Genomic DNA, 144,179 nt, shown 5'->3' on the forward strand with positions numbered 1-144,179 from the left:
GAGAATACTTGTTATGTTGATTATCAATTCATGTCTATGTGTTGTTTATGATCTTGCATGCTCTCCATTATTAGTAGATGCTCTGGCCAAGTAGATGCTTGTAACTCCAAGAGGGAGTATTTATGCTCGATAGTGGGTTCATGTCTCCGTGAATCTGGGGGAGTGACAGAAACCTCTAAGATTATGGATGTGCTGTTGCCACTAGGGATAAAACATTAGTGCTATGTTCGAGGATGTAGTCACTGATTACATTACGCGCAATACTTAATGCAATTGTCTGTTGTTAGCAACTTAATACTGGAGGGGGTTCGGATGATAACCTGAAGGTGGACTTTTTAGGCATAGATGCATGCTGGATAGCGGTCTATGTACTTTGTCGTAATGCCCAATTAAATCTCACAATACTCATCATAATATGTATGTGCATGGTCATGCCCTCTTTATTTGTCAATTGCCTAACTGTAATTTGTTCACCCAACATGCTGTTTATCTTATGGGAGAGACACCTCTAGTGAACTGTGGACCCCGGTCCAATTCTCTATACTGAAATACCATCTACTGCAATACCGTTCTACTGTTTTCTGCAAACAATCATCATCCACACTATACATCTAATCCTTTGTTACAGCAAGCCGGTGAGATTGACAACCTCGCTGTTTCGTTGGGGCAAAGTACTTGGTTTGTGTTGTGCAGGTTCCACGTTGGCGCCGGAATCCCTGGTGTTGCGCCGCACTACATCTCGCCGCCATCAACCTTCAACGTGCTTCTTGACTCCTACTGGTTCGATAAACCTTGGTTTCTAACTGAGGGAAACTTACTGCTGTACGCATCACACCTTCCACTTGGGGTTCCCAACGGTCGCGTGCTGTACGCGTGTCAATGGTCGTAGGACCTTGCTTTCTCCTCCATCATACGTACTCTTGATACAGCTTCAGCTCTAAGATCATCGCAGAACTGTCGAATTTCTAGGAAGTGTCGGCACTTCTTCAACGGATGGCTGGACTTCTCCCGACCATCTTTTGGGTCATAGTAGGAGTGGAGGTAACATGGCGCCTCGAGTTGCTCCGTGGCCGAGAGGTATGGAGAACGGGTGCGACCCCTGATTGTCGATGTGTCATGGCATCCTTGCTCAAACTGCCGAGGATGAACTACCGTTTTGCCTTCCTCTTTACGATATGAACTTTTTCGCCTCTTCCTTTGCCCAGCCGCGGTGTCAAGATCCCCTCGGTCGCTCTCTTGCGTGCTTCTGGGTGAAATTTTTAGGGTTGTCGCTGAAGGGACACCCTCCGGGGGTACGGCCTTTGAGTCGGAAGCGCCGGCCCTCGGGAGGCGGAGGAAGCCTCCGGAGTCGATGATGAAGTGGACGCCACCGAAAACAGCCTCCGGGTCGTGAGATGATGCCATAGAGTTTAGATGAAGTGCTTCGCGGCGCGGCACGAACTCGAAGGACCCGCATCGGACCGGATCTCTTGGCTCCGCCGGCGTCGGTGATTCGAGTAAAAACGCCGCGGATGTGACTGGTGCTGCCGATGCTTTGCCTTGTGCCGACAGCTTCCCACAGACGGCGCCAATTGTCGAGGGTACTCCTCGCCAATGCCCTCCGATAGGGGCTTAGGGTTGATGGAATCCTGCAAGCTGACACGAGACATCGGTTCACAGACAAGCGGGGAGAGCGATTTACCCAGGTTCGGGGCCCTCGATGAGGTAAAACCCTTACGTCCTACCTGTCTGTTCTTGATTATGATGACAATGGTTTACAATGGGGTGCCGAATAGTTCGGCTGAGATCTCGTCGAGATTACTACTGCTAGGGTTACCTAGCTCTAAGCTTTTTCTAGCTATGATCGCTAAGATTGTTCGTGTCCCTCGGCAGCCCCTCTCCTGGCCTTTATATTGGAGGCCAGGTCTCAAGGGTCCTAACCGAGTACGACTAGGTTTACATCACTTTTAGATCTAATCTTTCCTTGTTGACCGCTTCCTTGTCTTGCCCGCCAAGGCTTCTTCCGGTGCGCTGTCCAGGTGGCCCATCTAGCGTTCGGGTGTCTTCATGGGCCTTCAATTAGTCAATATAGGATAGGGCAACGTCCATTACTCGAAGGGTAGTGCCCACGTCAACAGCGGCAACCGGAGCTTCTTCGACCGGCTCCACTAGATCTAGATTTATTAAGATTTAGTTTAGTTTTATTTAAATTTCACTTGAATTTATATAAATCCTAAATATTTGGATAAAATTCATCCGGTTGGTTTAAATTTTGCAAGTTTAAATTTTTAAATAAAATATACTAGGAACACCGTTGGGCAAATGTCTCCAATAGGGCTTGCTTGGCACTGTTGCGAGACGGACTATCGAGGTGACCATTGGAGTTGGAGATGATATTGACTATTGGGCAACCGCGGGAGATGCTCTAAGTTTCGTGCTAGCTAAGTTCACCTTAGCAATGTCTAATATTTGTAGTCAATTGTTCTGTCTAGCAAGTACTCCCTCCGTTTGAAAATGTAAGATGTTTAGGTGCTTACAAAATAGACTAGATATAAACTAAACTGGGTGAACTTACATACTAAATATAGACTAGATACAAACTAAAGTGGGTGAAGCAAAGAAAATATTTCAGCATCTTACATTTCCAAACGGAGGAAGTAGTGAATAGCAACAAATACCTCGTCAGTTGTATGCCAACTGCCAAGGAAAATGCATGACCGCTGGTAAGCTAAGCCAGCTGCACGCCCACCAGTTCAACGCTGCAGCTAATTGCATGCATTCTCGGTTCGTGAAATTAACAATCGGAAGCCTGTACACATCTTATTATTCATTCAAAATACTAATGGCAATAGTAAAGTCTCGAACGCAATTGGGTTTTGCTGGACGACCCAAAAGCTACACGCCTACACGAACACACGCTGAAGTATGAACAGAACTGAAAGACGTACGGTACTACCAATGTTGTTTAATAGTGGAGTAGTCAACTAGCCATGCAAGCCACGGACGGACCCGATCGGCCCGTCTGTTGATCAAACCGCGTGCTCCATCATGGCCCTGAACTCGCGGAATCCGACCCTGCCGCCGCCGGCGTCGCCGTGGCGTGCGGCCGCGGCGGCGACCATGGCGGCGCAGTCCTCGTATCTAGCGCCCTCGACCATGCCGAGCCTCCGGAGCACGCCCCACAGCTCCGCCGCGGACACGTACCCGTCGCCGTCCCGGTCGAACACCCCGAATGCCTCCCGCAGTTCCGCCTCCCCGGCCTCCTTGCTGCCCCACGCCACCTCCTCCATCACCCCCATCGCCTCGCAGACGCCGCACACCGACGTCGACGATGACAGCGGCATGCCGAGGCTCGCGGTGACCGCCGCGGCGTCAGAGCCCGACAGGCGCCCGCAGTCCCGGCCATACCTCGCGGCGCACTGCTCGCAATGCGGCCGTGGGGCGTCGTCTACGACGCTGGCGTCGCCGTTGCGCCCGAGGAGGTCGAGGATGCTACGGCCAGTGAGAATGGCGTTCTTGGCCAGGGGCTGGAACACGAACGCGATCAGGAGAGATGACACCGACATGACCAGACCGTCTTGACACGCAGCTCCCCACATTGCTTGCGATACAAGGCTGTGTGAACTAGACAGGGGTTAATTAAAGCCTTTTGCAAAACAGGTCGTGGCTTTGGGAGAACGTTATTGTGTTGACGCATCCATGGATGAGCGAGTGCATATATATAGTGAGTTCCGGCAAGGAGCAAAGATGGAGATGGGGACATGGAGTACGTGTGGAAGTTCGCGGCAACTCGCCAGGAGTAATATGATAGTGCTACTTTTTTGTGTCTTCTCCTAGTTGGTATCAAATATCAATAGCCGACTTGACTTGCGGATGACTTGGTGCGTGGGGTGATTAATTCCCCAGTCTTCCTCTGCATTTGTAAGGTCACTGGTACAAGCTAAACAACAGAGAGATCGAGCGTCGTCGTTGTAGTTTCCTGTCAATTCAGCTGCATAGTGGCCGTCGTCATAGTCGATGACGCCAAACTAGAACGTAACCGACAAGAATCGCGAGCAAAGATCAATGGAGTGTGTTTAGCGGTTCAATTTGAGAGGAAATAACATGTGGCGCCTAACGTCAATTTGAGAGAATAGGTCTACCTTCTCACTGTAATTAGTACGTCTAAAGTAAGCTAACGTAATTCTTTTGGTAACTTGGATAGTTGTATTTTCTATAAAAAAAACTTGGATAGTAGTGAAGGTGAAAGTAAAAGTGACACTGATGTGTTTAAAAAAAGAGTTTTGCTAATTCTCCAACTGTGAATTACTTAGTTCTCAGGCGGTGCCAAAAACGATGATACGGCGTTGAGATCCATGCAAGAAGTAATACTCGTCTGAACACGCAAAACATACCCTATGTTTTTTCCACTAGCTACATAAAGAAATTGCTACAACAATGAGAAAATTTCTATAGACATGTGTGAATAAATTTGTAAATTTGACCGAGATTCTGCCATGTTTGCTTTTTATAGGATAGTATAATCAAATCTATCAAACTAAGTGAATATAGTATTAGTTAATTATTAGTCGGACGATACAGAACAGAGCATTCTAAAAAGGGTCCAAAACATTTTGAAAGAGGATCCAGCGTCACCTGATTTATTCTTAAATCACACACATTTGTGATTAGTCATTGGACATTTTTTATCGAGCAACTCTTCATGTTTATTTAATCTCAAACCATAGTTTATTTATAGTTTATTTGGGAAAATTTTAAACTAAGAATCACAAAATGGACTATCAACGAGCAAATTTTTGAACTAGAAATCAAAAAATAAACTGTAAGTGAGATTTTGGTGGTATCCCACTTGACACATTAAGTAGGGCTTGCTATTGGTGAAATATAAAGTTATAATTTAGGGCATGTGCAATGGTTAATAAACCATCTTATCTTAACCACGCCACATAAATTAGATATAATAAAAAAATGATGTATACAATGGGTTATCTTTTAAGTCTTATCTTTAATAACCAAACAATTATAAATTTATGGTAAGAGAGATTATACTATAAGATCATCCCTTAATAAGAAAGGCAAACCTTTTTATAACTTTATCTTTTGTCCACCTCAACATTTACTCTACGTGGTATTGTTAAGATATCATCATTGTACATGCTTAGGCGTGTGCAAATACGTCGCAACTACCCCATCCAATCGAGTAGGAGACGTGAGGGAGACTCCAACAATATCCAAAGATGACTTTAGCGATGGTTCGGCGTCAAGTCTACCATCCCTGTGATGCACAACTGTATATGAGAAACCCACGTCGAACCTATATGACTCTATGAGGCTATAAGGACAAGTACAATAGGATGACATCAGTCTTCTTGCCATGTTAAAACATTTCCTTAGTTAGAAGAGAGAAAATAAAGAAAGAGAAGGTTGTCTACCCTTAGTTAAGGGATGATGTATTATTAAAAAATAATGGAAGACTATTCTCTCCATTGTACCATTTATCTTTTCCTTAGCAATATAATTATTTACTAAATTTTAATTACTTCTTGTTAATTGCTAGAGATAATAATAAGATATATGTACCGCAACACTTATATTTGTTGTCTTCTTAAAATACTACCTCCATCGCAAGGCTTAAGGCTTATATTATTTTTAAGAAGTCAAACTATGTCAAATTTGATTAAGCTTTTACCAAAAAATATTAACATGCAAAATGCGAAATTAATATCATTAAATAGATAATGAAATACATTTTCATATGATATCTACAAAATATTATATTTATTAATAGTTTGTTCTAAAAGTTTGATCAAACTTTACTTGGTTTAACTTTTTTTTTAAAAAAAAAAAAGCCTTAAGCCTTCTCTATCAGATGCAAAGTGAACTAGGAAGTGTGTACACACCCGTACGTCAATCGGTTTTGAGTTGACTGAAATCAGCTTCTTCTTTTTTAGCGAATGCAGTTTTTTTTTCTCTTTTTAAATTTTTTTTTACGGCGCAGCGCGTGTGCCGGCCCACCTACGCCAGACAAACTCGCCCATAGTCCTTTTCGTCATTATCCACTAGCTATAGACCCCATAAGCTATAGCCAGAGAAACTTCACAGAAAGTTCCATGATCGAGGTGACGTGCTCCAGTGAACTCGGTATAGCATATACTATGCTTTTGGCGTGTGGCCTCTCTCCTCCGGCGAAAGTCATCATTCTTTCTATTTTCCTTTGGCGGATAGCTTGGATCATTCTCACCTTCTCACGCACTGCACTTCAAACGCGTCGGGGGCAGGTTACCATGTCGTGTTCTTCTTGGTTTTACGTGGTTCGTCCGTATACTTAACGGTTTAAGAGCATGTTCACCGGCAATTCCAAAAAAGCGAGGTATTTGGAGATACCGGAATGATGTGATCTTCAACGCTGCTACTCCGGCCATCGTGACGATCAATACGAAGATTAAGGATGAATTTGAGCTGTTGCGGGCGTCAGGAAAGTGAGATTTGACTCGAGGAGTTGCCACCCCATGTTGGTAGCATGAACTAGCCGCTTATGGCGTGGTCTTGGGTTCTTTGTCCTTCCTTCTATATATCTAATACACTATCCAGGGTGTATTCTTGAAAAAAATAGTGTCATTGAAGGCATTAGCGGTAGCTCGCTTGATATAGGAAGGGGATCCCCACACGGGCGATTCCAATAGGATATCCCAATAGAAATTTTAGGCCAAAAATAAACTAAAACTCATAAGAAGGGATTGAAATTCGAATCTCGTTTTTGGGATAGAAATTCGAAGTCTAGTTCGACCAACACGCCAAAACGCCAAATCGCCACGATAGAACTTGGGATTCATGGCCAAACAGATCAAATGAATAGTGTGAATGATGCGAGCACATCCATCACATTTGACTCATCGATCATCGACGGATTCACGGTCTCCGCCTCCTTCACCGGCGGTGGGTTGCCACCGCCATGCCTGCAACTGCCGCCATGGTCGTCACTACCGCCGACGCTTGGGCGACTAACACCTCCTTACTAATGCGCGTGTGGTACATCTCGTGCCATGCTCTCACCAATGGATCAATGCCCGATATGTCAGCCATCAAGATCTTGGCCTCTTGCATCATCTTGGCCAATGCAATGCTCGATGCTTCATTCATGGTATTCATCATGTTGGCTTGGGCTTCCATCTTGGAGGCTTCCATCTTGGAGGCTTCCACCTTCTTCCTCTCAAGCCTCAACTTCACATCTTACTTGTCCAATATGACCATCCACGTGATGGTTCCCCTTGCGTCCCTCTTTTTGTTCTAGATTAAACCATCTTCTCAATGATGGCATTAAGGCTGGCCAATGAGGACGCCCCATTCCTCTTGGCCTTGGCATTCTTGTTGCCAATTAGGCGACCGGCCGAGGCCGCCGAGGAGGGAAGTGGTCCATCTTCCGCTTCGCCGTCTCTTTGAGAGTTAGTCGGACCATGTCCCATTTCTTCCGCATTGGGAGTCATGTTGGAAGCGGCGCCGGCGAGGTTGATGGCACTCTCTGGACGTGAACTGGAGAGGCGGGCGGCCAGGAACTGGAGCAGCGAGCGGGAGGGAGGAATTTGGGGAAATAGTTATAGGATTTTAATGTGGTTTGGGGAAATAGTTATAGGATTTTAATGTGTGCCTGCTAGGTGGGACCCATGGCAAAATCTGACGCAGTGTGGTGCACCGGCGTGCCAGCTTCCTACCCCGAGCGTAGAGCCGGCACTAGAGTGTTGACTATTCTATTAGGCTCTAAAATCGACCAACCACTTTTGAAGCACGTCGGTGTGGCCCAAAAATAATGCCGAACGCTCGGACAATCATAGAGCTATTGGAGACGCCACTAGGGTTGCCGGTGGAGATGCTCTGATCCAATCACTCACTCGTAGATGGAGTCCTCACGCACGCCCCGTGAAGTTTCTCTGTGAACCCCGCTTCACATACCACTAGTCAGTAGTTGGCTAGTTGCTCACACGGAAAGGGACAACCACTTGTGCATCCCGGGGTCCAGGTCCTCGCTTGACTCCAGTCTTTCCCAGGACCAAGGGAGCAAGGTCGTCTAGACGTTGCATCCCATGGTTTTCATCAGAAAGTGGCATCTCATTACACTGCAGCACAAGTGGCCGTGTGGGATTTCATTCTGTTCGGGCTCTCCCGTGAATTTCTGTTCTGATATCCTAGCTACGAACTAACTAAACCAATAGGTCTCACTGAGTCACTGGGCAGTTTTGACATGTATGCACTTCTTTTATGTGAGAATTATGTACTACCATGCACTCGTTATACGTGCCGGCAAATATCTGAGCTGACAGCTTCTATATAGGCACTATAACATGTAAATCAGGTGACCCATGACCCAGATACAACAATCAATTAAAGCCATAAGAGTAAGCTGGACAGCCTAGCAAAGACCCATCTACAACCACACCTACCAAGTCCTGTTCTTGCTCAAACAGTCTCACTGTTCCAGTCTCGGTCTGAAAACTGATGCAGAATCGCACATAGAAAGTTGATATCCAGCAAAGAAGATTTTTTTTATAAGAAACTGCCCAATTCTTGTTCAAATAAGGTGCCCTCTGTTCAATCTGAAGCTGAAAATGAAAATAAACCATCTGACCCAGCGAGCTGGTCCAGTTCAGAACTTTGATTCACCAAAACAACCATCAACAGAGGCTTCAACAAGAGATCATTATCAATTTATCATGTTTGAGAAACTCCAGCAGATGACAAGAAACAACCAAGGGAGCAGCAGTACTGAATGCTAGCACCAGATGTGCATAATCCTCTAGGTGTGAGATTTAAGATCAGATGAAGCAAGCACCCGCATAGTCATGTAACTAGCACATGATGCAACCGCCCAACCTTGGATCGATATCCTGAATCGTGGATTCAACTGGAACATGAGGGCCAAGCAAAATCGCTTCTCATTGTAAACCCTTGTCCAAATCTCTTCCAGGAAACTTCTCACACTGATAGCGTAAACTGTTGCCAAACAGATGCTCCAGACAACTGTTCATCAGAAGCAGGTTTCCTTGGGTTCAACTGCCAAACCTGTAATTATCCCGTTCACATAAACATACTAGAGTACTTTTATTTCACATAAGTATGCTGTGTCGTACTGTAAACACGGCGGGCATCAAACAGGTTACAACCCAGGTACAGGTTTTAGAAGAGAAAGCGAACATAACAGCTTGTTCTTGCAGAGTCGGATTAAACAAATATTTACAGGAAACCACAGCATAAAGGCGCCCGGCCTCACAGGAATCTCCATTCAGAACTCCTTTGGCATGTTGGAAGCACAGGGGCCAGGGCAATGCGTGGCTACAAGATAAGGTAATCATTTAGCATGATATCAGATGAGCGAGTTTATTATAATTCTTACCATTGCTCCCATCAGTATGATCTAGCAGCCTAATTACCTTCAGCTCTCAGAAGATGATGACTGATTTGGGAAGAGCTCATCCAAAGCAGAGCGTATATCACTATCAGACACATTTTCTGGAAATATAGGACTCCCAGGCTGGCTGCCTCCATTATGGTCAGTACCCTCTACATCACTACTACTTGACTCGGCATCATCTCCATCAGCACTCACCGTCCCACCACCGCTGCCTGACTCGCACGGGTTCTTTGATTCCTCGGTAGGCAACTGAAAGCGACAAACTGGACAAGAACTGTGGAGCTCCAGCCATGGAAGGATGCAACTGGTGTGAAACTTGTGTTGACAAGGCATCTCCTTTGCTTCTGTCCCCATTTCAAACTCCTCAAGACAGACTGTACAGCCCAATACTTCCTGGATGTTCACAGTTGGCAATGCGGCCACTGATTCCTTCTTAGCAGGAGGTGTGCCAGAACGATTCAGGTCACTATCTGCCAAACGCTGCAAGAGAAGATCTAGGCCAGGACCAAGAAAGTAGTCTCCAAGTGAAACGCCAGTATTGGTGTTGCTTGAGTGCTCTTGGTTGCCATTAGGTCCAAATGTTCCCTGGAGAATAATGGCCTCATTGTTGGAGTTGATCAGTATCACGCTTTCCGTCCTTTCTCTCCCTCGATCTCTCTCCCTCGCCCTCTCCCTTTCTCTCTCCCTGTCTCTTCTAGCCCTCTCCCTCTCCCTTCTTTCTCTCAGGCCCTCCAGGCCTCTATCCCTGTCCCTGCCAATGTCATCCAAACCCCTCAAGTCATCACGGAGAGTCTGAAGCAGCCTGACAAGCGACGAGCCCCTCCTCCTCCGCCTCCTAATCAAGTCTTGAAGCTCACGGTCCGAATCATCATCATCCTCCTCTTCGTCCTCATCATCAGTATCCCTCAATGCCCTGCGGATCCTTGCCTGCCGTCCCTCCTCCTCGTCAGAAGAAGAATCCATCATATCCCTGCGTGGCCTTGATCGCCGCGACGAACCACCCATCATCCCAAGCAGCAGCGGGGCCCAGAGCGAGAGGTTCTGCTCAGACCTCACGTTCGCCGACGGCTCAAACTCCTCGGACCCCATCTCTTCCACGAACCCGCCATCACAGTCGGGGCACTTCTTCTCCGGCTCCACGGGGACGACCACTTCCTCGCAGTTGTGGCACCAGTACCTGGTTTCCTGAGCTTCTTCCATCTCGTGACTCCCCTGCAAACACTCTCCTCCTCCCTCTCCCCACTGTATCTTCCGGTCCTGATCCACAACCGAAGCACTTTATAGCATCCAAGCAGCTCGCTACGCGGTTAATAAGATCCCTTCCTTCAGCAGCACAGCAAAGCTATCCTTGGCACCCTGAAACAACTTTCCCCATGAGAATCTCCACTAAAATTTGCACTACCGCGAGAAGTAACAGATCTAACATAAAAGAGGCAATCCAGTTCCTGGTAGTGATAAACACACTTCACGATCAAGAAAGGCAGGGTGTTTCTCGGAAACTTTCTACACGAGCACCTCTACTAGATTCGAACCAACACAGAAAAGTAGGAGATCTAACAAGTTCCTGCTAACCATGGTTACCAATCACGAAAGGTGGGCGGTGCTTCACTCGTTGAAGCTTCCTACAACCGCATATATATATCCACAAGTACAGCAGCCATGCCTACCAAGAAATCGGGCCAAACATAATTCACCTGGACTGCAAGTCCACAACAAACGGTGAAACCGAGGGTCACTCCTGCCCTCAGATTCGATTCAAACAAGCAGAGGCCGCGCGTACCGGCTCGGTAATCCGAACCGCGGCTCTACCACCCGCTACAGATCCGTGAGAACGACAAACCTAAGCGAGCGACGGCGCAGGATCTGCGATCGCAGGCACACAAACAAACTCGCACGACTCTACTGCTCCTCGAACCAGACGATCAGACGGACTGACGAAGCAGGAAATTGAGCACGAGAAGGAGCGCAAACCATGTCGTCGGGGGGTCGGCTCAGTATCAGGCCATGAATCCGCGGAGCTGAGCTTCGGCTTCCGCCGGCGCGAGTGGTTAGCGAGGTGGTTAGAGGGGAAAGGAAAGGGGCGGCGGGCGGGGGGATAAGTCGTGCGTGCTGTGCACAGGACAAACCATCAGGCGTGGCGTGGCGTGGCGTGGCCAGGTCGTTGCTTCCCAAGTGAATTCCTATTTTCTTACTCCGACTGCTGTTTTACAGATTTGACCTCGCGTTTAAAATATTTGCAGCCCGGTGGGAGGGCCTCGGGATTCCGATACGTGTCCTTTTTTTCTTGCGAAACCCGTGTTTGGGTACTACTACTACTTTGACCCACTTGTGCAAACCACCCAATTTTCAATCGTGTGCTGTACCAATATTCCGGCAGAATGCGATGTGCAATCGAACCGATTTGACGTATGCTAACTAGAGCTGCTCTGAGTAGCTGTGTGCTTGCATTATCTACGTATTGTAGTAGTATCATTATTTGTTTCTAAGATTGTCGTGGCGAATTGCGAGTTTTTATTTTGCATGTGTTTTTCTACTCCATCTTAAGGTTATAAATTTCATGTTTGAAAGCGATTATATAGTACTCCCTCTATCCCATGAAACTTGTCTGAAATTTATCGAAATTTAGATATATCTAGACACTAAATAGCATTTAGATACGGATTGCATTTAAATTTTGGTAAACTTTTGATATATTTCATGGGACGGAGGGGGTACTACATATGCGAGCAAAACGTAACAAATACTTATGATTGGAAATATTCTTGTACTACATCGATCCACTTGTGTAATCGTCTCATTTTCAAATCAACTAGGGAATTCTATGATATTTTGACTATAGTGTGACGTGTGATTGAACCAATTAACTATTACCTCTGGTCTCTTTTAATTGACTCAGATTTAGCATAACTTTGTACTAAATATGAGTCAATTAAATAGGACTGGAGGGAATAGTTGTTAATAGGTGTGTGCTTGCATTATCTGCGTGTTGTATCATTTGTCCTAAGGTTGTCGTGACGACCGCGAGCATTTTAGTATTTGTAGTTTTTTTTTTATCTTAAACACATAAGTCCATGTGAATTACGTGTTCCAAAGTAACACTCTTCATTATCTAGAGTCTGTAATATCTCAGGTAATGGGGTTACAAAAATAGAGGAAACAGATGTGTGCATTGCATTCATGCATAGAAAATCTGGGAAATTTTCGCGCTTTAAAGTAAAACAGTCACATTAACTGAAGTTTAACTTGACCTTGGTGGAATTGAAGTAGCTCATCAAGTCAAGCGCTATAAACCTCAATGTGACTTTGTTAAAACCTTGTTTTGGGAAGAGATGATTTGATCTAAGGAGTTAGATCAAATGGAACCAATAAACAACACAACAACACTTTACTCAATGATCAACTACTTGATCTTATAAAAGATCATAATAAGGTAATCCTTGGCATAACATATGAATATCAATTCAATTGCAAATCAAGTAACAATAAAATGGAAAAACCATTCTTCACTTATCTTTTCCAGTTCTTAAACTAATCCTTGATCCTACCCTGAACCTCGTGGTATTCATTTTATTTCAAGCTTGGAAATAAGACAAGGAGATCAACTCTAGAAGTATATATTCCTCTCTATCACAGTTAGCTTTACATCAAACCTAGAGAGGTGAGAGTTCTACAATAATTATTAGAGAAGCAACAAACCTTGAGCTAAACCTTGGATATACATCCAAGTATTCAAATCATCATCTTCAAGAGGAACCCTAGGATATTATTCAAGACCTTCCCTAGAGAGAGAACCCATTTATGTTAACCATAGATATTGGTGACTACATCATTACCTTTGGAGAATAACCTTAGGTTAGAATTGAAGTCCTTCCCAAATGAGAGAGACCTTTCATACTAATCCTAGTTCTGTTTATTTAAGAATAAAGGACAACCTTTGAACTAAAGTATTAGGTTGTAAACCATTTCCCCTGGAGTGGTGAGATAACCTAATATCACATGGAATAATACCATACCCATGAATTGATAAAGTAAGGTGGAGATATTAGGAGAACACCATGAAACCTAGAATAACAATTCCTATGAGAGAGAGCTCAAGCTAAGGTGTTACACTTAAGAAAGTTGAGCCAACACTTGATTGTGAGGGAGAGAACTATCCATATACCCAGATGATTGTATCATCAATTCCTGGAAAGAACCCTAAGTTAATATCTCAGATATTCTACTGGGATATAAATTATTGAGGCAACCATAGTAGTCACATCCAAGAAAGTAAAATAGAAGTGTTATATCCTAGTTGATCAAGACAATGCTTGATCATGGAAGAGAGAACCCATTTAATGAGAGATCCCTAGGAATCCAAACCTTGATCATTATAAATTAAGTGATGATCATAAACCCTAAGAACTTGAGGTAGAGATATTAAGAACAAGTGTATCATGCCTAATCCATGACCATGCTTTGGAGAAATAGGAGAATAATCCAAATGCTAACACTTATATGATTAGAAGATGTTATTCACCACATGAAATCATAGGGAGGTAACTAGTAAGCAACCATAGGCTTATATCCCAACCTTAACTTGTGAACCACTTTGTGATCATAAGTAGAATTCTACCACATCTACATTCCACTTATTCTTCACCTAAGAAACCTAAGAAAACCTTAGAGAAAAACTCCATACTTTATATGGTGAGAAACCATTAATCCATATAACCAAAGTTAACTATAAAAAGAACCATAACCACTTTAGTTACTTTAATGATAAATTGAGGATAGTAATAGAAGTTAATTGGTATAAGATAAAACCAATTCTCAAGTCCCTACTAATTAAAGGAGAACTGAAATAATTAAGTAAGTAACCATATTACCTTGGTTAGGGGAGATTAAACCCTAGCAAATGCAATATGATGTCATCCCCAATTCCATAAACTAGAATTATATCTCAACCCTAATTTATACACCCTTATGGCAATCATAATATAAACCCAAGACATAATTGAGATTCAATCCATGTGTCATTAGGTAATTAGCATTTGAACCCTTATGGTTCATTAATCAAATCCTATGCTCCAATTATAAAACAAAGAGCCACCTAATGCTAAGTCCTATAATTAAACTCATGTGTGGTTATCAACCACTTATCCCTATAAATAAAGCCCAACCTTGAGGAGAGTAATGCATACTCTAGGATTTCAGATTATATTTAAAATATAATACTAAAGATAACCTTGAAAAAATTGGGTTATCATCCAACCTGCAAAACCCTAATAAAATGTTCCTCACATGAAATAATATGCAAGTTATTAAATCCTAAAATGGAAACCAATACATAATAACCATCTCTGAAATATGTGGAGATGAAAGTATCCACTGTCATAATTCTAAACAGAATTGATTACATAATAATAAGTGAATTAAAGTAAAAATATAAGTTTATGTCCAAATGTTATTTTGAATAAGTTCACAAATATGCAAGTAATTTAATATAAAATATGAATTCAAAATAAGATAGTGAAACAATAGTTGGTATTATAAATCTTGGATGAGTTAGCATATTTACAGATTATTTACAAACAGTATTGAATTCAAATATGAATTCAAATAGTAAATATAAAATAGAAAATGATAAACAGAAAAGAAAAGAAGGAAAAACTCACCTGGACCTTACCAGACCGCATCAGCCCAGTAACTAGCCCACCAGCAGCCCAACCAACCCCAGTCCAACACGGCCCAAGGCCAGCCCAATACCCCTTCGTTAAAAAAATCTCGAGGACGAGCTCGTCCTCATCCCCTTCCTTCGCATGAGCGCCAGCACGAAGACGTGCTCTGCTTCCTCACTCGCTGGCGACCTCTCCGTGATCGGCATCGTGACGAGGCACGTTCCTGGCGCCATATAAAGCTCCCCGAAGAACCCTAGCTCAGGATTTTCCCCCTCCTCTGCTCGAATTCTCTCTCAGTAACGAAACCCTAGCTCGCCGGCCTCCGTTCACCGCCGGCGATTGAGGCAGCCCCGAGCCTTGCCGTGGATGCTCCCAGAACCGCCGTCCTCCCCTCGGTCTTTTCGTCGACGCGTGCAAGCTGGGAAGCTCCCGTTCCGACGAATTTCGCCATTCTCTCCGACCACTGCCGTCATGTCCAGGGAAGAAATCCCCGCCGTCTGAGCTCCATCGGCCTCGCCATCAAGCTCTACAGACTCCCGGTGAGCTCCCGCATCTCGCAGTACCCCTGGCCTGCTCAATCGTGCCCCGTAACGCCGCCTCGTCGTCGTTCACTGTCCGCCGCCGCTCGGACTTGCTGCCGGCAAGGCTCCGGCGACCATTTGGTCACGGCGCCGCCACCTTATGGCTCAGCGCATCGCCCTGCGTCGATCCAACTCACGCGCGCGCCCGCGGGTGTCGCCCAGCGCCGGCGACCATCGTCACTGCCCGCCGGCCACCGTGAGCCATGCCACATCGGCGCCACGGTGGCAGCTGACGTGGGCTCTGGCCCACTAGTCAGTGGCTAGGGGTAGTTATACCCGGGTAAATTTAGTATTCTTCCATTAAAATTTAATTCCAGATAATTGCTGAAACTTCAAATGAATTTATAAAATTCATAATAACTCAGAAAAATGAAAATAAGATATCAAAATTCTTAGAAAAGAAAAATCTATCCAATAAAAATATAATATGAAATTTTTATATTCAATAAAAATTTAATCATTTAATACTTGTTATTTAAGTCTTATGTATTAATTCTAAATTCAATTAAAATTCAATAATTAGGAAAACTTTTCAAGTTAAATAAAAACCAGTAAATAAATAAAGAAAACATTAAAAGTAAATTTTCTTTATTTATTATTTGTAAATCATTATTAGAGAGATTTAAACCCTGATTAATAATTATCCTAATTATTAATTGTTTAAAAATAATAAAATGCCAAATGCAATATTATTTTTATCCTTAAGTTGTTAATAGCTTCAACTTTATAATAAAGTTATTAACCAAGAACTAAATAGTAATTATGAAACCCTAGTTCCAATAAAAGTAAAATTATGGTTTCATAATTTCATGTGAAATCCTAAAACCCTAATGCCATTTAGACCTTAGCTCCATTAGTACATGTGAACCCTAAATTGTTTCTAAAACCTAAACCTTAGGTTAGAGTATGTAATCATGTTGCTCTATTATCATAGAGCCATCATTAGCAACTAAAGACATATCTATGTCCACATAAAATGTAGAACCCTATCACAAGCAAATTAGTATTCCAAGTATGCATACCATTAAACCAAGGTAATCAAGTAGGGTCAACCAAGTGAAAACCCTAGATCCTATTACCAAAGCCATTATCCTTGTTTATCCCTATTTAGCATCACACCATTGTGATGAACCCTAATAGCAACCATACCTACTATTTTACATTATATAACCCTGTTCCACTAAACCCTACTAGTGTGAGATACTTATGAACCATCCTATTTAGGAACCAAACATTCTCTACTTAGAGATCCAATAGCTAAAACAAGACAACCTCAACCTTAATTGTTATACTTCTTATTCTTTAAGAAGTATGTTCTTCAAAAGTTATTCTTTTGAAGTAAATAGGAAGTAGTCATCAACCTTGCCTAATAGGACCTATCAACCCTAGCTATCTATTACCACTAAGATATATCACCATGATAGCAACCATTAATTGCTTAAGATACTTACGCTTCACTAAAACCATACAAGCCCTAGTTATTAATGAATCCAACTAGGTTGTGATCCATCTAATACTTACTCCAGCAACTAGATGAAACCATAATAAACCATAGAACTCCACAACCCTAATTATCATACTTGTTCTTTATTAAAGAACATGTTCTTCAAAAGTTATTCTTTTAAAGTATATGATAATTAATCATTAACCATGCCATATAGTGCTTAAATCAACCACTATTCAATACATGTTAGGATTATACCAATTCTCCTTGATGTGTGCTTGTAATATTATTATTGTGATATATTGCATTGCTTATTTATAATACCAAGTAATCAACCCTAATAAGAACCTTGTTTGTGAATCACTCTAAAAGTGCAACATACCCTAAAACTAATCATTAAAACTCACTAATCCTAAATCATCGGGGTTAGGTCACGCTTAGAGCGATTGCATCTCATACTTATGCATTATTGCATCCTTGCCAATCTTTTAAACATCGTCCTTACCGGATGATGATGCTATTTCAGAATTTGGAGTTAATGCGTATCGAAGACCTTGCCTGCATAATCTTGCAGTCAAGAAAGGCAAGTTCATCACTTGCTCATACCATTTGAGTATTTTTATCAAATTACTTGCAAAGTACTATGTTTATCACTATTGCATAAAAAACCAAAACCACTATTTTCATAACTATGAATATGACTATGTGGTGGGCAATGGAACCATGGATTGTGTTGATATGGTGGAAGTTCCATTGCAAGGGTCTATATCCATCTAGGATTAAACAACAAATGTCTCCAGTGATTCTTGTGCCGTAATACCCGTGTTAACCATAAGATCTGGAGTGGGACGGAATAGCCAATCGTATTTCCACCTCTTGTACATCAACGGATGCGCTTTACCGTAGCACACTTGTCATCTGTCGGGGCAAGCGGTAGGCTGGGGAAGCCAATTGAAGTCCCCACGGCTTTGTCCGTAGCACACTTGTCGCCGAAGTGCAAGCGGTAGGTTGGGGAAGCCAATTGAAGTCCCCACGGTATTGCGGTCTATGAGGGGTTGCATCTGCCGGCGAAGGAGTTTGGTTCGATCCCAGACTGTCGTCGTGGTCGGGGTCCACCCTGAAATACGGGAATAATGGGACCGGCGAGGACCCAGGGTCGGGGATGCAGCAAAGGGTGGGTGTGCGAGGTAGCGGAGAAATATGATTGGCTATGACCTTATACCGGGCCTCACACCATAGGAAGTGTGGACAAGCCTGCAGCTTGGTTGGCACCAAGGTTAAGATCTCTTATGGGTAAAGCAACACACCTCTGCAGAGTGTAAAGAACCGTGACCTGTCACTCCCTGTTCCGGGATATGGAACTGCGAACGTGGCCGGAAAGGAGCTCCATGAAGTTCTAGTAAACCGGTGAAGGCTGACGGACATAGTTCTTCTGAATAAAAGCAACCTTTTGAAGAAATGGTTATGAAAACTTGCATTGGTATTAGACTTTCTGGTCTAATGCCGTAGCTAGTGCATTAAACACCCCTTTCCTATAATGAACTTGTTGAGTACGCTCGTACTCATCCCACTCTTAAATCCCCTGCTTAGATATGGAGGCATCGAAGGAGTATCTACAGTGCAACTCGAAGGCCGAGGAGTCAATAACTACTTCAAGAGACAGGAACCTTGTCAGAGGAGTCAAATACCACATCCAACAAGGAGAAAACCTAGTTTAGCCATAGAAGAGAACTAGCTTCCTAAACCTAGCTCCTATTTAGCTAGAATCTATTCTTAGCCTCTGTAGTTAGTGGAATACTCTACAAATAGAGTTCGTGATAAGACTAGACTACGAGTCGTTCTTCTGGAGTTTATTTGCAGTTTTACCTCATTGTAAAGTAGGAGGCTGTGATGATCTTGTATAACAGAGTCGATGTTGTAATTCTATAGACATGCCTTGGACCCGCATATGTTTCTGTTGTACCACTCTGAGCGATATAATACCCGTGGAACTGTGTTTCATTGGTGTTATATCAGACTTGCATACTACACCATGCAGTGGTATGCCGGGTCACCACAGTTGGTATCAGAGCAAATGCTTTGACCTTAGGATTAAAACCCTTTAAAGGAGACCTATAGGATTGGTAGTGTCTATAGGAAGTTGTCTTAGTTAGACCAAATATTTTTATGACTTGAGATGGATATTCACTTGAGAATAATCCTGACACACTTGAGTCAACCTTTCCTACCTATCTTTCCTAAGTAAAGTTAGTTAGCTAATCACAAACATGTAGTACACTATTAAGTCCTTAAAACAATAGATGAGTAGATCACAGTTGGTATACAATACATGGTAGTCCAAAGAGAGGATACAACCATAAAGACGATATCCTATTGGAAGATGTGTACCAACACATGTTATGGTTAAGTAAGAGTTAGCCAGACCTGTAATAGGAGTAATATCAAGTGATGAAGATAATTAAGATATCCTAATAGAAGATGTAGACCAAGTTAAGTAATGGGCAAGAAAAATTATCTAGACATGTGAAACAACTGATAGTAAGGAATGAATATAAGCTATATGAGGTAATATAAACCATGATGAGTCAATCATGGGAGGAAAGGAAGAGTGATAGGAATAAAATATGTCTATTTCCATGGTGGAGATAGTAATCATATAAGATTCACCTGAGAATCGTTATGTGATGGACTAGAACCTCATAATTAATTAAGAGGAGTACAATAAGAATCCAAGTGCAAAACAATAGTGCAAGAATTGTGTTCCAAAACAATGGGAAGTGTGCCAAGCACATCAAGACCATATGTTTATGGTAGAAATACTTGAAGTATCGGAGCAATATTCTAATTATTATGTGTTTAGAGTAGCAATGTTAGAACCCAGATATACCATGTGAAATAGTCCTCAACAAAATGGAAGCTAAGTAAGTACTTCCAAAGAAAATTAGATTAACCTTAGCTATTCTAGACCATTTTGTTTCAAGTTTATCCCATTGCAAATGTGCAATTAAGGTAAAGGTTGAGACAAATAGTAGAAATCCACTTATTCGTGCTATGTATCACGATATAAACCTATCTTATGTGGTGTTATATACTACACATGAGAGCCTGATGTTTAGAGATGTCTTACTCAACTATTATATTCAGGCTTATGATGGTGTGTATTATATGCACAAAGCTGAATCTTCTTGGATTTTATTGGATTTTCATTGTTTGACTAGATCCATACATAGAGTTTAACTTTGATATGCAAGTGCATGTTGCAATATCAAGTTCTTACTTGATGCTATACACTACAAGAAAAGTTCAAATAGACAACGTCTCAAAATCGTCCGCTAAGGGGTATTTTTCGTCGCCTATGGGCCTAACCCGACGATATGGGTTCTGTTGTCGAAACTGCGTCAGGCAAAGTCCTACCACGTATTTTTCGGTCCGTCGCGCTTGGGTGCCCTTCCGCCACGGAAAATTGGACCGTTGCAGAAGTGTTTCTGGGAGCCCGTTGACTCTTGACGTCATGCAAACTGCCACGTGGCAGACGCCGTTAACTGGCAGTTAACGGCGTTAACCGCTGAAACCCCGTGGTAGATGGTAGGCCCACACGAGGCCTGCCACGTCTTAAGCAGGCCGGCCCATTAAGTTTGCGGGCCGGGCCAGCTGACTTAGTTTGACCGGTCAACTATATAGCTGGGCTGGTCCATTAGTTACGTGGGCCGGGCCTAACCTCTAAGGTTGACTGGTCAAAAGATTAATGGGCCGGCCCACTAAGCATGTGGGCCAGGCCGAATGCACTCGTTTGACCGGTCAACAGGCAAAAGGGCCGGCCCACAAAACATGTGGGGACCACTTTCATGTTATCGGGCCGGCCCATTTGCCAAGTGGGGTCCACCTTAAAGCAAGTGGGCCGGCCCAAGAAGTTATTGGGCCGGCCCAATTAGCATGTGGGTCCCACTTTCCTGCTATCGGGTCGGCCCATTTAGTACGTGGGGTCCACATTAGATCAAATGGGCCGGCCCACCAAACCAGTGGGCCGGGCCAAAAGCACAGGTGGGTCCCACTTTCCTGTTAATGGGCCAGCCCATTTAGTATGTGGGGTCCACCATATAGCAAGTGGGCCGGCCCAACAAGATAGTGGGCTGGGCCAAAAACACAGGTGGGTCCCACTTTCCAGTTAAAGGGCCGACCCATTTAGTATGTGGGGTCCACCATATAGCAAGTGGGCCGGCCCAACACGCTAGTGGGCCGGGCCAAAACCACAGGTGGGTCCCACTTTCCTCTTAAAGGGCCGGCCCATTTAGTATGTGGGGTCCACCATGTAGCAAGTGGGCCGGCCCAACAAGATAGTGGACCGGGCCAAAAGCACAGGTGGGTCCCACTTTCCAGTTAAAGGGCCGGCCCATTTAGAACGTAGGGTCCACCATATAGCAAGTGGGTCGGGCCAAAAGCATAGGTGGGTCCCACTTTCCTCTTAAAGGGCCGGCCCATTTAGTATGTGGGGTCCACCACATAAGCAATTGGGCTGGCCCAACTAGTTAGTGGGCCGGCCCAATAGTTTGTGGGGTCCACCTTATAGTAAGTGGGCCGGCCCAATTAGTGTGTGGGGTCCACCATAAATCAAGTGGGCTGGCCCAATAAGTAAGTGGGCCAGCCCATTTAGTTGCTGTTTATATGCCGGCATAATAGGCGCTTTAGGATTTTGCGGGCCGGCACATGTGTGATTTCGCTTAATTGGGCCGTTTAAGGGATGGGAATTCGTGATTTAGATACTTAGAATATTTACGCAGCATTGATTTCTGTCGGATAGCCTCACTTACCACAAGCACCAAAGAAAAAATGCGCGAAAGAACTATAAAAACTAACTAAATATTACATCGGTATTGCAAGGCTTTGAAAAAATATTACAGAACCCAGCGAAATTGAATGGTAATTAAACCTAGCAATACAATGAAGCGATCCGGCAATCTTTTAAGTTGTCCATGCAGCACCTATATCTGAAACAAAGACATTACAAGTTAAGACAGCAACAATGGAAAGGCAAATACACTACAATATTGTTTGCCAAAGAATTTGGAAGTCATCATTTCGTCGTTATAACAAGATCATTGTAATGCACACAATAAGCAAACAAAGAGTGCATGCCGCATACCAACAGTCAATATAACAGAGCATGTTAGAATGAAACAGCAGACTTACTACTGTCGAGTCCCATGGAAACCAACATGTTCAGGGAGTACAAAATTGGCATGAACAACATAGTAGCAGGCTATAAATTTTGTAACAACGACTGAGCAAGATGAAGTTATGATGGCTACATCTACAGAGCAGGGAATGTAAACCAAACATAGTAGCAGGCTATAAATTTTGTAACAACGACTGAGCAAGATGAAGTTACGATGGCAAAAGCTAAAGAGGAGGGAATGTGAACCAACATGTGCCAAGTGCAATTACTTCATTTTGGCCGTGAACTAAATAATACTCCTGAACTTATAGTGAAGGGGATGCAAATCAAGATGTTTCGGGATATAAACTTGTAATGAGCAACAAATAGAGGATAGTTAATGCTGGAGCTTAGGATGGACCAGATACAGAATATAGTGGGATCACCTGTGAACTTGTATAAGAGGGAATGCAAACCAATATGTTCAGCATTCCATATGTGAGCGTCATGCCAAGTCAGAGAAACAAGTCAATAATGCAGCTTTTGAAGAACAAGATGGCACGCAAAATTATTATCTAGTAATATGACAAGTTTATTTGTACTACAGGCTAGATAGTAGAGTGATAGCATGCCAAACTAAGTCCTTACTTTGTTAGCTTACAATGAAGTAGATACAAAACAATGGCATCACCTGTAGTACAGGGAATGCAAGCCAACATGTTCATGGAGTAAAAAATTGGCACCATCAACATAGTCGCGGGCCATAATTTTTGTAACAACGACTGAGCAAGATAAAGTTATGATGGCTAGATCTACAGAGCAGGCAATGTAAACCAAATATAGAAGTTACTATGCCAAAAGCTATAGAGCAGGAAATGCGAACCAACATGTGCAATTACTTAAAATTGGCCATGAACTAAATAATAGCAGGATGTTACTATAATACCTATAATTTTTGTAACAACGACTGAGCAAGATAGAAGTTATGATGGCTACATCTACAGAGCAGGGAATGCAAACCAAAATGTTCAATCGCTTAAAGTTAGCAATGAACTAGAAAATAGCAAGGTGTTACGGTCATAGCTAGGAATGAACTAAAAGAGCTTCAGACAAACAAGCATCTCGAACCCGAACATGGCGCTAAAACAAGGGACTTACATTAGGAGAAGCACTCTGTGGGAGTCACAGCAGATCTTCCTGGGGTTGATAGATCCGGTGATGAAGTACGCAACATGTGCTACTTGGGGTTGGAGAGACGGCCATTACACTTCATGGTTACTCATCTCATCTACAAAAACGTAACGGCGCGTCGTTAGCACAAACAGGTTCCCCCAAGATTAAACAAGAACTTGCAGGCAAGCAATAGAAAAGCGACAGTAGAAGAGTTTAGATCATGCACGGCGCTGGTGAAGCAGATCCGGTTCATGCACAGCGGTGTTGGTGAGCAAGATCCGATGCGGTGGACGACGGATCCGGCGAAGCGGCTCCGGTGGGGTGGATGATACCGCAGCTGAAGCGACTGCGGTAGACTGCTGGATGAGCATATGGTTTCGAGGTTCGGCGGGGATGATCCGGTCCGGTTGATGACGGCGTCGATGAAGCGGCTCCGGCAGGCAGCCGGATGACGAGGATCGCGAGGCCTCGGGTAGGCCAGGGAAGTCCGGCGGGGATGTTCCGGTGCGGTGGTCGTGGAGGTGGGAGAGAGGGACTTGGGAAGTTCCGGTGGGTGGTCTGAGGGAAATGAATTTTTTTTGGGAGGGTTTCCGGGCTAGGGAGGTGGTGATCCAAAAAATGACGGGCAGACCCCCCCCACCAACCGACTTTGCTGTCATCTCCACAGGGGTAGAATGGGAATTTGAAAGCGTGTGAAATTTTTGTATTTTGTGGGCGGGAAGATTTGCCGCTATGAGATTTTGAATTTGGCTACCGTCCAAGTATAATGATAAAAATTGTGACACCGTACTAGTACCTCTGTTCAAGGCCGAGTGCAAAATCAAATCATCATAACAGTAAATAACGGTCACTACCATGATCATGTTCTATCTCTGAAATTAGCGTATCCGCTAGATCTTGCAAAGTATAATGATAAAAATAATTGTGAGACCGTACTAGTACTTCTCTTCTAGGCCGAGTGCAACAGCAAATCATCATCACGTTGAAAAATTGTTACCATGATCATGATCTATCTCTAAAATTGGCGCATCCACTATATCTTGCAAAGTATAATGATAAAGAATTTGTGAGACGGTACTTCTGTTCAAGCCCGAGTGCAACATCAAATCATCATCACGTTGAAAATTTGTTACCATGATCATGATCTATCTCTAAATTTGGCGCATCCGGTAAATCTTGCAAAGTATAATGATAAAGAAATTGTGAGACAGTAGTAGTACTTATGTTCAAGGTCGAGTGCAACATCAAATCATCATCACGTTGAAAATTTGTTACCATGATCATGATCTACCTCTGAAAATGGGCGCATCCGCTAAAACTTGCAAAGTATAATGATACAAAATTGTGAGACCATACTAGTACTTATGTTCAAGGTCGAGTGCAACATCAAATCATCATTACATTGAAAAGTGTGTTACCATGATCATGATCTATCTCTGAATTTGGCGCATCCGCTAAATCTCGCAAAGTATAATGATAAAAAAAATTGTGAGAATGTACTAATACTTATGTTCAAGGCCGAGTGCAGGATCAAATCATCATCACGTTGAAATTTGTTACAACGATCATGACATATCTCTAAAATTGGCGCATCCGCTAAATGTCGCAAAGTATAATGATAAAAAAATTGTGAGATTGTACTACGGAGTAGTACTTATGTTCAAGGCCGAGTGCAGGATCAAATCATCATCATGTTGAAAATTGTTACAACGATCATGACATATCTCTGAAATTGGCGCATCCGCTAAATCTTGCATGTGGCGCATCTCATTGCGGAGCAACAGGCCAGTGCTATCAAGGTTGAGGCGTCAGTAGCGTCATCGGGCTCTCCTCTTTTGAAAGATCTTCTACATGGCACGGCGCACCGCCCGTCGAGAAGCAGTCACATGTGATACCGAGGTGGAGACGTTGCCGGCATCCTCGAGGTGCGACCGCCCTTCTACGAGCCAGCGTCGACTCAAGGTATGAATCCTTGCGTTGTCGCGCCCCTTCTTCCGATGAAGTGGGTGCCTTAGATTTATTGTTCTTCTCTTACGATTATTTCAAGCCGAACATGTGTGCTCTTTCTCTGAATATATTGCTTGAAAAGCTAACCAAGTTACTTAAATTCACTTCATTCTTAATCTTGCGTGCTAATTTTGTTATTTTTGCTGACAGTGGTGCGCGCAAGGAGATTTATTTGTGGGTGTGCTGAGCTGTTAGGCAGTGGCGGACGCAGCAAAGAATTGGAGGGGGGCACACCCCCAAAAAAAAAATTTGCACCGTCAAAATTGTGAAAAACGTTTGCCAAATGAACAATATATAAGGCTCTGTTGGGATGTTTATATTGGGAGACTTGTCATTGCGTTTAGTTGAATGTTGATAACCTAGGATATTGAGATTGAATGCCAATATTTCTGTTTGGATATTTAGATATTTAGAAGCTCGACTTAATATGGAGGGTGAATGCCAAAATAGTCGGATCAACTTTGAAATTCTGAAAAACTAAGAAACAATGTGTACAACACAAGGAGCTCGGTGGAACCACGCGCTAGGGTTTCCGTCTTGCCGCCGCCGCTCCGGCCGCCAGCGGGGCGGGCGCCGCGTGTCCGCGTTTTTTAGATCGTCCACAACCACCTCAACATTTTGCTACATATATGCAATTCAGTGATGAAAATATCTTCAGTACTTTACATTTTTGTGACATACAACAAGCACCCATTTTCTGAACATCGATTCATTATTTTAGGAATTACTAAAAACTAAACTTTTCAATGTGGGGAGAATAGCTGAATATGGGCAATTTTAAGTTTTGAACACTTAACACTAACACACAGTATAGCACATGGAAATAGAAACAGAGAATGGGGAGGCGGAAGCGGACACTGGACGTGGACCTGCTAGAGCGCAGTGGTGTGGCGGCCGGCGGGAAGAGCCGGGGAAGGTGTACAATGGCGGTCGGCGGCCAGCGCTGCGGCGGCCGAGCCCCAGCCCGCTTCCTTTTGAGCGTCGAGCGGCGGCCATCCGCAAGCCTCAGAAGTGCAGAGGGAGTCCAGAAAGGGGGCAGTGACGAGCGGATAGGCTAACAGGCGAGCGACAGCCCTGGACGGGAGAGAGTGTAGAGGGCGAAGCGAGAGATTGGCGGCGGCGCAGCGGGGAATTGTGTGGTCGCTCACCTGGTCTCTCGTCGATCCTTGATACGAGACAGGCTTATTGGGCCTTTTTCAGCACTTAAATTAGGTGTATCAAAAACGTTTTCAACAATTCTGGGTGCCCCCCCCCCCGCTGCGTACGCCCATGCTGTTAGGCCTAAGTCGAAATCCTCAGCTAAACGAGGCCTCGGCTTAACACATGAAAAAGGTGTTCAATCTCGCCCACAATGTCCTCTTCTTTCCTCTTCCTTTATTGGAACTTGTTTTGCAGACAAGGAAAGTGGCACATGTAATGTGAGAAAAACCCTCTTAGCCAAAATCAGCTACGAGCAAGATTTTCTGTATTGTAGATGCCCCAATTGACTCTCATCCCCAATGTAGTCTTTTTTTTATGTCAGTATAGACTTCTTTACATGGCATGCATTTGCCTAATGAGCAGCATTGTATTGCCATTCTAGCCAACCTGATCGATATGTCAAGCTTCATGCAGGAGATGCCATGTTTAATTTACTCCCTCACTCCGATCCATATTTCTTGGTGTAAAATGAATGTGAATCGAAGGGAGTACTTTTCTTAGATAGTACTATACCAGTTCAAAAAAAAGTACTACTCCTACTACATCACAAATGCATCAAAAGAGTACTACATCACAAGACCACCACGGTTGTACTAGTAGAGTTTAATGATGAACTTCCAAAGGGAATAAGATTACACATATGAACTTTAAACAGGACCAGGAGCATGAGGGCCAGCAACAGGGGCGTTGACCGGGAACAAGCCAGGCAAGACGTAATTCTGGAGGAAGAGGCCATATGCTGCGTGCTTGGCCTTGGTTGCAGGGCGGTGCTTCCCCGATGTACTTAGGCCTACACCCGTCGCATGCTGGATCAGGCTGCGGATGTCCTTCTGGAGGATTTTGCCACAGAATGGGCAAAATAGCTCCCCGCGCATGCGGAAACGAATTTCACCACCCTTCAGCCGCTTGTAACGTAGCGGCTCTTCCGGTCCCTGCACTCCTTGTTGTCGTCCATGTCATCGTAATATTCCTGTGAATTATAAAGTACATAATAATCAGGTGTTTAATGACGGATCGAATAAATATTTGCACTATCATAAGCAAACCTTAGAAACCCTAAAATTAAATGTGTAGAACAAGTAAATGGCAGAAGAAATCATACTAAATCACGAGAAAACCCTATGAACAGCAATGAACATAAGCCACAACAATTGCAAGTCCACTAAGTATGAACACATAAATTAATTATATGACTAATCAAGCCAACTACATGGCCGATTAGTCGAAATTAAACTAGAATCTGACCGTACGAACCGTAGAATCAAGTACGTCTACAAGAACAAGGTAGGAGATCAAATCAATCAAGAACCAGGTTCGTGCAAACCACGTGAACAGTAATATGACACAAAGAGGATCGGGACAGTTTCGATAAAAGAGCAGTACCTCCTCGTCGTCACCCTCGACATCCTCACAGGAATCGAACGTTTGGGCCGAAATCGTCGAAGGGGTCGAGGTCCGCGTCCGCACCGGGTCTAGGAAGACCTCGCCGTGGTGGCACGCAACGCCTTGCAGATCTTCGGCGGGAGCAACGGCGTTGCTATCCACCTTCTCCTCGACGGCCAGGACGCCCGTTTCGACCGAGGTCGAAGAATCAGACAAGCAGAGGAGACGAGCGGCCTGGGTGCCCGGTGAAGCGACGGCCACTACCGCAGAGGAATCCTCTGCGCGAGCGGCCGCCAATTGCTCCGCCTCGTACGCAAGACCTATCTTCATGCTGCTGCGGTTGGAAACGAGGAAGTCGATGCCTCGGAGGTGCGGTGAGTTGATGGGGGTTTTCACAGTGTGGGGGAGGGGAGAGGACGAGCTCGCGAGAGACGATGAGGCCGATTATTTTATAGCCTCTGACTCTCTGTACCGAGTTGTGGACGCGTGAAGTCGTGCATGTACTCGATTTTCCACTTTCTGAGAAACGTGTACGAAACCTTTTTTTCTTGGACCATTTAACTTCATGTGGGGCTCATGTATACCAATACTTCTAAACGTCATAAGTAATTCACAATCATTCAGAAAAATATGAGACCTTAACATTTTATTGTTTGTGTCAGATATTGTCCATGAAAAATAACATCCTTCAAAAAATAAATCCCCTATGCCAATCCGGCCATGCCCGTCTACTCCAACTAGCTTCCTCGAGTAATTTGTCACCTTACATTCTTAAAATGAACCAAAATTTGGCACAGGGGCAACACGTGGAAAATGATGTTACCATTCTCTCTTCCCATTTTTGTTTGAATTTTTCAAAATTTTCATGCCCTAACGGAAAAAATGTATGTTCCTTCTATGAAGCATGTATCAAATGGCATTACCAAAACCTGGGGGTGGCGGGGCACATGGTGGTGTGATGATACATCACATTTGGACCACACAACACAATTTGGACCAACAAAAAAAATCAACCACCCTACACAAACCCTGGTCAAAACTAGTTTGACCAATATTACAAAAGTTGTACATAATTCAGAAACCGTCAGAAATATACGAAGCATTCCGGAGTCAATACTGAAGACAAAGCAATTATGCCAAAAGACGAAGGCTGGGGAGGAACAGGTCTTGCTATATTGCACAGCAAAGCCAAATTCAACTTTTCATTGATTGCAAAATTACGTTGCAATTAGCACACCCTGGTCTCCTGATGATGTCGCAATAGTTGGCTGCTGGGAGCGGAGACACTCGACTTCCTTCTTCAACTTATCGCACTCTGTGCGAACTTTCAAGTACTTCGTCTCGAAATATTGCGCATGTTCAGCATGCAACTCCACTTCCTGTCGAAAACTTTCACGATACAGTTGCAATCACACTGACCAGCCTTGTCAGTGACCACACTCATCGGTGGCTGGGCGCGTAGTTCCTTGACTTCCTTCTTCAACTTCTTACACTCAGCGACAACGTCTGAGTACCGTTTATCAAAAGAAGATTGCACGGAACGGGCATTCTCCTCCGACATGGCACGATCTAAAATGCACCTGCCCACGAGGTGGCGGATTTTCTTATGAAGGATGGTGTTGTGGCCCTTGATCTGGTCCAGTTTCACGGAGAATCGTGTTATCACATCCTGCATTGCAAATTCAAGAGCAATGAAGTATGCAGAGTGCAGATGAAGGGGGAGAAATAAACAAATGGAGTGCCAACCTCTTCAATATGCCTGAGAGCTGCAAAGTCCTTGTCCATAGGAACCTCTTCAACGATGGAACCGCCATTCCTGGAAGAAAGACAGTTAAGTAGTTGGATCTGGCATCCAACAAGGAGGCGATGAAACTGCGGCACGGCAATGGAAACATACACGGCCGAAGATGCATACACGCGCACTGGCTGCTCCTCTCCCGGAGACTGAGCATTCGTCTCTGATTCTGCATTCAGGATACCAAACCTATGCATGTTCTGGCCCTTGATCTCGGCGGCTGTCGCCGATAATCTCATAATCCCTTCCTGCATTGAAAAATTCACCAGTAACGAATCAGGGATCCTTTTTCATTCACAGGATAGGAAAACCATAAGATTAGGAAAAGCATAGGATTTTGTATACATTAGAGTGGGTGTATGCGCTATTTTATGGGCTATTTGGAATGTACAAAATGAATTCGTGTTTAATAAACCTAAATCTCATCCCTTCTTGCAGGTTATCCCTATGATTATTCACTAGATCCGTATGTTTCTTATCTCCCACCAGAGGATCAGCAGGATATCATGGAGTCTGGGTGCAACTGACTAGAGACAGCCGCACGGGATTTTTACAGCCAGGGTGGCTGGCAGTTTCCTCATAGAATTACTTACTGGTGTGTTTTTGCCTTTTTGGCACCCGTTGTTTTCTATGTTTCGTTGGTGGATCTTTGTGTCGACTCTAGCTGATCCGTGAGAAGTTGTCATAATTTGTGTATGAACTGAAGAAAGCAATAAAGCAGCCATATACATCATTTTGATGCAGAGGCTGTGGTATGTCCCCCATTTCGAAAAAAGGAACAAACATAGGATTGAGATGTCATGGCTAGTTGAATTAATGTTTTATTCCTATATTATTCGCACTACTAGATTCATATAGGATTAGTTCCTATAGGATATGTTCCTATAAATCAAACAACTAATGTAGGAAAAAAATCCCATAGGATCTAAATGCTACACAATTCTTATAGGAGTCCTACGAATTAAAGAAGCCCTCATGCAGTACGGACATGCAGAGGAAGAAAAAAAAGCAATGGATATATATTATATAGTGCATACATTATTAATGCTCTTGAGAGCTAACAAGTGCCCATCAAACAACGGGTCCTCGATAGCTAAGTACGAAGTGGATCCTGTGGTAGAAAGCACGAGCCTGGAACCATCGGCCCTGGAAGATGATAGCCGGTTTAGTTGGCACCGCCTGCCAGCAAGGACTCAACGAAAATCCGGCATGGCGATGGAAACATACCCAGGAGCTTCGTACCCACCAGGTTGGCGAGAAACGAGCGATTTCTCAACTTGGGTAGGAATGGCGCTGAAACCAGCCGCCATGGAAGAAAGACGGTTAAATTGTTTGATCCGCTAGCCAGCCAGAAGGCAGAGAAACTTTGGCATGGCGATGGAAACATACCGGGGAGCTTCGTACCCACCATCTTGGCGAAACACGGGCGATTTCTCGGCATTGGTAGGAAGGGTGACACTTGAACGGGCGGCCCTGGAAGAAAGACGGTCAAATAGCTGGTTCTCCCGGGTAAAAAAAATAGTTGGATCTGTTTGCCTTGCTGTAATCTGCGTTCATGGGAGCAAAGAAAGCACATGGCGATAAAAACCTACCAGGACTCTTGCTGGATTACTCTGCCTTGACCCAACAAGCCCGAAAGCGGTGAGCTTGCGATGGAAGCGCAGAGACATGCTGTCCGCCTGCGCCGCTGGTACACTTTCAAAGTCGGAGTTTGCAGGACTTTCAGCGGGATGGATTTCACCGCGGATTTAGTCTCAGACACCAACGCCTCCTTCCTCTTCTTACTCTTCTTCATGTTCTTCTTAGACAACTTGTTGAACGAGGGATGAATCGCTGGAGGAAGAAGGAAGGGACAAGCAGGTGGGGATAGAAGGGGTCGGTGTAGAGCTCTCCGGGGAGGGTTCCCCGGGGAGGAGGATGAAACTGGAACGAACAGGACAGGGATGGGACTGGGCAATCTTGTCCGTCCATCCAAAATCGAAGGGCGGGAGCACATAAGACTTTGGGCCATTGACAGGCTGGTCCTGCCACAGGCGGACCCCAAGTTTCAGCGATTCAATGTCGGTGAAAAGATATATCGGCAATGTAAAAGAATCTTGTTCGGGGTCGGCGGAAGCCAAATCTACGTATCGCAAAGTCTACTACGAGTAGTAGTCTACTTCTATATAGGTATAGCTGCATAGCCATCATACCATTGCATTGATCGAGCTGTACGCCTTCACCACTCTGATTCATGTCCAAAATATTAGTGTTCTCTTGTCAAATCAAAGGCCATGTCAGTTTGACGAAAGGGACGTTCTTTACGGACTACTCAGTTCGGCAAAAAGATTCTTGAAGCCATGTACATATTTTCTGGATCGATTTAAGTAATTTGCTACAACTGTAATATTATTTCCAATTTTCAGTAATTTATTTGAATTTTAGGATTTTACTTATAAATTTCACTAATTGACATGTGTAGGGAAAGATAGAAAACAACTAGTGTATGCATGACCAATTAATCTGACTAAATAAATCTTATAGTGGCCACTTTGCATCACTCAAACTGAGAGGGCATGTTCATATGATAGAAAAATGGAGAATCGCTATGACATATGCCTCCTTGAATCCTACGGGAAAATCTACGGGAATTGGTAAAGCTAGGTGTGTGATGGTATCATAGGAAAGCCAAAGGAAATTTCTACTAGAGATTGAGAGTGCATAGCATAGTTGTCACAAATGCATATGAATTTTTCCAAGAGGTCTAACCTCTTATTAGAAATCCTATAGGGTTGTACTAGTATAAGAAAACAATACATAGAAATTTTGGAGGATTCAATTCTTCAAATCAAACAAGCTATATAGGGGGGAAATCATATCCTTTGATTCGTACAATTTGTATAGGAGTTATGTAGGATTTGACTATAGGAGTTATGTAGGATTTGACTATAGGATTTGAATATTTGTACGGTTGTGTAATATTTTTACCCAGATCAATTCACATACCACCGGTTATGTTTTTTTTTGGGCTATAAAAATAGGATGTGTGGTATATTTGATGTGTGTAGAGATAATCTCACCATCTTATAGCCACCCATAACATTTCGAGCAAACAAAAAAAATCTATACTACCACTAACCACCTCTCGTCCTACACTCAATTCCTACACAACCAAACAACAAAAATTGGCTATCCCTAGCCAGGTGGTTGGGGATACTCTCATCCCATAAACCTATCCCCTAAACCAAACAACCCCTAATAGGGAGGGAAGGAAAACCTAGTATCTGATCTTTGTACAAAAAACACATAAAGCAATCTGGAACCGTCCACATAGAATCAACGGGCCAGAGCAGATGCCTTCTTTAGGAAGGGTCTTGCGCGGAAGCCAAGGAATCCTCTGCGTCGACAATCTGCTGTAGCAGTAAAATTGACCATCATAGCGGAACATTGATCCACTGCAATGCGTCCAAATCCGGGTATAGTCTTGTCATATCAATGGCTGTCAGTTTCTCCAGATATAATCTACTATCCGTTAGCTAGTACTACTACTCTAGAGGCTTCTACAACCATCTTGTACGCCACATGCAGAAGTTGTACAGTACTACGACTACTATCAGGTATCGACTAGTCCGATCACGTCCAGGTCGCAACTACTAAAATATGGCCGTAAAGAAAATGCAGAAGTAGGATGGGGCCACGACAAAAGACATATCATATCAGCATGCATAGCATCTCATTTGCAACTAGTTGCACCCGCATCCAATTATCGGATATCACACTTCTGCACTTTTAAAAAATATGAAGAAAATCAAAACTGGGACACATATTATGTTGTGTATTGCTCCACGCATCCACAGGTCACAGATGAGTATGCATCTGTGAAGTTTCATCAAAAAAATGAAATTTTCTAGCTTGCACAAAAAAGACAAATGATATGTGAATAGTTAAGGAATATTATTAACTTTGGTCTTTTCTTTTTTCCACAGCTCACATATGGTCACTTTTTGAAAGTGTTCGACGATTACCAAGGCATCTAGGATACCTTAAAAGCACTTTTTTGTGATGTTGATCAAATTGTACTCTAAAATCATCACTGGACAACAGGCCGGCCTATTGCAAACTTGTTTGAATGAGCTAAAATAGTTATAAATCTAGAAAATTTGTCAATTTAGTGAATTTTCATCCTATAACGTTTACTTAATTTAAAAAACGAATGGGGACATTTGCCATAATGGGACAATCATTTCTACAAAAAAGAATAAGATGGAAAGTCTCGCAATGTTATTTATCATGACAACATTGACAATGTCACAACCGTGGGGTGATTAGGGAATCCACTCCGCTAGTAAAAACAAACTTATATAAGGCATGTGTGGCAATGCAGTTTGTCTACCTTATACAAATATCTCGATGTGGAGCTATATGTGGATTTTATTTTCCAACTTTAGATGATCAGTTTTTAGTTCACCATTTAATTAGAATTCATAATTTTGGGGAATAAAATACTTGGAGGTACGTACCCTGCAAGTGTGGTACCACAAACAAAGCCCAAACATGGGTCCCAATAGTACAACATATATAGCACGCATAGGAAGTTTGAGCAAATTTGAAACCAACCAAATGAGGTAGAAACAAATAAAAAAAAAGTTGTGAAACATGTGCATGGAGCCATCACATGACATGTACTTACTACTAACAAGTAAAAAATATAAAACCCAATCATACATAGAGGTTTGGGGTGAAGAGTCATTATTCACACACATATACAATAAATATGGACTGCTTTTGGCTTTCTACCCATTAATTTGAGCAAGCTTCATACATTGTCCACTTCAAACTTGACAACATTGGAACCATAGCTGCTTGAGCTCGCCTCGCTAGCCTCTTCCCATATGTAAGCTTAATTAATTGGTTACACTACGAAAACCACAGTCAACTTCTGAATAATGCATGCATTTCCCCCCTTTTGCACATATGCAACTTTGCAAATTAGGGATGTTTGGTTTACCACACATTAGTGTGTTGTTTTATTTTTATTAGGACCCCTGTTTGGTAGCCACATTTTTTCCAAAGCCAAAGTGTGGTTAGCCAAAAAAAAATACTCCAAATTGTGTGGCTAGCCACCAAATTGTGGCTTAAAATATTAAAGCCAAACTTTGGCAAAACTTTGTAAAAAAAAGTTGAGTCTATGAGAAATGGACCATACATGCAATAAAGCATGATAAGCCAAATTGTGGCAAAAACCAAACACATGCCTAATAAACTATATGGCTGCCAAATTTTGGCTTCTTGGCAAATTGTGGCTAGGAACCAAATATGCCCTTGCTGGCCAAAGGGGTCCAAATAGGTGTTTTTTATTCGCTATCATGTGCAGTGTGTGCACAATACCACAAATCAAAATTTCCCAGGTAGGCCAAACATGCATGCATGGTAGGCGAATCGCCATTTCGAAGGTTAATTTGTCAAACTAGCTTACCATGAAACCATAAACTAAATCATTTGTACTCCAATTAATTAAGTTTGGATATGAATGGTGGTCATCAACCAAACTAATAAGAATTCAAAATTTGGGATGATATAGGGATGTGCCCCTATTGTTGTGGAATCAGAAAACATTAGCCAACGAAAATGTGGGTTGCATCCAAGTATAGTAGATCACAAGTCGATTGCCAAGAAGTTTTTGCCTAAATTTGAAATAAAGCCAAAATGAGGTTCAAACTTATTGAAATCAGCAAGCAAGGCAATCAAGAAGTCGCCAATTACTACTTTTATCTAGGAAAAATAACAAACATCATGGCATGCAAATATTCTTGAGAAGCAGAATCATTCTGTAAGATATATATTTTTGGAACCATGCATGTTGGACATTGATTCGCTTCTTGCCACATGGGTGAGCTAGCTTGGTTACCGCAAGAACCATGCATGGCAAACTTTTGAATCATGACCCCTTTTTTAAGAGATCAATGAAAAACTTTGTATTTTCAACTATACTTTGCCAAATACAGTTTTTTTGGTTTTCCACGTAAAGTCTTTTCATTTTTATTGGCCGATTTAAGGGGGGCAAAATTAAAAGGATGTATTTGTGAAGTGGCTACCGTGTGTATTGCGCACACTACCACCTATACAATTTTCACAAGCGGGTGACATGGTTGGATGGCCATCCATTTCCATGGTTTGTTGGATTATCTCATCATGTAGTATATAATAAATTAATTTTGTAAATATTTTTCAATTCAAGTATTAACGATGGTTATATTACAACTCAAATAAATTGGGAAAATACTGGGATTCACCTCCCTAGAATCAATCTTGCCCGTCCATTTCCTATCAACTGACTATAGGGAGTACTAGATTTAAATGGCGGTTGGAGTTAATTCCTCAACCTCGTCGCAGTATTATTCCCATCTGTCCCCACTAAACAACCCCTGGCGGTTCGTTCTCCCGTGCATTTCGGCAAGTTCCAAAAAACCCCATTGTTTGCAGTTGCTCTCCCTCCCTCCCCCTCAATCCCTCCGATCAGTTCGACGTGCTTCAGCGCTGCCATGGCCGACGGCGGCCTGTTTACTCTAAAGAGGGGCGTCGTTCCCCATGGGACGACCAAGGTGAACGTGGTCTACACGAATGACCCTTCCGTTCTCGAGCGCACCCTCAAGATGTACGAACAAAAGCTTCTAGAGGACAGGCCCAGGTTCGTCGGCCTCGACCTAGAATACACTTCGGACCAAGTAAGTACCGCCGTCGTTCAGTTGGCCATGGACGACCACGTCCTGGTGTACCATTTCTGCAGGTATGTTCTTCACATACCTTCCTTTATCTTGGATCTGCTTTTCTATTTCGAAATAGACTAGGTTCTAACTTGTATGAAAACACGAACAAACTAACTTGTATGAAAAATGTGGTCTGGAACGTAATATCCAACAAACTTGTATTTTTTTTTTGGATTGACCACAATATCTAGTTTCATGATTTTGGTACTCAAAATTTGCACAAATTTCATGTACTCATACTCACCGATAATCGGCATGGATGTCAAGATATTTTTATTTTACATATAGTAACTGAATCTTAACTTGACACTTAAATAATTAGATCATATAGTCGCAACAATAATTCATGTTATTTTGATGTGTATCACTGATGCAAAATCATTGTTTCACTGCAACAAGTATACAGTTTACTGGAAGAAAAATATGTGTACTATTTCAGCATATACGATCTTACAAGATTGATTTGTGTTAACATGCAGGAGTCCTGACAATGTGGCACTGCGAGAATTCCTTCAACATAAAGGAATTTGTTTCACAACCGTTGACATCAGCGGTGACTCTAGAAGGTTTGCTAGAGATGGCATTAAAATTCCTGAACATAATTGGATTGACATTCAGGATATGATCAATTTCAATGGTCCTGGCAATAGGACTGGCATGGCTGATTTGGCAGCCGCCATCATTGACCCATCTTACAAAGACATGAAGACCAAGTTCCCTACTAGCAGCCACGATCAGTGGGAGTGCATGCCATTGCCTCAAGTAAACTTGAGGTATGCTGCGATTGATGGGTATGTCAGTTTTGAGTTGTACAGGCGACTCAAAAAAATCAATGATGGGCTGCGTCAAGCACAACCAATTCCAAGGGAAGTGATTTGCCCGGATTGCAAGGAAGCGGCTAGGTTGGCCGCTCTTTCCCCTGCCTGGTGCGACGAGAAGAAGCAGTTTGTCGGGACAACCTACTGGGAATTTGTATCTTATTGCTTTAGGCACAACATACCATTTGATCCGAAGAATATGCCACCATGGATAAAGGACCCGTGCGAGCCTACTTCGGGGTCTCTGTGGGATGGCGGTTCACATGGTGAGCAAGCTAGGGCAACGGCTGGATGTGGTGAGCTAGCAAGGGCAGGGCCTGTATCTGGTTGGGAAGCTCCCGACACACGAAGTGCGGACGAGTGCAGAACTTGGACTGCCAACCCATGGGAGGCAGGTACAAGCGGCACCGGCAAGCGCATCAAGAGGGATGATGATAATTGGTGAACTAGGCTGGCGTTATATGTTTCCAAGATTGTACATAAGTTTAGAATTATGAACTAGTAGTATTGTTTAGGTGATGTAATTACTTTTGCAACAATGTGTATGAGGTTTCAGAACCACGCTTCCTTATTTAAACATGTTTAAAACATGAAAATGAAGAGGTAAGCCTGCATCCTTCTTAGTCACTCCAAAATGAAGCTTTTGGGTAGGTTTTTGAAATTTCCATGTTTGAAACCCAAAACGACTTCTCTTCGTGATTGACTTCATAAGACAAAGCTCACGCTTAGGGGTAGATACATGATTTTTCTGGTTTGAATATGTCTAGACCTTGTTTATCAACTTGAGTGCTTACGATATGACATAAGAAGGCTATGTGCTTTGTTTTTTCATTTTTTTTTGAAATTTTATGCCCATTTGAATCTTGGTCAAATCCTAGGTACGGTTTGACCAAGATTTGAACAAGTTTAAATATGAAAATAAAATGTAAGCCCGGTCTGGATCCTTCTTAGTCACTCTGAAATGAAGCTTTTGGGAGATTTTTGAAATTTCCATGTTTGAAACCCAAAACCACTTCTCTTCATGCTTGACTTCGTAAGATAGAGTTTAGGGTTAGGGTAGATACATGATTTTTCTGGTTTGAATATGTCTACACCTTGTTTATCAACTTGAGTGCTTATTATATGACATAAGAAGGCTATGTGCTTTGGTTTTTCAATTTTTTATGCCCATTTGAATCGGTCAAATCCTAGGTTTGACCAAGATTTGAACAAGTTTAAAACATGAAAATAAAAGGTAAGCTCGACCTGGATCCTTCTTAGTCACTCTAAAATGAAGCTTTTGGGGTGTTCTTGAAATTTCCATGTTTGAACCCCAAAACCACGTCTCTTCATTCTTGTAAGACAGAGTTTAGGGTTAGGGTAGATACATGATTTTTCTGGTTTGAATATGTCTAGACCGGGTGAGCTCTCTTTCTCTCTTGTTTGATTCCTTTTCTTTCCTTACTTTTTATGCTTATCTTCTCTTTGTTTGTCCGGCTAGGGCCCCCATCAAGTTTGCCCAGGGCGGCGGCTCCCGGCAGGCTCCGCGCGTCGCGTCGCCGCCTCTGCGCAAAAGGAGGGAGCCAACGCCACAGCCTCCATCGCGCGCGCCTACGCCGCCGCCGCCTGCGGGTACTCCGCCTCCCGCAGGGGCGCCTTCCTTCGCCGTGCCGGCGTCGGCACCTGATCGCGGCACGCAGGCCGAACCGACGCGGCGGCCGACGGCTGGATGACATGTTCTCGCGCCGGACTCGCCTTCCGGACCCGGTCGGGGCCGGCCAGGGCATGCCGCACAACCGGAGCCGGAGCCGGCAGAGCTGCACCGCCCGCGGCGAGCCGGAGCCGGCGGCTGCGCCGCCCTGCGACCGGAGCCGGAGCCAGGCCAAGCGTGGTGGTGCTGGATGAGAGCCCGGAGGGGGCACCTCAGGCGCCGGAGACGGCCGCGCCGGCTGGGCCATCTGCTGCGCCCGGAGCGTCACCACCGCCGGGGCCGACGACAAAGGAGCCGGCCAGGCAGGAGCCGGCAAGGGATGAGCCGGTGCGCACGGAGGGCGCCGACTCGCGCGCGTTGGTGAGGACGGGAGCCCCATCGGCGCCGCAGCAGGGCCTGCACGTGGCCAAGGGTGCCATGCTTCTGCATGTGCCATCCGCCTCCGACTCCAGCCTTGGCTCGGCTGGCACTATGGAGCAGGCGTGGCTCCGCGCCGACTCCTACGAGGTGACCAGCCGGGAGGGGAACCCCGGCCAAGCATCGGTGGAGATGTTCTTCTCCAGCCTGCAGGCCAACCTCAAGGCCAGGGCTGCCGAGGCCGCGGCCAACGTTGCCAACGTGGACGAAGCCGACAAGGTAAGCTTCATCTGTTTTTTGATTTGGTTGTCGTCCTGGTAGCCCTCCGAGGCATGGGCCGGCTGCTTGGAGCCGGTCCGGGTTTCGCCTAGCTGACTGTTTTTCTCTTTTCCTTAGGCTGTGATGGATCGGCGCACCACTCTGTACAACCGCGCCGTGACCCACTACCACAAGGCCAAGCTGGACCGGGCCGACTTGGCTCGCGAGCTTGCGACCGTCAAGGGTAGGATCTTGCTTCTTCTGACTCGATGTCTTCTTTCTTTTTAGTCTTCGTTGGCTGACGTTTCTTTCCGGTTGCCTCGCAGTTGAAGCCACCAAGGTCCCGCGGCTGGAGGCGGATCTCCGGGCTGCTCGCGCCCAGTGCGCCGAGAGCGAGGAGGCGGGCCGATCTGCCACCGCCAAGCTCAAGCTGGCTGAGCAGGAGCTGACGCGGCTGCGTCTGCTTGAGCAGAACCACCTCACCGAGCTTGCCTCCCTTCGGACGGCGGAGAAGGAGAAGGTGGAGGATCTGAGCTGGCGGCTGACGGAGGTGGAGAAGCAGCGCCTTGCGCTGCAGGAGGAGGTCACCACCAAGTCCACGGAGCTGACGGCTACCGCCAAGCGCTGGACGGACGAGATTGGCGCGCTTGATCGCGGCTTGTCGGGTGAGTGCATCTTTACGTTCCTTTCCCTTTGCCGGCTTTCGGCTGTCGGCTGCCGGCTTTCGTTGGCAGCCGGCGGCAGAAACTTCTGATTTCTTCGCTATCTCCATCTTCGGGCTGGGGGCAGTCGGTTCTTGCCGGCTGCCGCCAGGCTTTTCCTTTTGTCTTAGGACTTCGAAAATTTGCATTTTTCAGCTTATTTCGGCTTCGATGATTTCTGACTTGCTTCTTCTTGTAGCGGCCTTCCCGGAGACGCAGGATGCGGCGCTAGCGGCCGTTGGCGTTGCACGCGATGCCAGGAGGCGGACGACTGGCGAGGGCAGCTCTGAGTACTTCACCATGGAGGACTACATGGCGTCCATGGCTGCCCGCGTCGAGCCCATCACCAAGCTTGGCTGGGAGCTTCGGAAGGCGGCTGAGGAGCTGGTGCCGATGCTGTGGCCCGCGGAGGCGGTGCCGCAAGATATCTCCAGCCTCACCTCCTTGATGGAACGGGCGCCGGATCGCTTCCTCTACTGGAGGGAGTCGGCCACGCGCGCTGGTGCCGACATGGCGCTGTCCTTCGTCCTCTCTTGGTACAACGAGGTGGACCTGGGGCAGCTCGAGTTCCGGCGAGCCGGCGTGGAGGACAAGCTCCCAGCCGAACACAAGACCGCCCGCCTTGCCCGAGCCAGCGCCATCGCCGACTTCGTCGACAAGGGCGTCTTCGTCGCGGACCCGAACCCTCCATCCGATGAGGACTACATGGAAGATGAGGAGGCGGAAGACGAGCCCGAAGACGACCCGGCAGCCGGCTCCGCTGACGCTCCTCCGGCTGGTCCTTCTCCAGCCGCGGCTTAGTTTTACCTGTCTTTCAGTTGTTCTTTTGCCAAGACAATTTATTAAATCCCCGGGATGCCGGGTGCATATGTATGAATATTATCGTCCTTTCGTTATGTCACATTTTAATGTGTTTGTTAATCATTTGTATGCCGAGTTGCTTTCTTTCAACTCGTTCGCTTTTTCCCATCCGCCCCACTCTTTGGCTGTGCTCTTGCCGGTCGTACGTCCGACTTTCGATCCATCGCCGGATCAAAAGCGGGCCGCTGGGTGAGGCCGACAGTATTTCGGTCGAACGAGCTGAATTCGGCAATCCGGCACTTTTATGAAAAGTTGCAAGTCAACTCGCTTTTACTCTTTCCCTTAGTCGTTTTTCGCGTGCCGGCTCCCTAGGCCTTACTCCCGCCAGCCGGACAGCCGGGTTGCAGTCTGTAGCTGGGTCGGAAGCCGGCTGTCGGAAACCGGATCACGTTACTGAGCCGGCCGCGTGAAAGGGTTCAAGCCAATTGGCGGAACGAAGTAGAGTACGCGAAAAACTTGTCAGAAACGGCGCTCTTGGCGCGTGCTTTTTCATAGCTTACAAAAGGGATACAAGGGATACATACATTCCTGCTCTCATGTGTAAAATGGGCGGAGTAAGTTGACATTCCAGGGACGTTTAGTCTCCTCGTCAGCCTTGTCCGGCTTGTTTTTCTTAGCCTCTTGGGCATCTATGAGATAGTAGGAATCATTGCCTACTGCCTTGCTCACGATGAAGGGACCCTCCCATGGGGATGACAGTTTATGCTATCCGGCTGTCCGCTGGATCAGCCGGAGCACTAGGTCTCCTTCTCGGAATGCTAAGGGCTGGACCTTCCGGCTGTGATAGCGTCGGAGGCTTTGCTGGTAGATAGTAGATCTGGACGCAGCCAGCAGCCGGGCCTCTTCGACCAGGTCGACTCCATCTTCGCGAGCTTCTTTGGCTTCGGCTTCTATGTAGAGCTTGATCCTTGGCGCGTCGTGCTCGATATCAGTTGGCAAGACGGCTTCGGCCCCGTATACGAGGAAAAATGGTGTGAAGCCGACTGAGCGGTTTGTCGTTGTGCGCAGGCTCCACAGCACATTGGGCAGTTCTTCAATCCAGCAGCCGGCTGCTCGCTCAAGCGGCTCCACCAGCCGGGGCCGGATGCCGGCTAGGACTAAGCCGTTAGCCTTTTCCACTTGTCCGTTGGACTCTGGGTGCGCCACAGAAGATAGGGCCATCCGGATCCCCATTTCCCCGCAATAGCGAGAGAAGATGCCCTGGGAGAAGTTGCTGCCGTTGTCGGTGATGATGCTGTGGGGGTAGCTGAATCTCACAATGATTTCCTTGAGGAATGTGACGGCTGTGGAGCCGTCCAGCTTCTTGATTGGCTTGGCCTCGATCCACTTGGTGAATTTGTCAATCATCACCAAGAGATGTGTCATGCCACCTCGCGCTGTTCTGAATGGGCCTACCATATCCAAGCCCCATACGGCAAATGGCCATGTGATGGGGATGGTTTTCAAGGCGGAAGCCGGCTGGTGTCTCTTCTTTGCGAAGCGCTGACAGCCGTTGCACTTCTTCACCAACTCTTCTGCGTCTCTGAGCGCAGTCGGCCAGTAAAAACCGTGCCGGAAAGCTTTGGCCACTATGGCTCTGGATGAGGCGTGATGTCCGCACTCTCCTTGGTGGATTTCCCGTAGGAGTTCAATCCCTTCAGCCGGCTCGACGCACCGCTGGAACACCCCACTTACGCTGCGTTTGTACAGCTGGTGGTTGATGATTGTATAGGCCTTGGCCCTTCTCTCAATCTGCCTGGCCTGGACTCGTCATCGTGCGACACCGTCGGTGAGGTAGGAGAGGAATTCTTGTGCCCATGAAGGTACGCATCTTATCTCGAATACGCTGACCGACAGGGCCTCCTGCATGGGAGCTTCCGGATTCGACTGCATGGTCGTCGGGTTCGGCTTGCTAGCCGGCGGGTTCGGCTTGCTAGCCCCCGAGTTTGGGAAGCCCCCGGGTTGGACTGAGAAGTCCCCGGGTTCGCGTGGTAGCCGGCGGGTTTGGCTTTGAAGCCCCCGACTTGGGCGATGAAGCCCCCGGGTTCGGCTGAGCAGCCCCCGGGTCAGCCGGCACGAATATTGAATCCGAGTCCGGTGACGGTATGATGGACGGCTTCTTGAGAACCGCCAAGGCGATGCCCGGCGGAATGGCTTGCCGGGTTGAGCCAATCTTGGACAAGGCGTCAGCCGCCTCGTTGTTTGCTCGTGGCACATGGTGGAATTCGCAGCCGTCGAAGAAGCCGGATAGCTACTGGACATGGAAGCGGTATGAGGCCATGTTGGCGTCCTTCGCGTCCCAGTCGCCAGATGCTTATTGTATGACCAAGTCGGAGTCACCGAAGCAGAGTATGCGACGCACGCCAATCTCCTTGGCCAGCTTCAGTCCATGAATGAGCGCTTCATACTCCGCCACATTGTTGGATGCGGCGAAGTGGATCTGCAGGACGTAGTCCAGCCGGTCTCCCTTGGGAGAGGTGAGGACGATGCCGGCTCCCAAGCCGTTGCGCATCTTCGAGCCGTCGAAGTGCATCTTCCAGTGTGTGGAATCCGGCACAGGCGGCAGGTATTGCATCTCAGCCCAGTCGACGAAGAAGTCCGCGAGGATCTGCGACTTGATGGCTGTGCGTGGCTCGTAGAGGATGGTGTGGGCGGCTAGCTCCAGGGCCCACTTGGCAACCCGGCCATTGGCATCCTTGCTGCCGATGATTTCCGCCAAGGGCGCTGTGGCAACCACCTTGATGGGGTGCTCTTGGAAGTAGTGCTTGAGCTTCTTGGCCGCCATGTAGACGTCGTAGGTGACCTTCTGGTAGTGGGGGTAGTTTTGCTTCGACTGGGAGAGCACTTCGCTAAGGTAGTAGACTGGACGCTGGACCAGCTGCTCCCTGCCGTCTTCTTTGCGCTCCACCACCAGGACAACGCTAACCACTCGGTTGGTGGCAGCGATGTACAACAGCATCGGCTCCATTGAAGCCGGCGTTGTAAGGATTGGCGCGGTTGAGAGCACGCGCTTCAAGTCACGGAAAGCTTCATCCGCCTGCGGTGACCAGACGAACTTGTCCGCCTTCTTCATCAATTGATACAGGGGCAGTGCCTTCTCCCCCAGCCGGCTGACAAAGCGGCTCAAGGAAGCCAGGCAGCCAGCGAACTTCTGGACGTCCTTGAGGCACTGCGGCAGTTCCATCTTCTCCAGGGCACTGATCTTCTCCGGGTTGGCTTCGATCCCTCGCTGAGAGACGAGGTAACCAAGGAGCTGGCCAGACGGCACGCCGAATGTGCACTTGGCCGGGTTGAGCTTCATCCGGAATCTTCTCAGATTGGTGAAGGTTTCTCTCAGGTCATCAAGGAGGGTAGTCGTCTCCTTGGTCTTTACAACGACATCATCCACATACGCGTGAACGTTTCTGCCGATTTGATCCTGCAAGCATTTTTGCATGCACCTTTGGTAGGTGGCGCCTGCATTTTTCAAGCCGAACGGCATAGTCGTGTAGCAATAAGCCCCATACGGGGCAATGAACGAAGTCTTTATTTGATCAGCCGGATTCAAAGGAATCTGGTGGTAGCCTGAATAGGCATCTAGGAAAGACAATAGTTCACAGCCGGCAGTCGAGTCTATAACTTGATCTATGCGCGGCAGGGGGAAGGGGTCCTTCGGGCACGCCTTGTTCAGGCTGGTGTAGTCGATACACATGCGCCAGGAGCCGTTTTTCTTCAAAACCAGGACCGGGTTCGCCAACCAGTCCGGGTGCAGCACTTCCATGATGAAGCCGGCTGCCAGCAGCCGGGCGATTTCTTCACCGATGGCCTTCCTTCGTTCTTCGGCGAAGCGCCTGAGAGGCTGCTTCACCGGTTTGGCTTCAGGCCGGACGTGGAGGTGGTGCTCAGCCAACTCCCTCGGCACACCTGGCATGTCTCTTGGAGTCCATGCGAAGATGTCCCGATTCTCACGGAGGAAGCTGGTGAGCTCGCTTTCCTATTTCTTGCTCAAGCCGGCACCGATGGTGACGTACTTGTCCGGCTGCGCCGGGTCCAGCAGGATCTTCTTGGTGTTGTCGGCCGGCTGGAAGTGAGTCGTCCCAGCCGGGTTGCCTGCAGCCGGCATGTCTGTCCGCGCGGCCTTGGCGAGGGCGACGGCGTCGTGGATGAGCTGCTTCTCGGTGGCGATGACCAGCGTCTGGGCCATCTTGGAGCTCTGCGTGGCGCAGTCCATGGAGCGGCGATAGTCGCCGGCTATGGTGATGACCCCCTTGGGGCCAGGCAGCTTCATCTTCAGGTACCCGTAGTGGGGCACCGCCATGAACTTGGTCAAGGCCGGCCTGCCTAGGAGCGCGTGGTAGGGACTCATGAGGTCCACCACCTCGAACTCGATTCTCTCGGTGCGGAAGTGGTCCGGCTTCCCGAACATCACCTCCAGCGTGATCCGGCCGATCGGCTGGCAGCAATGGCCTGGCACAATGCCATGGAAGACGGTGGGGGTGGGGCACAACTCGGCCTCCTGGATGCACAGCTTGCGGGCGGTGTCGCGGTAGAGGATGTTGATGCTGCTGCCGCCGTCGATGAGGACGCGCGAAAAACGCACGCTGCGCCGGGTTGTGCCGATGGTGGGGTCGAGGACCATGGCGTAGCTGCCCGGCTTCGGCAGGACAGCCGGTGTGTCGCGGCGATCAAAGGTGATGGCCTGCTCTGACCAGTTTAGGTACTGGGAGACCGGCGGTATGACCGCGTTGACCTCGAGGGAACGGCTCTGCTGGCTCGTTTTGTCCTCGGGCTCGGAGGTGAAGATGATGTAGGTAGCATCTTCGGCCAGATATCGGCCGCCATGGTGCACTTGGTTAGCCTCGTGGTGCTCGAGGTTGGCGTTCTCTGCGCCGGCTTGGCCACCCGGCCCGCCGGCTGGTGGAGGCGGGGGTGGAGGCGGGAGAGGTTCACCGCTTGTCAGCCGCTTCATGAAGTGGCAGTCGCGGGTGGTGTGGTTGGAGGGGTTCTTGCCGCTGTGGTACTTGCACGGCGAGTCGAGCATCTGCTCGAAGGTGTACTTCGGCTTCCACTGCCGGTCTTGCTTCTGGCGGCGGCTGCCGCCTGCCGCGTTGTCTGCCACGGCGGCTACGTGGGCGGAGCCGTACCGGCGGTCCGGCTGGTCGCTGTGACGCTTGCCGCGGTAGTTGTCCCGCCGGCTGCCATGAGAGGCGCCGTCTGCCGGCTTGTGCTCAGCCGACTTGATGTTGTCCCTTCTTGCTGGGGCCGGTGAAACATCAGCCGGCGCCTTGCCGGCTTCCTCAGCCAGCGCGTACTTGTCCGCGATGGCCATCAAGGCGGCCATGGACTTGGGCTCGCTGCGGCGCAGCTTGTGCCACAGCATGGTGTTGGGCCGGCAGCCGCCCATGAAGAAGCTGATGGCTTGGATCTCGTGCACACCCTCGCAGGAGTTGCGCATCTCGCACCAGTGCGTCAGGTATGCGCGGTCCGTCTCGTCCGGGCCCTGCTTGCACATCTCAAGCTGTTGGGGCCGACCCGACCGGCGGTAGCAGCCGGTGAAGTTGCTGATGAAGGCCGCTTCGAAGTCCAGCCAGCCGTTTATGCTGCCGGCAGGCAAGTTGTTGAGCCATGTGCGGGCGGAGCCGAGCAGCATGAGGGGGGAGTAGCGCACAGCCCAGCGCTTGTTGCCTTTGGCGATGCCGACTGCGGTGGAGTAGTCCTGCAGCCAGTCCTCCGGCTTGGCAGTGCCGTCGTACTTGGGGGTGTCGCGCGGGAGCTGGAAGCCGTCGATCATGGGCTCGTTGATGATGCGTGGGCCAAAGCACTTTGGGCCGGCTGGAGCTTCTTCTTCCGCAATGCGGGATTCGACCAGCCGGTCGAGGCGGTCTCTGGCGTCGGTGGGCTCGATGCGGGGGCCCAGCCGGGAACGTGCCGGCTGGCGTGTGCCGGCTGCTTCTGGAGCCGGCCGGTGCTGGCGGCGGGGCTCGGAGTCTTGCTCCTGGTTCCAGCTTGGGGGAGGCCGGCTGCGGCTGCTGCCGCTCGGCTGGTGGCTCGGCCGGCCCGAGTGACAAGGTATCAACTTGTCAATGCCTATGGATTGTAGGCTAAGGTTTAGTTGGAAGTAGAGGGTAAGTAGATCTCGAAGGTTTCAGCCGAAAAGTACTCGACGACTATGAGAACTAGGGTTTGTAACAATGATTCGATTACCTCTTCGTCCCTCGACTCCCCATTTATATAGGAGGTGGAGCCGAGGGTTTCGTTTTGTACAAGTTACAGAGTCCGGGACGGTTTCTAACTCATCCCGCCAGATTTACAAATAACACTTCCTATTACAACTCTAACTTTCCTTAATATATCTTGGGCTCCCGAATCTTCTTATTCTTCGGGTATTGGGCCTTCATTAAACCCCGGGTACTATCTTCGGCAGGCCCATTTGGGATGCCTATGTCAGTAGCCCCCGAGATTTTGCTTGAATCGTAGAGTCAGGGAAAATCTCCACTGTTTTATTTTTATTCAAGAGCTTTAACTTTTTTATATTTCTTCACATAAAATTCTATATTGTACAGGGATACTGGTAGTTGGGGCTAGTTCATCTGACGGATCAGGTACTAGTTAACTGCTCTAGTGGCAATCCCCAAAAACCTACTTCAAGACCACGTCCCTGGACATGATCTCGGGATACTGGTGTAAACTTCGACAGGTGCCGCTTAAGGTCTTACCATTCTGTCGAGTCCCAGTCAAATTTATCGAGTACCTAACGCGTCCGTTAGGATTTTTCTTCGTATCTGTTGATACGGATAAAAGTAGCAGAGCGCAGTCTTCGGCGATGCCACGCCCAGCAGAACGGATCTGGGGTCTTACCTTCGCAAATTTGCGGCATTCAGAAATTGATCGCAACTTTGGCGTTCTGAGAATATATTGTCGAGTGCTTTTCCGGCTGTTGGAATGGCACATTTTATCGAGTCACATATGACTTATATTGCTCTCCCGATGGGAGTATATGTAGAGTTAATTATAACTCGAAATATACTCTCTTGCTTTTCTATCTTTTCTTTTTTAATTTCATCGGGCACGCGAACAGCGTTCCCGATGGGAGTAGCCCCCGAGGCTACAGCCGAGAACTTGTGCTTGGTTGTAGGCTCAACATTTTAGTCCACCTTGTCGCTATATTGTCATTATTTCCCAATATGATCTTTTTTTTTTTATCTCTCGGGTGCGCGAACAGCGCTCCCGATGGGAGTAGCCCCCGAGGCTACAGCCAAGGACTTGTGCTTGGTTGTAGGCTCCCGCAATTTCTATACTGCCATACTCGAAATTTTACTTTTTATCAAAGTAGCCCCCGAGCATTTGGGCAAAAACTTGTATTTGATCAAAGGCTCCCGAAGTATTTAATAACTTCTCCTGTCGCCAATCTTCTTTTATTTTTCTTGTCGGCATGCTTCCCTTAATCAAATTTACTTCATCTCTGTTAATAGTCGTGATTTTTCTGTTTTGTGGGTCCATTATTTCCACCACGTTGACACGTCGTGCAAGTGGGGGACACACGTCCTCCGCTTTTGCTGGCGCACGTACGGTAACGCCTATCTCAGTAAAAATACCTTTTTACCCTTTTATCTAGAAGATCTTTTTTCACCACACGATTTCTTCATCCAACGGTGCATTGCTTCGCCCGATTCTTATATAAACCTTTCTTCAACCTCCGTTCACTCCCTCGCTTGCGCCGCACATCTGTTCCTCTTTGCAAAAACTTCCCCTGCGCCCAACTCTCTTTGATCTTCCGCACTCACGAACATTGCTTTTTCCAGTGTCGTTGATGCCACCGCGCACGCGACTCACTCGCCACAGCACTCCAGAGTCCAAGATGGCCGTTGAAGATCTTGAGTGGGAGAGATCTAAAATCTCCAACCAAGACGTCAACACGCTGAAGAGACTTGGCCTGATGAAGAAAGAGGACGCCATCCGCTTTCCCAGCGAAGAAAGCTACCCAAACCCTCCAATGGAGTACCGGGTTAGTTTCGTTGATCACCTCATCCGCGGCCTTTCTGCCCCAATTCACGATTTCCTCCGTGGCCTTCTTTTTGTTTACGGGATTCAACTGCACCAGTTGACCCCCAATTCCATCCTCCACATTTCCATTTTTATCACGCTGTGCGAATGCTTCCTTGGAATCCCTCCTAACTGGGCTCTGTGGAAATGCATTTTCTGCCTCCGCCGCAATGGCTCCCACAACGCCACTTATAACATAGGCGGCGTTGTTATCTGTGTCCGAACTGACGTTGATTACTTCGACGTCAAATTTCCTGATTCTGTCCAAGGGTGGCGCAAAAGGTGGCTCTACATACACGAAGAAAGTGCCAACTCTGTGGAACACAACATAGTCCCTTTCGACGGAAGTGCCAAAATTCAACGCCGCCGCTCCTGGGACGCTGAAGCTTCCGAAGAAGAGAAAAAGGCGACAGAAGCACTTATGTCTCGTATTCATCAGCTTCAAAATACTCGAGGCAAAGAACTATCTGGTGTTCAAATCACTGCCTACTTCCTTAGGATTAGAGTGCAGCCTCTTCAGGCTCGCAAAAATCCCCTTTGGACGTATTCTGGTGAAAACGACGCCAATAGAATCTCCAGTGATCTTTCTGCAAAGGACTTGGAAAAGTTGATTCGAAGAGTTTCCCGCTTGGCCAAGAAGGATCCTATTCCCTCCTCTTGTCGCGTGGAACCATACAGCTCCGCCAATCCTCTCCCCGAGGTATTTTGTCTTCTCGAGTTTCTGTCTTGTTCCGAACTTTTCCCTGCATCTCATTATATTGATATCTCTCTAATTTTTCTTTTGTCGCTATTTTCTTGCAGAACCATCCTACTATGGCTTCCCTTCCTCCTCTTCCTGAGGATGGAGAAGTCGAAGAACAGGCTATCGTTGCCGAAGACACCCAAGGTTCTTCTATTCCTGAAAGTGAAGTCGCAGGTTCTCACAAATCTGCGACTTCCCATGAAAAAGAAGTTGAATCTGAAGCCAGCGAGTCGACACAATCCCTTCCTCCTGCTGTTTCCCCAAGGAACAAAAGGAAAAGGAATGATGCCGAGGATTCTGGCACTTCTAAGGCTGAAAAAGTTGTTCCTTCTCATCTGAAGGCAGCTTATGATCCTTATATTGAATCCCTCGTCAGCTCGTAAGTCATCTTTATTTCTCCCTATTTCTGTACTCGAGATGTTTATCTTGTCTTGCTTTTTATGCTGCCGATTTTTGATCAACAGTGATGACGAGGAAGAAGTACCAACTGTTGACGTGGCTCCTCAGACAAGCACGTCACATACTGTACTTGCCTCAGACACGCTAGTTGAAGGAGAAGAATCCTCGCCCCCTCAACAAAACGTCGTCACCACAACTCCGCCAGCAAGCCCCCTTGCTCCTTCACCAAAAAGGACAAGGATTGAAACAATTGTTGAACCTGCCCCTCAATTGGGCAGCTCGTCGACTCTGCTCTTAGATGATGTAAGTTTGTCGATATCTATATTTCCTCTATTTTGCTTTTTCACGCCTTCACTCTCTTTTTCATGCCGATGTTTCTCTTGCTGTGTTCTTCTTTAACAGCCCATGATCAAAGAGCTTCTCCGCATCGGATCCCAATTTATTGGGTACCGTGAGTATGCTAGCAGAGCCGAAGGTAATCAACTTTTATACTTGCCGTTTTTTCTTGACTTTTTGCTCCTGTTGCTTGTCACGATTTTTGATCCTTCTTCTTTTTTTTTATATATCTCGACAGAGAAACTTGCAGAGGCCAACAAACGTGCCGACGCACTTGCTCAAAAACTTGAGCAAAGTGAGGCGGCTCGCAAGAAAGCCGAACTTGTTGCTAGCGAAGCCAAGGCCGAGGCTGATGAAGCCAAAGCAAAAGCTGCTAGTGTCGAGGAACTGCAGAAAAGACTTGAGGATGCTGCATCTGCCTTAAACGGGCACAAAGCTGCACAAGCTTCTCGCGAACAGGGGATCCTCAATCGCCTGAAATCACAAAGTCGACGCACTCACAGTAATATTATTGATCCCTTCTATTTTTATGAGAACCGCTGTTTCTTGTTGTTGACCAACGTTTTGTTTCCTTGGCAGACCAAACAAACCAAGATTTTGATCTGGAGAATCCTGTCGATGACCCTCTCCTTGACGCACTTTCCTATCTGGAGCTTCATGGGTCCGAAATTCGTGAAGGCGTGGCAAATGCTAATGCGGGATTGTCGGCGCTGTTCCCTTACTTCTTCCCGAAGAAAGAGGAGCCCCCGACTTTCCTTACCCTTGCCAAGATGTTCAATTCACCAGAAGACCTTGGACTGAAGATGCGCCAAGAAAATATGAAGATTGCTGTCGAAAGCACTGTTGCTCTGGTTGCTGACATCCAACAGACTGTTGATTGGACAAAAGTTGGCGACACCGATCAGATAGAGCAACCAAGATGGAGGTCCCTGATTAAGGCAGCCAAGCCCAACACGAAGAAAATCTTGGCTTATCTCGGGATCAAACCAGCTTCGACTCCTAGCTCATCAAGGCTGGAGGTCTAGTTGCATGCCTCCTTGTTTTTCTTTCTCTGTTTCTTTTGCTCTTGTCACCAAAGTAGTTATTTGGCGACACGTACTTCGTTAGCTCCACTGTAAGGCCTTTGTAATTATTCTGAAAGATTAATGAAAACTCTATCTTTTGCTTGTTGATTGATGTTGTCTTTTAAATTTCAGTTGGTATTTGATAACTACACTCCATCTTCCACTCCTTCCAATGTTTCGCCTTCTTCTTCTCGCTCAAAGAGAACTCTTGCTGATGCTACACCTGTCGAAGATTCCTTGCCGCGAGAATTGGATGAACTTCGGCAGCAACTTCAGTATGCAAAGAAGCAAACACTTGTGATGATGGAAAAATCTCGCAAGTCATCTGAAGCCGAAAAAATTGCACTTCAGCAAGCTCGCGAGGCCGTGGCTGCTAAGGAAATCGCCGTCTCGAGGCTGAAAAGGCGACTACTCGAGAAAATTTCATGCTCGAGTTGATGAATGAAGCCAGTGCGGATATGTCGGGTATGCTTGTTTCATCCTCAATATCTTCTGTCTTCATGCTACGTCTCTTAAAATTTTTCTGCTCCGTTGTTTTAATAGGTTCCTTTACTGATGCTGTTGCCGAAGAAGAGAGGGTAAATACTAGGACGAACCTCCTTGTTAACCTTTCCCTTGATCATGGTTCTCTGTTTTGGGCTACCCCAGAGAGGACCCGCCAGATTGTCAGATTTCAAGATCGCGCCTCTCAAACTCGCGATTTCCTTGACTTCTGTACCAAGACCCTGTCCATGGTTTATAATTCCATGTTTCCTCGGAACGTTCAACCAAAAACTCTTCCCGAGTTAATGGAGAAATTCAAGGATGCCCACAGGATCCATGATTTTGTCAAAGCTCAACTGGTAGCGGCGCGCATTTGCTCTTATCATGCTTCAGATCTGCCACTCAAATCTTGACCTGACCCAAGTTGTTGCGAAAGTCCATCAGAAGGTAAAGCGCTGAAGAGTTGGTGTCGACCGAATTAACACGAAGGTTTCGCCTGTAGCCGAAGAAATGATTGAAGACCTTCTTCGGATGGATGCCGACTTTTTTGCCGATGGTCATTATGCTGATTTTCTTGGCGCCGCTCCTGAAGAAAACAGAATTACCCTTGATGACATACTGAATCATGACTAATTATTTTCCTTTGTAGATAACTCTTCTTTGTAACCCATGATTGTGATTATATTGTGAAGCAATCATTATTTTTCTATATTTGTCTAGCCCCCGAGTGTTTCGGTGGCTATTTACTGTATTTGTATATTGCGAGGTTTTGAACCAAGGCATTTATTTAATATGTATTTATGGCGAATATCAGCCCCCGAGCTTCTTTATTGAGTACTATTTTGTATTTTCATTGACTCACGAGGTATTTTAGTACCAAGGCAAGGCTTTTCTTTGTCGATGAACTATATTGAAATTCGTCGGGTCAGAGACTTTGAACATGTCGATAAAGAAAAATTATATTGACACTATCTTTATTATATTGCAGCACCGCGAGCCCGCCTCATTAAAAACCTTTCCCGGCCCCACTCGGTGCCCCGAAAAAGGAAAAGAGTGCGTCTGAAAACTCGCGGGCGTTTCAGTACATTGAAGTTTTACAAGGACTATATTTCAACTCTAGGCATAGAACCGCCTGAGTTGCGCCACGTTCCAAGGGTTTTGCTCCTCCACCCCTGTCTTCTTGTCCTTTATCCTGTATGCTCCTCCTCCGATTACTTCCGTGACAATGTAAGGGCCTAGCCATGGTGACTCGAGTTTTTCATGACTTTTTTGCGTGAGCCGAAGAACTAGGTCTCCCACCTGAAAGGATCTTGGCCGCAAACGTCGACTGTGGTAATTCTTCAAGTCCTGTTGGTATTTGGTTACCCAAGACAGTACTTCATCTCTAGCTTCATCAAGTGCATCGACGTCATCTTCTAGCGCTTTTCTCGACACCTCTTCATCATATTCTACGACTCGTGGAGAGTCATGCTCTATCTCGATTGGCAATACTGCTTCCGCTCCATGAACCAAGAAGAACGGAGTTTCTTGTGTTGCTGTATTTGGTGTTGTTCGTATGCTCCATAATACACTGGGCAACTCCTCTGGCCAGGTGTGTCGAGCTTTCTCCAGTGGCGCTAATAAGCGTTTCTTAATGCCATTGCAGATGATTCCATTAGCTTTCTCGACTTGACCGTTGGTCTGCGGATGCGCAACTGACGCAAAGTGTAGCTTGATACCCACTTCTTCGCAATAATCTTTAAACTCGTGGGATGTGAAGTTACTGCCATTGTCTGTGACGATGCTGTGGGGCACTCCAAATCTGAAGACGAGGCCTTTTATGAATTTTCTTTGCAGATGCTCCGTCTGGTGAATTTATCGGCTTCGCTTCTATCCACTTTGTAAATTTGTCGACAGCTACTAGCATGTACTCTTTTCCTCCTGGCCAGGATTTGTGTAACTTGCCCACCATATCCAGTCCCCATTGGGCAAAAGGCCACGACAATGGTATTGGTGTTAATTCTGCTGCTGGAGAGTGAGGTTTTGCGGCAAACCTTTGACACGCGTCACAAGTTCTTACTATTTCCTTGGCGTCCTCGATTGCTGTCAACCAGTAGAATCCTGCCCGAAATACCTTGGCTGCAATAGCTCGACTACTTGCGTGGTGGCCACATATTCCTTCGTGTACATCCTTCAGAATTATTCTTCCTTCTTCGGGTGTGACACACCTTTGCAGGACGCCTGAAATACTTCGCTTGTACAATTCTCCTTTGACCACCGTGAAAGCTTTGGAGCGTCGAATTACTCGCCTTGCCTCAACTAGATCATCGGGTATTTCTTTCCTGAGGATGTATGATATGTACGTCTGCATCCATGGTATCTGTATCACCATGACCAGGTCCTGATCTTCTTCTTCCTCTTGCTCTTCCTTGGTAGCCCCCGAGGGTTTCTTCTCCTTCTTTTTTGATTTTGTTGATTTTGTAGATCTCTCTGTTATCTCTTCCCAAAATACACCTGGCGGAACTGCAAGGCATTGCGACCCGATGTTTGCAAGAACGTCGGCTTCGTCGTTGCTCAATCTGCTAATATGATTTACTTCGCATCCATCAAACAACTTTTCGAGCTCGTTGTACACCTCCTTGTATGCCATCATGCTATCATTGACTGCGTCACATTGGTTCATGACTTGCTGAGCCACCAGTTGTGAGTCGCCAAATATTTTTAATCGAGTTGCACCGCAAGCTTTCGCCATCTTCATCCCGTGTATGAGAGCTTCATATTCCGCTTCATTGTTAGATGCGTTAGGGAACGTCATCCGAAGGATGTACTTCAACTTGTCGCCTTCAGGTGATATGAGTACTACTCCTGCGCCAGCTCCTTCTAGTCTTTTGGACCCATCAAAGTTCATGGTCCAGGTTCTTGACAAGTCTGGAGGTCCTGTGTTTTGCAACTCCATCCACTCTTCGATGAAGTCCGGCAGAACTTGCGACTTGATTGCTTTTCTTTTTTCATACGTGATATCCCGAGGGGAAAGTTCTATTCCCCAAAGGGAGACACGACCCGTAGCTTCTGGATTGTTTAGTATATTTGACAAGGGAGCTTCATTGACCACTATGATCGGGTGTGCCGAAAAATAGTGGCGCAATTTTCGTGCTGTTGTGAGCACTCCATATGCTAGCTTTTGGTACTGAGGGTACCTTTGTTTTGATGGCGATAAAACTTCGCTGACGAAGTATACTGGCCTCTGTACTCCATGGAGTTTTCCTTCTTCTTCTCTTTCGACAACTAGCACCGTGCTCACCACTTGGGGCGTGGCTGCAATATACAGCAGGAGAGGTTCCTTTTCCTTCGGCGCCACCAAGATTGGTGGTGTCGAGATTGTGCGCTTCAAATCCTCGAAAGCTCTGTCGGCCTCTTCGTTCCACTGGAATTTATCTCCTTGCTTTATTAGAGCGTAAAATGGTAACGCTTTTTCTCCCAACCTGGCGACGAATCTGCTCAAAGCTGCGACTCGCTTGATTAGCTGCTGTATTTCTTTCAACTTTGTTGGCTTCCTCATTGTTATGATAGCTTGTATTTTGTCGGGATTTGCTTCAATCCCTCTTGCTGAGACTAGAAATCCCAGAAGTTCTCCTGCTGGGACGCCAAAGGAACACTTCGTCGGGTTCAGCTTGAGGCAGAATTTGTTGAGGTTTTCGAAGGTTTCCTTGAGATCCTCGATCAGTGTTGCCCCCTCTTTTGATGTTATGACGACATCGTCGATGTATACTTGCACGTTTTTCCCGATCTGTGTCGCCAAACATTTCTGCATCATCCTCTAATATGTTGCTCCCGCGTTTTTTTAAACCGAAAGGCATTGTTCTGTAGCAAAACACGCCATAAGGTGTTATGAACGCTGTTTTGGCCTCGTCTTCTTCTTTCAATCTGATCTGGTTATAACCAGAATACGCGTCCAGGAAGGAAAGACGTTCACATCCAGCCGTGGAGTCGATAATTTGATCGATCCTCGGGAGGGGAAAGTGATCCTTTGGACAATGTTTATTGAGACACGTAAAGTCGACGCACATGCGAAGGACTGTCGTGTGTTTCTTCGGCACCATCACTGGGTTAGCTACCCATGTGGCTTCTGTAGATATCTCTTTGATAAAACCAGCTTCCTCAAGTCGATTTACTTCTGATAGCATAGCTTTGCGGTTTGGTTCCGAAAAACGCCGCAGAGGTTGTTTGATTGGTCTCGCTAATGGATCCAAGTTTAAGTGGTGCTCGGCAAGTTCCCTGGGTACTCCTGGCATGTCAGCTGGACACCATGCGAAGATTTTCCAGTGCTCATGGAGGAACTCGACGAGCGCGCTTTCCTATGCGATATCCATGTCGTTTGCGATAGATGTCGTCTTTTTCGGGTCTGTCGGGTGAATCTGCACCTACTTAGAATTTTTCCTGGTATTGAAGGTTGATTCTTTATTTGGCCTTCCAACGTCTGGCAGTACGTCGTAATCAGTCATGCTTTTTGACGCCAAATACTCAGCTTGCATCCCGAAAGTTTCTGATAGCCGATGAAAATCCTTGTCGCATTTATCGGCTAAGGCAAAGCTTCCTTTAACTGTGATTGGTCCCTTTGGTCCAGGCAATCTCCACAACAGGTATGTATAGTGTGGCACCGCCATAAATCTAGCATATGCTGGTCGTCCCAACAGAGCGTGGTATTGTGACGGAAAATCCACGACTTCAAATTCCAGCCTCTCGATTCTATAATTTTCTCGGGTCCCAAACAGAACGTCGAGATTGATCTTCCCCAATGGATAACTTGGTTTCTCCGGTGTGATGCCGTGGAACCTTGTGTCTGTTGGTTTCAAGTTTGCTAAGGATATGTTCATCTTCCTCAATGTATCTGCATACATAAGGTTTAAGCTGCTGCCGCCGTCTATGAACACTCGAGAGACATCAAATCCCGCGATAACTGCTGGCAGAATAAGTGCTGACTGCCCTGGTCGAGGAACTTGCTGCGGATGATCTGCTATGGTAAAGCCAATATCTTGTCCTGACCAATTAAGATACTCAACTGTTGGTGGAGGCATTTTTTCTGCCATAAACACCTGTCGTGAGATTACTTTCTGAGCTCTATTGGATGGCCTTCCTTTCTGAATCATCGACACCGCTCCGTTGGAGTTAGGATCAACATAAGGTGGTGGTGGAGGTGCTGCCGCTATTCTGAGCTGGTGCCGATTGTCGTCTGTAATCGCGGGAGGAGGTGGCAAGTGAATCTCGCTTCTGGGTTCTCGAGGATTTCTCTGTGTTGCCCACGCGTTAGCGTGCTCCGCATACCTTAGCATTGCCTGAAAATTTCGACAGTCTTTCTGCAGGTGCCCTGACTGTCTTTTACCGTTGCTGTCGAGGAAAAAGTGCATTTGACACGGCCCATTCATCATCTCTTCAGGGGACACGAAAGGCCTTGGGAACCTAGGCCCGCTATTTTGCCTGTTATTGCGAGAATCATCCCTGTTATCACTTCGCTGTTCACTGCTTCTCTGATAATCATCTCTGTTGCTTCCTCCTGTGTTTGACCGAAAACCTGCCGAAATTTGCCCTGGAGCGTCATAGTTCGGGTACTGCCGAGGGAATCGTCGCCTCGGTTGATAGTTTCGACCACGGTCCTCCTCTGGCGACCTATGCCGTTTGTTGTGGACAGCGTCTTCTCCATCTGCCCATCTGTTTGCTATCTCCATTAACGCGGATACTGTCTTTGGATTGGTCCTTCCCAAGTCCTCATCAAAATCTCCACGCCTGATTCCTGCGACAAACGCATCTATTGCTCTCTCGTCAGATATATTTTCTGCCGAGTTTTTGATGATATTCCACCTTTGGATATACTTTCTCACTGACTCATCCGGCTTTTATCGACATGCTCTCAACTCCTCTAACGACGCAGGTTTTTTGCACGTGGATCTGAAATTCTTGACGAACACGTCCTCGAAACTTTCCCAGCTGTCGATAGATCCTGGAGTGAGTTTCTTTATCCAAGATCGTGCGGCTCCACTCAAATGCACCTGGATGCTTTGCATAGCTGTTGCCCTGGTTCCTCCTGTGAGCTTCACTGTCTCGAGATAATCAACTAGCCAATCCTCTGGATCTTGAAGGCCGTCGAACTTCTTGAAGTTGTCGGGTAACTTGAATCCTGAAGGGACTCGAGTTTTTCGGACTCTCCTCGTGAAGCATGGTAAGCCGCACATATCTTCGTCGTTAAGCTCCGGAGATTGCCGATGATCCCTTCTGCTTTGCCGCGCTCTGTCGACCCTTGCTTGTGCTGCTGTGTCTCTTGCTCCACTTGGTCCTTCAGGTGCTGCCGCTGTTGCTGCTGCAGGTCGTGGACTATTTTGCCTTGCCGCTCCTTCGGGAGGCGTTGATACAAACGCTGTCCCCATAGCTCCAACTCCTGCTACCGCCATATTGTATAGTGTTTCCCTTGGATCACCTGGAGGTGGTTTAGATGCGAGGATAAAAGCATGTGTCGCCATATACCCAGCCTCTGTTGTCTTAGGGATGATGTTTCCTCTTGTATCTATCGACATGAAGGACATGTCGAGGTTTTGGACCAAGTGCTCTCTTTCTGCTTCGGGTATATGTTGCAACCTTGATCTTGCTCTGTTCCGCGCCTCCCTGTGGCTATCACCCGAAGTTCTAGATTGTCGACTTAAGTCTGCCCTCCTCCTGCTAGATGCAGAAGCTGCCTCCTTTCTTCTGTTTAACTCAGCTGTCTGTTTTTCCAATTCTCTTGCAGCTCGTGCGAGCCTATATTGATATGCTTGCAATTCTTCTGGTGTGGCCGTGGTGGCCATTGGTTCTGAACCGTTCATAGCTCTCGCGGCTCTATCCCACGCTGCTTGCGAAAGCTGAACTCTGTCTCGTGGCTGCGGCCCGACGTATTTATTGCCCAGGCCTTGTCGCAGATTGGAGGGATCGACGTATGGATTTCCCAGATCGTCGAAAGCCCCAGATGTTTCCTCTTGATCTTCAATGGCATAAATCTGATGATACTTTGTACTCAGATCTATGTTGGGTTTGGTGACATCATCGTTGAGATTGATGAAGACCTTGCCCACTGTGATAGATTTGTCGATGAAGTCGTAACTGTCGACATCGCTTGAGCCATCGCTTATATATGAGTCCGCAGATGACTCAAACGACATGTCGTTGAAGATCTTGGCGAGTTTCTCTCTTGCTCTGGTGCTGACGTAGCGTGTCGACGGAGTTTCTTCTTCTCCTGACTCGGTTGAAGATGTGTAGCTTGAAAAATCGGAATCGACCGCCGACGATCCCGACGAAATCGGAATTTCGACACGATACGATCCTTCCTTCTCGACGCGAAAGTGAAACCTTCCGAACGTCATCTCCATGGGCTCCGCCAGATACGCATATGCATCCAAACGGGAGGGTGGGTGAGGAACAAAATCGACAAGACCAGCAGCGATCTGTTTACCTCGATCCATTGTGTTGCTTGCGGTTGACGATGTCGAAGATCTTGAACGTGCCATCGAGATCAGATCCTTACGCCTCTAGTTCCCACAGACGGCGCCAATTGACAAGGTATCAACTTGTCAATGCCTATGGATTGTAGGCTAGGGTTTAGTTGGAAGTAGAGGGTAAGTAGATCTCGAAGGTTTCAGCCGAAAAGTACTCGACGACTATGAGAACTAGGGTTTGTAACAATGATTCGATTAACTCTTCGTCCCTCGACTCCCCCTTTATATAGGAGGCGGAGCCGAGGGTTTCGTTTTGTACAAGTTACAGAGTCCGGGACGGTTTCTAACTCATCCCGCCAGATTTACAAATAACACTTCCTATTACAACTCTAACTTTCCTTAATATATCTTGGGCTCCCGAATCTTCTTATTCTTCGGGTATTGGGCCTTCATTAAACCCCGGGTACTATCTTCGGCAGGCCCATTTGGGATGCCTATGTCACCGAGCTTGCGTGCGTGGCCCGGGAGTCACGGTGCCGGCTTGGGGCTGGGGAGGCGGACTCGGCCGTGTCCCTGGCGCCTTCCCTGTCGTTGCCTGCAGCGCCACGAGCGTGAGAAGCTCTGGGGGCATTGACATGCCTGGGGTCAGCCGCCTGCCTGGTGGCTGCGTTGAGCAGCTCAGTCACCCGCTTGGTCTGGCGGCGTAACTCTTCGCCTTCAAGGCGGTTCAGCTCTTCTGCGGCGGCTTGTGCCGCGCGCATGTTCTTGTCGGGGGTGTTGTAGACGGGTAGCTCCGCGGACGGAGCCGGCGAAGGAGCACCGTCGCGGGCGATCTCGACGCCGAGGTCGCGGCCCCTGCGGCGAATGTGGCCGGCTCGGCTTGGCTCGTCGCCGCCTGGAGTGAGGCCGTGGGCGCGGTTGTACTCGCGCTGGGTGATCTCCATCTGGCGCTTAGCAGCAGCCAGTTCTTCTGTTTGCTTGAGGAGGAGCTGGCGGTGCGCCTCCAAATCTGCCTCGATGGCGGTGGGGTCGCCGCCTGGTGTGAGCGGGGTGCTCAGCTTCGCCCGGACTTCATCCAGCCGGGACGGTGGAGGTGGCGCCTTTGGGCCCGAGCCGGAGGCATTGGGGTCGACGTTGCGCTCCAGGTTGGGGCCGCGGGTGCGCGGGTTCTTGGTGGGGAGCTCGTCGCCAGCCATCATGACTTGCACGACGGCGGGGCTGGCGTGAGCGCTGCTGCCGGCTCGCAGAGGAGGGCTAGCGCAGCGCAGCACCTGCCGCGGGTAGCGCGGCGGTGCGACGGTGGCGACGTAGACGTCGTGGCCGCCGAAGGAGATGATGCTGCCGCCGGCTGGGAAGGGCTGGTCGGCGAAGCAGCCAGCGTTGTCGCTGACGCAGTCGAGGGAGCCGAATCTCCAGATCAAGCCTGAAGCGACTCGCTCGCCGGTGGTGATGGTGAGGCCCGTCCGGATGAAGACACCGGCCGAGGATGCTGAAGGCCCTACGGTGGGTGCCAAATGTCGTGGTATCGTCACGGCATATGCCATAGGGTGGCTAATCGAAGTGGTTCCTGAGGGATCTCACGGCGGTATCCGGATGCTGGTATGGGGACGAGCGACACGGCGACGTACCCAGGTTCGAGGCCCTCCGATGGAGGTAAAACCTCTACTCCTGCTATGAGTGTATATGATGATCACACAATACAATGGTGCTCCTAGAGCTGTGTCCGGCTGCTCCTGGGAGGCTAAGGGAGACGATGGTCTCTCTCACAGGGCAGCGCTAAAGGTAGAATGAAGTGAGAATGATCGATCCCCTGCACGAGAGGGGGTAGTGCGGCTTATATAGGCACCGGCACTTTACATATAAGACCCTATAGTTTACTGGCCGGCTTGGCCGGCTCCGGCTTCCGCTCCTTCCCGAGGCGGTGACGTCAGGAGCTGTTGAGGCGTCGTGGCCTGTCCCATCCGGCTGCCAAGGTCAGCGGTATGGAGAGGAGGTGTCCCTGTCGCCGTCAGCCACTGTAGCCTGTACGGCTCGACGTAGACCATGATGGCCTGTCCGGCGCGTGGCACTATTGCTCCACAGTGCCCCGCGCTTTACGGAAGATGAAGTCAGCGTGGACTTTGGGAACCCGGATCACCAACCCGGTTCCTTCCAGTGCAAGACTCGCCAGCCTCGAGTCGGTCTGAGGTACAAACCCCCAGTCGGATATGGCTTGTAGAAGCCGGCCCAGCTACAGCATTGGTGGCCGTAGCCAGGCCGACTAGGACCTAGAGCCAGCCGGCTTCCGGACCAGCCGGCCACGGCGCCAGCCGGCTGCTCCTCAGCCGGCCTTTGCCGCGAGCCGGCCAGTGGCCAGCCGGCTGCTCCGCGTCCATTGCCCTACCCGGGGTCTTCCCCCCGACAGCTATGGTCTCTTGTTCTTCTGCAAGGTCATTCTTTAGGGATGCTACATCATTGGCATACTCTCGTTCAAGAGCACCCTTTTTATCAATGGTGTTCTCATGCATCCAAATAAGTTTTTGGCTCTCAATAGCGATAGTCAAGATTTCAAAGAAGTGAGTGCTAGCAATTTTATCTTTGCAAATAACCTTGAATACGCTCTCACCCTTATCGCGTAGAGAGACAACCCAATCCTCTTCTTCATATTCATCCTCATCCTTATCACCACGAGACATATTAGGTTCCATGGTAGGAGGTACCATGGAACCCTTGGCCATAAGGCATATATGAGGACCGTGAGATAAAGATGAGGAGTTACTTGAGGCTCCTTTCAAGATCTTGTCTTGACCAATAGAATCTTTGGTTTCCTCTACAATGTTAGTCACACAACAACTAGAGGAAATAGAAGCATTTTTATCATGGCCACAAGACAAAGCAAGCATATCATCATTAGATTTATTCAAGCAACGTACACATGATATGCAAGGACTATCAACACAAGCATGTAAATCATTTCTAGTGCTAGATGTGTTTAAGTCCAAAGATGAACCATTGCAATGAGATAGAGATGAGGAATCATCAATAGTAAGCTCAATATCAACATTGCAATTTTCATCACCACTCACCATATCATTACCTTGTGTCTTACCACACTTTGGTGAAGTGGATGAAGATGAGGACTCATCACGGCCGGAAGTGGAAGCAATACAATCATCCTCAATAATATTGGACACATCATATTTGTCTTGAAGCTTTGTCCATAATTCATGAGCGCTCCCGAAAGGCATGATTGAAGAAGTAACTACATTGCTCACAACAATGGAAAACACATGAGAAGCAAGAGCATCGAGGCAAGAGTTTTTCTCCTCCTCAAGAGATAAATTTTGAGGATCCTTAGGAGAATAAAAACCCATGCCAAGATATTGCTCCATGTCCGGGGACATACCCCGTAAGATTTTAAGCACATAAATTTTCCATAGATCATAATTTGTGCCATCAAATATAAACAAGTTATTGTGCGCTAATCCCCTAACTGACATCTTTACTCTCAAGGCGGTGAAGCCTAATAATGAGAGACCTTGCTCTGATACCAATTGAAAGGACACGGATGTCGCCTAGAGGGGGGGGGGGGGGGTGAATAGGCGATTTAAAACTTTTACGAGATGGGCTAAACAAATGCGGAATAAAACTAGCGTTTACTTTGTCAAGCCCAAAGCCTATAAACTATGGTTCACCTATGTGCACCAACAACTTATTCTAAGCAATGGTTCACCTATGTGCACCAACAACTTATGCTAAGCAAGACAAGCAACTTATGTGATAGCAAGATATATATATATAACTTCAAGCACGATGGCTATCACAAAGTAAAGTGCATAAGTAAAGAGCTCGGGTATAGGAATAACCGAAGTGACGCGGAGACAACGATGTAGCCCGAAGTTCACACTCTTGCGAGTGCTACTCTCCGTTGGAGCGGTGTGGAGGACAAGTCACTCCAAATGCACGAGGGCCACCGTATTCTCCTCGAGAATTCCCACCAAAAGGGATGTCCTCGATCCACTATGGGACCTTAGGAAGGTCACCGAACCCGCACAAAGCTTGGGGCTATCTCCACAACTTAATTGGAGGCTCCCAATAAATTGCCACAAAGGCCTTGCCCTTGAAGATTCTCCACAACTTAATTGGAGTCCCCAAGAACACCACTAAGATGCCACAAAGGCCTTGCCCTTGAAGATTCTCCACAACTTAATTGGAGTCCCCAAGAACACCACTAAGATGCCACAAAGGCCTTGCCCTTGAAGATTCTCCACAACTTAATTGGAGTCCCCAAGAACACCACTAAGATGCCACAAAGGCCTAGAATCCGTCTAGGGTTCCAAGAACCCAAGAGTAACAACCTTCTTGCTTTCACCTCCACGAATCACCGTGGAGAACTCAAACCGATGCACCAAATGCAATGGCAAGAATACCACAAAGATGCTCAAGTCCTTCTCTCTCAAATTCCAACAAAGCTACAAAATCTATTGGGGGAATAAGAGAGGAAGAACAAAGGAATTCACAAAGAACACCAAGATCAAGATCTAGAGAGTTCCACTCACAAAGAGATGGATTTGATTGGTAGAAATGTAGATCTAGATCTCCTCTCTCTTTTCCCTCAAGAATATGCAAGAATCATGGGAGGAATCAAGAACTAGGGCAAGCTTTGAAGTACAACAATGGAGGGGAGAGAGAGAAAGTGAACCAACCAGCCCAAGGAGGAAGAAGGGGGTCTTATATACCCCCTCCCAACGAAATATGACCGTTTGGGGCCTCCCAGGCCGGAAAATCCGCCCCCGGGCCGGATTATCCGCCCCCGGGCCGGATTATCCGCCCCCCGAAATCGCCCCTGGCTCGGGCCAGATATTTGGCCGGATATTGTCCATGTTTTGGCCTTCGGGCCAGATTATCCGCCCCCCAGAAAACTGCAGAATCACCAAAACTAAAACGGGCATAACTTTTGCATCTGGACTCCGATTTTGATGATCTTGGGCTTGTTTTGAAGCTAGGAACAAGCTCTACAAGATCATGCAGGAAACCATCATAGTCCAACAAGGGAGGATAGAAACAAATGATGAAAGGTTTGACCTATCTAAAAAAGACATACCGGTAAAACTTCCAAACTTGAAAATGCAACAAGTTGCCCATGCAAAAACCATTCTCAATGAACTAGAGCTTGTCATGAGAATAAGCACAAGCTCTAAAACATCACATGGATAAGATCCAAATAAAACCAAGAAAGATGATGAACCAAACTCGAAAACGCAACAAGTGATCTATGCGAAATCCGTTTTCGATGAACTAGAGCTTGTCATGAGAATAAGCACAAGCTCTAAAACATCACATGGATAAGGTCCAAATAACAACCAAGAAAGATGATGCAAGGATGCAAAGGTTTGAGCTCTCTCCGATCGAGTTACTCACTCGAGAGCCCTCTTGATAGTACGTCAACTAAACTATAAACCGGTCTCCAACTACACTATGAGACCGGTGAGAAAGAAACCCTATCAAGAGCAAACCTTATACTTGCGCATTACACTTGAGCTCGATGACGACGATCTTGACCTCAACAAGATGGAACGCCTTTCTTTCTTGTGTTTGCTTGACGAAGTCTTGTGGATTGCTCCCCCATAATCCACCATGGGAGAGCTTCTTCTTCGGCGCATCTTCACATAACCATGACCACCATGTGGATTGCTCCCCCATAATCCACCATGGGATAGCTTCTTCTTCGGTGCATCTTCACATATCCATGATCACCATATGGATGGCAAGACTCAAGCAAAGGACCTCTTCGAGATGGCTCATCTTGAACTTGCACTTCATTTCTTCATTCTTCATCATGTTGATGTCTTGAAGTAACTCTAGGGCTCACTTCATCTTCATCTTCAAGACATACTTGACATTCATCTTCATCTTCAAGACATACTTGACACTTGATATCCTTCATCAAATTCTTCTTATTGCAACCTTGAAGCCAACATATGGTTCAAGAATTGCCTATGGACAACTCCTACAAATATAACTCAATGCAAACATTAGTCAATAGGGATTGTCATTAATTACCAAAACCACACATGGGGGCTCCATGCACTTTCAATAATTATCAGTGTAGATAAGATTAGTTTGGAAGATATGAATCAACATCTCGAAGTAAGCATAGAATTTACAAGTACCATTAGTCAACTGGCACATATCAGGTGACAATGTTCTAGTGAGTGAATTGCCCCTCAAGCCTTTGAAGATCAAGAGGGCCAAATGCTAGTGTCATCTTTTATTACAGAGTGAATAGTAAGGAAAAACCATATGGTGCAGTTCAGGGTAACTCCTTGCATGTATGGTAGTACTCTATTTCAGTATTTATGCCTTGGGATGTCGATTTGTTCTGCACCATATTTGTACATTTCAATACAACAGACAAAATAGGTTTATCCATGAATCTCAAAATAACTACTCATGAAGACAGAAAGGTAAACTCACATAATTTTGGTTAGATTGATTAACCTTATGATTCCTATTGAGATGGTGCTTCTCCCATGTATTTCTTCGAACATCTGACATGCATGAAATAGATACATAAAACTGGAAAGCAACAGGGTGAGAGAAAAATATGAGAGTGATTCATTCCTTGCCCATAGAAAATAGAGAAAGGAGATGCTACATGAGCGCTGCATTGGTCTCAATTCCTTGAGCCCCTAATCTCTTGACCTGCTGCCCAGCAGACACCACATCACTGGCCATTAAGAATGACTACTACATCCTTTGGTTCCTTGCTGAATAGGCTGAACTGCATCCTCAGTTCGTTTGTCCTGTTCTTTTTCCACAATGTGATGTGCACCGTGCCACGTTCTTGGGCTCCCGACTGGCCCTAGATGACTAAACTTCAGCTGCCGTGACCAGAACCTGCACGAGTATGGATGAGGGATAGGCAGAACTGAAGAGAACGAGAGAGATGCGCCATTAGTTGCGGTGGCGGTGGTTACCACTGGAGCAACGGACAAAACGGAGAGGAGGGCCTCCTGACGGGTTGTGGGCGCAACTGGTCATCCGCGTGCGCCGGCTTGTCCTCCAAGTGGAAGAAGGTAGATCGGTTGGAGCTTATGACACCTCGTCTTCTACTGTTCTCTCTATTGAGGCCATGACCCATGAGCGGATCGCAGTCTTGCTACCTCTCAGATGGCCCTTTCCCTGTTTACTTCGATCAGCTCATCCCGTCTGGAGCCTCTCTCATGGATAATCGCCGCCCGTAGCATACATCTCCCTATCTCTAGATCCCGAACACGTAGTCAACTCCCCCTCCACGTGAAGCTTTGGCCACCATTTGAAGGCATTTGTCTACGGCAGCGCACGTCAGGCCATCTGGGGGAATACCGTGCCATTAAAACATACCAAAAGAACCAGGAGTAAGGTACGGTAGAATGTGGTGGAGATTAGACCGTGTTAGTTGTTGTAGTTTTTGGTTGGGTGCTAGAAGGATCGTTCTTCCTGGAAAGGTAATCTTGCAATTAAGTCGGTAAGTAGGAAATATCCCCGGGCCATGATATTGCCCATTTGCCCGTTCAGGTCATGGTTGCCGGAGATATTATGATTGATGATATTATGCCATAATTAACTCCAAGATAGTCTGACTTGATCAGACAAAGTGGAGATAAGGAGAATAGATTAGAGGGTCCAGATGCTTTCAATGACAACCATCAATCTCGTTGAGTGTCAAACGATCAACTTCAATTTAATAGTAAAGATTAACAAGGTATATCAAAGGTACTAGTATTTGCATTGCGAAGGGGAGAAAGTGGAAGGCATAATTCAGACAATTAAGCGTCACATACATCTGCAGAACATTTTATAGATAAGACGCATCAATGCATCTACGGAGGTTCATCACAAACATAAGGGTTGCAAGCCAATATAACCATTACAAAATAATAACTTGCACGAGTCACACACTCACGCTTAATCTATCCTCGCATCACCAATAGAAACCATTCCAATTGTCCCCGTCATAACCTCTCATCACTAAACTTCGAGGGGAACAGCCGGTATTCGTCATCACACTCGAACGTCATGTACTCGATCCTGCTGGCGTGATTTTCTCGCAGGTGACGCACGTCGTAGCCGTAGATCTCGAAGCAATTGCGCACCCGAAGAACCTTCAGGTTCGGACAGCTCTTAAGGACGATGTACATTTCTCCCGAGGTGACTTCAACGTCGTCGAGTTCAAGGGAGCGGAGCTTCAGCATAGGTGTCTCTCTTATCGCACCAGTCAGTCGGTCGCCGCAGGTACAAAAGCGGCAGTCTACGATGCGAAGGGTAGTCAGTAAGGGCGACCTGCAGAAAAGAGGGCGATATTTTCATCGTCATGATCCACGAGTGAATACCGAAACAAATGCCATGATTAAATAATACAGTAGTAAAATTTAGATCGGAAAGCAAGTGATGTACCTTTCCACGATGTACTTTATTAGCTTATGGGTGAGAAACCGCTTCCCGGCGAACACTCGAAGCTGTCCATCAGAACGGTCGACAGCCGCTTTCGCCATTGCGCGCAGATCATGGTCGTCCTTGTAGATACATGGTGGTTCTCCATGTCCAGGACACGCCACACGTGTGTAAGGGGTACCATCGCCGCCTGGAGCCACGAGTGGCACACGAGGCCAGCGCCCATGAGGACGTCGACCGCGCCGACCCTGACGAAGACTGAAGAGAGCACGTCTAGGGGCAGCAGCGACCAGTCCCTTGTTTGCACTGGCAGCTTCTCGGGCACGGGCGACGGCGCAACGTCCATCGCTCGATCTTCTAAGACTGGGAAATTAAAAACAGTCAGAGCGTCGAACATGGCGAGCAAAAGTGAAACAGTTAAGAGAGGATACCTTCTCCGAAAGAGAGTGCCGTCGTCCGCCACAACGACTGTGCAAGAGAAGCTCGATCTATCTAAGAAGGAAAATGCTTATTATCCGTCGGAGGCCCACGAGTTTCTAGCCTCCGGGTGCCTGGCCGTCAGATGCAACCATCCCGTGGACTTGATTGCTGGGCCCTACCTCCTTTTTCCTCTTGTACGCATCGTTATCCTCCGACGAATCAAGAAGCAGAGCCTCCATGAACGCGCCTCCGCCGTCCATCCCCGATGAGCCCGCCCCCAGCTTGCTCCTTCGCCGGCCTCCCCATCCCCGTGCGCTCCTCCGCCGGCCTTCTCCTCTCCGTGCGCTCCTCCTCCGCCAGTCCACCGCGCCCCGCTCCCGAGCTGTTCGTCCACCAGCGTCCAGCGCGTCGCGCCCCGAGCCACTCCTCCACGGGCACGCCCCACCCCCGAGCTGCTCCTCCGCCCGCGCTTGCCGCCGCAGTGCCTCTCTCGCCGGAGCACCGCTGCCACGTCGTTATCCCGCAGCCATGTCGACCATCGGGGCCGCTACCGACCCACACTACGGCTCCGCCTCGAGCCCTTCAGTCTCCTGCTAGCCCACAGCTGCCGCGTCACTCGTCGGCTGCTCCCGGTCGTGCCTCCTCTTTCTCCCATGCACATGCATATGTGCTGCAAACGATGTCGGGCGGAGATGCAAATGTTGTGGGACGGAGCTGCAAAGGCTCGGGGGCGAAGCTGCATGTCTAGTCTGCGGAGTTACCGCCGCATGGCGCTTCCTCGATCCGTATATGCGGTTGCTACGTATGGTCAGCGAAAGTGCTACAAACGGTTGGTAGGGGTGCTTCAAATTGCCAGCGGTGCTACAAACTGTCAGCACGGTGCTGCAATCTATCAGCAGCATTGCTCCACAAGGTCAGAAATTGTGCTGCAAACCCTCAACGATAGCGCAAGAAGCGAATGATGGTGATGCTAGTAGGAGCTGGATGCCATCGGCGTTGCGCCAGCGAGTAGTTGATGATGCTACAATAGTATAAATCATTTGCTAAATGTTCTATAGTTTTGCTACTTTGGTATAAATTTTGTGCTACGATGTCTCCGGCGAGGTCTCTGGCAATGTCCCTGGCGACTAGAGGACGATGCTACTGTAGTATAACTTTTTTGTTACAAATGTTCTATTATTTTCCTACTTTAGTATAAAATTGTTGCTTCAATGTCTCCTACGAGGTCTCCAGCGAGATCGGTTTAGCATCAATAGCACAAATATTTTGCTACGAAATCTCCGGCGAGTCTCCGGCAAGGTCTTCGGTGAAGTGTGGTGCTCCGACAAGTCTTTTTATTTTATTTTCAGTTGAATCGTTTTTTGCTTCAATGAAGCAAAAGCGGAAGATTTTTTTTTCTGTGACGAGGCAAAGTCTAAACGATTCGCAACTCTCATTCTATTTTAGTCAAACCTTTTTTGCTTCAATGAAGCAAAAGCGGGAATTTTTTTGCTGCGACGAAGCAAAGTCTAGATTTTAGGTAAATGTAAACACGTGTCACGCATGCAAGCAGGAGGCTGAAAAATTTGGAGCCTCCGGAGGATTTCTAGCACTGTCCATCTAAGAATACCGCGTGGTCATTTAGCTGAAACCAATTTATATAGGCAAAGCAAGGGACGTGAACCGTCAGGCTTTGACTGCAGAAGACGGATGGCCTGCTCGGGAGGCGAGACGTGCGCTGGGCGATTCCACTGAGAGCAAATATAATAGAGGGGTGACTCAGCCGGCTATAAGAGTTGCCACGTCAGAAAAATCATACGTGGAAGAGAGAGAAACAGGGAGAGAGAGGGAAGCGGGCGCTTCATCTATCGCCCGGCGCTAGCGCTGGGTACGAGGAAATACGGCTCGCTTGTAGCCAGTTGCAAGCGCTAGGCCGCCGCTTCTTCTTTCCCTCTTGATCCTGTGCGTTCCGCACCAAATTGAGTACTTCCCGCGTCAAATCTCCTTCTTCCCACGCTAAATCAACCTCTCCCGCGCCAATCTCCACTACATCCCCTCAAATCGGACCTCCTGCACCAAAGTCTATCCCAGGACAGAAAAAATCGCCCCCAAATCGCCTCAAGAACCCTAGAAGCCAAGCCCGGCGGCGCCCGCTGCGAGATGGGTGGAAAGTCCAAGAGGACAACGGCGCCGGGGCCTCTGGAGTTCCCATGGTCGTCCGGTCAGCCCGTCTGGCCGCCAACGGCTGCGTCTGTCCCGCCGCCGATGGCTGCGTCCGTTCCACCGCCAACGGCTCAACCTGTTCCGGCCATCCCTTCCATGTTTGCGCCCGGCGTCTGGTTACAACCACGCCCGCAGCAGTCCATGGCGACCTCCTCCGCACCGTGTTGGGTCGCCGGAGTACATCAACCAGGTATGGCCGGTTCGTCAGCTCAAGGCCCTTGGTGGAGACCGCCCGCTGAAAGTGGATGCTCAATACAACCTACACTTCCAGGCGAGAATCTTGAGGAGCACGATCCGCAAGCATGGTATGTGCAGTTGGCCTCCATCTTGATTGGTTAATTTGTTCTAGCTTACTGAAACTCATGGAAATCCCTACAGACCTGACACAAATTGTTCAGTTCTAGTTGCATGTACAGTATGGAAATCCCTACAGACCTGACACAAAATGTATCCGTATGATAACACTGTCCGTATCAGCTAGCTCCACACTAGATATATTTCTGGTTGGTGGAGATATACATGTACGTATCGGTAGATTAACTTTTGGATTTGGATGCATGCTAATTGCAATGGCTGGGTGAAGGTATGCTTGCCATTCGAGTGGTAATACTGTTAGTGCTGGTAACTACAATAGCACTGTTGTAACTTAAAATCTGTAGCACGTTGGTGCTCTTGGTAATCTTTATGGCTTCTTGTAAAAATTGCATATGGCGTAGTGTCTTACAAATCATATGCAGTGGCAAGTAAAATAAATGATATGATGTTAATGGAAATAAAAATTGCTTGAGCAGGGGATTGAATTCTCACCCACCTGGTGGTTTCCTCAGTTTCTTTACGAACACATCAAGCCACACACAAGGTATGGGGAATGGGACTTCATCGCAGCCGATCAATGTTGGCAATAACACCAATGCTGACGGTTGGCAATAACAAGGTATGGGGAATGGGAGTTTCTCAAAAAGCAACCAAAGTGGGACGCATATTTGGAACGCCTAGAAGATCTGGAGCCAGAAAAGAGAAAGTTTAGCGTTGATGATGAAGTGGGGCAGCATTTCACTCTAGATGATGCTCGAGATGAACGACCACCGGGTGGCAAGCAAGCTAAAGAGCAGCGGAAACGAAAAAGAAAGGATGAAAGTTGCATAATAGATCTTGAAGATGAGCTTAGCAAGTTCGTAGATGCTCAAAATGCAGCAAATGAGGGACGCAAAGAGATGTTAGAGACACAAAGGCGCGTGTCTAGTGAAAATCTTGAAGCTCGGAAGCTTGCATGCCTTGCAGCAAAAGATCACAAGGAGTCTGTCATGCTAGAGACATACCGATCGTTGATGATGCAAGACACAACTGGAATGCCTGAAGATGTGAGATCAGAGCACGTGTTGGCATTGAAGTGTTTTAGGGAGAGGTTATTTGGCAAAACTGACTAAGGTATTTCCTGCTGCCCACTCTCTTAGTTTAAAATGATCCAATTGAGCATATGTGGCATACGTTTTGATCTAACTGAGCATATGTATCTTGTCGTGAGATGGTAATCTACTCTACTTTCTTTCTCAATATTTACCCCTGTCTCTGTTTCCTTTTTTCCATACAGTGCTTGAAGGTTGTTGATGCAAATGGTTAGCTGCTCCTTTCTACCGAAGTTCCAACTGTGGCTTTGTGCCTTTATCATCATCAAGATCAAACTACTATCTTATTTGCTGGAGACCATATTTAGTATTTTGTTAGGCTAACGCTTTCTTCTAAAGAGTCATGTAATGTTGAATTGTTGATGTCAAGGTGCGGTGTGCCATTAGTTTCTTGCTCATTGTCATCAAGATCAAAATTAATTTCTAATCAGTATGGTGCTATGTAGCATTTGTTTGGTGCTTGCTTATTAATCAGTTTTCCTTGGTAGATCTGGATGTCATGTATGGTATGTATGCATATTGCTTGAATGGCTACAGATATATTATCTACAGCGGATCTCAACATACACATGCAGTCATTAAATGCTTAAAGCACCTAAGAGCCAGCCTTATAGCTATCCCATTGTATGATCTGGCTTTATGATGGGCTATAGGTGATGTGGCCAGGCTATAGAGCCAGCAACGGGTGGTACTATTGTTCTTGCTCTGAACGGCCATGCGCCCTCTCGTGTTCTGGACAAATCACGTCCAAACATAGGGAACTATCAGCAACCTAGGGACTTGAGGAAGTAATTATAACATTAGGTGCAGTCTGCACGTTTATATCATATTTAATCCAATTGGATTCGAAGAATGTTATAGGATTAGAAAAGAAGATCAATTGTATCAAGCGGTTTGAGGGTATATGCAAGTTTTCTTCAAATTAGAGTATAGTAATCCATAAAAATATTCCGAAAAATCTAATCATGTGAACAAAATAACTCACGCAAGAGGAACTACTAAAGAATCATAACCTCCAAAATCCCTTAGAAATTTCTTTGAAACAAAGAAACCCTCACATGGAAAAAAATCTCTTTGTTGCATTATGATTTATGTCAGCAGTTGGTTGACAGGTGCATTCCAGTATCGTGGCATGTATTTTTTGGTGTGGTGTTGGAGTGTCGTGCTCGACTGTTTGTTAGTGTTGCCTTGTGTTCTCTGTTAGGTTTTGGTTGTGGACGGGTGTGGACGTGGTGTTTGTGTGAGCTTGTTCATGTAGGTTTTCGCCCGGTTTTCTCCTAAAAACTGGGCACCTTCTTCTTAATTAATGAATGAGGCAGAGCTTTTGCCTCCGTTTCATTATGATTTATGTCCATGTACATTCAGCATAAGCGGCAGAATGGTCATAGATAAACTAGTGAGCACTGAATTAATCAGAAATAAACGATTACTAGATGATAAAAGTTTTCATACCTAGCTACCCAACTTCCGCTTGCAAACGGCCTTTTACTGATTTCCACTCTTCATTTTTTAACTTTAAAAAATGGATTGAGATTCTTAAATACTTAAAGGTAATTACCCTGACTTGCAACGGAAGAGTTTGCTACATTGTTCACCAACCTCTTTAGCTTGTCCTAAAAAAAATCCCACTCTTATAGAAATTTATTTTATGCTAGGAAGTTGTTCGAACATGCATAGAAAAGGAAGAAAACCGTCTACCTGACCATCCAAATTTGCTCTAGTATTAACTAAGATAACCAACATATCAGATACTACATTGAAAAGTATATGTAAAAGGGGATCGTCTTGTCTCAACCCTTTTTGAGTGAAAATAATTACTTATGCCATCATTAGCTCTAATACCTACACTTTCTCAACCGATGTATTCGTTTACCCAATGGGACCTTTTAGGATCAGAACCCTTCATACAAAAAGCTTGCTGCAAGAAAGACCAATTAACTTTATCGTAGGCTATCTCAAAATCTATTTTAAGAATAACATATTCATGTTTTTCTATGAAATTCATGAATGGTCTCGCGAAGGAAAATTACCCCCTCTAGGATGTGCAGCCTAGGTAACAAAGGCTTTTGAGTGGGGGCACAAAACTTTTTGCAACCACTGTACCACGAATGGTATAGACCTTAGTGACTAATTTAAATTTTACATTAAGTAAACATATTTCTCGATACTATTGAATTTGGATTCCATTCTTCTTTATCTAGAGAATAGCTGTCCCAGAGTTTAGGTAAAGCAAGGGTAATCCCCCTTTAGAAATGCCCTGAACATAGCAATCAGATCATCTTTAAAACACCACAAAACTTTTGTTAGAACTTAGCAGGAACCGATATGGTAATGGAGCTTTGTTTTTCTCCATTCGTGATACGTCTCCAACGTATCTATAATTTCTGATGTTCCATGCTAGTTTTATGACAATACCTACATGTTTTGCTCACACTTTATAATGATTTTATGCATTTTCCAGAACTAACCTATTAACAAGATGCCGAGGTGCCAGTTCCTGTTTTCTGCTGTTTTTGGTTCTAGAAAGGCTGTTCGGGCAATATTCTCGGAATTCGACGAAACAAAAGCCAAACATCTTATTTCACCGAGACGGACCAGAACACCGAAGGGGAGCCGGAGAGGAGGCCCAGGGCCCCCACACCACACTGGGGCGCGGCCTAGGAGGGGGGCGCGCCGCCCTATGGGGTGGGCCCCCCAGGCACCCCCTTGCGCCGCCTCTTCGCCTATATAATCTCTCGTGACGTGAAAACCCTACAACAATTGACGAAACTCCAGAAAGACTCCAGGGACGCCGCCGCCATCGCGAAACTCCGTTTCGGGGGACAAAAGTCTCTGTTCCGGCACGCCACCGGGACGGGGAATTGCCTCCGGAGTCATCTCCATCGACATCACCGATCTTCATCGTCGTTGCTGTCTCCCATGATGAGGAGGGAGTAGTTCTCCCCCGAGGCTGAGGGCTCTACCGGTAGCTATGTGGTTCATCTCTCTCTCCCATGGTGTGATCTTTATGTGATCATGAGCTTTGTATCACTATTAATCTATGTGCTACTCTAGTGATGTTATTAAAGTGTCTATCCCTCCTCCATGATGTAATGTTGACAGTGTGTGCATCATGTAGTACTTGGCGTAGGTTATGATTGTAATCTCTTGTAGATTATGAAGTTAACTATTACTATGATAGTATTGATGCGATCTATTCCCCCTTTCATAGCTATTGTTGACAGTGTGTATGCTATGTTAGTACTCAGTCTAAATTGCAACGGTCTATTATGCACTCTAGAGGTTACTTTAATATGAACTCCGGACGTTGTGGAGCTTGTTTACTCCGGCTTGAGGTGTGCTTTTGTAGCCCTACACAATGAATGGTGTTTGTTATCCAACAAGAGAGTGTAGAAAATAGCATTTATTTATTCAGTTATGTGATCAATGTTGAGAGTGTCCACTAGTGAAAGTATGATCCCTAGGCCTTGTTTCTAAGCATTGAAACACCGTTTCCAACAAGTTCTGTTACATGTTTGCTTGCTGCCATCTTTATTTCAGATTGCAATTACTACTTACAATCATCCATTATACTTGTATTTCACTATCTCTTCGCCGAACTAGTGCACCTATACATCTGACAAGTGTATTACGTGTGTTGGGGACACAAGAGACTTCTTGTATCATAATTGCAGGGTTGCTTGAGAGGGATATCTTTGACCTCTACCTCCCTGAGTTCGATAAACCTTGGGTGATTCACTTAAGGGAAACTTGCTGCTGTTGTACAAACTTCTGCTCTTGGAGGCCCAACACTGTCTACAGGAATAGAAGCGTGCGTAGACATCAAGCTATTTTCTGGCGCCGTTGTCGGGAAGGTAAGGTAAAAAGGTATTCACATCCTCCGACTACTAAGCTATTTCCTAGCACTGTTGCCGGTGTGTGAGTGCTCGAAGGTATTTCCTTTAGATTCTGCAATTATATCTTTTTGTTTCTTGTTTTTATTTTCACTAGTTAGGCTTAATGGAAAACAACAAAAATATTAGAGATCTTTATAGTATTTATCTTGAGTTAGGACATGAGGTGTTTGAAGAGAAAATTAAAAACCTATGGAACTTTATATGCATGCTAATGGCAATGTTATTAGTATGAATGCTTTGAACACCATTGTTGCTAATGCTATGGAAAATTCTAAGCTTGGGGAAGCTGGTTTTGAGGAGCATGATATTTTTAGTCCCCCAAGCATGGAGGAGAAAATTTACTTTGATGATACTTTACCTCCTATATATGATGATTACAATGATGACTATCATATTTTCGGTCCACCTACTATTGAGGAGAAAATTAATTATGATTACAATATGCCTCCTATATATGATGATTATGGTGATGAGAATAATAATGATAGCTATCTTATTGAATTTGCTCCCACTACAATTAATAGTAATGACTATGCTTATGTGGAGAGTAATAATTTTATGCATGTAGCTCATGATAAGAATGTTTCATGTGATAGTTATATTGTGGATTTCATCAATGATGCTACTGAAAGTTATTATGAGAGAGGGAAACATGGTTATAATCATCTTAATAATATTAAGTTTCCCCTCTTTATGTTGAAAACCTTGAAGTTGCGCTTGTGTTGCCTTTCTATGCTTGTTGCTTTGTGCTTTTAGTACTTGTTCCCTTACAAGTTTCCTTTTCATAGGAAGTGGGTTAGACTTAAAAGTGTTCTCATTTGCTTTTGATGCTCTCTTTTACTTCAACTCTTATTTCTTGCGTGAGCATCATTAAAATCACTGAGCCCATCTTAATGGCTATAAAGAAAGCACTTCTTGGGAGATAACCCATGTTTTATTTTGCTACTGTTTTGTTGTGTCTTGGAAGTTGTTACTACTGTAGCAACGTCTCCTTATCTTTATTTTATTGCATTGTTGTGCCAAGTAAAGTCTCTAATAGAAAGTTGATACTAGATTTGGATTTCTGCGCAGAAATAGATTTTTAGCTGTCACGAATTTGAGTAGATCTCTCTGTAGGAGAACCTAAAAATTCTGCACAAATTCATGTGTGTTCCTCAGATATGTACGCAACTTTCATTAGTTTTGAGTTTTCTGATCTGAGCAAGTTAAGTGCTTCGAAAAAATTCATCTTTACGGACTGTTCTGTTTTGACAGATTATGCCTTTTATTTCGCATTGCCTCTTTTACTGTGTTGAGTGGATTTCTTTGTTCCATTAACTTTCAGTAGCTTTGGGTAATGTCCAGAAGTGTTAATAATGATTGTGTCCTTGCTAAACATGTGAATTTTTGATTATGCACTAACCCTCTAATGAAGTTTATGAGAAGTTTGGTGTGGCGGAAGTTTTCAAGGGTCAAGAGAGAATGATGATATAATATGATCAAGAAGAGTGAAAAATCTAAGCTTGGGGATGCCCCCGTGGTTCATCCCTGCGTATTTCAAGAAGACTCAAGCGTCTAAACTTGGGGATGCCCAAGGCATCCCCTTCTTCATCAACAACTTATCAGGTCACCTCTAGTGAAACTATATTTTTATTCCGTCACATCTTATGTGCTTTACTTGGAGCGTCTGTGTGCTTTTATTTTCGTTTTGTTATCTTAGTTCTCTGCATAAATTGGATCATACCTTGTGTGGGAGAGAGGCACGCTCCGCTTTTTCATATGAACACTAGTGTTCTTCGCTTTTACTTTTAATGTTCAATGGCAAAAGTATAAAGCCGTTGCATTTATTGCTATTTGGTTGGGAACAGAAAATGCTTCATGTGGTAATTGGTATATGGTCTTGAATAATTCGATACTTGGCAATTGTTTTGCTCAAATAGATCATGTTTAAGCTCTTGCATCCTGTACTTTGCACCTATTAATGAAAAACTACCATAGAGCTTGTTGAAATTTGGTTTGCATAATTGGTCTCTCTAAAGTCTAGATATTTTCTGGTGAAATGTTTGAACAACAAGGGAGACAGTGTAGAGTCTTATAATGCTTGCAATATGTTCTTATGTAAGTTTTGTTGTACCGGTTCATACTTGTGTTTGCTTCAAACAACCTTGCTAGCCAAAGCCTTGTACTGAGAGGGAATTCTTCTCGTGCATCCAAAACCTTGAGCCAAAACCTATGCCATTTGTGTCCACCATACCTACCTACTATGTGGTATTTCTCTGCCATTCCAAAGTAAATTGCTTGAGTGCTACCTTTGAAATTTCATTCCTTGTCTTTGCAATATATAGCTCATGGGAAAATAGCCTTAAAAACTATTGTGGTAAAGAATATGTAGCTTATGTATCTTATTTCTTATAAGTTGCTTGTTGAGCGGTAACCATGTTTCTGGGGACGCCATCAACTATTACACTTTTGTTGAATATCATGTGAGTTGCTATGCATGTTCGTCTTGTCTGAAGTAAGGGTGATTTATCATGATCAAATGGTTTGAGTATGCATATTGTTAGAGAAGAACATTGGGCCGCTAACCGAAGCCATGTATCATGGTGGAAGTTTAAGTTTGGACATTAATCCTCAATCTCTTATGAGAATATTATCTGTTGCTGAATGCTTATGCATTAAAGAGGAGTCCATTATCTGTTTTCTATGTTGTCCCGGTATGGATGTCCTTAGTTGAGATCTATCAAAAACGAGAAATCAAATGTGATCTATCTCCTTGGACCTTTGTACAGGCGGCATAGAGGTACCCCTTTGTGACACTTGGTTGAAACATATGTAATGCAATGATAATCCATGGAAATCCAAGCTAATTAGGACAAGGTGCGAGCACTATTGGTATTCTATGCATGAGGCTTGCAACTTATAGGATGTCTTATGCATAACACATATGAATTATTACTACCGTTGACAAAATTGTTTCTATGTTTTCAAAATAAAAGCTCTAGCACAAAAATAGTAATCCATGCTTCCCTCTGCGAAGGGTCTTTCTTTTACTTTATGTTGAGTCAGTTTACCTACTTCCTTCTATCTTAGAAGCAAACACTTGTGTCAACTGTGTGCATTGATTCCTACATACTTGCTTATTTGCACTCATCATATTACTTTGTGTTGACAATTATCCATGAGATATACATGTTGAAGTTGAAAGCAACTGCTGAAACTTATATCTTCCTTTGTGTTGCTTCAAAACTTTCTACTAAGAATTTATTGCTTTATGAGTTAACTCATATGCAAGTCTTATTGATGCTTGTCTTGAAAGTACTATTCATGAAAAGTCTTTGCTATATGATTCAGTTGTTTAGTCATTGTCTTTACCATTGCTTCGAATCACTTCATTCATCTCATATGCTTTACAATAGTATTGATCAAGATTATGATAGTAGCATGTCACTTCAGAAATTATCCTTGTTATCGTTTACCTACTTGAGGGCGAGTAGGAACTAAGCTTGGGGATGCTTGATACGTCTCCAACGTATCTATAATTTCTGATGTTCCATGCTAGTTTTATGACAATACCTACATGTTTTGCTCACACTTTATAATGATTTTATGCATTTTCCGGAACTAACCTATTAACAAGATGCTGAGGTGCCAGTTAATGTTTTCTGCTGTTTTTGGTTCCAGAAAGGCTGTTCGGGCAATATTCTCGGAATTCGACGAAACAAAAGCCAAATATCTTATTTCGCCGAGATGGACCAGAACACCGAAGGGGAGCCGGAGAGCAGGCCCAGGGCCCCCACACCACACTGGGGCGCGGCCTAGGAGGGGGGCGCGCCGCCCTATGGGGTGGGCCCCCAGGCACCCCCTTGTGCCGCCTCTTCGCCTATATAATCTCTCGTGACGTGAAAACCCTACAACAATTGACGAAACTCCAGAAAGACTCCAGGGACGCCGCCGCCATCGCGAAACTCCATTTCGGGGGGACAGAAGTCTCTGTTCCGGCACGCCGCCGGGATGGGGAATTGCCTCCGGAGTCATCTCCATCGACATCACCGCCATCTTCATCGCCGTTGCTGTCTCCCATGATGAGAAGGGAGTAGTTCTCCCCCGAGGCTGAGGGCTCTACCGGTAGCTATGTGGTTCATCTCTCTCTCCCATGGTGTGATCTTTATGTGATCATGAGCTACGTATCACTATTAATCTATGTGCCACTCTAGTGATATTATTAAAGTAGTCTATTCCTCCTCCATGATGTAATGTTGACAATGTGTGCATCATGTAGTACTTGGCGTAGGTTATGATTGTAATCTCTTGTAGATTATGAAGTTAACTATTACTATGATAGTATTGCTGCGATCTATTCCCCCTTTCATAGCTATTGTTGACAGTGTGTATGCTATGTTAGTACTCGGTCTAAATTGCAACGGTCTATTATGCACTCTAGAGGTTACTTTAATATGAACTCCGGACGTTGTGGAGCTTGTTTACTCCGGCTTGAGGTGTGCTTTTGTAGCCCTACACAATGAATGGCGTTTGTTATCCAACAAGAGAGTGTAGAAAATAGCATTTATTTATTCAATTATGTGATCAATGTTGAGAGTGTCCACTAGTGAAAGTATGATCCCTAGGCCTTGTTTCTAAGCATTGAAATACCGTTTCCAACAAGTTCTGTTACATATTTGCTTGCTGCCATCTTTATTTCAGATTGCAATTACTACTTACAATCATCCATTATACTTGTATTTCACTATCTCTTCGCTGAACTAGTGCACCTATACATCTGACAAGTGTATTAGGTGTGTTGGGGACACAAGAGACTTCTTGTATCATAATTGCAGGGTTGCTTGAGAGGGATATCTTTGACCTCTACCTCCCTGAGTTCGATAAAGCTTGGGTGATTCACTTAAGGGAAACTTGCTGCTGTTCTACAAACCTCTGCTCTTGGAGGCCCAACACTGTCTACAGGAATAGAAGCGTGCGTAGACATCAATTCGCATAATAGATTTATACACGTCCTTTTATATGAAGTCAGTTGTCATTATATGGTTTTCTTCCACCGAAAGTTGTTGGATGTTCAATGTCTTGGATTCTAACAATGGAAACTATTGCGAGTTGGTGATCCAAATAGTTTCTTATAATATTATGGTATTTAAATTATCATCACCCATTATCGTACCTTCATCTTGTTTTAGTTGGAAGATCATTTTCTTTATCCTATGTTTACCATTACCAATAAGGTGAAAGTATTGACTGCTTCTGCCCCTTCTTGCACATGTTTGACCTTCTCTCTTTGACCCCACTTGGATTTCTCATCGTGTCAAAAACTAGCATGCTCTCATGTGCTGAGAGGTGTTCTTAACCATTATTCCTTTTTTGTGTTTCGTTGCCAAAGGGGGAGAATAAACTATAGTTATATTAGGGTAACAGGTTGTTTGCCGGGCTTTCCTAGGTTCATTGTTTGCACAAGCCTCGCATTTCGTTTGGGTTTCTGACTTGTGCTTCTATTTTCTATCCTTATTCAAAGCATTTTTTCTTCTTAATTTGTGTGATGGAAAAGTATATGTGATGTCTATGTGACCTTGGATATCTATTTTTGCTATGACTATGCTTTGTTTTTTTATGTTTCAATATCCATGCATTTTATCTTGTGTATGTCATGTATGTTTCTTATAGATATTGGGGAAGCTTCCCATATCCTATATTGCCGCAGTTCGCATTCAAAAGATATTCAACCAAGTGCATAGATTATGGGGAGCTTGTCTAAAATCTTTTATGAAAAAATCTATATAAATTGAAGAGGCGCTCTTTCTCTTTTTTTATACACCTTACTGACATTTTTCACCAAGCCCCTAAGAAAGCTTCTAATATGTTGAATCTTGTTTTTACATATTTCCATATGGCAGCTACCATGACTTCTAAAAACCCATATTGACGCAACCAAGATAATTCAAAAGAGAATCTACCCTTGTTCTCGCCATGAGCTTGTTCACCTTGGTCGAGAAGAAGGGGGTTATGGCTAGACCATGTCCGTGTTAGATCTTCCACACTTACTAGTGTAAATGTTCATTCCATTCTATGCTTCCTAGAATTATGTCTAGTTTTTCGTAGGTGGGAGTTTGTCTCCAATTAGGACAAGTAAACTGTATACCTAAGAGTGCTATCCCTCATGTACAGACTTTCAATTGACATAAAAAATGAAGTGCCATCTTGCATGACAATTATTGTTAATATTGTCAGTGTATTTTCCCCCTATGATTGTTTTTCGTAATTGATAATAATTTGTATGGACTAATGTTTTATTTAAGTTGTTTTTGAAGGAATATTTCATAGGTTTTGCTTGAAAACCATATGTTGGATTCAAGTGTTGATGCCACAAAAGATAAATATACTCCCTGACTTTGGCATCAAGATAGTGGTTGTCAAGAGAGAAGTATTTAAGCTTTGGCTGTAAGTCGGTGTCACAAGCCTCATGAGTTGAGATATTGGTGACCAAGACTTAGCGCATGCGATCAATTGAGGTATTCCGGCTTGAATGAAGCATGAGTGTTCTCATGAAGATCAAGCGGGATGCGGTCATATTCTCTCGCCCTCTTATGGTGTCGGTGTCGGGTGTCGGGTCATGATGTGAAAAGGGAAAGGAAGAGGGTGACAAGGGAACTCGAAGACGTATTTTGGAGGAGCGTAACAAGGTAGTCTTCCCTTTTAGCTTTTTCTTGAGTATATGACCCCACACTATTAAGAGGGGATCGGAGTCGTCACTTGGTTCATTGGCTCAAATCACTCATCTCCATTTTATCAACATTTTCCATACTTTTTCCACCACCAAATTCAACCTCTTGGTTCTTCCATTTCTCCAGTTTTCATTCTCACTTAATTTTTTTTCTTCTCTAAAATTCTCTCCCGGATCCGCCTCTAGTTCCGGACCTCCCTTGTGGAGGTAGGCAATACCAATCATTGTCAAGACCCAGAGAAATCTTAAGAAGGGACTAGAAGTTAGATATCCCACTCTCAAGGATTGTGAAAAATTCTAGTTTATAGTTGGACGGTATTATACCTTTAACCATTTCTTTGTTATTGATGATGACACTGTAGCTAGTTGTGGACTAATATTACCTACAAGTGTCATACATAGGCTTTAGTCCATATATGTGATGATGGAAGATGATTGGAGACCCCCCATTTGCTAAAGAATAGATGTGCCAGCCTTTTCCTTTTATTCCTCTCTTATTTACGTTTGAGTGAAATAGGAATAACCGCGCTACAAAGAGGAGATGTCTCGACAAGCTTGATGGGGATGTTTACCAAAGCCGAATACACATCCTACTACGGTATATCAGCATCAGACAAAGAAAAGAAAGTTTAGCACTTTGGAGAAAAAGCTTTTTGAAGAGTGTCTGCGAAATTGGTCCAAGATTGGTGCCACCGATTCTCATACCGACTTGTTCGATCGAGGTATGTACCATATTCGGTCATGACCGTTTTAGACCGTTGGGTCTGATACCAACTTTGGTGCACCGACCTGTTTGGTTGGCCACAAATCCAATCAACGCGGAACCTATTAACTAACTCAGGCACAAACGCAGTCAGGTCCCTTGACTTGCTACCGAATTGCACACATGAAACCCTCCTCACAACCGCTAGTTTCTTCCTTAAGCTATAAAAATCATTTCTTTGTCCTTGAGGAGGTTAGGTCAACCATTCATACTCATTACCTTGAAGCTCTCTCGACCTCACTTCATTGTTGAAACAAAGTAGCTTGCGCATCTCCCTTTCTACCAAATCAATTCCAAATCCCTTTGGTACAAAGCAACAAGAGGTCCCGATCTTCCCCATTGAGTTCATCGAGTTTGCTTGTTTCTCTTGTGTTTGTGGGAAACCATACGCGACTATGGTTGCCTAGAGGCTCACGGCTTGTGATTTTCCTCGTGAAAAGTTTGTGAGGGTTTGTAGACGCCTTAATGATCTAACACTACTGATTGAGCTATTACTTTGTGGGATATGATATCGGAGAACAAGGTAAGCCTTTGCGGTATTGGAAATCTTTTGAGGTTTCTCTCACCACTCCACCGGTGACATAGTCCCGCCCCACACCACTCCCAAGGGAGGCGCTGAGCAGCTCAGGTATGCACTCGGGCACTTACACTGCTTGGGCTTGACCGTCGGTATCCGCACAAGCAGAGGTGGCGCATAGCAGGATCAACACTAGATACAGCAGGACAATAGGCCAAAAAGGTGTGCTCTTTGCGCATCGACTAGGCCACTACTAAACAACAAATTGCTTCTAATTTTTGTATTCTACAATTCTAGTTTTGGAATTTGGACAGTGTCTACAACTGGAGATTTTTTTTAAATGTCAATAAATATCTTATATAAATTTTTATATGTTTAAGTTGTAACTCTGGAATTTATTAAGAAGCGAAAATGTGCAATTGAAACAATTTTTTTGGGACACATAGAGCAAAGAAGAATGTATCTTCTTCATCACCGAAGACGATGGTATTTTGTTGACATGCCTTGATTTTGCACCACCGGTCCAGTTCGATACTGAGAGTGAGACACAAACTGAAGATGCAACACCACACCCACCATCACCCCATTCGACATATCGAGGGTCACATGATGATCACTTCCCCCCAAGGATTCCTATTTCAAGTTAGCACTACAAGGAAAAGGCCTATAGCCGCACGGGTTACCACTGACACGCTAAATTTTAGGTATGCCGGTGCTATTTACCGCCAGTTCAACACTATATAGGGGCGCCGGTGATGCCGAAATTCCACCGGCGTACCAAAACTTTGGTGCACCGATGGTCGACGAGTTTCGGGCCAGGAAAAAATGGCAGCTCCTCTTGCCACCGATTACCACCGGCGCACCAATATGGTGGTGCGCGGGCGGTAAGAGGAGCTAAGATTTTTCCTCCACCCCCTCCCCCGGATCGCCTTTTCAGTTTTCAAAATAATAAAAGAAAATGATTAAAGTTCCAAAAAATAAAATCCTTCGAGATGCCCATGAGTTATGTCATCTAGTTTTAATGAAAGTTTAAAAACATGAATTTCGATATATTATGCAAAATCGCGTCATGTTTTGGTAAAACAGGATTTCTGGTTGTATACGACCTCCGGTGAAAAACTTTTTTATATCAAAATGTATCTACGCAAAAGGTAAGAGTTAGGTGCGCTGATGATAACTCATGTTACCACCGGCTTGTTCCCACCAGCGTACGCTGGTGCGCTGGCGATAGCGAAAAATGGTGCACCGGGATAAGGGTTTTCCCTAGTAGTGTAGTGAAGCTGACATAGTTGAAACATTTATGGGAATGCGGGAGCTTGGAGTTAATAAAACATAGTGATGTAATTTTCTATTTATGATATATTCCACCCTCTAAGATTCTTTTCATGTATTGAATAATTTGTATATTGAACTTTAATGTTCAATCAGTTAATATTTTATATCATTCATTTGGCCAACTTTAATCACAATTGGGGGAGAGCAATTTTTTGAGGTGTGGGTGTGCCCACCCTCCGATTTTTTTCATATGTCCCACCACCGGGTAATGCCAAGATGCTCCTAACGTTAGGTAGTACAACTCACTAACAGGGTCATACTTAAGATTGACTGCCTTGGGGTGAAAAAGAAAGTTAGACACAATACAAATAATTAACTAAGAGCTACATTGGGGAACTTTTTTTTGTTTTGAGAAAATGTCTCAATACATTTTCAAAGCACTATCACAAACATCGTAATAGGGAAGGCAATAAGAATGCACATGAGCTAGCTACTATAATTTCATTGACCATGTTGATAGTTTTAGGGATAGTGACCACCTTGGCTTTATTTTTTCAATACTGATAAATGATGGAAGTTTGTTAGAGAATCAAATAACCTCGTTAAATGGATTCCCCTCAAAAAAGAAGATAAGGGTCACACGCCCATGTAATGTGCCGATCATTAGGAAATCCAATATTATACGAAGTCAATAGTTTTATCGGAGCAAATTTTTACTGCCAATTTGACCAAAAGTATATCAGAAAAATGGCAGGCAAATATATGTTATTGAAAGCCTTTTTGAATCACCATCACAAACATCGTAATAGGGAAGGCAATAAGAATGCACATGTTCTGCTTGGGTTGTTCTAGTTCTCGCCAGTGTGCGCGGTTTCAGGACCGGTGTGGATGCCAGAGCGACCGCTTCACGGTTTTTTTTTTCTATTTTGAGTGTTGCCCCTTCTTGCTTGGATGGGAGCGTCGGCGGCTCGTGTCGTGCGCAGCCTCGGGACCGGTGTGTGGTTCTTTGGTTGTATGGTTTTTGCCAGTGTTGGTTTTTCTTGTCTGATTTCCCTTATAAACCAGACACGGTGTCATGTCTGCATCAGTTTTTGGCCAATTTTCCTTATAGATTGGCCAAATTTCCCTCTTCTTAATGAATAGGTAAAGCTCGTGCCGGTTGCTCCAAAAAGAAAATTCAAATCTGAATGCAACGGTATGATTTCTACAGCGCATAACGAAGTTTTTTTATCAAACAATTATCAAACTTACATCTCAAAATGCGCATGTTCCATCTAATGGAGGACAGAGAGGGTGGCGATCGATCACAGTGAACCAGGATCAGTCCTCTCATCTTCAAAATCAGGAACATGGTGCTCGAAGTCATAATCATCCCACTCGAAATCGGAACCGTAGCGGAAGCGGAATTCCTCGTCACACTCGAGCGTCATGGTCTTGATCCGGGCGAATTTCGATCGCAGGGCATGTTCCTCCTCGTCGTTGGCCACGAAGCAGTTCCACACGCGAAGAACCTCCAGTACAGGGCAGTTATCAAGGAAGTCAGTCAGCTCTTCCACGGTGATGTAAGCGTTGTCAAGTTCAAGGGAACGGAGCTCCATCAGAGGCGACTCTCTCATCGCCCTGGTAAGCGGTTTGCTGAACACATCGGAGCAGGATACAAGGCGAAGGGTAGTAAGGGACGGGGACCTTTCCACGATGTACTTTACGAGCTCATGGCTGACAAACCGCATCCCGGCGAACACTCGAAGCTGTCCATCGGAACGGTCGACGGCCGCCTTCGCCATCATGCACAGGACGGATTCATCCTTGCCGAGCAGGGCATCGTGGTTCTCCATGTCCACGACACGCCACACGTCAGGAAGCTTCGCCGCCTCGAGCCACGAACGGCAGACGAAGCCAGCGCCCATGACCGTGAGGACGTCGACGGCGCCGAGCATGACAAAGACCGAACAGAGCACGTCGAGGGGCAGAAGCGACCAGTCCCTCGCCGGCGGCTCCTCCTGCACCGGCGGTGTTGCAGCGTCCATCGACAGATCTCCTGCGATTCAGAGCGTCTGCTGAATTCAGAAATCACAACCAGGTGAAGAAAAGTGGAGTAAAACAGTTAAGAGTGCGGCTCGATGGTGCGCACATACCTTCTCCGGTAGAGCGTTCCGCTATTGGCGGCCAAGAAGGATTGGCTGAAGCTCGACCTGGAGTACATATGTGTATGCCTTGCATCAAGTGGAAACCAATTTATAAAGACGAATTCGAGCAGGGCCTTGAACCGTGGGACTTTGAAGACGGAAGGCCTGCTCGCGAGTCGGGGCAACGTCTTGGGAACCAGCAATAGACTGAACGGTCATGCGACCTCTCACGTTCTGGGCCAAATCGCGTGCCAACCTAGGGAACTAGTATCAGACCTCTAGGAACTTGAGTAACATTACGCTGTGCAGTCTGCACCTTCAGCAAAAAATAGAACTTCCTTCTCTTTCAACAAACATCCTGTTCAATCCTACTGGATTCGAAAAATGTAGGATTAGCGAAAGAGCTGAACTGAACCAAGAGGTTTGAAAGCATATGCAAGTTATCTGGAGCATACCTGGTCACGCTAGGATTTTTATAGAATCTTCAATTGGATGTCTGTTTTATTTGCAGATATTATAATAAATGGTTTTGAAGCGATGTTAAATTACTAAGACTTTTTAAGTTATCATATGACTATCCGACATGTGTGGAAGCATGAGACATTGGTAGGCACCCAAGCGGTGTGCTAGCTATGTAAAAGTGATACGGTTTGTATCAATATCAAGGGCTTGCGTCAAAAGCGTTCTTTACAACAACAAAAGTCACCAAACACAAAGCCAGCTATATTTGTTTTTTCACTCGCAATGCATATTAGATACCACCTTCTTACTCCCTCTCTCCCATATTAGTATGTTGCAACACCAAGATATAATTCACAAATAAACCCTAGTTAAGGTACAATGAACTATGGAGTAGTATTGCCAAGATACAACGGGGGAAAAGTGCAAAGCCATAACTCAAACAATTAAAAAACCACATATACATTTGGGAAGGTCTTTTTATGGAGAACATTACTCAATACATCTGCAAAGTTCCATCATAAATAAAGAAGATAGAGAGTGCAGCGTCATACAAGGTACCGATCATAATGATTACAAAATAACCTACCTATTCTAGCGATGCTTAATCTCCCTTGTCTTCAGAAATAATCATGGTAAGTCGACTTCATGCATAGCTCCAAGACCCATAGTCGTACCAGTCTTCACCAATGCACTCACCAACACAGTCGTATGTCAGGGTCTTGATACGGGCACACTTAGCTCGCAGGACCGGCTCGTCTTCCTCGTCCATCCCTAAGCAATCACGCACCGTAAGAACCTCTAGGACCGGACAATTCTCAAGGATGGCGATTAGTTCTTCCACGAGGAGGTCAATGTTGTCAAGTTCAAGGGACCGGAGCTTGCTCAGAGGTGACTTTGTTATAACACCGTCAAGTTGTGCATTGAAGACCTTCCAATTGTGTATCTTCCAGCAGTATACAAGCCGAAGGGTAGTCAGCGAGGGTGACCTACAAAAAAGTAGGACAATCTTTTGAGTGGAGTTATCGTGAAAACAATGACACAAGTTAACTAACTTTGGGAGGCCAAAGGCAGGTGACATTGAGTCACCGACATATGGGGCCGACCTATATAGTATTTAGTTAGCACTAGCACCATGTTAAAAAAGTTAGCACTAGCATACATGATTTCGAAACCATTTCAAGCAATAACGCCTGAGATTAAACAAAACTGAAACGTTTTGTGTAGCATACATGATCAACAAAAGGTTGTCACTAGCATACATGATCAACAGAAGGTTTGTGTTTTCATAGACCACAAAAACTGAAACGTTTTCTGAGTGAAACACAAGAACGCCTCAGATTAAACAATACATGTTCAGTACTAGGGATAGGATGGCTAAGATTAAACAATATCATAATACCCCTTCGAAGGTTTACACTATTGTAGAATTAAGCAATTGACAAAAGAAAACACACCTTTCCACCATATACTGCATGAGCTCGTCGGTGACAAACGACCTCCCGGCAAACTCCCGAAGCTGTCCATCGGAACGGTCGACGGCTGATTTCGCCATCGCACACAAGTCGGCATGTTCCTTCTCGTCGTACTTGAACATGATTCCGTGGTACCCCATGTCCACGACACGCCACACGTCTGGCACCTTGGCGGCTTGGAGCCAGGAGCGGCACACGAGGCCGGCGCCCCTGAGGACGTCTACTGCGCTGAGCCTGACAAAGACCGAGGCAAGCACGTCGAGGGGCAGGAGCGACCAGTCCCTGGCTGGCGGCTCCTCCAGCGCGGATGGCGGCGGCGCAGCAGCGTCCATCTACTGCGATTTGGAAACGAAAACGGCCCGACCGTCTGATAGTATGATCTGAGAAGTTGGTGGTCCTACTACGTTGGTGCGCCGCCTGGTCGCTCCCCTGGATTGGTATCGTCCAACGTATTTACCGCTCCTTCCGAAATCGTCAGAATCGAATCGATCCGATTACAATGTCGAATCGTTCTACTGCTCCTACTATATTGCTGATTTAACCCAGCAATATATAACGAGTCAGAGAAATCAATCTGGACAGGAGACTGGACGCAGAATCAGCATACTCCAGTTACAACATCGATCCAATTGGCGGAGTAGCTAGCTAGCACAAGCAGAAACAATCAGAAATCGATCCAATTACAGTATCCACTTTTTTTCTAAGAGCATCTTGCCACCCCTCTTCCCCGCCGCCGCGCGCTTAGCTGCGGAAAGAGTCCGGCGATCGAGATACGACATGCCGCCGATGAAAATTATCTCACGCTTGATCCCTCGCCTCTCTCCCTCAGGGCACCGCTTCGCCTCTACAGGTCGACCTCTCCACAATGCATCTGCTTCACCTCGCTGGAAGCCATCAGAGATTGCACAACAAGTTCCTCCCAGCTTCCCTACAGCCAGCCCACCGACCCGTCGTGTTTCCCGGTGAGTTCTCTTCTTCCCATATATTATACTAGTACTGTACTATAAGCTCGAGTGGGCATTTGGTGCATATGAGCACCAGTGCTCTTAGTTTTTTAAATATTAAAATAATCATGTATCTGCGTTTAAAAAAATTATCACATTTATTTCATGAATACATATATATGTTCCGAATACTCGTGAGAAGTTTCGGTAGAAGTTGCATTGTATTTTGAGCTACAGGAAAAAAACAAATTTGTGGCTACGTATATTTGTCAGAAATTTGTGTTTTTTGTATAGCCCAAAATATAATATATTTTTCTCCAAAATTTCTACCGTAGCTTTGAAATGTTTATATGTATGTAGGTATTTAATTACATTTTTTTAGAATTTAAATAATATAATTTTATAGCACTGGGAGGTGCTCATGTGCTAAAGACACTTTTCGTATAAGCTCATTATGTCTTTAGTTGTGTTATATGACCCTTGCTTGTGTATCTCAAACTGGGCCATCGACATGGCATATCGGTGATGGGCTAGGCCTGATTGAACTGCCAGGTGCTAGCGTTGCTATTTATACACATAGAGAGGCAACGAGAAGACCATCCAGTTAGATCACGAACAGAAGCACGGCTCTTCCCCTCTGTATTCCTCCATTCATCTACCTCTGATTCTCTGATCCCTATCCCCTTGCTGCTTGTATCCTCAAATTTCTACTTGAATCCTTGTGATTTGTTCTTGTTGAGTGACACTAAAAGTAGGTTCGTAACATTATGGTATCAGAGCCGGTTTCCACACACTGCCTAAGCGATCGCGAGTCCATGGTTGATCAAGCCAGCCCTCCCTCGTCGAGCTGGGATTGGGATGCTATGACTCAAGAAGAGAGGTCAAGGATCGAGCAGAAGTTGAACATGCTTGTTGAGATGGTGAAGAGATTGAACGGATATCTTTCTACGACACCAGCATCACCTACAGATGCAGAGATCGTGTGCCACGGTGAAGCCACCACGGGTGCTCTGCCAACCGCCTTTGGAGGCCTAACCTCCGCTCCTGACTCATCTGCATCTCTAAGCTCGTCTTCAGGCATCGATGCCTCCGAGCTCGTCGTCCCAATCGATGCCTCCGACCTTACAGTTTTGGCGCTGACGAAGTGTTCGACAGAAGGCCCAAGCCGCAACACCTGTGAGTCGGGGTCTCCATCCGTCCCAGAAATGGTGCCAACGCCACCCTCGGCCACCGTCGACATCATCTCTGTGCTAGCTTCAACTGCAGCAAGCGAAGAAGCCGTCGATGGTGATGCCGTCACCGGCGTTGTATCGATTCCCTCGGTAGATGGTATGCACCACGGCACCCACGAGGAAGGCCTGGCCGTGTCCCTGCTCTTGAAAACAATCACACTATGGCAATCATCTTCCACACCGGGGCCTCAAAGGCGTGTGATGAGAATCCTTGATGAATTCATCTTTGAGTTGAGGCCAGCAACAATGTCGTGCTCTGTGCTGGGTAGTTCAGTGTCCATCAAACTGAGTGACGATATCAGCCTGTATGGAATGCTATTAGATGCGTTCTGCATTATACGAGAGTGGGTGTGGTTGCTGCAGGTGCCACCTCGTCCTCCAGATGCATCAAAATCTACTGGAGCCTTGTTTTCAGTTTTACTACCGTTTTTACCTACCCCAGACCCAAAGCCACCTTGGCTGCTGCTTGGACGTGCGCTAGTAGGTGCTTATCTGAGATGTGAGCTTCAGAAGTCAACAACATATCTGAACTTGGATGCAGCCTACACTTCGTTCCTATGCATGGTTACACAGAGAACATTTCGTGCCACAATACTTATAGATATACCCGTGCATGGGAAGATTTTGAGGAAAAAGGAATTGGAGAAAAGTGAAAATTATGCAAGTGACAACCTGACAAATGTGTTGCATGTGTTCCGGTATACTACGAACTTGTTTTGTTCTTGGCAACCACCCGCCCCAATTCCAAAGCCTCCATGGCTACTACCTGTACATGAGAGAGTACCAAGACACAAACACCCAATGCTTGTCCTTGTTGGTGCGCTGCATGTGTTCCAGTATAATTTGCTGCAGTGGTTGTGAAGAGGAGCCGTTCAATACTTGAGGAGTACAAGCTATTGAATTCCAAGAGTCGCACGGAAGCAACCTTTTCTGCCCTGAAGTCACATATGCCACAGATAATTGGGCTACAACTAGTGTGTGCATTTCTTGAGAATTCTTTTGGGGCTGGGAGTTGTGCCAGTGGAATTTCTATGCAAATATCTAACACCTATGCAGTACTGAAGTTGTTGTCGAATTGTTCTATATCTGCTCTTCTTATGGAAATCTTCCTAGAGGATGACCATATGTTGAAGTGTAAATGGGGGATGCAATGCCTTACTTTGAGGACAAGTGCAGTCTGTATTCTTAACACTGTGGATCAGTTTCAGTTAAAGGTAGCAAAGTCATTACATCAGTTGTCCAACTGCTGTAGTTGGTCTGCATGCGCCGGAAAACTTGATGATTGAACAATTGATATATGAAGCTCACAAGGGTCATATCATCCTTCAGTTCCCTAATTCTAATCATTGTCAAGAGGGAGCAAATGTCATGGTAGAGCAGTTTTCTTTTCCTGCCGATGGGCATTTTACTCCTGATGCTTTATTTGAGATGAAGCTTGGTGCTGTTATTTTTATTTCTAGCTTCCTTCATGGAAAAGGCCTGGCAAGATACCTATGCAGTATACATTCATCAGCTCCCATTTGGTCAAATTTATTTGAAGCCTGGTTCACATACGTGCTCACTGTGTGCACTAACATGAATTTGGAGAAGGTCCGCAGAAGTGGTGAACTAATTCAATGGCCCGCCAACATTCTCTTGAGCGAGTGGTTCCCCAGCAACGTATATGGTTCTGAAATATCAAGCATCAAAAGACCTCCTATGGTGGGATTTCGAGCTTGGACTGCATTGATTTTCTGGGCACCCTTGGACTTAGATGGCAAAGTTAGTCAACATTAGAGAATTCTGTGGGATCCTGGAGGCCACATATGTGCATTGTGCAGCTTCCAGAAATGGTGGACTACTCCAGAGCTTGATCATGTACATTGTTCCGAACAACTCCAGTGGTCATCAGTGTTGTTTGTAGGTGAATCCTGGATCTGGTTGGTAGCATGGGATGTGGATGATCTTGAGCACTCTACAAGTTGCAGCCAAGCTCCTTTTCAAGAAAGGAGGAATGTCACGAATCAAGATTCTTTTTTCGGCCAAGTCGATGTCAATACCGACTACTACCTTGCCGCCGTGAACCATGTTCCCTTCAGCAATGACCTCCACCTCCACAAAGCATACTACTTTGATCCAATCTACAACAACCGGAAGTACAACCATGAAGACTACCACGGGGACCTCAGTGAGCTCGAGGAAGATCACATGCTATGGGATCCGGGAAAGTCAGCCCTTCAACATCTTTCAGAGACCTCGGCTTGGGGACAAACCGATTTTCAAGAAGGGGGGAATGTTATGACCCTTGCTTGTGTATCTCAAACTGGGCCATCGACATGGGCTATCGGTGATGGGCTAGGCCTGATTGAACCGCCAGGTGCTAGCGTATACACATAGAGAGGCAACGAGAAGACCATCCAGTTGGATCACGAACAGAAGCACGGCTGTCTTCCCCCTCTGTATTCCTCCATTCCTCTACCTCTGATTCTCTGATCCCTATCCCCTTGCTGCTTGTATCCTCAAATTGCTACTTGAATCCTTGTGATTTGTTCTTGTTGAGTGATAGTAAAAGTAGGTTCGTAACAAGTTGTTTGCTTGTTTACCGGTAGAAGATCTGTATCGCGAACCTTCCTATGCTAGTAATTGTTTTTCAAGGCAAAATTAATTCCATACGACTTTCAAACCAGAAGCCCAAAAATTGAAGTTTATTTCAAGCTAAAATACAGTCATTTCAATCCTGAATGATGATGCCATCTTATTTATGCCGGATGCTAAAAATTCGCTCTCTGTACTCTTCCTGGTAGATTTCCTCGGCGGCATCGGCACATGGCCAGCAGCAGCGGAGTAAAAGGCGAGGACTTGCCTAAACCCCTTTCTGCCAAGGATTTTATTATTTCCCTGGGCATGGAAAACGTGAAGGATGGCGATACAACCAAGGTCATTACTCGTTATACCTATGTCCCTCCTGCCGATAGTGTTGAAGAAAAGACGAAACCAAGCAGTGTTGACAAAGAGAGCTTGGCTGCACCGGAGCCTGATTATGTAATGGAGATATTTCCAAATAGCAGCCATCGCGATGGTTCCATATACAGCGGCACGGACGATTGGAAAATTGACTATCGTATTGTTGACCGCAATGAGAGTAAGTGATCAATCTCTTTTCCTTTTTACAATGTTTGTTATTAGGGATTTTCTTCATGCTATACGGTCCACTGTTATATTGTCTCCTGTAATATCGATGTTAATTTTGCTTCTCTCTCTGTCTGCTTTATTTACTAATTGATGGCGGTGCTATGGCACTTACAAAGGGAAGTCTTGTAGAATGGTACCTAGGGGTTTCATTGGTTGCTGTTTGCAAATGTTGGAAACATCTAACAATTGCGCCTTTGGCACATTGCAGCTTGCGCCAGTGGCCATTGTCTTTGTCTGCCTCTGTCACTCCTCATTCCTTGCCCTTAGCCCACCACGCCCCGGGGCCCAGGATAGCATACTTTTTGTTGTGATTCACCAGACATTATATCTCCAGTGTTTTCTGATTGTCCAGATAACTCCCAAATATCATTTTCCAGTTCAGCTTTGCCCCGCTTCCCTCTCCAAAATAAAATTCCCCCAAAAATTGTTCAGTTCATTCCAGAATGATGTTCATCTCTTGTATTCCTCATAAAGGCCTGTTTTATGTTGAACATTTGTGTGATGATGGCATAATGTCATGTGCTAGGGCGTTTCATTCTCTTTAGCATGTATGTCTGCATAAAAAAGGTCAACCAGATTTGGTGCTCCCTACATATGCAGATAGTCATGGAAAATTATAAAAGCATTTATAATGATATGATGGTGTCTACAATAACGTCAACAAAAACATCAAAGCCTCTTTCCCAAGCAATTTCGGGTAGGGTAGGATATGATGTTGTCTACCATCAGGAAAAAGTCAACATAAAAGAGGACCTATAAAAAGATAAACAAAAGAAAATAAATTTCATCAGTGGATGAAATGACCTGTCTTGCTAGTCCTTGGAGTAGAGTGAACTGAGGAATTGTTTTAGGGGGTTATGCAATAAATGGACCTTTTCCTTCCTGAGGTGATTAGATATTACTCTTTTCTTAGAGTTCCAGTCCATTGCATGGCAACAAGACGAAAATAATCACTGACCAATCTTTTCAGAGCACATGCCCTCTGCATGATTTGAGGAAGGTAGGGATACAACCGTGCAACTCTGTGCAGCCAAATCCCCTTCCTTCTCATCCTCCTCGCACTGTTCTGATTCTTCAGGCTTCTCGTTGCTCTCCAGCAAGAGGCACCAGTCTCCATCCATATGAGCATTTTCAGTGTGACTGCTAATGTCTTCAGTCCTGACACCCACCGATTGTAGTATTCCAAATTTCATGCTGGACAAAGCAGTGTCCAGGTCCAGCTCTTAACCATGGGGTCATGTTTTGCCAAATGAGCGACGAGTTCTTCCAGTTGCCATTCTGAAACCACAAATGTTTTCTGAGTTTTCAAAACAACCGCATAGCTGCTGTACTGAACATTTAAGCACACCATGTTTATTACTAATCCAAAACCGAACCACTACATGGATATCTATGATTTTAGCTAGAACTTCCCACTTTCTATTAGAGACCACACACTGGAAAAACGTATGTTGGATGGACTCCTTGCCTGTACAAGGCAAACATGATAGATCTAGGACTCCTGATATTACTTTCTTTTTCCTTCGCTTTTCCTAGAAAAAAAACTTTTCACATGAGCAAAATTCTTACTAAAAAGAACATCATAGTTTCACTTGGATGAGAGGGAATAGGACCATGGAATCATTTAAACGTCATGTTAACTTTTCGTATGGCAAACATTGGTTTCTTTTATTACTTCCCAATTCTAATAAAATTTATATTTTTCTATGAAGCTTGGCTGGAGGCAATGATGTTTTCAGATCCCACAGATTGCAGAATGCACAATGGAATTTGTGAGTCACATGCAAGTCGTCACATGTTGCAGTTTTTGTCATTAAGGTTGGCTAAAATTCCTGCGGAGCTTGGCTCAGTCGAGTTGTACGGATACATCGCAGCCCGGGATAATATGAATCCATTACTTAATTATATCTTCCACTTTAGCAGGGATGATCCCATCATCGTGAAGCAGGTGTGCACATTTATACATGTCTGAATTTATTTCAATGAATAATAAGTCTATTAATAACCCATCATAAGCAAGCATTTGGGTCCATGAGCTCTTATTGATCCAAGAAAAAGCATCGTCCATGACCATAAGCCACTGCTATAGGAAGTGTTGTATTATGAAATGATGATTTGCTATAAGAACAAATATAAAATATGAAACTCTTAAGTATCACTATCAAATAGAATATTTCTGGACTCTTTGTTGCTACCAATTAAATCTTGAAAACATTGATTCCCTTTATTTATAGGCATATAAACATGCATAACATGAATGATCCCACCACATCTTATTTCTTATAGGCTTATCTAATTAAGTATTTTGGATCGAAACAAAATCTAATAAATAGCAGGGGCCAGTTTCCCTCTGTAACACCGTTATCTTTGTTTGATATGTGGAAAAAATCTTGGCCATCAATTATAAAACAAGCCTTTAACTGAAATCTAAATATTGCTACAAGTAAATCATGGTAAGAAACGTTTTCAGATTTAGATATTTCTTACTTTTAGTTGATTATGTAGGGTTCTCTCATCCACATGGCTGGCCCTAAGCGAGCAATCGAATTGGTCGGTACTATTCTAATTGAATATGACATGAAGATCAAGGCAAGCGAACATGAAAAAGAAGATCTACAGGTGATCGATGGTATATCATGCTTGGATAACATAGACACATGGGATCGTACCCCGTTCACATTTCGCATCCAAGGCGATTGTGGTGCAATTGATGTAGGTGTCTCACGTCTTAGCTTTGCGTATGAGGCGACCGTAGAAGTTGTTGTATCAGAAGTGCAAAGCAGTTTCAGCATGTGTATTGGTTGTTTTACCAGTGGCTTAGATGAAGAAATCCGGCTCTTTAATGGTGCTATTGGTGAGTCACGTGCCTTAAAGAGGTCTGTGGTTGCTGTAGCAAGCGATGATGAGATGGAACTGAAGTTGAAGGTAGCCGCTGACTCGGGCATCCCTGCTGAATATTGCTGTTGCTTCCAGTCGAAGCAGCATGGGCGTGCCACTCAAGAGATATACACTGGTTTTGCATTAATTGCAGTGAAGGTGACTTGGTCTACTTTGAATAAGCCAAGAAAAGGCAAAGAAGCTAAGGCAGTTTAGTGTTGTGGGACTGTGGCAGCGACCAAACACTCTACTACTAATGATATTAACCTTAGAATTAGATTTGGCAACTTCGGGTCGTAATCAAAACAAACCAGTGTAAAAAAGTAAACGTTTGACCTGTCTACTTGGGATTGTTTGAGGAGGGAAGATACATGGGTATGCCCACCTGAAGGAATCTTGAAAATCAACGTAGATGCAGCCTATAATGTAAGGCCTGCTCGGGAGTCAGGACTTCTATTGGGCTCTTCGACTAACTGTTCATGCCGCCTCTCGCATTATGTACCAAATCGCGTGCCAACCTAGGAACTATCATAGCTTAGAGCATCTCGAGTCGCGTCCCCCAAAGCGTCCCCCAAACCGCGCCGGATCGAGCGTTTGGGGGACGTGTTTTGTTCATGCCGCGTTTGGGGGACGTCGCTCCCCAGTCGCGTCCCCCAAACGCCGTCCCCAAATAGGAATTCAAATAGTTTGCATTCAAAAGAGATCGCTCCCGCCGTAGTCGTCGCGATCAGAGTAGCGGCAATCAAAGTACTGGGCGCACGATCATATTACAGGCCGACGATAGAATTAAAAGAAGGGGTTGTCGTAGGGCGATGCCGACGGTGCATCCTGAGTCGACGTTGGCCCGTCGATCACGATGAACTCGTCGTGATCTGCCCGGTGTATATGCTCCGTCGCCGACGTCGAGGCAGAGGCCGACGCAGGTGTAGTAGCGGATGCGTCTACCGGCTCTTGCTCCGGGGTTGGTGCCGCTGCCACTGCAGCTGCCTGGGCTGCCGCCTCGGACTCCGCCTCGGCCGCTGCCATTTTGGCTTCGATGTCGTCGAGGATCTGTCCTTTGAAGAAGTTCCGCCCTTTCCGCTCCACCGTCGACAACTTCCGGCGCAGACAGTCTTGATGCCACTGATCATCGGTCCAGCCTTCAGGCTTCTTCTTCAGAGTCGGCGCCTTCCGCCGCTTCGCGAAGGGCGCCTTCGCCCCTTTCGTCCCATTGCCCGGCGGCTTCTTGGTCCCTTTCTTGGCTATTTTTTGGGGGGGAGTCGGTGGCGCCATGGATAGGGAGAGGGTGGCGGCGGGAGGAATAGGGTAGAGACGGTGGGAGGGAGAAATGAATCGGTGGGCGGGATAGGTCAAATGTGTTGGGATGGAAGAAAGGCGCGGCGGGAGAGGAGCGATGTGGCGGGAGAGGCGCGATTTGGCGGGAGCGGCGGACGAATTTTCTCTGTGCCGCTGACGCGTCGGGCCCACCTCGCTTCGCCTCGCTTTTCTGTGTGTCCGGCGTCCCCGTAGCGTCCCCTGTGTGGCGGGGATGGGCTCGGGGCACCGGACACCATATCGCGTCGTGCCGGACAAAAATTGGCTTTGGGGGACGCTGCTGGGAACGTTTTTTTGTCCGGCACGCCCCAAATCCCTTTGGGGGACGGTTTGGGCGATGCGACTGGAGATGCTCTTAGGAACTAGAGTAACATTATGTGCAGTCTGCACCTTTACCGAAAAATTAAAACTGCCCTTTTCTTCCCAAAAAGCAGAAACAGAATGTCATACCTGCTCAATCTTACTCCCTCTATTCCAAAATAGGATGCTTATAATATGTGAACCCTAAATCCTCCCCCGCTTAGGCCCTCGCCCCTCATTCCCCGCCGCCGCTGCCGGCGGGAGCCTCTGGGCAAAGCTCGGCATGTGTTGGCAGTGGTGGACCTCCGTCTCCTCGCTCTTCTGGTCATATGCGCGGGCGGCGTGACCGGAGGCGGTGTCTTCCGCGTGGATCTCGGCGCATCCGGGGTAGGTTGGCCGGCGGCCTACGGCCGGCGAGGTTCGTTCTACTCGAGATAGCTCGGGGGAGCGATGCAGACGCCGTCTCTGTGGGGGGTGGAGGCCGGCGGCTCGTGTGCTTCCACGACGAGATCTGACCCAGCGGCGGTCGGCCCTCCCGGCGACAACGGCGCAAACGTCTTGGCGCAGTAGGCAGCTATGGTGGGCGCGAGGGGTGCTGTTTGGTGGCCGCGCTGGCCGGATCTGGGTCAGGGGGCCGATCTGGTTCTGGCAGCCCTTATCCTGTTCGCACCTTCCCAGAGGTCGCCATGCCATCCTAGGGGATCTGCTGTTATGCTGGGCCGACGGCACGGAGAGTCGTGTATATCGGAGTGTCGTCCTCCTGCTGTCTGTTGTCTACTGGCCTCGGCCATCTTCGGGTGTGTCTCAAGTCCTGTCAAGGTGGTGCCTTTTTGATGAGGACATCCCTACTACAACACTACCTCCGTCATTGATAAATGAAGATGAACCTGCTGTGAAGCTCAAGTCCAATGAAGTTCGGATTGGACCAATTACAAGGGCTCGTGCGAAGCTACTTAAACAACAGTTGAACTTGTTTCTAAACGGTACTTTGATTGATGAGAACTTTATACTGCCTAAGTCCTGTTATTTGTGTATCATCAGGTATCAAGAGGAGACGAGCATCGCACGAGGAGTAGAGGAGCAGCTGGACATGAAGACGGACGTCAAGATGGACGTGAAGCTGGACATGGAGCTGGACATGAAGATATCTCATGGTCGCGCGAGGGAGGAGCGGGAGGCATGCGCGAGAGGAGAAGACGACGTCCAGGCCGGTCCAGCACCCGGTTAGACCGGCCTCCAGACCGGCCAGCCCGGTCCCTGGCCCGGTCGACCGGCCGCCAACCGGATGGGATTTATCGTACCAGGAAAAAACCGGAAAGTTGCGAAGTTTCCGGTTACCGACCGGTTGACCGGACGCCAGACCGGCCGACCCGGTCCCTGGCCCGGTTGACCGGATTCCAGACCGGATTCGTCCGAGTCTGTCTCGACCAAATCTATTCTGGGTCGGTTTTTCTTGTATCTTTTCGACCAGAACTCGTCCCGGACACCTATATAAGTGCCCAGGACGCCCCCTAGCTGCTTTAGACCACGTTTAAGATAAACCCTAGTTCTTAGTTGTTTTCTCTAGCAAAACTATTGAATCCCTACACCATATTGCTTGATATTGTGTAGATCCTGAAAAAGTCTTGCGTGATCTGTTGTTCCATTGGGAATTAGACGATTGCAACTTACCACTTCGTGGTCGGCGGCTACGTGCGCAAGTGTGTGGAGTTGCGAATATCTTGCAGGGTTGAGAGCTGTTGCATTGGCGACAGGGACCAATCGAGATATCTCGTTGCGTCATACAAGTTATCAATCACCTCATCGTCATGTTTCTCCGCTGCCATCACCCCGTGATCATCATCACCACCGTTGCTTACTGAGAAGATCGGGCCACCCCTTATCATCTTGGTATCACTTTTGCTACGCGGTTGCAAGATCGAGGATGCCAGGGTGGCGGCCCTGGATGGTGGGAACCTTGTGGGTTGGCGGGCGAGCCCGAGGTTCTGGTGCTTGCTGGGGACATGGACATGGCGTTATCAAGGTGCTTAGCGGGTTGCGCTTTGTGGGGGCGTTGTGGCTGCCACCTCAGTGGCGTCCCTCGCCACGTTTGGGGGCGAAGAGGTGATGCCGAGAGGAAACTCTCGCCATGGATCTTCCCGGGCCACGACGGCGGCGTCCACGGACCTCGTTTCCTTCTTGAAGGCGTCGTTGTGGCTTCTCCCTGCCCCCTTTCGTGCTCCGGGTGAAAACCAAAGATCCCCGGATCGGGCGGTGGCGGCACTCCGGTGTCGTGCTCTTCTTGAAGACTCCGTCTTGGAGCCCATAGCGCGTGGTTCTCCGATGATTGTGTGGCGGAGATGACTCTTCATTTGGCAATCTTTGGCAAGGCTTGCTTCGTGCCCTCTCCGTGTTGAGCTACTTTGGTACTACTCTTCAGTCTGTGGGCAGCGTGGGTCGGTTCCCGGTGGTGGTCTGCTTTCGGTGGCGTTTCTGCGACGGAAGGGTTCTGTTGGCGACGTACGTGTTCGTTGACTCGCTCTTGGGTGAGCTCCGGCCCGACACTATTGCTGTCTAGCTCTACTCCGAGTCATCGAAGTCTTAGTAATGGCTGACCCTGTTGTTCGCGCTTTCGGTTGTATCTTCTTTGTTAGTTCGTGTGGGTGTGTGGTTTGGGTTGTAAGCTGGGTTCAGCACTTTGTACGTTTTACCGTTGATAGTTTTGTTAATTCAAAGTTGGGCACTTGAATGCCTTTTATCTAAAAAAATATATATATGAATAAAGTCAATCTTCTTAAACTTTGACCAACTATATAGAAAAAAGTGACAACATTTATATTTCCAAATTAATATTTTTAAAACCATCATAAAATATATTTTTATATTATGTGCATTTAAAATTTTAGATGTTGATAGTTTCTGTATATAGTTGCTCAAACTTTAAGAAGTTTGAATTTAACTAAAAACTATAGCATCCTAATTTGGGAAGGAGGTAGTAATATATGTTTCGAAAAATGTAGGATTAGCAGAACATATGAATTATCAAGGGTTTTAAAAGTACGCAAGTTTTCTCCAAATTAGAGCATACTTTATTTGTAAATATAGTACTGAATGGTTTTTAAGCAATGGCAAATTGCTAACACTTTCTAAGTTATTCATTTGGCTATCTGACATGTCGAGGCATGAGACATTGTAGGCAACGAAGAAATTGCAAAAAGAAACACCCCAATTGGGGCTAGGGTTTCAGAAACCACCAAAATGCTATTTTTTGCAAAAATCAACCACTACTGAGTAACAGTTTAACAAAAAAACACTGATTGACAAATTGAGACACTCTAAACGAGTTCCTGACAAATGGATCCCATTGTCAGGCCTACGTGGCAGTTGTTACATGTAAAAGAGGCTTACATTTGAGAAGTTCTAAATTTTAGGGTGTTTGTGCAGAATCGCAGGCTGCCCAACACACATATCACGCGGCCGCTGTCAGCCACCGCTGCTAGCTCCAGCCGCCTCCAACCACCGCCACTCCGGCGGAGAACCCCCTCCGAATCCATCCTCACCTCCCCGGTAATCTCAAGCCAAAACAAAGCACACCATCTTTTGCCAACGCGCAAGCTTGGCTTGGGAAAGGCGAGGCGGCCAACAAATGTGCACGACGAGCATCGCCCCCAGTCCGACAATGCGGAGAGGGATCCCAAGGTAGCGGTGTGTGGGGGACTGCATCACGCACGCCTCCGACGGACCCGGCCGTGGCACGCTAGGTTGGCCATGGGGCGGGCGCGAGCATAGCACGTCATCAGATGCAGGCCGGCCAAGGGTGCCCGTCCTTTCCTCTTTGTCATCACCGACGCTGCGACGCATCAGTTTCCTCCACCCTAAACTCGTCGCGTTAGTGGCTCTTCTTCTGGCGCTTACGCATTCGACGTCCTTGTTGTTGGGTTGTGTCCTGCTGCTCCTCTGCCTTGGCGCGCTCCTCACAGTGAGCATCAACGCCGCGGCGGCGAACGAGAGTTGTGGTGGCGCGTGTGCTCTCCGGGGGGCGTGCAAGCTGTGGCGTCGAGGAGGGGCGAGGCTGCCGTCCTGGCGCTCGCAATGTGCCAGATAGGGTGGCGCCGAACGGGGATTACCGCAGCCGAGGAGGACGGTTGTGTCCCTTCGGTGATTTTTCTTTTGTCATTTTAGAGAGAGGGGCTGACAATGGCTCCCCCCAGAAATTTACAAAAAAAAGTCCATAATTCCTAGCAAGTTTAATATATGTCTGTGTTAACTGTTTTGTGCTATCACGTATGCCTGACACTAGGTCCCACTTGGTAAAATTTTAATTAGTGTGGGCCAAGTGACCGATTATTTGTTACACGGTTATGCAATAGTGGTAGCTTTTTATGCTAAAAATAGCATCACGGTGGTTTTTTGAAACCCTAGCTTCGGTTGTAGTGGTATTTTACAATTTTCTCACGTGTTAGCTAGGTATTAGTTGAATGCCCGTGCGCTGCTACGGCTCTTAAGTTTCTTTCTTGCCGCACATGTGTATCCAATGACCTCTGGCTCCAACACAATGGAAACCGCATCTCGTTGACAAGTCAAGCTCACATCAAGCCCCAATAGCAAGCATATTTCAAGCACACGTCCAACAAATTCCAGTAAGTGCAGGGAAGAAGAAGCTCATCCGCCGTCGCCTCCTATCTTACCGCCGGCACTCCCACCTAAAGAATGGTGGTTCCTAATCTCAATTCAGTCTACCCGATAAATAAGAATGTCAAAATTCAGGGGTAGAAGTAAAGAATCTAGAACAAACATGTGGAGATTCAGTTAATGTAGGGGTCAAAACAAAATAGAACCTGTGCCTATATTGAAAAGTTTAGGACATTTATATGAGTTTCATGCTTCAACCATGGATATCACATTTGCATATATACTTGATAGTGGTTCATGGTGTAGTGTAGCAAAGTTTTAGTTATTAGGCTGTAGGAGTACATGCACATAGTGTTTGCAATTGCTCCCAATAGTAGGCCACTATGTCATGGTGATCCCCCTCTTTTGTCAATGAGTATATAAAAACGGAATGAGTATATGCAATGCAATCTTAGAATGCAGTCCATAGCTACAGGTTACTAAGGCATATCCAAATACAAAGATATAAGAGCTATGAGAATAATAAAAGCATATCCAAATACAAGATTCATATCCTATAAGTGAAGAAGTTTTAAAGGGTGATATTTCTCCAAGCTTGCAAGAAGAATTGACTACAGAAAGGCATGTAGAAGCTCTGTAAATCTAGAATGTACCAAAAACCCAAAAAATAGTGCAACCTGCAGAAATACCTGGACACATCAACCTTCATTAATGATTATTCCAATGGCTTTTGATTTTACAAGTGTGGGAAAGACATTAGTGGCGTAATATTTCGAAGTAGGTGCATTCCTAGGAGATACAGATCATAATTTTATCTTTTTTCTAGCCTCTCTAAGATCCTTTTGCAAACCCCGCACAATAGCCGCATCACTGGAAAGTGCAGCGATGAAGCGTTCCTCCTTACATAGACACAAAAGGTTTGAATTTTGAACTACAAGATAGGACAGTATTAGTAATAGATAAACAAGCAAACAGAACATCAGAAAGCAAGAGAGAGTGACCTTATACCCTTTCACGAGTTGCCGCTTGTATTTCAGGAATAACAAGAGTGGCATTTAAGAGCTTGGAAACCGCGAAAAGATCATAGATTCTAACAAATGAAAATATGTCATGATCCTAGGGAATAATAAAAATATGTCATGATCCTAGGACATAATGGCATGAGATATGGAAATTTACACAAGGAAATTCTCCGAAGAGTGTATTTTCTCAAAGCCGCCATAAATCTTGGCATAAATAAAACCATTGGGCTAAGCTGAAGCTGCTACGTGGTATATCAAACAAGGCAGACCATGGTTTAAGAATGGTTTGAATTAGAAGGGAAAAAAACTCATAAGGTAAATAAGATTTATTGAATATAAAAATAATATCAATTTAAATAAACAATAGTTCCTGAAATGGTATAAGTTATGCATTAATTAAAGGAGTGTAAAAGTTTAGAACTTAAAATATTAAATTAAAATAAATCAGCTATGTGTTGATTCGGTGTCAATAAATAAAATCTATTAGACACTGGACATAATATTCCTGGTACAAAAGAAATTCGATCAGTGGTCTTTTCACTGAGCACTTAGCAATCAAATCAGAGTAAAAACCATGCGAGCATATCCTGTAGGAATAAATCAAAGTAAAAATAAGATCACGAGTCTCTCAATCTCTACTACAGAGAACAGATTCAACATTAAAAGGTGCAAGAAGAGAAGTGTAGATCAGCACTCCAGCGGAAAGAAAAAATCCTCACAAAACCAATTAAGGCACTTCATAACTGTGTGATTGATCCAGATACTATGTGTATTGCACAATCTAAGAAAATAATCCATCGGATTGTTTAGTAAGCCACAAACAGAACCTCCCGAGAATACAAAAACATGATTCATTGACGCTAGCTGATTCCAACTAAAAAAGTCTCAAAATTATATCGCAATACCTTAGGGATGATGGATGGATGTAGGCGAGATGTCTCACTTGGAGACAAACAAAATGGGCAGCTGGCAATCCGAGCAGCACTGAGAAGCCTCAGCCCATTGATGCCCTGTGTTCCTTCTGCCGCTGCCATGCGCCACTTTGGGATTTCGTCGGCCTACAACGACCTTAGAACTTCAAGCTCCTGCACATCAAGTTGTAGACGTTCACCTCCTCCTTCGCAGTGTTTCCATTGTCTCAGATCACCCAGAAAGTTGATCACCCAGAAACTCTCCATAGTCTCAAACCATTAAACACGTTTCATTGATGCATCCGCCCAATAAGACATTCAATTTTTTGATCCAGCATAATCCATACACCATAATTTGATGGGAGAAATCTAGAAGGAATGTTTACGCATTTGAATTGACAACTACAAGGAATAAGAAATCACAAATATGCTCCTTCTTTAGAATACCCAAGAACAACTTTATTGGGGGACAAATAGTCAAGCTTAATTCATTAATATCTCAGAAAAGACTGAAGGTAAGTTGCTTCCATCTGAGTTTGGATCACATATCGCTTATTTTTCGACGTACCAGCAGACTGGATTTCTTCAGTCAAATGTTATGACCGCAACTATATTTGCAAGGAGAAACGCACCAAGCAGATCAAGTTTGTTTCACAATCAGATTTTTTTGCGTACTTTCAGCATATCATATACATAATAGATAAGAAATAGACTGTTTGTTTACTAATCTATTAGTTCGAAATTTCTAGTCCACGCGTGTGAATTACGTTATCTGCAACAATTTACAACCTCAACACACCTGCAGAGCTAAATTCATTATACTCTGATAAACAATAGTACATAAACATCTAGTATCTTGGTAATTCTCCCACGACTAAGCTAACCATAATCCATTTTGTCACATATTCTTCTACAACATAAACGTCCTAGAATAACACTTGAAATTCTTAGAGCTCAAAACTAGAGTCGGCAAAAAATGAAACAAACTATTTACCACTGCTTGGGCGACGAGGTTCCGACAACACATGAAGCATCGGAAGCGCAACATAGTAAGTCAGATGTGGAGCAACCGGAGCTAGTCCACTCACCCTTCCTTGGCCCTCTTTTCCCATAGAGATATATGGCGGCAGATGCGGCGTGCAGTGGGGAGGATAAGGCCGCATCGTCTTGCGCGATGTGCTGGCGTGGGCTGATGATTGGGCGAGCAAGAGATGGTTGTGGCGTTCGGGATGCGGCGAGGAACTCTGGGAGATCGAGAGCCGCTGGGTTGAGGAGGTTCCTGGACCATGACAGCAAGGAGCTGGTACGATGGCTGGCGCGGGGCACCTCAATGGTGCTGTGGCGTGCGCGGTGGCACTCCAAGGCGGCGATCGTTGGCGGAGAGTTTGTAGGAGGCGGTGCATGATTGTGGGCGGAGAGTAAACATCGTGATTCTGCGTAATTGGCAACTAATATCTGATTGATCCATTTGTTTCCATTACTTGCCATATTATGGCTAATTGAATGTAGAAGAATGAAATTCCATTATGGTTAAATAAATGAGAATCAATTTGGTTGATCCTGTCATATGCGGGGAGGAGTGGAAAAGTGATCGAACGAAGCACAGACCTTAGATTGGATCGAATGGTTCAGGTGCTCTGAATCTCCTTCACCTAACGCGTTGTATGACCTACGACCAACTCCAATATAATAGTATAGAAAAGTGATACGGCTTGCATGAAAGGCTTGAATGAAAAAAATCATTACAACAACAAAAATCACCAAACATAAAACCAGCTATTTTTCTTTCACTCATGCATATTAGATGCCAGCTTCTTATGTTGTAACACCAAGATTTTTTTCGAAAATGGGCGCTTTATTATTTTAAGAAATAGATCCGGCTTCTGCATAGCTAGGATGCACACAGCCGTACAAATATCTGTTACAAAACACCAAACAATCCGATGACAAAAACCAAAGTTCTCGATAAAAAACTAGCTAGGTGGATCCAGACAAAGATCACGCTTCCACCCATGTTGGGAAAAATATCCCCTCGCCGTATACTCCAACCGTGAAGACACCTCCGTAAAGAGGTCTCGATGCTCCATCCGCTGAAGAGGCACCCATGAGCGAAGCGTAGCTGTGCACCGGTATATGACCTGCATAAGAGAGGAAAAAATATTATTGAAATTTTGTCATTTCTACATAGCCAGAGCGACCAAATAACGGCAATCGCTCCCATCCTAATAAGACGCTTAAACCCAACAGCCACACCATTGATTCAATTACCAAATATATCGGCAACACTACGCGGTGGGTATAAGGTAGATCCTATTTGGACAGCTGACCATATAGACCTAGCAAACTTACACTGAAAGAACAAGTGTTTAATAGTCTCGTCTTGGTGACAGAATACACACTTTTTACATCCATGCCAGTTGTGTTTGGCAAGATTATCTTTAGTGAGGATAACCCCACAACGAAGATACCATGCAAACACTTTCGTTTTGAGCGGTATCTTCATCTTCCAAATTTTTGAATTATTATCGACTGGAATATCAGAGAATGAACCATTTCCGGTGAGATTCCAGCGAAACACATCTGACCTCTGCGTCAATGGAACTAGTTCAAGATGCTGTAGCAATTCATGCCAGGAGATTTGTCTAGGTCCAATGAGACTTCTTCTGAACGTCACATTTGGTGGGAAAGTTTCCAACATCTTAGCGATAGTATCATTTTTGTGACGCACAATATAGTACAATGCCGGATATTATTCTTGGAGTGTGGCATTACCAAGCTGTTTATCCTCCCAGAAATGAATTTCCGACCCGTTCTTAATAGAGAAACATCCATATGGAAAGAAATACTTCTTTGTATCAATAAGGCCTACCCAAAAGTGTGAATCTCCTGGTTTTCAAAGAACCTGAGATAGAGCCTTTGAGCCAACATACTTTTGTTTGAGGAGTGTTTGCCAAACTCCCTCCTGGGTAAGTAACTTAGAGAGCCATTAACCAAGTAAGGCCCTATTCTTGACCTGGAGATCTTGGATGCCCAGTCCTTCATGGTCTTTGGGACGGTAAAGCACACTCCACTTAGTCAATCGATATTTACGCTTCTCACTATCCCCTTGCCAGAAGAATCTAGACCAAAAATAATCCAATCGTTTTAAAACTCCTCTAGGAAGTTGGAAGAAAGATATCATATACAGTACCATATTAGTTAGTACCATGTTTATGAGAACTAATCTTCCTCCCAAGGATAGTAATTTGCCTTTCCGACTGCTTAATCTAATTTGTAGTCTTTTCTCGATCATTTTCCATTCGCATTAGTTAGTCTCCGATAATGAATCGGAATACCCAAGTACCTAATCGGAAATTGGTCTTACCCACAGCCAAACAACTCAGCATAATCTGCAACATTGTCTTGGGTCTCACCAAAACAAAGCAACTCACTTTTATGGAAATTAATGTTTAACCCGAAAGCTGCTCAAATACTGAAAGAATTAACTTTAGATTTCGAGCTTTTTCGATGTCATGATCCATAAAAAGAATTGTATCGTCGGCATATCGAAGGATGGACAATCCTCCATCAACAAGATGAGGAATGACCCCTCAATCTGGCCCTTTGACTTTGCGCGTTCTATCATAACAGCAAGCATATCCGCCACTATATTAAATAGCACTGATGATAATGGATCTCCCTGTCTTAGCCCCTTCTTGGTTTGAAAGTAGTTTCCCACATCATCATTGACTTTAATGGCAACACTCCCTCCCGAAACGAAACTATTGATCAACGCACACCACTCTCATCAGAGAAACCTTTCATTCTGAGAGTTTGTTGCAAGAAAGACCACTTAACCTCATCATAGGCCTTTTCAAATAATAGTTAAGATACATTGTATTGCCGAGATACATTGTTTTTTTTTGAGTGATCGCCGAGATACATTGTAACACCAAGATACAATTCACGAACAAATAATAGTTAAGATACATTGTATTGCCGAGATACAAAGGGTGAAAAGTGTAAATCCATAACTCAAACAACTAAAGAGTCACCTACATTTGGGAAGGTTTTTTTTTTATAGGGAACATGACTCAGTACATCTGGGAAGTTCCATAATAAATAAAGGGAGTGTAGCACCATACTGTGTAGCATCATACTGTGTACATGGTACCGATCATAATGGTAACAAAATAACTTACTCAAGCCACGCTTAATGTTTCATCTCGTCTTCAGAAATAATCAGGGTAGTCGACTCCATGCATTGCTCCCAGACTAGTCACCATAGTCGTACCAACAGTCATCAAAGCACTCACCAACACAGTCGTATATCAGATTCTTAATCCGGGCAAACTTCTCTCGCAAGACCGGCTCGTCTTCCTCGTCTAGCCCTGAGCAATCGCGCACGGTAAGAACGTCCAGGTTAGGACAGTTCTCAAGGATGGCGACTAATTCTCCCACGAGAAGATCAATGTAGTCAAGTTCAAGAGATTGGAGCTTGTTGAGAGGTAACTCTGTTATAACACCAGCGAGTCGTGCACTGAAGACCTTCCAGCAGTGTACCTTCCAGCAGCATACAAGCCGAAGGGTAGTCAGCGAGGGTGACCTGCAAAGACGTACGGCGATCTTTTGAGAAGAGTGAATGCGAAAACAGCGGTGGCAAATTGGCTAGCTTTGGAACACATTGGGTGACCTATGTAGTACTAGTATCTAGTTAGCACTTAGCACTAGCATGATGTCAAAAAAAAAAAAAAGTTATCACCTCCATTGAGGATATCAAAACCCTCAAGAGCTGTTTTCACAGAAATCTTTTAACCTCAAGCAAGTGACGAAGGAAAACACACCTTTCCACGATATACTGCATGAGCTCGTCGGTGACAAACGACATCCCGGCAAACTCCCGAAGCTGTCCATCGGAACGGTCGACGGCTGCTTTCGCCATCGCGCATAAGTCAGCACGTTCCTTCTTGTCGTATTTGAACATGATATTGTGGTACCCCATGTCCACGACACGCCACACGTCTGGCACCTTGGCGGCTTGGAGCCAGGAGCGGCACACGAGGCCAGCGCCCCTGAGGACGTCGACAGCGCTGAGCCTGACGAAGACCGAGGCAAGCACGTCGAGGGGCAACAGCGACCAGTCCCTGACTGGCAGCTCCTCCGGCACGGATGGCGGCGGCGCAGCAGCGTCCATATCTCCTGCGATTTGGAACCCCAAAACAGCTCGACCGTCATATGTCATCTTTATAGATCTGAGAAGCTGGTGGTCGTACGTTGGTGCGTCGCCTGTTAACGAGTCGGAATCAAATCGATCCAAAACAGTTACCAATTAATCGATCCGATTACAAGACAGGACTGACGAAAAATTACCGGAGCTAGCTTTAGCAGAAACAATCAGGAATCGATCCGATTACAACATTGAGCCGTGCGGGGAAGGAGCCACCGATGCCTTTTTTAAACGGGAGAAAATAACAGCTAGCTCGAGCTGGCCGCTCGTTCGTTCGCGAATCGTACTTAATCAGCGTACTAGGACTCGCGTGCTTGCGTCACCGCGAATGGATGCTGCCTTGATCGCATAGTCGGCGCTCGCGATGAAGAGCTTGTCTGCGGCATCGATGGCGACGAGCCTGCCATCGTGGATAGCGGCACCGACATTACCGATGACGAGCCAGACGTGGATGACTAGCCCTGTTGCTTGGCAGGGGAGTGCCAAGAACCAGAACCTCTTTCCAACGTGGAGGCGTCCATGCTCGAGCTCTGCGCCTCCTTCCGACATCACGTTCTCCACGTTTCAGCAAATGTCAACATTATTACCATGACGAATGAGAAATCTAGAAACAAACCGGCAAAGGAGATCACTGGGAGCAAGGATTTGTCACGGCCCATAATCTCTACTAATATAGTACGCGATTTTTTCAACAATTGAGTCTAGGCTCCTCTCACCTGGTTTACCCGCACGGGCAAAATAATTTCAATCTTTTTTTTGAGTAAATTCCACTTTTTACCCTGTAGTTTTGTATTTGTGACATTAATTACCCCGTATAGTGAAAATTTGGGTAGATTACCCATTTTAAAGGCTTTGTCCCTTTATGTTTTCGTGTGTGTCCATTGGGCAAAGTGTTAGGTGATGATGGGGGTCCAAAAATATCAAAACCTTAGTGATGAAGGGAACATATGGATTAAAAAAGTTTAGGCATAAATCGTCCATAACACCCTTCTATATTTACATATTTTATCGCTCCATATCGACGTATCATACCTATTATATCTAACAATAATAAATAAAATAATAAATTAGGTATAAACCTTGTTTAAAATCTCCTAAATGTGATATTTTGGTAGAAGTTCCACTAAATAGGGTAATATGTGTCACAAATGTATAATTACAAGGTAAACAGTGGAATTCACTCTTTTTTTTGCGAATGATTTCAATCTAATGTCACATGGAAAGAAACGCCAGGGTCCAACACCCAAAACCAAGCATGATGAGGCATGATAATCAAACGACCCATCATGCAAAGCTTGCAACTGATTCTGCGCATTGCACAACTCATTTTGAAATTGACATAATTGAGTAGCAAAAGATTCTAAAACAACCGGGACCGAAAGTGTAACAGTAGCGGTACCATCCAGTGCCGACTTCTCAGGATAGAGAGCGAGGTGCAGTAGATGGAGTAGCAAAAACTACAACCCTTTTGAAGAATAACAGGGTAGGGGACACAATACTTGCTGCTGGAGCATGCACTGACTGAAGCTAGCTTAGAGCATCTCTAACAGAACCCGTAAACCCCGTCGGAACCGAACTTTTTCGGCGGATTTACGGGTTCGGGCCAAAAGTGTCGCAGATCAGTGACCGAAAAGATGGGCCGGCCCGTAAAATAAGTTCAGGAGCCCGAACAAATCTCCGAACGGCCCCTACTAAAAGGGTTCGCGGAGAGGAGTTCGGGTCGCAAACCCTACTCCCATCCGCCGTTTCTCTCCCTCCGCCGCCGCCAAGCACAAACGCTGGCGAGCAATCCAACGAGCCCCAGGTAGCAATCCACCGGCCGACGGTGGGCGATGGCGTCCCGTGGCGGCTCCGCAGGATGTGCCGCCGGATTGGGCGGCGGCGACTCGCCGCCGCGTCCACCCATCTTCCGCACCGACGTGGAGCGGCGCAAATGGAACCAGTCGGAGGGCGCGCGCAAGCGCAGCGCCCGCCGGTGGATGAACTGGGGGCTCACGCCCCCAGGGAAGCTCGCCAGGTACGGCAACGCCGGCGAGGGCTCCTCGTCCGGCCAGTCAAGCCGCGCACCGCGGCTCCCCGTCGCGGACAGCAGCGACGATGACGACCTCGTCCCCGCGCGGTCGCCCACCTTCTCCGTCGGGGATTATGTCCACGGCAGCGACGAGGAGGACGCCGTCCTCGCGCAGACCAAGGCCATCAGCGCGGCGGAGGCTCGCCAGTGTTTCCGCCGGGAGGAGGCGGAAGCCGTCCGCCTCGTCCGTGAATACGAGGCGGCCCGCCGGGAGGCCCGCGTCCGCCGCGTCAAGCTCGAAATAGTCGAGCTTGACGCCGACGACGCGTGAAGATCATCGACGACAGCGTCGGCGCCCTCTACCGCTGAAACGCTGCGCCACCACCGGCATCGCCGCGCGCGTAGGTCACTATATTGGCCGCATTTTGCTTTAGCTAACTAGCGCCAGCCGGTGTACCAGTAATGTAGGTTTAATTTTACGAACAATGTATGTTTTGATGCTCAATCGGAGCATCAATTTGATGTTGAACTATGATCATCGCCGAATTTACCCCCGCCCTTTCAAATTTCACTTTTCAGTTCCATTTTTACGGTTTCTATTCTGCGCCACTGCCAAATTCGAACGAACCATCGTTTTCGGAAGACTGAAAACCACTTATTCGGTTTGCACTTTTTCGGGCTCTGTTAGAGATGCTCTTAGACTTTTATTTGCCTCAGGCATCGAAGAGACCCTTTTTTTTTCTTTATCGAAAAAAAAATCGAAGAGACAAAGAAAGGAGGAAAAGTAAAGGCTCCTGAGGAACAAAATAACAAGGGTATACTAACAGAGGAACAAAGTACTTAACAATTTGTTCAACTGTCAAATCTGATAGCTTGCTTTGCAATTTTAATTTGCATATGGCTATACTACTTAAGACCACTACACTCCCTAATCTACTTCCAGTTTCCAGCTCAGAGCAAATACACACGCCATGGCCTCCCCTAAGCTCTTCCCTCCTCCTCGATCGGTCTCATCATCTGCATGGTGATCACTACTACTCGTAAGAAATCCTCTGTACACCCTTGCAAATCCTCCACTTCCCAGCAGGTGCTTGTCACTGAACCCATGGGTTGTTGGGGGCTGCAATCTTGCAGCCCCTCTCTCTTCTTCTACCTCTCAACACTCTCTCAACCTCTCTTGTTTCTCACAACACACGCACCTTCAGCCAAGGAAGAAGAACACGAGGCTTTGCCCAAAACTCCCTCCCTCGGTGAAGACAAAGACTACATTGTTTCTGCTGCCGTCACGGCCTACCTTTTCATTACTCAAATATACAATATATATACAAGAGGCTGTGCACACTGACCATGCAACTCACGCCACCACTTAGCCCACTACTCCACTAATTCCATGCGCTAACAAATCCTAGAACCTCTCCACGATCCATGTGACCCGGCCACTAACTTGACCAAGCTTTTAGCTAGCTCACTAACTAACCATGCATGCAGACTCTTCATGCGTGCAATCCGGCTGCTTCTCACAGGCCTCCACATGCACAAGTACTTGGCTTATACCTAATGCACCTACTAATTAACCAAACTACTGAACATGCGACGTGCACACATGCACGCTCAGACTCTCCTACTCCTAGTACACAAAACAGATCATTTGACAAGATTAACTCTAACAATCACTCCCTTAATCTTGGCATATCTTCAATGCAGATCGCCTGCACTAGACGCAGCAACATCACCCTCTCATGGATGACATTCTTCACACAATCTCAGCATGTCGACTTGCCGCACACAAAGACACCAACTTCTTGTGGCTGACGCCTTCACAGCGCCAAACTGCACGCCAGCATGCCGCAGATCGCAGCGCCGGTCAGCTCTCCGTCTTGTCGCAGCATCACACTGCAACTGTGGTTGGCTTCACACCAATTCTCCATGATGATGATGGCATCGCACCACCGCCCTCGACACCTAGCGACATCGCATCGCCACCGCCTCATGACGGCATCACACCGATATCTCCTCGCGGCGGCATCACACCGCCATCTTCTCCTAGCGGCATCGCACCGCCGGCTGCTAGCGGCATCACACCGCCAACAATCTTCGCCTCATGCCGTCGACCTCCACATCGCATGGAGTTCGCCACCGCGACCGTTGTTGGCTTCAGCGGCATCACACCACCATCGCCATGTCGACGCAGCATCACACTGCGGTCTTCTCTTGACTCGGACGACGCCTTCTCGACACCGATGACCACACCATGCCCATCCAGCAGCATTACACAGCTGGCCTCCATCTCCCATGGAGTGTGCTGCGCCGGCGTCGTGGATCTTCATGGCTCTGATACCAAATGTTGGGGGCTGCAATCTTGCAGCCCCTCTCTCTTCTTCTACCTCTCAACACTCTCTCAACCTCTCTTATTTCTCACAACACACCCACATTCAGCCAAGGAAGAAGAACACGAGGCTTTGCCCAAAACTCTCTCCCTCGGTGAAGACAAAGACTACATTGTTTCTGCTGCCGTCACGGCCTACCTTTTTATTACTCAGATATACAATATATATACAAGAGGCTGTGCACACTGACCATGCAACTCACGCCACCACTTAGCCCACTACTCCACTAATTCCATGCGCTAACAAATCCTAGAACCTCTCCATGATCCATGTGACCCGGCCACTAACTTGACCAAGCTTTTAGCTAGCTCACTAACTAACCATGCATGCAGACTCTTCATGCGTGCAATCCGGCTGCTTCTCACAGGCCTCCACATGCACAAGTACTTGGCTTATACCTAATGCACCTACTAATTAACCGAACTACTGAACATGCGACGTGCACCCGTACATGCACGCTCAGACTCTCCTACTCCTAGTACACAAAACAGATCATTTGACAAGATTAACTCTAACAATCACTCCCTTAATCTTGGCATATCTTCAATGCAGATCGCCTGCACTAGACGCAGCAACATCACCCTCTCATGGATGACATTCTTCACACAATCTCAGCATGTCGACTTGCCGCACGCAGAGACACCAACTTCTTGTGGCTGACGCCTTCACAGCGCCAAACTGCACGCCAGCATGCCGCAGATCGCAGCGCCGGTCAGCTCTCCGTCTTGTCGCAGCATCACACTGCAACTGTGGTTGGCTTCACACCAATTCTCCATGATGACGATGGCATCGCACCACCGCCCTCGACACCTAGCGACATCGCATCGCCACCGCCTCATGACGGCATCACACCGATATCTCCTCGCGGCGGCATCACACCGCCATCTTCTCCTAGCGGCATCGCACCGCTGGCTGCTAGCGGCATCACACCGCCAACAACCGTCGCCTCATGCCGTCGACCTCCACATCGCATGGAGTTCGCCGCCACGACCGTTGTTGGCTTCAGCGGCATCACACCGCCATCGCCTTGTCGCCGCAGCATCACACTGCGGTCTTCTCTTGACTCGGACAACGCCTTGTCGACGCCGATGACCACACCATGCCCGTGCAGCAGCATTGCACAGCTGGCCTTCATCTCCCATGGAGTGTGCTGCGCCGGCATCGTGGATCTTCATGGCTCTGATACCAAATGTTGGGGGCTGCAATCTTGCAGCCCCTCTCTCTTCTTCTACCTCTCAACACTCTCTCAACCTCTTTTGTTTCTCACAACACACGCACATTCAGCCAAGGAAGAAGAACACGAGGCTTTGCCCAAAACTCTCTCCCTCGGTGAAGACAAAGACTACATTGTTTCTGCTGCCATCATGGCCTACCTTTTCACTACTCAGATATACAATATATATACAAGAGGTTGTGCACACTGACCATGCAACTCACGCCACCACTTAGCCCACTACTCCACTAATTCCATGCGCTAACAAATCCTAGAACCTCTCCACGATCCATGTGACCCGGCCACTAACTTGACCAAGCTTTTAGCTAGCTCACTAACTAACCATGCATGCAGACTCTTCATGCGTGCAATCCGGCTGCTTCTCACAGGCCTCCACATGCACAAGTACTTGGCTTATACCTAATGCACCTACTAATTAACCAAACTACTAAACATGCGACGTGCACACATGCACGCTCAGACTCTCCTACTCCTAGTACACAAAACATATCATTTGACAAGATTAACTCTAACATGGGTGGCAATAAATAAATCTTTGTATGAGAATCGATGTGGCCCAAACTCCACCGCCCAGTCTGAAGGGATTCGTAGCATAGAAAACAAAAATTATCCTACCGCAAGAACGCAATCCAAGCCAAGATGCAATCTAGAAGACGGTAGCAACGAGGGGGTGAACGAGACTAACCCTTGAAGATTTCCAAAGCCTACGAGATTAGATCTCGTTGTTGCAGAAGATGATCACTTGCCGCTTTCAAAAGCGCGTAGAAGATCTTGACGGTGCCACAATCGGGCAGCACCTCCGTACTCGGTCACACGTTCGGTGTTGATGAAGACGACGTCCTTCTCCCCGTTCCAGCGGGCAGCGGAAGTAGTAGATCCTCCTTGAATCCCGGCAGCACGACGGCGTGGTGGCGGTGTCGATGGAGATCTCCGGCGGAGCTTCGCTAAGCGTATGCGGGAGAGGTGTAGGAGGAGGGGCGGCTAGGGTTTGGGGAGAGGGGGTGGCCGGCCACTATGGGGTGCGGCCAAGCTATGGCTTGAGGTGGTCGGCCCCCTCCCTTTGTCCCTCTTTTTATAGGTGGAACCCCCAAGAGTTGGTCTACAAGTCTTCGAATAAGACCCCAAACCAAAACCTTCCATATGACATGAAACCTACCCAAGGTGGGATTCCCACTTGAGGTGGGACTCCCACCTTTCCATGAGGGGGGGTGGCCGGCCCCCTTTGGTGGAGTCCACCTGGGACTCCACCCCTAGGGTTGGCCGGCCAAGCTTGGTGGAGTCCCTCCGGGACTCCACCTTCCATAGTGATTTCTTCCGGACTTTTCTAGAACCTTCCATAAATGCACCAGATCATTTTCAAACTTATAAAATGACTTCCTATATATGAATCTTATTCTCCGGACCATTCCGGAACTCCTCGTGATGTCCTGGATCCCATCTGAGACTCCGAACAAAACTTCGAACTCCATTCCATATTCAATATCTACTAATACGACATCAAACCTTAAGTGTGTCACCCTACGGTTCGCGAACTATGTAGACATGGTTGAGACCTCTCTCCGACCAATAACCAATAGAGGGATCTGGAGATCCATAATGGCTCCCACATATTCAACGATGACTTAGTGATCGAATGAACCATTCAGATACGATACTGATTCCCTTTGTCACGCGATATTTTACTTGTCCGAGGTTTGATCATCGGTATCTCTATACCTTGTTCAACCTCGTCTCCTGAAAAGTACTCTTTACTCGTACCGTGGTATGTGGTCTCTTATGAACCATTCATATGCTTGCAAGCTATTTAGACGACATTCCACCGAGAGGGCCCAGAGTATATCTATCCGTCATCGGGATGGACAAATCCCACTATTGATCCATATGCCTCAACTCATACTTTCCGGATACTTAATCCCACCTTTATAACCACCCATTTACGCAGTGGCGTTTGATGTAATCAAAGTACCTTTCCGGTATAAGTGATTTACATGATCTCATGGTCGAAAGGACTAGGTAACTATGTATCGAAAGCTTATAGCAAATAACTTAATGACGTGATCTTATGCTACGCTTAATTGGGTGTGTCCATTACATCATTCATATAATGACATAACCTTGTTATTAATAACATCCAATGTTCATGATCATGAAACTATGATCACCTATTAATCAACAAGCTAGTTATACAAGAGGCTTACTAGGGACTCATTGTTGTTTACATAACACACATGTATCAATGTTTCGGTTAATACAATTATAGCATGGTATATAAACATTTATCATAAACACAAAGATATATAATAACCACTTTTATTATTGCCTCTTGGGCATATCTCCAACAGTCTCCCACTTGCACTAGAGTCAATAATCTAGATTACATTGTAAGGTACCTAACACCCATGGCATTCTGGTGTTGGTCATGCTTTGCCCTAGGGAGAGCTTTAGTCAACGGATCTGCTACATTCAGATCAGTGTGTACTTTGCAAATCTTTACTTCTCCATCTTCGATGTACTCGCGAATCGAATGATAACGCAGCTTGATATGCTTCAGCCTCTTGTGTGACCTTGGTTCTTGTGCATTGGCGATGGCACCCATGTTGTCACAATAGATGACTAGTGGGTCCAATGCACTAGGAACCACACCGAGCTCTACAATGAACCTCTTCATCCATACCGCTTCTGATGAAGCCTCTGAAGCCGCTATGTACTCCGATTCTGTTGAAGACTTCGCCACCGTGCACTGCTTCGAGCTTGACCAGCTTACTGCAGCACCATTCAATATAAACACGTACCCAGACTGAGACTTAGAGTCATCAGGATCAGTGTTCCAACTTGCATCGGTGTAACTGGTTACAACGAGCTCTTGGTCACCTCCATAACAAAGAAACATATCCTTAGTTCTTTTCAAGTACTTCAGGATATTCTTGACCGCTGTCCAGTGTTCCATTCCTGGATCACTTTGATATCTGCTAGTCAAACTAACAGCATGTGCTATATCCGGTCTAGTACATAGCATGGCATACATGATAGAGCCTACTGCCGAGGCATAGGGGATCTGATTCATCCTTTCTCTTTCTTGTGCCGTAGCTGGACCTTGAGTCTTACTCAAGACCTTAACTGGTAACATAGGTAAGAATCCTTTCTTACTTTCGTCCATTCCAAACTTCTTTAGAATCTTGTCTAGGTATGTACTCTGTGAAAGCCCTATTAGGCGTTTTGATCTATCTCTATAAATCTTGATGCCTAATATGTACGATGCTTCACCAAGGTCTTTCATTGAAAAACTATTATTCAAATAACCTTTTACACTGCTTAATAGTTCTATATCATTCCCAATCAATAATATGTCATCTACATATAATATCAGGAACGCTACAGAGCTCCCACTCACTTTCTTGTAAATACAGGCCTCTCCATGACACTGTATAAACCCGAAGTCTTTGATCACCTTATCAAAGCGTCGGTTCCAACTTCTGGATGCTTGCTTCAGTCCATAAATTGAACGCTGAAGTTTGCACACCTTGTCAGCATATTTAGGATCGACAAAACCTTTGGGTTGTACCATATACAACTCTTCCTCAATGTCTCCATTAAGGAACGCCGTTTTGACATCCATCTGCCAAATCTCATAATCGAAAAATGCAGCTATTGCTAACAAAATCCTCACAGATTTGAGCTTCGCTACAGGTGAGAAAGTCTCATCGTAGTCAACACCTTGAATTTGTCGGAAACCCTTTGCGACAAGTCAAGCTTTATAGACAGTAATATTACCATCAGCATCTGTTTTTCTTTTGAAGATCCATTTATTCTCGACAGCCTTGCGGCTATCAGGTAAGTCTACCAAAGTCCACACTTTGTTATCATACATGGATCCCATTTCGGATTTCATGGCTTCTTGCCATTTGTTGGAATCTGGGATCATCATCGCTTCTTCATACGTCGTAGGGTCTTCATCATTGTTGTCCACAATCATGACATTTAGACAAGGATCATACCAATCAGGAGTGGCACGTTCCCTTGTCGATCTGCGAGGTTCAGTAGCTATCTCATTCGAAGTTTCATGATCATTATCATTAGCTTCCTCTGTTACTGGTGCAGGCGGCACAGGAACAACTTCCGGTACTGCACTACTCTGATCAACGAGAGAAGATTCAGTAATCTCGTCGAGTTCTACTTTTCTTCCAGTCACTTCTTTAGTGAGAAATTCTTTCTCAAGAAAGGTTCCGTTCTTAGCAACAAAGATTTTGCCTTCGGATCTGTGATAGAAAGTATACCCTATAGTTTCCTTAGGGTATCCTATGAAGATGCATTTCTCCGCTTTGGGTTCTAGCTTGTCCGGTTGTAACCTTTTTACATAGGCTTCACAACCCCAAACTTTAAGGAACGACAGCTTAGGTTTCTTATTAAACCATAATTCATACGGTGTCGTTTCAACGGATTTAGATGGTGCCCTATTTAAAGTGAATGCAGCTGTCTCTAATGCATAACTCCAAAATGATAACGGCAAATCAGTAAGAGACATCATAGAACGAACCATATCTAAGAGAGTTCGATTACGACATTCGGACACACCGTTTCGTTGTGGTGTTCCCGGCGGTGTCAATTGTGAAAGTATTCCGCATTTCTTTAAATGCATGCTAAACTCATAACTCAGATATTCACCTCCGCGATCAGATCGTAGAAATTTAATCTTCTTGTTACGTTGATTTTCTAGTTCACTTTGGAATTCCTTAAACTTCTCGAAAGTTTCGGATTTATGTTTCATGAAATAGATATACCCATATCTACTCAGATCATCTGTGAAGGTTAGAACATATCGATAACCACCGCGCGAGGCTACACTCATTGGTCCGCACACATTAGTATGTATGATTTCCAATAAGTCTGTAGCTCGCTCCATAATACCAGAGAATGGAGTCTTAGTCATTTTGCCCATTAGACATGCTTCGCATCTATCAAGTGACTCAAAGTCAAGTGATTCAAGTAATCCATCGGTATGGAGTTTCTTCATGCGTTTCACTCCAATATGACCAAGACGACAGTGCCACATATAAGTAGAATTATCATTCAATTTAATTCGCTTAGCATCAACGTTATGAACATGTGTATCACTACTATCGAGATCTAATAGACATAAACCATTCTTCTCAGGTGCTCGACCATAAAAGATATTATTCATAAAAATAGAACAACCATTATTCTCAGACTTGAATGAATAACCGTCTTGCATTAAACAAGATCCAGATATAATGTTCATGCTCAACGCGGGTACAAAATAATAATTATTGAGGTTTAAAACTAATCCCGAAGGTAGATGTAGAGGGAGTGTGCCGACAGCGATCACATTGACCTTGGATCCATTTCCAACGCGCATCGTCACTTCATCCTTCAATAGTCTTCGTTTATTCCTTAGTTCCTGTTTCGAGTTACAAATATGAGCAACCGAACCAGTATCAAATACCCAGGTACTAGTACGAGAACCAGTAAGATAAACATCTATAACATGTATATCAGATATACCTTCTTTCTTCTTCTTGACAAGGCCGCTTGCTGGCGTGTAGTTGACACACGTCTGTTGGGAACCCCAAGAGGAAGGTGTGATGCGTACAGCAGCAAGTTTTCCCTCAGTAAGAAACCAAGGTTATCGAACCAGTAGGAGTCAAGGGCCACGTGAAGGTTGTTGGTGACGGAGTGTAGTGCGGCGCAACACCAGGGATTCCGGCGCCAACGTGGAACCTGCACAACACAATCACAATACTTTGCCCCAACTTAACAGTGAGGTTGTCAATCTCACCGGCTTGCTGTAAACAAAGGATTAAACGTATGGTGTGGAAAATGATGTTTGTTTGCGAAGAACAGTAAAGAACAGAGTTTGCAGTAGATTGTATTTCAGATGTAAAAGAATGGACCGGGGGCCATAGTTCACTAGTGGTGTCTCTCCGATAAGAAATAGCATGTTGGGTGAACGAATTACAGTTGGGCAATTGACAAATAGAGAGAGCATAACAATGCACATATATATCACGATGACTACTATGAGATTTAATCAGGGCATTACGACAAAGTACATAGACCGCTATCCAGCATGCATCTATGCCTAAAAAGTCCACCTTCGGGTTAGCATCCGCACCCCTTCCAGTATTAAGTTGCAAACAACAGACGATTGCATTAAGTATGGTGCGTAATGTAATCAACACAAATATCCTTAGACAAAGCATTGATGTTTTATCCCTAGTGGCAACAGCACATCCACAACCTTAGAACTTTCTGTCACTGTCCCAGATTCAATGGAGGCATGAACCCACTATCGAGCATAAATACTCCCACTTGGAGTTACAAGTATCAACTTGGCCAGAGCCTCTACTAGCAACGGAGAGCATGCAAGAACATAAACAACACATATATGATAGATTGATAATCAACTTGACATAGTATTCTATATTCATCGGATCCCAACAAACACAACATGTAGCATTACAAATAGATGATCTTGATCATGATAGGCAGCTCACAAGATCTAACATGATAGCACAATGAGGAGAAGACAACCATCTAGCTACTGCTATGGACCCATAGTCCAGGGGTGAACTAGTCACACATCAATCCGGAGGCGATCATGGTGATGAAGAGTCCTCCGGGAGATGATTCCCCTCTCCGGCAGGGTGCCGGAGGCGACCTCCTGAATCCCCCGAGATGGGATTGGCGGCGGCGGCGTCTCTGGAAGGTTTTCCGTATCGTGGCTCTCGGTACAGGGGTTTTCGCGACGAAGGCTATAAGTAGGCGGAAGGGCAGAGTCGGAGGGCTGACGAGGGGCCCACACCATAGGGCGGCGCGGGCCCCCTTTGGCCGCGCGGCCCTATGGTGGCGGCGCCTCGTCGCCCCACTTCGTATCCCCTTCGGTCTTCTGGAAGCTCCGTGGAAAAATAAGACCCTGGGCGTTGATTTCGTCCAATTCCGAGAATATTTCCTTTGTAGGATTTCTGAAACCAAAAACAGCAGAAAACAGCAACTGGCTCTTCGGCATCTCGTCAATAGGTTAGTGCCGGAAAATGCATATAAATGATGTAAAGTGTGTATAAAACATGTGAGTATCATCATAAAAGTAGCATGGAACATAAGAAATTATAGATACGTTTGAGACGTATCACCGCTCTTCAGGTCAGCCAAATACTTGGAGCAATTACGCTTCCAGTGTCCCTTCTCCTTGCAGTAATAGCACTCAGCATCAGGCTTAGGGCCAGTCTTAGGTTTCACAGGAGGCGTGGCAGCTTTCTTGCCACCCTTCTTGAATTTTCCTTTAGACTTGCCCTGTTTCTTGAAACTGGTGGTCTTGTTGACCATCAACACTTGGTGATCTTTCTTGATCTCAATCTCAGCAGATTTCAGCATGGCGAAGAGTTCATGTAACTCTTTGTTCATGTTCTGCATATTGTAGTTCATCACAAAGTTCTTGTGACTAGGTGGCAGTGATTGAAGGACACGATTAATCCCCAGTCTGTTAGGAATCACTATTCCCAGATCACTGAGTTTCTTCGCATGCCCAGTCATGGCGAGCATGTGCTCACTAACGGAGCTGCCTTCTTCCATCATGCAACTGAAGAAGTGCTTCGATGCTTCATAGCATTCCACAGCCGCATGAGTTTCAAAGTTAGCTTTCAGCTCATTGACCAACTCATGAGGATCGTGGTGCTCAAAACGTTTTTGAAGATCGGCTTCCAGACTGCATAGGATGGCACACTGAACTTGAGAGTACCGAGTTTTCCGAGTCGCGTAAACATTCTTTACTTCATCGGTTTCAGTTTCTGCAGGAGGGTCACCTCGCGGTGCATCAAGCACATATTGCAGGTTTCCACCAGCGAGGAAAATCCTCACATGACGGAACCAGTCGGTGAAGTTGCTACCGTTGCTCTTAAGCTTTTCTTTCTCTAGGAACTGGTTAAAATTGATTGGGGACGCCATAATCTACAACATATATTTGCAATAGTTTAGACTAAGTTTATGAAAAATTGAGTTCAAATTTTAATTCAACAAAATTAAAAATCTAGGTGAACTCCCACTCAAAACAATATCCCTCGCATTGTCTTAGTGATCACACGAACCAAATCCACTACATCAAGCCTGATCATCACGAGACGAGATGTAACTTCAATGGCGAACACTCAAAGTGTTCATCATATCAGTCATATGATTCATGCTCTACCTTTCGGTATCACGTGTTCCGAGACCATGTCTGTACATGCTAGTCTCGTCAAGGCAACCTTAGTATCCGCGTGTGCAAAACTGGCTTGCACCCGTTGTATACACTTGTTGAATCTATCATACCCGATCATCACGAGATGCTTCGAAACGACAAGTATTGGTAACGGTGCTACTAAGGATGAACACTTTATTATCTTGATATTTTAGTGAGAGGGATCATCTTATAATGCTACCGTCGCGATCTAAGCAAAATAAGATGCATAAAAAGGATTAACATCACATGCAGTTCATATGTGATATGATATGGCCCCTTTGTCTTTGCGCCTTTGATCTTCATCTCCAAAGCACGGACATGCTCTCCATCATCAACGGGCATGATCTCCATCATCGTCGGCGTAGCGTCAAGGTCAATGGCGCCGTCTTCATGATTGTTCTCCCATGTAGCAACTATTACAACTTCTTTGAAATACTACTCAACATGAAATTTAAAGACAATCATAAGGCTCCTGCCGGTTGCCACAATACAATAATGATCATCTCATACATATTCATCATCACATTATGGCCATATCACATCACCAAACCCTGCAAAAACAAGTTAGACATCTCTAATTTGGTTTGCATATTTTACGTGGTTTAGGGTTTTCGAGTAAGATCTAATCTACCTCCGAACATGAACCACAACGGTGATACTAGTGTTGTCAATAGAAGAGTAAATTGAATCTTCACTATAGTAGGAGAGACAGACACCCGCAAAGCCACTTATGCAATACAAGTTGCATGTCAAGCGTGGAGCAAATCTCATGAACGCGGTCATGTAAAGTTAGCCCGAGCCGCTTCATCCCACTATGCCACAAAGATGCAAAGTACTCAAACTAAAGACAACAAAGCATCAACGCCCACAAAACAATTGTGTTCTACTAGTGCAACCATCTATGCATAGACACGGCTCTGATACCACTGAAGGGATTCGTAGCATAGAAAACAAAAAATTTCCTACCGCGAGAACGCAATCCAAGCCAAGATGCAATCTAGAAGACGGTAGCAACGAGGGGATGAACGAGACTAACCCTTGAAGATTTCCAAAGCCTACGGGATTAGATCTCGTTGTTGCAGAAGATGATCACTTGCCGCTTTCAAAAGCGCGTAGAAGATCTTGACGGTGCCACAATCGGGCAGCACCTCCGTACTTGGTCACACGTTCGGTGTTGATGAAGACGACGTCCTTCTCCCCGTTCTAGCGGGCAGCGGAAGTAGTAGATCCTTGATGCGTGCAGTCGACACGTCCGTTGGGAACCCCAAGAGGAATGTGTGATGCATACAGTAGCAAGTTTTCCCTCAGAAAGAAACCAAGGTTTATCGAACCAGTAGGAGCCAAGAAGCACGTTGAAGGTTGATGGCGGCGGAGTGTAGTGCGGCGCAACACCAGGGATTCCGGCGCCAACGTGGAACCTGCACAACACAATCACAGTACTTTGCCCCAACGTAACAGTGAGGTTGTCAATCTCACCGGCTTGCTGTAAACAAAGGATTATATGTATAGTGTGGAAGATGATGATTGTTTGCGAAGAACAGTAAAGAACAATTGCAGTAGATTGTATTTCAGATGTAAAGAATAGGACCGGGGTCCACAGATCACTAGTGGTGTCTCTCCCATAAGATAAACAGATGTTGGGTGAACAAATTACAGTTGGGAAATTGACAAATAAAGAAGGCATAACAATGCACATACATATATCATGATGAGTACTATGAGATTCAATCAGGGCATTACGACAAAGTACATAGACCGCTATCTAGCATGCATCTATGCCTAAAAAGTCCACCTTCAGGTTATCATCCGAACCCCTTCCAGTATTAAGTCACAAACAACAGACAATTGCATTAAGTATGGTGCGTAATGTAATCAACACAAATATCCTTAGACAAAGCATCGATGTTTTATCCCTAGTGGCAACAGCACATCCACAACCTTAGAACTTTCTGTCACTGTCCCAGATTTAATGGAGGCATGAACCCACTATCGAGCATAAATACCCCCTCTTGGAGTCACAAGTATCAACTTGGCCAGAGCCTCTACTAGCAACGGAGAGCATGCAAGAACATAAATAACATATATGATAGATTGATAATCAACTTGACATAGTATTCAATATTCATCAGATCCCAACAAACACAACATGAAGGATTACAAATAGATGATCTTGATCATGATAAGCAGCTCACAAGATCTAACATGATAACACAATGAGGAGAAGACAACCATCTAGCTACTGCTATGGACCCATAGTCCAGGGGTGGACTACTCACACATCGATCCGGAGGCGATCATGGCGATGAAGAGACCTCCGGGAGATGATTCCCCTCTCCGGCAGGGTGCCGGAGGTGATCTCCTGAATCCCCCGAGATGGGATTGGCGGCGGCGGCGTCTCTGTAAGGTTTTCCGTATCGTGGCTCTCGGTACTGGGGGTTTCGCGACGAAGACTTTAAGTAGGCGGAAGGGCAGGTCAAGGGGCGTCACGAGGGGCCCACACAACAGGCCGGCGCGGCCAGGGCCCAGGCCGCGCCGCCCTGGTGTGTCGCCGCCTCGTGGCCCCACTTCGTGATCCTTTCGGTCTTCTGGAAGCTTCGTGGAAAAATAGGACCCTGGGCGTTGATTTCGTCCAATTCCGAGAATATTTCCTTACTAGGATTTCTGAAACCAAAAACAGCAGAAAACAACAACTGGCTCTTCGGCATCTCGTCAATAGGTTAGTGCCGGAAAATGCATAATAATGATATATAATGTGTATAAAACATGTGAGTATCATCATAAAAGTAGCTTGGAACATAAGAAATTATAGATACGTTTGGGACGTATCAAGCATCCCCAAGCTTAGTTCCTACTCGCCCTCGAGTAGGTAAACGATAACAAAGATAATTTCTGAAGTGACATGCTATCATAATCTTGATCATACTATTGTAATCATATGAGATGAATGCAGCGATTCGAAGCAATGATGAAGATAATGAGTAAACAAATGAATCATATAGCAAAGACTTTTCATGAATAATACTTTCAAGACAAGCATCAACAAGACTTGCATAAGAGTTACTCATAAAGCAATAGATTCAAAGTAAAGGCTTTGAAGCAACACAAAGGAAGATATAAGTTTCAGCGGTTGCTTTCAACTTCAACATATTTATCTCATGGATAATTGTCAACACAAAGTAATATAACAAGTGCAATAGGTAAACATGTAAGAATCAATTCACGGTTGACACAAGTGTTTGCTTCTGGGATAGAAAGAATAGGTAAACTGACTCAACAATAAAGTAAAAGATAGGCCCTTCGCAGAGGGAAGCATTGATAACTATTTTTGTGCTAGAGCTTTTCATTTTGAAAACAAGAAACAATTTTGTCAACGGTAGTAATAAAGCATATGTGTTATGTATAAGATATCTTATAAGTTGTAAGCCTCATGCATAGTATACCAATAGTGCTCGCACCTTGTCCTAATTAGCTTGGATTAACACGGATTATCATTGCATAGCATATGTTTCAACCAAGTGTCACAAAGGGGTACCTCTATGCCGCCTGTACAAAGGTCTAAGGAGAAAGCTCGCATTGGATTTCTCGCTTTTGATTATTCTCAACTTAGACATCCATACCGGGACAATATAGACAATAGATAATGGACTCCTCTTTAATGCATAAGCATTCAACAACAGTTAATATTCTCATAAGAGATTGAGGATTAGTTGTCCACACTGAAACTTCTACCATGAATCATGGCTTTAGTTAGCGGCCCAATGTTCTTCTCTAACATTATGCATACTCAAACCATTTGATCATGAAAATCGCCCTTACTTCAGACAAGACGAACATGCATAGCAACTCACATGATATTCAACAAAGGTAAAAGTTGATGGCGTCCGCAGAAACATGGTTACCGCTCAACAAGCAACTTATTAAGAAATAAGACACATAAGTACATATTCTTCACCACAATAGTTTTTAAGCTATTTGTCCCATGAGCTATATATTGCAAAGACAAAGAATAGAAATTTTAAAGGTAGCACTCAAGTAATGTACTTTGGAATGGCGGAGAAATACCATGTAGTAGGTAGGTATGGTGGACACAAATGGCATGGTTATTGGCTCAAGGATTTGGATGCATGAGAAGAATTCCTCTCAATACAAGGCTAGGCTAGCAAGGTTGTTTGAAGCAAACTCAAGTATAAAAGGTGCAGCAAAGCTCACATATGAACATATTGTAACTATTATAAGACTTTACATTGTCTCCTTGTTGTTCAAACACCTCAACCAGAAAATATCTAGACTCTAGAGATCAATCATGCAAACCAAATTTTAACAAGCCCTATGTAGTTCTTCATTAATGAGTACAAGGTACATGATGCAAGAGCTTAAACATGATCTATATGAGCACAACAATTGCCAAGTATCACATTATTCAAGACATTAAACCATTTACCACATGCGGCATTTTCCGTTGCCAACCATATAACAATGAATGAAATAGTCCAACTTTCGCAATGAACATTAAAGATAAAGCTAAGAACATATTTGTTCATACGAAACAGTGGAGCGTGTCTCTCTCCCAAACAAATAATGTTAGGATCCGATCTTATTCAAACAAAAACAAAAACAAAAACAAAGAGACGCTCCAAGTAAAGCACATAAGATGTGATGGAATAAAAATATAGTTTCACTAGAGGAACCTGATAAGTTGTCGATGAAGAAGGGATGCCTTGGGCATCCCCAAGCTTAGACGCTTGAGTCTTCTTAAAATATGCAGGGATGAACCACGGGGGCATCCCCAAGCTTTGACTTTTCACTCTTCTTGATCATATTGTATCATCCTCCTCTCTTGACCCTTGAAAACTTCCTCCACACCAAACTCAAAACAAACTCATTAGAGGGTCAGTGCATAATTCATATATTCAGAGGTGACATAATCATTCTTAACACTTATGGACATTGCACAAAGCTACTGAAAGTTAATGGAACAAAGAAATCCATCACATATAGCAAAACAGGCAATGCGAAATAAAAGGCAGAATCTGTCAAAACAGAACAATCCGTAAAGACGAATTTTAAAGTGGCACCAGACTTGCTCAGATGAAAATGCCCAAATTGAATGAAAGTTGCGTAAGTATCTGAGGATCACGCACGTAAATTGGCAGATTTTTTTAAATTTTCTACAGAGACTACTGCTCAAATTCGTGACAGCAAGAAATCTGTTTCTGCGCAGCAATGCAAATCTAGTATTGACTTTACTATCAAAGACTTTACTTGGCACAACAATGCAATAAAATAAAGATAAGGAGAGGCTGCTACAGTAGTAACAACTTCCAAGACTCAAATATAAAATAAAGTGCAGAAGTAAAATAATGGGTTGTCTCCCATAAGCGTTTTTTTTAACGCCTTTCAGCTAGGCGCAGAAAGTGTGAATCAAGTATTGTCAAGAGATGAAGCATCAACAGGGGGGTTTGGAGCTTTGTCAACTATGCATTTTATCTTATCTATGTAAGTTTCAGAGGCTCCTTTTTCATTATACTTAGGCTTGCTATCCTCATCAAACAAATTTTCGGGAACAAGCCAACCATAGTTATTTTCTAGAGCGTCATGCATTCCTAGGAGCTTATTAGGTATCGGTACTTTAATCTCCCCTCCATCATTAACATTATTAGTGTACCTTATTCTCTCCATGTCCATCTTTTCAAGGGTACTAGCAAAGTTGGTATAAGAGCCAAGCATCTTATATTTAATAAAGACCTTTCTAGCCTCTCTTGCTATACCACCAAATTTTTTAAGAAGGGTTTCTAAGACAAAATCTTTCTTTTCTCCTTCCTCCATATCACCGAGTGTAAGAAACATATGTTGAATTATAGGATTGAGATTAACAAATTTAGTTTCCAACATGCGTACTAAAGAAGCAACAGCAATTTCATAAGTAGGACCAAGTTCTACCAAGTGTCTATCTTCAAAATCTTCAGTGGTACTAACATGAGTGAAAAAATCTTCTATATTATCTCTCCCAATGATAGACCCGTGTCCTACCGGTATGTCTTTTAGAGTGTACATAGGAGGAAACATGATGAAATAAACAAAAGGTAAATAAAGTAAATGCAAGTAACTAATTTTTTGTGTTTTCGATATAGAGAACAAGACAGTAAATAAAGTAAAACTAGCAACTAATTTTTTTGTGTTTTTGATATAAGAGCAAACAAAATAGTAAATAAAGTAAAACAAAGCAAGACAAAAACAAAGTAAATAGATTGGAAGTGGGAGACTCCCCTTGCAGCGTGTCTTGATCTCCCCGGCAACGGCGCCAGAAAAAGAGCTTGATGCGTGCAGTCGACACGTCCGTTGGGAACCCCAAGAGGAAGGTGTGATGCGTACATTAGCAAGTTTTCCCCTCAGAAAGAAACCAAGGTTTATCGAACCAGTAGGAGCCAAGAAGCACGTTGAAGGTTGATGGCGGCGGAGTGTAGTGCGGCGCAACACCAGGGATTCCGGCGCCAACGTGGAACCTGCACAACACAATCACAGTACTTTGCCCCAATGTAACAGTGAGGTTGTCAATCTCACCGGCTTGCTGTAAACAAAGGATTAGATGTATAGTGTGGAAGATGATGATTGTTTGCGAAGAACAGTAAAGAACAATTGCAGTAGATTGTATTTCAGATGTAAAGAATAGGACCAGGGTCCACAGATCACTAGTGGTGTCTCTCCCATAAGATAAACAGATGTTGGGTGAACAAATTACAGTTGGGCAATTGACAAATAAAGAAGGCATAACAATGCACATACATATATCATGATGAGTACTATGAGATTCAATCAGGGCATTACGACAAAGTACATAGACCGCTATCCAGCATGCATCTATGCCTAAAAAGTCCACCTTCAGGTTATCATCCGAACCCCTTCCAGTATTAAGTTGTAAACAACAGACAATTGCATTAAGTATGGTGCGTAATGTAATCAACACAAATATCCTTAGACAAAGCATCGATGTTTTATCCCTAGTGGCAACAGCGCATCCACAACCTTAGAACTTTCTGTCACTGTCCCAGATTTAATGGAGGCATGAACCCACTATCGAGCATAAATACCCCCTCTTGGAGTCACAAGTATCAACTTGGCCAGAGCCTCTACTAGCAACGGAGAGCATGCAAGAACATAAATAACATATATGATAGATTGATAATCAACTAGACATAGTATTCAATATTCATCGGATCCCAACAAACACAACATGAAGGATTACAAATAGATGATCTTGATCATGATAAGCAGCTCACAAGATCTAACATGATAGCACAATGAGGAGAAGACAACCATCTAGCTACTGCTATGGACCCATAGTCCAGGGGTGGACTACTCACACATCGATCCGGAGGCGATCATGGCGATGAAGAGACCTCCGGGAGATGATTTCCCTCTCCGGCAGGGTGCTGGAGGCGATCTCCTGAATCCCCCGAGATGGGATTGGCGGCGGCGGCGTCTCTGTAAGGTTTTCCGTATCGTGGCTCTCGGTACTGGGGGTTTCGCGACGAAGACTTTAAGTAGGCGGAAGGGCAGGTCAAGGGGCGTCACGAGGGGCCCACACAACAGGCCGGCGCGGCCAGGGCCCAGGCCGCACGGCCCTGGTGTGTCGCCGCCTCGTGGCCCCACTTCGTGATCCTTTCGGTCTTCTGGAAGCTTCGTGGAAAAATAGGACCCTGGGCGTTGATTTCGTCCAATTCCGTGAATATTTCCTTACTAGGATTTCTGAAACCAAAAACAGCAGAAAACATCAACTGGCTCTTTGGCATCTCGTCAATAGGTTAGTGCCAGAAAAGGCATAATAATGATATATAATGTGTATAAAACATGTGAGTATCATCATAAAAGTAGCATGGAACATAAGAAATTATAGATACGTTTGGGACGTATCAATCCTCCTTGAATCCCGGCAGCACGACGGCATGGTGGCGGTGTCGATGGAGATCTCCGGCGGAGCTTCGCTAAGCGTATGCGGGAGAGGTGTAGGAGGAGGGGCGGCTAGGGTTTGGGGAGAGGGGGTGGCCGGCCACTATGGGGTGCGGCCAAGCTATGGCTTGAGGTGGTCGGCCCCCTCCCCTTGTCCCTCTTTTCATAGGTGGAACCCCCAAGAGTTGGTCTACAAGTCTTCGAATAAGACCCCAAACCAAAACCTTCCATATGACATGAAACCTACCCAAGGTGGGATTCCCACTTGAGGTGGGACTCCCACCTTTCCATGAGGGGGGGTGGCCGGCCCCCTTTGGTGGAGTCCACCTGGGACTCCACCCCCTAGGGTTGGCCGGCCAAGCTTGGTGGAGTCCCTCCGGGACTCCACCTTCCATAGTGATTTCTTCCGGACTTTTCTAGAACCTTCTAGAACCTTCCATAAATGCACCGGATCATTTTCAAACTTATAAAATGACTTCCTATATATGAATCTTATTCTCCGGACCATTCCGTAACTCCTCGTGATGTCCTGGATCCCATCCGAGACTCCGAACAAAACTTCGAACTCCATTCCATATTCAATATCTACTAATACGACATCAAACCTTAAGTGTGTCACCCTACGGTTTGCGAACTATGCAGACATGGTTGAGACCTCTCTCCGACCAATAACCAATAGCGGGATCTGGAGATCCATAATGGCTCCCACATATTCAACGATGACTTAGTGATCGAATGAACCATTCACATACGATACCGGTTCCCTTTGTCACGCGATATTTTACTTGTCCGAGGTTTGATCATCGGTATCTCTATACCTTGTTCAACCTCGTCTCCTGACAAGTACTCTTTACCCGTACCGTGGTATGTGGTCTCTTATGAACCATTCATATGCTTGCAAGCTATTTAGACGACATTCCACCGAGAGGGCCCAGAGTATATCTATCCGTCATCGGGATGGACAAATCCTACTGTTGATCCATATGCCTCAACTCATACTTTCCGGATACTTAATCCCACCTTTATAACCACCCATTTACGCAGTGGCGTTTGATGTAATCAAAGTACCTTACCGGTATAAGTGATTTACATGATCTCATGGTCGAAAGGACTAGGTAACTATGTATCAAAAGCTTATAGCAAATAACTTAATGACGTGATCTTATGCTACGCTTAATTGGGTGTGTCCATTACATCATTCATATAATGACATAACCTTGTTATTAATAACATTCAATGTTCATGATCATGAAACTATGATCATCTATTAATCAACAAGCTAGTTATATAAGAGGCTTACTAGGGACTCATTGTTGTTTACATAACACACATGTATCAATGTTTCGGTTAATACAATTATAGCATGGTATATAAACATTTATCATAAACACAAAGATATATAATAACCACTTTTATTATTGCCTACAGATGGCCCCCTTTGAAGCCTTGTACGGAAGGAAGTGCCGTACCCCCCTGAACTAGTCAGAAGTCGGAGAGAGTCAAGTTTTCGGCCCAGATGTTCTTCGTGAAGCCGAAGAGAAGGTTCACCAGATCCGCGAGTACCTCAAGACTGCGCAATCCAGACAGAAGAGCTACGCCGACAAGAGACGTCGGGAGATGACCTTTGAGATCGGAGATTTCGTCTATCTCAAAGTATCCCCCTTGAAAGGGATGCAAAGGTTTCAGCTGAAAGGAAAGCTTGCACCTCGCTATGTGGGACCTTTCCAAGTCCTCAGCCGCCGAGGTGAAGTATCGTATCAACTGGAGTTGCCTGAAGAAATGTCGGCTGTGCACGACGTTTTTCACATCTCACTTCTCCGGAAATGTCTTGAAGTCCCTGAGAAGACCGAAGTGTTCAAGAACATCGATCACCGATCAGTGGATATCAACAAGGATCTGACTTACCGCGAAGTGCCGATTCGCATCCTGGAAGAAGCTTACCGAACCACCCGCACCCGAAGCATCAAGTTTCTGAAGATCCAATGGAGCAATCATACCGAGGATGAAGCCACCTGGGAACGCGAAGACTTCATGAAGAAGGAATACCCAGATCTCTTTAGTACCTAACTTTCTTTTCGATCTCGGGACGAGATCTTTTGTAAGGGGGAAGGGTTTGTAACACCCCAAATTTCAATAAAAAGAAAGTTAGAGAATTCCAGAAAGCAAAATTTCAAACCAACAAAAACTTTTCTTTTGCATATAGGACCATGCATAGGACTTGTGCATTTGAGTGATATGCCATGATGATTGTTACTACTTGTATTTGATATGCTCTAAAACCCTAGAGTGATCATAGGAAGATCACAAACCAAATAAATCAAAGAGGAAGAAATTCCAATATTTGAAAAACCCTAAAAACCCTCACATATGCCCTATGGCATTTTTATAAATCTTGACCCTAGACCTATTTGGTCTTCACCATTAGTTGGATAATGTTATTAAACACCTACTACAACTTTTGGAATCAAGGTTTCACATTTCAAATAAATTTCAAACACAATTCCCACTCACATATGATAATGGCCAAATCTGCCAAATTTAGTCTGATCACCACTTTGAGCCCCTGCAATTCAATTCTCTCAAACCAATTCTTGCTAACTCCTTGCACCATTTCAAAGTCAACATCAAGGTGAACAACTTTGATAAAGATCACCCTGCCAAATTCATCCTTGATCAATAGCTATGCTCATCCAAAGTTGCAACATTTTAACAAGTGCAACAATCTCCACTTAGCCATTTTGGCCACTTCTTGAATTCTACTTTTTCCACCACCACCTCAAATCACCTCTGGTCATTTACAACTTATCTCAACACTCACATTTCAAAAACTTTCACCTTTTGAATTATTTCCAATTTGGATAATTTTGTATTTTCCAAAATTGAACACTATTTAGACACTATTTGCTATAGTGATTCTACTCTAACTAACCTACCCCAATCTACACCAATTGGTCCCCTGGTTCCCTCTCTCACTAACACCAACTTAAAAACCCTAGGAGGAGAGGCATAGCAAGCATGGCAAGGCCATGCCGGCCACATGCCGAGCTCGTCGAGCTCCCTCTTCTCTTCTTGCTTCTCTGCCCTGCCCACCCTGCCATATCACGCCACCTCGCTCCTCTACGTCGCCTAGCACCGGCCGTTGTCGAGGAGGAGCACCGCACCGGCCAGACAAGCACGCGTCCATGGCGCCCTGGACGCCGCTCGCGTCGCGCATGTGCACACCGCGGACACGTACTGGCCACGCGCCGCGCCACCATCTCGCGTTCGCCCTGGCCCCGCTGACTAGCCGTTGAGCATCACCACGCCACCACGACACCGCCAGACAGGGCCACAACCAGACCCTGGACCGCCGTCGCCGTAGACGGGGAAGAAGATCCCGCCACTGCCGCCGCACGACATGGAAGCAACGCGAACTATTCTGACGCCGCCCGACCAAACTGTCGCCGCCAACAGCATCGCCAGGAACCGCAGAACAGCGCCACGCCCTCGCCTAGCTCACTAGCTCGCCGGAGACGCCGCGCCCATGTCGCCCGCATCACTGCCCCGCACCCCTTGCTCAATCCTATAAATAGAGCGTTCCCTGGACCAAACCAAGCACACCACCTCGCTCCCCACCTCTCACCGCTTCTCCACCACCACTCCACTCACTCGATCGTCGCCGGAGCTGCTCCAATTTGAAGATCGACGCCGCCCGTACCCGGAGGTCGCCGCCGTCGATTGGAGCTGTTCCAGGAGGAGCCGCCGGTACCAGGAGCTCCGCCGTCGTCCACAACTTCCCCACGCACACTACCATCCCTCGCTGGAGCACTGGTTAGCCCTCCGACCCCCTAGGTCCGCCGCCAGAGCGTTGGGTTCTCGTCGGAGAAGACGATGAACCTCGACCGTCGGATTCACTTCTAATCTAACGCCTCCCTTTAAAACGTACCGATTCGGGTTAGATGAGCCGCTGACAGGCGGACCCCACCCTGTCAGGCAGCTCGCGCGGCACTGGACCGTGGTGGGCTGGCTCGGGCCGTTTTCAAACCATTTGGCCCAATTAGCTTTTCCCGCCGGCCTGTTAAATTCAAAACCAGTTTAATTATTTCAAATGAATTCTAATACTGCCCAAACTTTGAAATTCAACCATTTCAAATTGGCTAAACCAAATTTAGTAAAATTATATTGTTAGAAAGCCATTGAAATTCTCTACAACATGCCACTGGCCTCATGGTCAATTTCTTTGTAGAATTAATGTGATAAAAATAACAAGGCAGGGACTTTTCCCTATTCAAATAATTCTCAAAAATCAACCAAAATAGATATTAAGTTAATTCCAACTCTAATAGCTCACATTTGACTTACACTAATTGTTTATGCAATAAAATGGTGTGGTCACTCTGCATGATCATGCCATGGTTTAATGAATGGATATTATGGCTAGTTTAACTAGTTGATACTATCCAAAACTATTAAGATAAATGGTGTGAAGTCTTACACTTCATTAAAACTTGTCTCACATGGATTCATGGGAGGTTTGGACCCCTGGTTCCAAACTCTCTTATATGGATTACTTGAGATTTAAATTAAAGGTAGTGTTGTTTAAATGGTATGAGGTGATCCACCTCATTTAAATCATTTTCCCAAATGATGATGATGAACATTTGACTTAGGTCAATATGAGTTCATCCATGATTGTTGGAGAAATTAAATCTTAAGAAGATTTCAATGAGAGGAAGTTATTTCTCAAGAACCCTATGGAAACCATCATTTACATATGGAATACAAATTCTATTTATGTCCCACAACCCATGCACCCTAGTTTATTTATTTGGTGTGCATAGAGTAGTATGTGTGTTTATTTGTGATGTGTGGAATAGCCATTGAATTAGTGAGTAATTATACTCGTATTCAAATTTAGACGGTAGCACCGGAGAGTACGCCGAAGAAGAAGGTTGCTACCAGGAGGAGGAGGAGGAAGCTTTGAGAACTACCAAGGCAAGCTAAATTACTATGCAAGCTATTATTCTTGCAAAGTGCAAAGCCCCCTTGGGGCAAGGCACCATGATTCTTATCTTTTCTTATATGAACCCATCCCAAGTTTTTGCTTTACAAGTTTTTACTTGTTTTCGAAATGAGTTACTTTTATAGTTAACTTTGGTCAAAGTACAAGTTGATTACTAGAGTAGTGAGTTAGTCTTCCCCCAAGCAAAGCAAGTTAGCACCCCTCATGAATTAGAGCTAGTGCTAATGAATTAAAACTTGACTACTCTAGATGGGAACCATGTGACTTTGAAAGGATTTTTAAAAACCTTGGAATGAAGATGCATTCCATTGAATGATTTTTGAAGGTGAATATGACCAAGAGACGATGGTGATTTTTGATAAAACATGATGTTGGTTTGAATGCGATACCTTTCCAATTATCAAGTACCCCCACAATACCTGATTATGGGTAGGGCTTAACTGGAAGTTTATGCGTCTTAGTATGGGTTCCCTCTAAACAAGCGTCATCGGGGTTATGCCGAAAGCTGCCTCTACCACAAAAGAAACGATACGATATGATGCGAAATGAGGTGAATGTCCGGCCCAAGCCTGTGCGATTCCCTGTGGCTGTCTGTCTTCAGCGGGAGGCCAAGCTCATGGGGAGAGGTGCTCATACTAGGATTTGTAAGTGAAAGGTTATGGTTGATGATCCGCGTCAGTGTTACGATGATTCGGGAAATCCGACGGATGAAATCAAATGTTGTGGCACAAGTGTGCAACCTCTGCAGAGTGTAAACCTATTCGAATAGCCGCGTCCACGGTTACGGACGGTTGGAAAGGCCATACGGTTTCCGATGTCATATCTTTGAAAATGACGTTGAAAGGTGATGGTGAAATGACTTGTGGTGGATTGAAGGGAAATCACCACTTGAATGGTGGGAATGACACTAAGGTTCCCACTTGGGTTAGTTAGCTCTTGGATAAGCTTTTTTTCCCAAAACTTTGTGAACTAAAACTAGCTTTATGCAAATAAACTAGAGCTTAGCAAACCATACTAGAATGTCTAGCACTTACATTAGTATTAGTTTGCGAGTACTCAACGTACTCACGGCTTTGTCCCTGGCTATTCAAATGGCCAGAGTATGAAGACAACCAAGGAGATGACCAGCAGGACGCCTACGACAACTAAGCGCCTTCCAACGTCAAGCGTTGGCCTGTGGACTAGAGAGTCCTTGTATCTTACGCTTCCGCTATGTTGAACTATGAACTTGTGTTTGTTCGTTGATCAATAGATCAATTATTCGTGTAATATGGATCATGTGATTCCAATTTGTAAGACTTATGGTTTGTAATGAATGATGACTGTGATACTTAACTATTATGCCTCGCAACAACAATATTCCTGGGATTGCGATGTATGACATAATAGGCATTCGGACTTAAAAATCCGGGTGTTGACAAGTTGGTATCAGAGCCATTGTTTGACCTTAGAAGACCTTAGTTAGAATGGGCGTTCTGAAAAACTTAACTTGGAAATCAAATGGAAGAACTTATTTGTGAAAATTTACTACCCTCTTGTCTTTGAGACTTTGCCAAAATTTGAGGAATCATGTTCTATCTTATTTGAATCAACTTAAAACTTTGTCACACTTTGCACTCTCTAACTTACTCATCCAATTCTCTTTCAGATGGAGCCGAATGAACCCATCAACACCAAGTTTTATCAGCTTGGGAACGGAGGAAGCTTGATCTTTGAGCACGACCTCAACGCCGTCTCTGACTTCCTTGGGCGCCCACACCCCGAGTTTCACGGGGTTCAGCTGGACGACACGCCCGGAGGAGAGTTGCAGTGGGTGATCACTGCCGACTTGAGGGGCAAGATGGAGCCTCCCACCTCGGAGAGGATCCTCTTCTCCTTCCGCGAGAGCAACTGGCTCGACGGACTCGCACGTGGCCTACAGGAGGCACTTGCACGCCTCTGTGGACAGAACGTGGTGCGCATCCTCGCCTCTCGCTACGCCCACCTTGTGAGGCGTGATGCTGCGGGAGTGCCCATGGAGCTGCAGCCGCACCCGGAGTTGAGGCACCATGCTGAGCACCTGGACTTCATGCTCTACCAGACTCAGAGGGACCTCGACGCCACTCGCGCTTACGCGAACCAGACCCATGCTCACATCACCGAGCAGGGTGAGGCGATCAAGCTACTCAACAACGACCGCAAGAGCCTTCGCCAGCAGCGTGCCAAGAAGGACGCTACGATTCGCCGCCTTCGCACCCGGATCGCGTCACTTGAGGCCACTGTCAAGGCCCAGGAGGATCAGATTCGTCGGGCTGGAGGATGACGATGGAGGCATCGACATTCGAGGAGGAGACGCTTTTCGAGCGATGACGACGACTTTGAGGAGGACGAGAACACCGAGGAGGAGGACTACGAGTTCCCTGGAGGCAGGACCCGATGACTACGTCCCGATTGATATCGATGATGAGGAGTAGTTGCACTAGTTCACTTATAGTAGGTGTGAGTTGTATCCCGTCCTTTGTATCGTAGCTTGAGAATGGTTCTTAAAACCATTGGAGTATGTGTGTAGTTTGTACTATGTGTTGCATGAATGAATGAATGATATGTTTGGCATGAAAAGATTACAAGTTTTCAAATGCTTTTCAAACTTAACCAAAATGAACCATAGAATGTTCCCTCTTATCTCATGATCTTCTACATCTTCAGATGGCCCCTCCGAATCGCACCAACGACGCGATGCTGCAACTTCTGCAAACCATGCTTGCAGACCGGGGAAACCGAAAGAGCCGAGCGCCAAGCCAACCTCATCGCCTTGCAGAACATCGCCAACCAAGGCCATGGAAATCATGACCACCCTGGATCCAAGCTCAAGAACTTCCAAAACACCAACCCTCCTGTGTTTAGCAAGACCGAGGAGCCCCTCGACGCCGACGATTGGCTCCAGACTATGGAGAACAATCTGGAAGTAGCTGGAGTGGAAGCCAACGAGAAAGTGTTGTTCGCCACTCACTATCTCGCTGGACCAGCTCGCGCTTGGTGGACAAGCACCCGTGCCATGAACGGAGGTCAATTCATGACTTGGGAAGATTTCAAACTCAAATTCAGCAAGTACCATGTACCCCCGGGTCTTATCAAGAAGATGAGGGATGAATTCCGTGAGCTGAAACAAGGTCGCATGACGGTGGTTGAATACCGCGACAAGTTTCTCACTTTGTCAAGGTATGCCCCTGATGAGACCGACACCGTTGAGAAGAGGAAGGAGAGATTCCTGAACGGACTGCATGATGAGATGCAGACTGTCCTCGTCAACATTCCCTTCGCCGACCTCGAAGCCCTTGTTGACTCCGCCATCCAGATGGAGGGCAAGTTAAACCAAGCCAATGAGAACCGCAAGCGCCGCATGGCAAGTCAGAGTGGATCAAGCCACCCCTAGAAGTTTCGCCCTAGCTCAAGCGGAGGTTTCACTCCGAGGCACAACAAACCCCGATGCGAACTCTCGCCCCGGTTATCAGAACCGGAGTGGAGGAAACCCCAAGCCGGGAGGCTACAACAACAACTACAACAACAACAACTACAATCGCGCTCCACCCCGAGCCCCTAACAACACCAACACCAACATCACCACCACCCCCAGAACCGGAAGCAATGCCATTCCCGTTGCGAACAAGCAGGACAAGAGCACTATCACTTGCTACGAGTGTGGTGTAGTGGGACACTACTCCAACGAGTGCCCCAAGCGTCTTGCCAAGCTCGCCGGCAACACCGCTGCCCCTGCACAGCAGCAACGCCGTGTCTCCAACGGCAAGAAGTTCGTCCCCAACAACCCCAACAACCGCAACGGCCGCCTCTACCACATGAACGCCGAAGAAGCCCAGGAAGCACCAGATGTTGTGCTGGGTATGTTTTCTGTCAACCACACCCCTGCTAGAGTGTTGTTTGATTCCGGAGCATCTCATTCCTTTGTCACCGAAGATTTTGCATCAACAAGTAAAATTCAACCCCTCAGTTTGAAGCATGTTATGATAGTTCAAATCCCCGGATCAACCACCAAAGCCAGAAAATTTTGCAAAAATGTGCCTATCAAAATTCATGATGTAGATTTCTTTGCAAATCTAATCATACTTGGAACCAAAGGTTTGGAAGTTGTCCTAGGAATGGACTGGATGTCCAAGCACAATGGATTGATAGACTGCGCCAAGAAAGCCATAACCATGACTAGCAGCACCGGTATCATAGTTGAGCACGTCTCCGAAAAACTACCCAGAAAATTCACCTGCAACCAAAGTGTATCCAAGCCAACTCTGGATCAAATCAGGGTCGTTCGTCGCTACCCTGATGTGTTTCCAGATGATCTACCCGGTATGCCCCCGGATCGGGATATCGAGTTTATCATCGAGTTAATCCCCGGAACTGGACCCATCGCCCAGAGAGCCTACAGCATGAACGCAGCCGAACTTGTGGAGCTGAAGAAGCAAATAGATGACATGTTAGCCAAAGGTTTGATTAGACCAAGTGCATCCCCCAGGAGATCCCCTGTCTTGTTCGTCGACAAGAAGGATAGTGCAAATCGTTTATGCACGGACTATCGTAAACTTAACGATGTCACCATCAAAAACAAATACCCCCTACCCAAGATAGAAGATTTGTTTGACCAACTCACCGGATCCCGAGTTTTCTCCAAGATTGATCTTAGAACTGGATACCACCAACTGAAGATCCGAGCCACCGACATTCCAAAAACTGCCTTTACCACCAGATATGGGTTGTATGAGTACAATGTCATGTCGTTTGGGTGACCAATGCCCCGCTTATTTCATGAATCTCATGAATAAGATCTTCATGAACTTTTTGGACAAGTTTGTCGTTGTGTTCATCGACGACATCCTCGTCTACTCCAAGTCCGAAGAGGAACATGAACAGCATTTGGAGATTGTCCTAGAAACCCTTAGACAGCACAAATTGTATGCCAAGTTTAGCAAGTGTGAGTTTTGGCTGGAAGAAGTTGGATTCCTCGGACACATCTTGTCTGCAGGAGGAATTGCCGTAGATCCCGCCAAGATCAAAACTGTTATGGAATGGAAAGCCCCAACCACACAAACCGAGGTCCGCGCTTTTCTTGGATTAGCCGGATATTACCGCAGATTTGTAGAAGGTTTTTCGAGCATCGCTCGACCAATGACCCAACTGCTGAAAAAGGACAAAGTTTGAGTGGACCGACAAATGTGAAGAGAGCTTTCAGCAGCTCAAGAGTAGACTGACCACAGCCCCAATCCTGATCATGCCAGATATCGCAAAGCCCTTTGACGTATATTGCGACGCCTCCAAGACTGGACTTGGATGCGTGCTTATGCAAGAAGGCAAGGTTGTATCCTACCTTTCAAGACAACTCAAGCAACATGAACAGAATTACCCCACCCATGACCTCGAGCTTGCAGCCGTGGTCTTAGCCCTGAAAGTTTGGCGTCATTACCTCATGGGTAATCGATGCGAGATCTACTCCGACCACAAAAGCCTCAAATATATTTTCACCCAGAAAGAGTTGAACATGAGACAACGCCGATGGATCGAATTGATCAAGGATTACGACATGGAGATTCACTACCACCCGGCAAGGCCAATGTGGTAGCGGATGCTTTGAGTCGATCGTCCGTGTCGGTTGAACTCCATGCTCGCAACCGAACAGCCCGGTTGCACCGGGAGTTTAAACAGTTCAGACTTGAACTGGTGAGTGAAGGATTCTTAGCCAGCATAGAACCGCAACCCACCTTGGTTGGTCGGATCAAGGAAGCCCGGAAGGACAACGCTAGCATTGACGGAATCAAGAAACAGATAGCCGAAGGAAAAGCCCCGGATTCACCGTGAGACGAAGCCGGAGTGCTTTGGTACAAAGAACGTCTCTGCGTACCATCGGACTCTGACTTGAAACAAGTCATCTTGCAAGAAGCCCATGACACCCTTTACTCAATCCACCCCGGAGGTACCAAGATGTACCAGGACCTAAAGGAACAATTTTGGTGGCACGGAATGAAGAGAGAGATCGGTAGCTACATCGCTAAGTGTGACATCTGTCAGAGAGTCAAGGCAGAACACCAAAGACCCGCCGGACTGTTGCAACCCCTTCAGATTCCAGAATGGAAATGGGACTCTGTAGGAATGGACTTTATCACCGGACTGCCCAAATCCAGCAAAGGCAATGATTCCATATGGGTAGTGGTCGATAGATTGACCAAAGTCGCCCATTTCATCGCCGTCAAAACCACCTATCAAGGCCCCAAGTTAGCTGAACTCTACATCTCCAGAATAGTCGCTTTGCACGGCACCCCCAAATCGATAGTGTCAGATAGAGGATCCCAGTTCACCTCAAGGTTCTGGCAGAAAGTGCATGAAGGACTAGGCACTCGCCTAAATTTTAGCACCGCCTATCACCCTCGAACCGACGGACAGACTAAGAGAGTAAACCAGATACTAG

At 45.7% G+C, this 144,179-nt stretch overlaps 7 protein-coding genes and 1 long non-coding RNA gene across 8 annotated transcripts; 3 read left to right on the forward strand and 5 right to left on the reverse strand.

The window, feature by feature from the left end:
* Positions 1 to 2,585: 2,585 nt before the first annotated feature.
* Positions 2,586 to 3,663, reverse strand: LOC127292181 (probable calcium-binding protein CML16). The gene has a single exon (XM_051321542.2). It carries the CDS (start codon positions 3,576 to 3,578, stop codon positions 3,009 to 3,011), a length of 570 nt encoding a protein of 189 aa, XP_051177502.1. The 5' UTR covers positions 3,579 to 3,663; the 3' UTR covers positions 2,586 to 3,008.
* Positions 3,664 to 9,047: 5,384 nt separating this feature from the next.
* LOC127292182 (E3 ubiquitin-protein ligase SIRP1) lies at positions 9,048 to 11,523 on the reverse strand. The gene is made up of 3 exons (XM_051321543.1): positions 11,354 to 11,523; positions 9,402 to 10,738; positions 9,048 to 9,303 (listed from the first exon to the last, which is right to left on the reverse strand). Exon 2 carries the CDS (start codon positions 10,580 to 10,582, stop codon positions 9,404 to 9,406), a length of 1,179 nt encoding a protein of 392 aa, XP_051177503.1. The 5' UTR covers positions 10,583 to 10,738; positions 11,354 to 11,523; the 3' UTR covers positions 9,048 to 9,303; positions 9,402 to 9,403.
* Positions 11,524 to 39,105: 27,582 nt separating this feature from the next.
* LOC127346686 (uncharacterized) lies at positions 39,106 to 66,895 on the forward strand. The gene is made up of 4 exons (XM_071828923.1): positions 39,106 to 39,201; positions 40,119 to 40,311; positions 40,547 to 41,010; positions 66,806 to 66,895. Exons 1-4 carry the CDS (start codon positions 39,106 to 39,108, stop codon positions 66,893 to 66,895), a joined length of 843 nt encoding a protein of 280 aa, XP_071685024.1.
* A 750-nt stretch (positions 66,896 to 67,645) lies between these two features.
* On the reverse strand, positions 67,646 to 68,430 carry LOC127346687 (putative F-box/LRR-repeat protein 9). Its single transcript, XM_071828924.1, has 3 exons — positions 68,266 to 68,430; positions 68,088 to 68,149; positions 67,646 to 67,973 (listed from the first exon to the last, which is right to left on the reverse strand). Exons 1-3 carry the CDS (start codon positions 68,428 to 68,430, stop codon positions 67,646 to 67,648), a joined length of 555 nt encoding a protein of 184 aa, XP_071685025.1.
* A 1,893-nt stretch (positions 68,431 to 70,323) lies between these two features.
* LOC127292183 (uncharacterized) lies at positions 70,324 to 72,577 on the forward strand. The gene is made up of 3 exons (XR_007845009.2): positions 70,324 to 71,011; positions 71,498 to 72,134; positions 72,298 to 72,577. It is a non-coding gene; the product is annotated as an uncharacterized lncRNA (long non-coding RNA).
* Positions 72,578 to 86,573: 13,996 nt separating this feature from the next.
* LOC127346688 (putative F-box/LRR-repeat protein 23) lies at positions 86,574 to 87,296 on the reverse strand. The gene has a single exon (XM_051372964.2). It carries the CDS (start codon positions 87,294 to 87,296, stop codon positions 86,574 to 86,576), a length of 723 nt encoding a protein of 240 aa, XP_051228924.1.
* A 1,204-nt stretch (positions 87,297 to 88,500) lies between these two features.
* LOC127346689 (F-box protein SKIP19-like) lies at positions 88,501 to 89,661 on the reverse strand. The gene is made up of 2 exons (XM_051372965.1): positions 89,312 to 89,661; positions 88,501 to 88,843 (listed from the first exon to the last, which is right to left on the reverse strand). Exons 1-2 carry the CDS (start codon positions 89,659 to 89,661, stop codon positions 88,501 to 88,503), a joined length of 693 nt encoding a protein of 230 aa, XP_051228925.1.
* Positions 89,662 to 94,357: 4,696 nt separating this feature from the next.
* Positions 94,358 to 97,896, forward strand: LOC127348307 (uncharacterized). The gene is made up of 3 exons (XM_051374375.2): positions 94,358 to 94,626; positions 96,389 to 96,624; positions 97,182 to 97,896. The coding sequence occupies exons 1-3, from the start codon at positions 94,389 to 94,391 to the stop codon at positions 97,767 to 97,769; spliced, it is 1,062 nt and encodes a 353-aa protein (XP_051230335.1). The 5' UTR covers positions 94,358 to 94,388; the 3' UTR covers positions 97,770 to 97,896.
* Positions 97,897 to 144,179: the final 46,283 nt, after the last annotated feature.

This window comes from Lolium perenne, chromosome 4, assembly GCF_019359855.2.
Source record: "Lolium perenne isolate Kyuss_39 chromosome 4, Kyuss_2.0, whole genome shotgun sequence".
NCBI lineage: Eukaryota > Viridiplantae > Streptophyta > Magnoliopsida > Poales > Poaceae > Lolium > Lolium perenne.

What these genes read in the sequence shown, in the direction of transcription:
- LOC127292181 (XM_051321542.2), bottom strand. Translation starts at nt 3,578, where the DNA reads ATGTGGGGAGCTGCGTGTCAAGACGGTCTGGTCATGTCGGTGTCATCT.
- LOC127346688 (XM_051372964.2), bottom strand. Translation starts at nt 87,296, where the DNA reads ATGGACGCTGCAACACCGCCGGTGCAGGAGGAGCCGCCGGCGAGGGAC.
- LOC127346689 (XM_051372965.1), bottom strand. Translation starts at nt 89,661, where the DNA reads ATGGACGCTGCTGCGCCGCCGCCATCCGCGCTGGAGGAGCCGCCAGCC. An exon ending in ATGCAGTATATGGTGGAAAG is followed by an intron (nt 88,844 to 89,311) that starts GTGTGTTTTCTT and finishes ACTTTTTTGTAG; the next exon opens with GTCACCCTCGCTGACTACCC.
- LOC127348307 (XM_051374375.2), top strand. Translation starts at nt 94,389, where the DNA reads ATGGAAAACGTGAAGGATGGCGATACAACCAAGGTCATTACTCGTTAT. An exon ending in TATTGTTGACCGCAATGAGA is followed by an intron (nt 94,627 to 96,388) that starts GTAAGTGATCAA and finishes TTTTCTATGAAG; the next exon opens with CTTGGCTGGAGGCAATGATG. An exon ending in ATCCCATCATCGTGAAGCAG is followed by an intron (nt 96,625 to 97,181) that starts GTGTGCACATTT and finishes TTGATTATGTAG; the next exon opens with GGTTCTCTCATCCACATGGC.
- LOC127292182 (XM_051321543.1), bottom strand. Translation starts at nt 10,582, where the DNA reads ATGGAAGAAGCTCAGGAAACCAGGTACTGGTGCCACAACTGCGAGGAA.
- LOC127346686 (XM_071828923.1), top strand. Translation starts at nt 39,106, where the DNA reads ATGCCGCACAACCGGAGCCGGAGCCGGCAGAGCTGCACCGCCCGCGGC. An exon ending in GCGACCGGAGCCGGAGCCAG is followed by an intron (nt 39,202 to 40,118) that starts GCCAAGCGTGGT and finishes CTGCTTGAGCAG; the next exon opens with AACCACCTCACCGAGCTTGC. An exon ending in CCGACTTCGTCGACAAGGGC is followed by an intron (nt 41,011 to 66,805) that starts GTCTTCGTCGCG and finishes AGCGGATCGCAG; the next exon opens with TCTTGCTACCTCTCAGATGG.
- LOC127346687 (XM_071828924.1), bottom strand. Translation starts at nt 68,430, where the DNA reads ATGGACGTTGCGCCGTCGCCCGTGCCCGAGAAGCTGCCAGTGCAAACA. An exon ending in CGTGGCTCCAGGCGGCGATG is followed by an intron (nt 68,150 to 68,265) that starts GTACCCCTTACA and finishes TCTGATGGACAG; the next exon opens with CTTCGAGTGTTCGCCGGGAA. An exon ending in ATAAAGTACATCGTGGAAAG is followed by an intron (nt 67,974 to 68,087) that starts GTACATCACTTG and finishes TCTTTTCTGCAG; the next exon opens with GTCGCCCTTACTGACTACCC.